This window comes from Oncorhynchus mykiss, chromosome 6 (assembly GCF_013265735.2).
Source record: "Oncorhynchus mykiss isolate Arlee chromosome 6, USDA_OmykA_1.1, whole genome shotgun sequence".
NCBI lineage: Eukaryota > Metazoa > Chordata > Actinopteri > Salmoniformes > Salmonidae > Oncorhynchus > Oncorhynchus mykiss.
The window spans coordinates 20,612,983-20,734,708 of NC_048570.1; the positions used below are offsets into that span (position 1 = coordinate 20,612,983).

General features: G+C 40.8%; 8 protein-coding genes across 14 annotated transcripts; 4 read left to right on the forward strand and 4 right to left on the reverse strand.

Annotated features, from left to right (window-relative positions):
* The first annotated feature begins 11,617 nt into the window (after nucleotides 1–11,617).
* On the forward strand, nucleotides 11,618–32,126 carry scarb2a (scavenger receptor class B, member 2a). 3 transcript variants are annotated; one of them, XM_021605538.2, is made up of 14 exons: nucleotides 11,621–12,007; nucleotides 12,117–12,178; nucleotides 18,217–18,374; nucleotides 18,757–18,904; nucleotides 19,440–19,634; nucleotides 20,931–21,022; nucleotides 21,387–21,506; nucleotides 21,994–22,172; nucleotides 24,211–24,329; nucleotides 26,166–26,239; nucleotides 26,346–26,397; nucleotides 26,612–26,764; nucleotides 27,849–27,896; nucleotides 28,204–32,126. In XM_021605538.2, exons 2-14 carry the CDS (start codon nucleotides 12,155–12,157, stop codon nucleotides 28,339–28,341), a joined length of 1,500 nt encoding a protein of 499 aa, XP_021461213.1. In that variant the 5' UTR covers nucleotides 11,621–12,007; nucleotides 12,117–12,154; the 3' UTR covers nucleotides 28,342–32,126. The 3 variants fall into 3 exon arrangements, with proteins under 3 accessions (XP_021461212.1, XP_021461213.1, XP_021461211.1); XM_021605536.2 differs by having other exon boundaries at nucleotides 11,621–12,178; XM_021605537.2 differs by lacking the exon at nucleotides 27,849–27,896 and having other exon boundaries at nucleotides 11,618–12,178.
* Nucleotides 32,127–43,512: 11,386 nt separating this feature from the next.
* Nucleotides 43,513–57,695, reverse strand: LOC110525114 (serine/threonine-protein phosphatase with EF-hands 2). The gene is made up of 15 exons (XM_021605061.2): nucleotides 57,570–57,695; nucleotides 56,951–57,005; nucleotides 56,669–56,844; nucleotides 56,446–56,560; nucleotides 56,232–56,278; nucleotides 55,920–56,086; nucleotides 55,784–55,820; nucleotides 49,184–49,333; nucleotides 48,601–48,957; nucleotides 47,571–47,756; nucleotides 46,844–46,986; nucleotides 46,630–46,741; nucleotides 45,162–45,323; nucleotides 44,830–44,917; nucleotides 43,513–44,384 (listed from the first exon to the last, which is right to left on the reverse strand). The coding sequence occupies exons 1-15, from the start codon at nucleotides 57,693–57,695 to the stop codon at nucleotides 44,131–44,133; spliced, it is 2,175 nt and encodes a 724-aa protein (XP_021460736.2). The 3' UTR covers nucleotides 43,513–44,130.
* Nucleotides 57,696–66,162: 8,467 nt separating this feature from the next.
* Nucleotides 66,163–69,367, forward strand: gsdf (gonadal somatic cell derived factor). Of its 2 annotated transcripts, none has more exons than XM_021605546.2 (5): nucleotides 66,163–66,434; nucleotides 67,196–67,362; nucleotides 68,161–68,241; nucleotides 68,327–68,460; nucleotides 69,089–69,367. In XM_021605546.2, the coding sequence occupies exons 1-5, from the start codon at nucleotides 66,280–66,282 to the stop codon at nucleotides 69,227–69,229; spliced, it is 678 nt and encodes a 225-aa protein (XP_021461221.2). In that variant the 5' UTR covers nucleotides 66,163–66,279; the 3' UTR covers nucleotides 69,230–69,367. The 2 variants fall into 2 exon arrangements, with proteins under 2 accessions (XP_021461221.2, XP_021461222.2); XM_021605547.2 differs by having other exon boundaries at nucleotides 68,164–68,241.
* A 5,794-nt stretch (nucleotides 69,368–75,161) lies between these two features.
* LOC110525438 (N-acylethanolamine-hydrolyzing acid amidase) lies at nucleotides 75,162–86,530 on the reverse strand. Its single transcript, XM_021605542.2, has 11 exons — nucleotides 85,735–86,530; nucleotides 85,157–85,321; nucleotides 84,833–84,956; nucleotides 84,557–84,647; nucleotides 84,389–84,474; nucleotides 84,095–84,267; nucleotides 79,063–79,125; nucleotides 78,909–78,975; nucleotides 77,695–77,723; nucleotides 77,254–77,323; nucleotides 75,162–75,525 (listed from the first exon to the last, which is right to left on the reverse strand). Exons 1-11 carry the CDS (start codon nucleotides 85,899–85,901, stop codon nucleotides 75,505–75,507), a joined length of 1,056 nt encoding a protein of 351 aa, XP_021461217.1. The 5' UTR covers nucleotides 85,902–86,530; the 3' UTR covers nucleotides 75,162–75,504.
* A 385-nt stretch (nucleotides 86,531–86,915) lies between these two features.
* Nucleotides 86,916–97,669, forward strand: LOC110525440 (flavin reductase (NADPH)). 2 transcript variants are annotated; one of them, XM_036979573.1, is made up of 5 exons: nucleotides 86,916–87,049; nucleotides 88,889–89,044; nucleotides 89,212–89,413; nucleotides 89,675–89,839; nucleotides 96,119–97,374. In XM_036979573.1, exons 2-5 carry the CDS (start codon nucleotides 88,910–88,912, stop codon nucleotides 96,163–96,165), a joined length of 549 nt encoding a protein of 182 aa, XP_036835468.1. In that variant the 5' UTR covers nucleotides 86,916–87,049; nucleotides 88,889–88,909; the 3' UTR covers nucleotides 96,166–97,374. The 2 variants fall into 2 exon arrangements, with proteins under 2 accessions (XP_036835468.1, XP_036835467.1); XM_036979572.1 differs by lacking the exon at nucleotides 96,119–97,374 and adding an exon at nucleotides 97,389–97,669 and having other exon boundaries at nucleotides 86,933–87,049; nucleotides 88,891–89,044.
* A 3,052-nt stretch (nucleotides 97,670–100,721) lies between these two features.
* Nucleotides 100,722–113,988, reverse strand: LOC110525435 (long-chain-fatty-acid--CoA ligase ACSBG2). 2 transcript variants are annotated; one of them, XM_021605540.2, is made up of 16 exons: nucleotides 113,844–113,987; nucleotides 113,049–113,129; nucleotides 111,755–111,829; nucleotides 111,305–111,582; nucleotides 110,409–110,680; nucleotides 109,786–109,874; nucleotides 109,464–109,584; nucleotides 109,136–109,216; nucleotides 108,615–108,764; nucleotides 106,543–106,710; nucleotides 106,180–106,361; nucleotides 105,700–105,933; nucleotides 105,277–105,494; nucleotides 102,191–102,330; nucleotides 101,734–101,977; nucleotides 100,722–101,261 (listed from the first exon to the last, which is right to left on the reverse strand). In XM_021605540.2, exons 3-16 carry the CDS (start codon nucleotides 111,817–111,819, stop codon nucleotides 101,176–101,178), a joined length of 2,328 nt encoding a protein of 775 aa, XP_021461215.2. In that variant the 5' UTR covers nucleotides 111,820–111,829; nucleotides 113,049–113,129; nucleotides 113,844–113,987; the 3' UTR covers nucleotides 100,722–101,175. The 2 variants fall into 2 exon arrangements, with proteins under 2 accessions (XP_021461215.2, XP_021461214.2); XM_021605539.2 differs by lacking the exon at nucleotides 113,049–113,129 and having other exon boundaries at nucleotides 113,844–113,988.
* A 1,028-nt stretch (nucleotides 113,989–115,016) lies between these two features.
* Nucleotides 115,017–117,300, reverse strand: hint2 (histidine triad nucleotide binding protein 2). 2 transcript variants are annotated; one of them, XM_021604959.2, is made up of 5 exons: nucleotides 117,132–117,300; nucleotides 116,696–116,842; nucleotides 116,429–116,533; nucleotides 116,173–116,245; nucleotides 115,017–116,057 (listed from the first exon to the last, which is right to left on the reverse strand). In XM_021604959.2, the coding sequence occupies exons 1-5, from the start codon at nucleotides 117,237–117,239 to the stop codon at nucleotides 115,966–115,968; spliced, it is 525 nt and encodes a 174-aa protein (XP_021460634.1). In that variant the 5' UTR covers nucleotides 117,240–117,300; the 3' UTR covers nucleotides 115,017–115,965.
* Nucleotides 117,301–117,828: 528 nt separating this feature from the next.
* On the forward strand, nucleotides 117,829–120,988 carry mrps30 (mitochondrial ribosomal protein S30). The gene is made up of 5 exons (XM_021605541.2): nucleotides 117,829–118,442; nucleotides 118,620–118,765; nucleotides 119,374–119,479; nucleotides 120,104–120,280; nucleotides 120,474–120,988. Exons 1-5 carry the CDS (start codon nucleotides 117,845–117,847, stop codon nucleotides 120,734–120,736), a joined length of 1,290 nt encoding a protein of 429 aa, XP_021461216.1. The 5' UTR covers nucleotides 117,829–117,844; the 3' UTR covers nucleotides 120,737–120,988.
* Nucleotides 120,989–121,726: the final 738 nt, after the last annotated feature.

Sequence of the window (121,726 nt, forward strand, 5' to 3'; positions counted from 1 at the left end):
GCCTCTTAAATGACTAATCATTATCCTCGTCATCATCATCATCCAATTCCATCAACATTGCACCATTTGTTAGGCCAGGGAAATTCCACTTCACGGATTTGTGGACTGTAGAAGTCACAGCTTTTAGCTAGTGCCTCTGACAGCTTTCACCCACATGCCTCAGCTTGACTAGGCACCATATTGTGACCTGCTTGGCTGGGTGACCAGCTGACCGCTGCTTTGACCTCTTCGGCACACTGTGAAACAGCCTGGGCCTGTTGGAGCTGGACACAGAAAGGCCATGACTAGGGTTGAAAAGGTACCGATAATTTACCAAATTTACCGGAATCTTCAGTAATTTTGGTAATTAACAGAATATCTATGGCAATCTATCGTAAGTTTGGTAGTTTATACATTTTTTTATATCAGTATCCATATTGTCTATGAGTTTCTAGTAGATAGACCATATGGTTCAACAGAGAGTATCCTAATTAATGACAAAAGCATCTAATCAACAATGTTATTATTTATTAATTATCTCTGCAACTCCAACTATTGAAGTTTTTCACAACTGCCACTAGTTTGATGCCAAAACATTGACCACAAATACATATTGGTATAGTAAAATCAATGTGTAAAGAATATAAATAATAATTCATGCTTAAACCGCTCATATTAAACACCAATGGTATTCACTAAGTTTATGGTTTATGTTTAGGATAATGTTTTACAACAGTCATATTTATTTACATTTTTTAAATAATTGTTTTGAATTACATTGAGTGTACAAAACATGAGCACCTGCTCTTTCCATGACAGACTGACCAGGTGTAAGCTATGATCCCTTATTGATGTCACATGTTAAATCCACTTCAATCCGTGTGGATGAAGGGGAGAAGACATGTTAAAGAAGGATTTTAATCCTTGAGAAAATTGAGACATGGATTGGGAATATGTGCCATTAAGCTGGTGAGTGGGCAAAACAAAATATTGAAGTGCCTTTGACGGGGGTATGGTAGTATTTGCAAGGCAAGCAGGTTTGTGTCAAGAACTGCAGTGCTGCTCTGTTTTTCACACTCAACAGTTTCCTGTGTGTATCAAGAATGGTCCACCTCCCAAAGTATATCGACCCAACTTGACACAACTGTGGGAAGCATTGGAGTCAACATGGGCCTGCATCCATGTGGAGTCCATGCCCGACAAATTGAGGCTGTTCTGAGGGCAAAGGGGGGTGGGGTGCACCTCAATATTAGGAAGGTATTTTTAATGTTTTGTACACTCTGTGTATATTTTACATGATAAGGCCAGAGATAATTACAGACACCTGTGATAATCTGAACTACCCAAAAATGGCCACTAGATGTCTTGTGATAGATTACATACAATTCTTGAAAGATACCAACATTCTGGTAGTTTACTGGTAAACTTAGAAAGTTTTGCAACCCTAGACATGACATTGTTTTAGCCAGACCACCAGAACATATTGGAACTTCTTTGGCAAATGTATCCTCTTGGCTCCAGGACCATCTCACAGGGAATTGTTGTCCCTTTGACAGGTTAAGCCTACTTTCCTTGTCTAGTTTTGACATGTTTAGGTTACTGTACCATTTTCCATCATACTTGTTACTGTATTCTGGTTTATGGTTCAGAACACTTGATAAGAAACAGATCATACCAAGACATTACTATTTAAAGTATCTGAAAGAATTTGGAAACATTTACTAAAAGGTTTGTAAACCGCCACTGTAAGGTTTGAATGATTTGAAGAGGTGCAAAAGAAGTTCTGCCTCTGTTCTAATATCAAGCATTTCAGGTTGGGAAACAATTCCATCACTTGTGCCATGGATTTTAATTGACTGAAATATGACACCCTTGACAGTTGTGATCACTTGGCCAATGCTCTCAAATGGTTGTGTTGGCCCTGGTCCAACTCTCCCTGGAGCCGTACCCTTTGGCATATTCATAGGGGAGTAAATATTAGGATTCGAAAAGGATCTCAGGATTATTTGTCCGGCATACTCCCAGAACACAAACACTATTGATATGTACAAACTTTAAGACATTGTGACGCATCACATACTTGGACTTCAAATTCTGATTGTCAAGGCGGATGTTGTCAGTGTAATTTACCATTAGTATTCCTTGCGTGATGGAAACGTTCTAACTAATTTAGGTGGATGTGTGTGGAACTATTATTATTCTATTGCTAATCATATTTTGTCATCATAAATATATTCCATTGTATATTTTGTTTCACATGATGTTGTGTTGACAATAATGTGCACATTTCCAAAAATGTACAAACGGCTATAGAACCAAAGCAACAGGACACCATATTTTTCTCAGGGGGGTGTTTACCTGTCATTGACAGCACACATACAATTGGGGGAAACCAGCTTAATATACAGGAAATGTTTTTGTTTACAATAATCAGAGGCTGGTTTTGCTGCCCTGTAGTTTTCAGTAGCCAGGGTGTTTCTGCCCAGTTTTAGCAACCTTTTACATCCAAACATATGTTGAGGTATTATCTGTAGAAAACAATCAACCATAGACGATGTTCTCACGGGGTGAGGAATCTGCATAGAAAGTAAAATGGTGGGGAACTGTCAAGCTTTTCCTCAGATTGTGTTCCATAAAATAAATGGGTAAAGGTGTGAAATAGGTATCTTTCATGTATTGTTTTTCAAACCTCTGCAATTTGTGAATTTCTGTTTCTGTTCACTTTTAGAATTATGCACAGAAGTTTTTAAAAAAGGTGGGAAACTGTCAAGCTTTTCCTAAAATTGTGTGCCATAAGATAAATGTGTAAAATGTTGACAGTACCAGTCAAAAGTTTGGACACACCTACTCATTCCATGGTTTTTCTTTATTTTACTAATTTCTACATTGAGGTGACTATCTCATGAAGCTGGTTGATAGAATGCCAAGAGTGTGTGTAACAGTATAATTTTAAACCGTCCCCTCACCCATACCCGGGCGCGAACCAGGGACCTTCTGCACACATCAACAGTCACCCTCGAAGCATCGTTACCCATCGCGCCACAAAAGCCGCGGCCCTTGCAGAGCAAGGGGAACTACTACTTCAAGGTCTCAGAGCAAGTGACGTCACTGATTGAAACGCTATTTAGCGCCCACGCTAACTAAGCTAGCCGTTTCACATCCGTTACACTCACCCCCCTTTTGACCTTCCTCCTTTTTCCGCAGCAACCAGTAATCCGGGTCAACAGCATCAATGTAACAGTACAAATTTAAACCGTCCCCTCGCCCATACCCGGGCGCGAACTAGGGACCTTCTGCACACATCAACAGTCACCCTCGAAGCATCGTTACCCATCGCGCCACAAAAGCCGCGGCCCTTGCAGAGCAAGGGGAACTACTACTTCAAGGTCTCAGAGCAAGTGACGTCACTGATTGAAACGCTATTTAGCGCCCACGCTAACTAAGCTAGCCGTTTCACATCCGTTACATGTGCAAAGCTGTCAAGGCAAAGGGTGGCTACTTTGAATAATCTAAAATCTCAAATATATTTTGATTTGTTTAACACTTTTTTTGGTTACTACATAATTCCATATTTTATAGTTTTGATGTCTTCACTATTATTCTACAATGTAGAAAATAGTCAAACATAAAGAAAAACCTTGAATGAGTAGGTGTGTCCAAACTTTTGACTGGTAATGCTTGTTCTAGGTCCCAAGAAACAAAGATATCTTCTGTTGAATCTGACAATTAATCTTAATGGTTGTACAGTCATCTCAAATAAAATGGGAAGGACCTCGGCGTTACTCTGGACCCTGATCTCTCTTTTGAAGAACATATCAAGACCATTTCAAGGACAGCTTTTTTCCATCTACGTAACATTGCAAAAATCAGAAACTTTCTGTCCAAAAATGATGCAGAAAAATTAATAAATGCTTTTGTCACTTCTAGGTTAGACTACTGCAATGCTCTACTTTCCGGCTACCTGGATAAAGCACTAAATAAACTTCAGTTAGTGCTAAATACGGCTGCTAGAATCCTGACTAGAACCCCAAAAAATTATCATATTACTCCAGTGCTAGCTTCCTGTCAAAGCAAGGGCTGATTTCAAGGTTTTACTGCTAACCTACAAAGCATTACATGGGCTTGCTCCTACCTATCTCTCTGATTTGGTCCTGCCGTACATACCTACACGTACGCTACGGTCACAAGACGCAGGTAGCTAATTGTCCCTAGAATTTCTAAGCAAACAGCTGGAGGCAAGGGCTTTCTCCTATAGAGCTCCATTTTTATGGAACGGTCTGCCTACCGATGTCAGAGACGCAAAATCGGTCTCAACCTTTAAGTCCCCCCCCCCTTGGGTTGTGCCGTGGCGGAGGTCTTTGTGGGCTATACTCAGCCTTGTCTCAGGATGGTAAGTTGGTGGTTGAAGATATCCCTCTAGTGGTGTGGGGGCTGTGCTTTGGCAAAGTGGGTGGGGTTATATCCTTCCTGTTTGGCCCTGTCCGGGGGTGTCCTCGGATGGGGCCACAGTGTCTCCTGACCCCTCCTGTCTCAGCCTCCAGTATTTATGCTGCAGTAATTTATGTGTCGGGGGCTAGGGTCAGTTTGTTATATCTGGAGTACTTCTCCTGTCCTATTCGGTGTCCTGTGTGAATCTAAGTGTGCGTTCTCTAATTCTCTCCTTCTCTCTTTCTTTCTCTCTCTCGGAGGACCTGAGCCGTAGGACCATGCCCCAGGACTACCTGACATGATGACTCCTTGCTGTCCCCAGTCCACCTGGTCGTGCTGCTGCTCCAGTTTCAACTGTTCTGCCTTATTATTATTCGACCATGCTGGTCATTTATGAACATTTGAACATCTTGGCCATGTTCTGTTATAATCTCCACCCGGCACAGCCAGAAGAGGACTGGCCACCCCACATAGCCTGGTTCCTCTCTAGGTTTCTTCCTAGGTTTTGGCCTTTCTAGGGAGTTTTTCCTAGCCACCGTGCTTCTACACCTGCATTGCTTGCTGTTTGGGGTTTTAGGCTGGGTTTCTGTACAGCACTTTGAGATATCAGCTGATGTACGAAGGGCTATATAAATACATTTGATTTGATTTAATGTATGTCTTGTTTAAATTTAAATCCTCTGCAATTATTGGATTTCTGCTTCCACTTCAAAAATTAGCATTGCATCCTCTTAGTCTTGAAGCAAAGTTTTCCTCTCAATATTGAGAACAGGAGGACCACATCTAGGTTACCACTGGAATTTGAATGACCAGTGCAAAACGAAGCTTATAATGTTTGTATTATAAGAAATATTTTAGGATCTGCTATAACAGAGACATTGCTCTGTTTTCTGTCATGAGATGGCTTTGCCCTTCTTCCTTACACTAATCACTGCTCCATCCTGAAACAACTAGGTACAAAACTTCCCACTCAATGGTGGGAACTGGACCACACCCAGGTGGCCATTGGCATTTGAATGGCCAGTGCAAAGCTTTATAGTTAAGTATATAACTTCAATAGCATGAAAAATGTGTGATAGGCTCTTTTACCTTGACCAATGAATGAATTAAACAATGCATCAAAGACATTGTCTTTAATTGTTTTAACATAATAGATTTAGTTACAACTTTCTTGCAATAGATTTCTACTTATGGCACTCAACAATTTCTACTACTTAACATTTATTGTCCTTTCTTTTCACCCTGGCACCGCACGTTCTCTCTTAACACCACGATATCTCCAAGGAGAGCTTGGAATGGAATAACACAAATATAAATTCAGTATAGTGTACCCTCCCATGGTACTTAATGGCTCTGGCTGCATCAATCACGTCTCCTGAAAAGGTCTAGCACTCCTCACAAGTCTCCACTCCCACAGCCATGCCTGTATATCAGTCTCTGGTCTACAAAGACTGTCTGGTGCCTGAAAGTGGCGTGACAAACAGGCAGTACCAGGGTGCACTGCGATTAGCCTCCATGAACTTTTCCCTTAAGTTAAGCTCTGTTTGCTGAAAGTATTAATATTATTCCAATTGTGTTGATTTAAGGAGGGCATTTTGGAGGGCATTCATAAATTGTTTGGTGAATTGGATGTCCAACAAGGAATTCTCTCCTCTTGTCTAAGAGTTAGATGATGAGAAATATCTAAGAGTTAGATGAGGAGACATGTTAAATGTTTTGTAAGTTGGGCTTGACTGGGCCTGAAGTGCACATAGATTTTTGCATGATTCAGAATGTGCTGCAAGCCAGGGAGTGATGCAAAGTGACCATAGTAATGTTAATGTTGTTGTTTTCTTCTGCTTTACATTGACAGTTCATTTACTATTCAAATACATGGGGCTTTATTAAGTAGTTGCTCTTTAAAGGCTTTAGGTCAGTGAATGATCTAGTAAAGGATGTTATCGCCGACCTATTGGATCAGTTTACATCTACTGTAAAGAACTGTAATAGATGAGCGATTCTAGGAACATAATCTAGGAAGTTACAGTGCCTTGCGAAAGTATTCGGCCCCCTTGAACTTTGCGACCTTTTGCCATATTTCAGGCTTCAAACATAAAGATATAAAACTGTATTTTTTTGTGAAGAATCAACAACAACTGGGACACAATCATGAAGTGGAACGACATTTATTGGATATTTCAAACTTTTTTAACAAATCAAAAACTGAAAAATTGGGCGTGCAAAATTATTCAGCCCCCTTAAGTGAATACTTTGTAGCGCCACCTTTTGCTGCGATTACATCTGTAAGTCGCTTGGGGTATGTCTCTATCAGTTTTGCACATCGAGAGACTGACATTTTTTCCCATTCCTCCTTGAAAAACAGCTCAAGCTCAGTGAGGTTGGATGGAGAGCATTTGTGAACAGCAGTTTTCAGTTCTTTCCACATATTCTCGATTGGATTCAGGTCTGGACTTTGACTTGGCCATTCTAACACCTGGATATGTTTATTTTTGAACCATTCCATTGTAGATTTTGCTTTATGTTTTGATCATTGTCTTGTTGTAAGACAAATCTCCGTCCCAGTGTCAGGTCTTTTGCAGACTCCATCAGGTTTTCTTCCAGAATGGTCCTGTATTTGGCTCCATCCATCTTCCCATCAATTTTAACCATCTTCCCTGTCCCTGCTGAAGAAAAGCAGGCCCAAACCATGATGCTGCCACCACCATGTTTGACAGTGGGGATGGTGTGTTCAGAGTGATGAGCTGTGTTGCTTTTACGCCAAACATAACGTTTTGCAGTGTTGCCAAAAAGTTCAATTTTGGTTTCATCTGAGCACCTTCTTCCTCATGTTTGGTGTGTCTCCCAGGTGGCTTGTGGCAAACTTTAAACAACACTTTTTATGGATATCTTTAAGAAATGGCTTTCTTCTTGCCACTCTTCCATAAAGGCCAGATTTGTGCAATATACAACTGATTGTTGTCTTATGGACAGAGTCTCCCACCTCAGCTGTAGATCTCTGCAGTTCATCCAGAGTGATCATGGGCCTCTTGGCTGCATCTCTGATCAGTCTTCTCCTTGTATGAGCTGAAAGTTTAGAGGGACGGCCAGGTCTTGGTAGATTTGCAGTGGTCTGATACTCCTTCCATTTCAATATTATCGCTTGCACAGTGCTCCTTGGGATGTTTAAAGCTTGGGAAATCTTTTTGTATCCAAATCCAGCTTTAAACTTCTTCACAACAGTATCTCGGACCTGCCTGGTGTGTTCCTTGTTCTTCATGATGCTCTCTGCGCTTTTAACGGACCTCTGAGACTATCACAGTGCAGGTGCATTTATACGGAGACTTGATTACACACAGGTGGATTGTATTTATCATCATTAGTCATTTAGGTCAACATTGGATCATTCAGAGATCCTCACTGAACTTCTGGAGAGAGTTTGCTGCACTGAAAGTAAAGGGGCTGAATAATTTTGCACGCCCAATTTTTCACTTTTTGATTTGTTAAAAAAGTTTGAAATATCCAATAAATGTCGTTCCACTTCATGATTGTGTCCCACTTGTTGTTGATTCTTCACAAAAAAATACAGTTTTATATCTTTGTTTGAAGCCTGAAATGTGGCAAAAGGTTGCAAAGTTCAAGGGGGCCGAATACTTTCGCAAGGCACTATATTTAGAGATGGGTTGAATCCTCTCTGTAAACTCACTCAAAATGAAAGTTCTACTATCTTAGGTCAGACAAGCAGCAACTAGACTTACATGTCCACCACTCACCACTGTGAGGGCATGGGCAGCCAAGCATTGAATTCAGAGTGCTTGTTGACTGAACAATACACAAATCGGCTTGTCCTTTAAGTGTGCTTACATGTGAAAGGCAAATACACATTGGCTCTTTGACTGAATCCATTTAGCACTATTTCAGGGAATGCAAAACTGCTGCATTTACAGAAATGATGGGACATTGTCATTTAATTGCATTTGACAATTCATGTTTTGTCCAACAAATGCCTCACTGTTGTGCTACAGGTCCTGCCTACAAAGTGCAAACCAAGCGCTATGGTTACAGTTTCTTGCTTATAGGACAGGAACGTGTGAGAAAACAATGAATGATCTGTTGGGACATCAGATACTCAGATGGGTTAGAAGAAAAAGTATTTACCCTCTAAATAAAAGTCTCCCTGTTCTGGGATGCATGAATGGTTGCCTTATTCGCATATTGGACCCTTTTAGAGTGCACCAAGGATATGTCCCTTGCACCCAAAAGTTTTTGTTCACAATATGATCAAATATCAATGTGTAGGTCTTCAAAGTAAACCATCTTAGGTGCAACTACCAAACAAACCAGTCTTCGCTTCACTGACCAAACTAAAAAAGAGTATTACAAAGGTTGACCTGTTTTTTTTCTCTCTTTTTGTCTTTTTCTTTTTGGCCAGAAACAATGTTGCTGCATTACTTGACTGTTAACCTTCCCCCCTGATGATTTGCTTCAGCATTTTTCACTTCTCTTGTTTGAACAGATGCCGCCCCCCTCCAGCATGAACCGCCCCCCCGGGATTGTTATAGTACTTAGTACAATGAAGTAACGCGCAATTATATTAAGGTTAGAGCACACCCAAGTAAGTTCCCTTTCCAGATAGCGACATCAAACGATTTGATGTATAACATTTCCTATGGTTTATAAACCATGGGCCTCTTTTGTTTGATTCCAGTGAATGGCATGCAAAAGGTTGTCTGAGGTAAACGTGTTGTTGCATGAACGCACCCAACAGCTCACTTTGTAGCCTCCATTACTGTCCAAACAGCATTTTTTGCAGGATATTAAATCAAATGTTATGTTACTAATAGTGAAATGCTTATTGACAGGCCCTTCCCAACAATGCAGAGAGAAAGAAATACAGAAATAATAGAAAATTATTATTAGCAGAAGGTGTTGTCTGTAAATAAGGATGGTTGCTCTCAATTTGCTCTAAATGCAGCTTTGAAGTATCCCATTACACCCAACTGTTCATCTCAAGTTGTGAATGCCACAGCATCCAAAAGGCAAAAATGTCCTTTGAAAATAGGTCCTGAAAAGGTCCTGAAACCCCCTTAATGGTAGCAATGAGCTTGAGCATGAAACAGGAAGACGTCTCATCCGGACATCTAGTTGAAACATGGCGTGATCTGTCTCTGAAGGTTAACTTGTGTGACTGTGAAACAAATTAAACTAAAAACTTTATAACTGTCCCCTGGCAATTGTCAGTTTACAAAAGACTGGTTCTCAGCTATGTCAAGGCCCCATGCAGCAAGCGTTGCTTCTGTAGTCTAATCCTATATTTACCTGCCACTGATATCACAATTAGGCTATAAAATCTATTCATGAATTTTCCTATTCTAACAAACATCTTCTGTTTTGTGTGCAGAACTCTATAGCTTACTGTAAATAGCCTCTGGTCTAGAATGGCCTATACTGAAACGGTCCAGTGTGCACATTGATGGAACTCTGTATCTTCCTGGTGGCATAAGAATGCTGCACTCCCTTTATATACCCACACATATTTTACATCAGGGTTGGGCAACTTTGAGGGGGGTGGGGCCGCAATGGATCTGTGTACCCACATCCATACCCACACATGAAGTATTTTGGGGGTTCTAAGCCCCCCCCCCCCAAAAAAAATGTTTTTGTCCTTGGAAATTGACCTGTTGCCCATCCCTGTTTTAGATCCTCTGTGTTCTTATAAAAAAATGTTTTGACTTGCCTTATTTAATTTACTGCATTTATTTAAATAATAGACACTATACAATATAGACATACTGTATATGTATCTTGGGCAATTCATAAAGCTGCATGAGGACCTTATTACTGATGAATGTGTTTGTTTTTTATGACCATGTTTTTCTTTCTGCTTGCATTTTGCATTTATATTGATGTGTGATTTTCTGTAATTTATGTAATTCAGAGCTCATCTGTAAAATAGACCCTTGGTCTCAGTATGACTCCCTGATAAAAATATAAGGTTAAATAAAACATTTATAAAGTTTTGGCATTTTGTCATTGGTGTTTTTACTAAGCATTGCAATAGTAGCCTATTATTGTGCAAATGGAGGAAATGTAACAACATTTAAAAAGAAGGGAAAAACAGAGAACTATTTGTTGAAATGATAATGTATTTCAAGTAGTATGTCTGTACTTATTTGTTATTTTCTCTATTTCCCTCGACCTTGGCTGGACTGGGTAGTAGATTTCCAGTTAGCTCTGTGAGTACATCTGATGCAGTGCAAGCGAATCACCCTGACAGTCCCCCTTTAAACGAGCCCCGCCCCAAAATCAGTCGATCAAATTCTGCATCACGCTCAACCTCGTCCGTCCAATCATAACCCACCAGGGGTGGTCTTAGGATGGTGGTCCGGGAAGCTGTTAGCCAATCAAGTTTACTGCTCAGTGAACAAAAGCTTCACGTCAACTATCGTTGGTTCTCTGAATAACACATTATTCATGTTCATGCAGGTTATTTAAGGGAGACCTGATGGTGATGATGAGGCGGCGAGATAGCGGTATTTCATGTTGAGAAGTAACGGTCGATGACTCCCAAACATGTATGAAGGCAGAATAATGTGTACATTAATTTAGTTAACTCGCCACATCAGATGCACTGTGCTTTTTAATGTTTTATAGTTATCCAATAGTATACGGCATCCTGCTAAGAATAAGTGGCAGTAGTATAGCAGGGCTAGGCTACACGCCCCACTCTCTCAGTCTAGAAAGTTACTAACTAACTAGTAGCAATCCTAGTGTGACATCACATGTGAACGAGCATGCATTGCTAATTCATTCACAAGCTCTTTGCCAGACGTTGTTAGCTTCACTTTACTACACTGCTATCTCTTCACAAACAACAACTCCAAAATTCTATACCAAAATTACACATATATTTTTTTTACTGTTAATACCTGCGTTCTGTGTTGTGTGATGTAACAATGTAAATTGTTGATCTATATATAAATAAAAACAAATAAATACACTGCTATCTCTTGAAAGAATATTACTTGCATAGTTACACATGAAAGTGAATTGGTCTCAAATTACGTCAGAACCTCAAGTTTACTTTCAAATCTTTGCTTGGTTGAATGTATCCTAATATAAAACAGCGCTATGAAGGTAGACCAAATCAAGGGCAAATCGTAGTTTGTGCCGTCTTATGTTTATGGTGCTATAAAGTAAAACAGTGACCTCAGCCACAGAAAGCACGCTACATTTTAACACACCCACCGCCCAGCAGACACCAAAACGAACCTCTTCGCATGACCGACTTCATTTGAATCTGGTGAGGGAGGGAGTGGAGGTCTGGCGCCCGTCCTTAGCACTGTTATTTCTCCCGCTGCCTTCGAACAACACAGTCGATTCTCCTTAGGAAAACGGCTGAATGGAGAGAAGAACATTGTTCTATGACAGCACTAAGGAAACTACCAGAATTTCTTATTTTCGAAGACAGTTTGCAAGTAGCTGCATATCAACGAGCAATTTTCAAATTCGTATAGTGAGGTTCGCTGTAGTGTAAGAGGCAAAGTGAGAAGTAGCGGCCACCTTTTGAGTAAAATAACCCCTAAAAGATCAGAACCTACAGTATTATCGTTAGTGTCATTTGGTAAGTAATTTCACATTTGCCAGATTAGTTTGACAGTTGGCTGGAATCATGACTCGGAGATCCTGTGTAATTTACGCTACTGGAATTGTCTGCGCCCACCTACTGATAGTGGGGATCGCCTTGGTGGTGGCTCAAGTCTTTCAAACAATGATTCACAACCGGCTAAAAAAGGTGAGTTGCAACTTTTTCCCACTTCAAACATACATTTGATCGTTTTATATGCTGGTTGCTTTAATGTGTTAGTTGTATTTGCACTAAACAGCAGACGGTGAGTCACATTCCCATTCCTTGTTATTAGGTGATGTTCGATAGAAAACGTTACAGCATTTGTTTGCTCTATCCGCATCTCCGGTTATTCTACCCAACATGGGTCAGTGCAGCATGCGTTCCAAGGTCGACAATTTACAAGTGCTGCATGCTTTACCACCAACCAATTGTTTTTTTTTTGTGGTAGGAAAGCAACATTGTATCATTCATAAATCAGCAATATTGATTCAACCCTCTTGAACAGCTCTGCAAGGCGTTCAGCATTTAAACTCAATGTATAACCTGATTGAATCTCACCGGCTGATTTACAATGCCAGGTATGTTCCTGTCACAGCGCGTTGCGGTAACATCATCATCACCAAGGATTGGTGCACTGTAGGCAAGCAGCCTGTTTTATTCCAACAATAAAATAAAGCCCACTCACTTCATTTGCTTTATTATACATCATGGTTGACAGATTAGTTGAAATACAAGTGTACTGCTGCATCTTTATTTGTGGTGTATTCATCTCATTTACCTGTCTGTCACAATCTAATTTATTTGGGAATGGGATTTAAAATTTTAAGAGCTTTCCTCGTGGTTTATCAGTAAGAGGTTGGGGAGGTGCGTGCGCATGGATGGGGGAAGGGAGAGAGACCATGAAGGCTAAGTCCCGCTCCCTCATTTCACTTTTCATCCTTCTTGCTTACCTGGTTGAACGTCTCTCGCATCTGAACAGCTCTCTTTCTTCAAGTGCCATGCCCACCTCAGCAAAAATGTCAGACTCAGTCATAGGATAGACACATAAACATTTGTTTCGTGGCCGCTGTTAAATTACTTGGGTCTGGGTTTATTTGGGATATGGTGTCACCCTAGACCTAGAATACATAACATGAAATGAAACATATTGCTGATGTTGTCAATCGGCCTACCTGTATTTTAAGTTCAATAAAGTGCAGGAGTCTTATGTGGACATATTGCCGGTGACTGAAAAGATGATAGATAAATTAAGAACGAATGTCCATCCACAACTGTACCACTTCTATATCTAAAACGGCTCTTAGAACGACTTTCCTGGATCATAAAACAACAGTGAGCATTCATCTGTTTCATTGTTTCAGCCCTGGCCTGTTCTAGGTCTAGAGGACTGCTCAGCCTGGAAAACAATCGCTGTCCCCTGCCAAAAAAGTTAACATATGTCATAAGTTAAAATTTTTGTCAACTTTCATTCAAACAGTTTGTCATCCCATAGACTGGAAAACCGCCCCAAAACATGACACTGAATAACATGTATTATTGTCTTGAGAAAGGTTATCAAACCACAACTCCCACAGATGTTACAGGTCAGGTTTTCATTTATTTTTGACTGAACCTGATGGTTATGTTTTAATATCCTTACCACTCTTCATGTGACCCAACCACCAGCTACAAAAATAGTGAGTTTAAAAATATATATTTTAGATAAGATTGATAAGCCCTCAACCCTTTGTCCCTGCTTGCCTGTGCTTGTGAGATCAAGGTTTGAAGCATTTCTACGAGCAAATTTATGTAAACATGAAAGCTATGGAAGCCTTTGAGAGACTTTTTTCAAGGGTGTTAAACACAGGAATTCTTCTAATCTAGGCCTTGACTTTACCAAAAGTTAGTGTTGCACAGAAACGGTCTCTCTTGGGAATTGTATCCGTTTTGAGAGGGACTCTATTTGATTTATAAAAACAAAAGACATCACTGATTGTGGAACTTGGTACCATACTGCTGAAGATGAGTCTGAATCACATGTTGGTGGTGGTTCTCTCACACTCACCTTTTGTGTATGTAGTCAGTGTTTGGCTTTAAAACTAGAATCCATAGTTGCTACATCCATTTGTACTAATTATAGCCTACCAATTGATTCCTGAAGAATATACAGTGCATTTGGAAAGTATTCAGACTATCACGTTTTCCACATTTTGTTACGTTACAGCCTTATTCTAAAATGGATAAAATAAACTTTCTTCATCAATCTACACACGTGTCGAGGCACAGATCTGGTGAAGGCTACCAAAAAAATTCAGCAGCATTGAAGGTCCCCAAAAACAGTGGCCTCCAACAGTTTGGAATCACCAAGACTCTTCCTAGAGCTGGCCGGGGGAGAAGGTCACAAAAGGCACCTTAAAGAAACAAAATTCTCTGGTCTGATGAAACAAAGATTTAACTATTTGGCCTGAATGCCAAGTGTCACATCTGGAGGAAACCTGGCCCCATCCCTACGGTGAAGCATGGTGGTGGCAGCATTATGCTGTGGGGAGGTTTTTCAGCGGCAGGGACTGGGAGATTAGTCAGGATTGAGGGAATGTGAACTGAGCAAAGTGCAGTGAGATCCTTGATGAAAACCTGCTCCAGAGCGCTCAGCACCTCAGACTGGGGTGAAGTTTCACATTCCAACAGGACAATGACCCTAGGCTCACAGCCAAGACAACACAGGAGTGGCTTCGGGACAAGTCTCTGAATGTCCTTGAGGCCCAGCCAGAACCCGGACTTGAACCTGATCGAACATCTCTGGAGAGACCTGAAAATAGCTGTGCAGCGACGCTCCCAATCTAACTCGACAGAGCTTGAGAGGATCGGCAGAGAGGAATGAGAGGAAATACAGGTGTGCCAAGCCTGCAGCGAGTATTCTTGGGTAATTGCTGCCAAAGGTTCTTCAACAAAGTACTGGGTAAAGGGTCTGAATGCTTATGTAAATGTGACTTTCAGTTTCTTAATTCTAATATGTTTGCATAAAATTCTCAACCTGTTTTTGCGTTGACATTATGGGGTATTGTGTGCAGATTGAGTGGGGGGGCAATTTAATCAATTTTAGAATAAGGCTGCGAGGTAACAAAATGTGGATAAAGTCAAGGGATCTGAATACTTTCCGAAAGTACTGTAACTTATAAATGCCTCATGATTTTAGTTCAACTGTCATACCCCATCAACCTAAAAATATAAGCTTATTTTAATCCGTTGTCTGTAAACACTGTACACCATCAAATCAAAGTTTATTTGTCACGTGTGCCGAATACAACAGGTGTAGACCTTACAGTGAAATGTTTACTTACAGGCTCTAACCAATGGTGCGGAGAAAAAAAAGTGTGTGTGTAAGTAAAGAAATAAAACAGTAAAAAATACCTCTTGAAAATATGAGTAGCAAGGCTATATACAGACACCGGTTAGTCAGGCTTATTGAGGTAGTATATACATGTGGGTATGGTTAAAGTGACTATGCATATATGATGAACATATTTTTACTTGATCAAGTAGAGTAAAAAGAGGGGTTGGCGGGTGGTGGGACACAATGCAGATAGCCAATGTTGGCTAACCGAGCACTGGTTGGTCGGTCCAATTGAGGTAATATGTACATGAATGTATAGTTAAAGTAACTATGCATATAAGATAAACAGAGAGTAGCAGCAGCGTAAAAGAGGGGTTGGGGGGGGCACACAATGCAAATAGTCCGGGTAACCATTTGGTTAGTCTTGGTTACATTGAGACTAAGGAGATGATTGTGGACTACAGGAAAAGGAGCACCGAGCACATCCCCGTTCTCATCGACGGGGCTGTAGTGGAGCAGGTTGAGAGCTTCAAATTCCTTGGTGTCCACATCAACAACAAACTGGAATGGTCCAAACACACCAAGACAGTCGTGAAGAGGGAACGACAAAGCCTATTCCCCCTCAGGAAACTAAAAACACATAGGTAAAAATATAATTGTAAGGCCATGGATGGTCAGTCCTTGCATCCATAGCTCTGTCCATGATTTTGAGAATGGTTACATTTCTACAGGCCCACCCCTCAGCTTTTTACAAAAACAGGCGGAGTGACTGCTTTAATTGTTTCAACTGCGGATTCTAACTTTAAATGCAGCCAATATACGCATGATTGGAATAGCTGGCTTAGTATGGCTTGATTTGTCACAACTTTCAGGTGACTCAAATGATCTAATAAAATTTAAAGGGAAATGGCTTCTCGGCATCAAATATGCTATTTTGTTATATATTTCAGAAGTTCTCAGGGATATCTTTATTCCATGCGAAGCGATATTTGACTCCACAGCCTTCATACTTTGCTGTACATCATGAAATGGGCTATTGAATGAGTTGATTCATGTCTTGTGCTGGAAACAGCCTATTTCAAATATGTTTAAAACTGACTAGAGTCTAAGTGAAGCAACAGGCTTCTGTTTTCCCCGAGGAGCATGCCCCCAGTTCAATGCTCTAGCTAGTGAGTGGTGACCTTCTGCACAGTTGTGTTGTGTAGTGTGTTTGTCAGAATGTGTGTATGAGGCAAAATGATCAGATCATTTAGGACTCTGTAGGAAGTATGTACCCAGTTTCCCCTATATTCATTTAGTAGAGGTGGCCCACCGCTGCTTAATTCTTGCCACCAAATATGATATAAAATATATAGTTCTTCCAGGACACACTTTTAAATGGATAGTCCATTGGCCCAATGACTGGAAAACACTGAAAGATCAAGTCTGAACGGGAAACGAGTTTGTGCAGCCGTGTTGAGCCACACCTTAAAAGCGACAACTGAGCTTCTCTGAGACCTCAAGATGAGAGTGAGCTGTTTGAATGGTAAAGGCCTTTCATGTACACCTCACTTTACTCAAGGGACAGAGAAAGCCATGTAAAGGACGGGGGGGTGCGGCATTTCGCACTTGAAGTTAGAAATACCCCCCTTGAATGGTAAAGTTTGTTGTTACAGATTTCTCTATACAGTAGGCATACATTACTTACCAGTATTTTATGGATCAACCAACATTCTCTTTTTAGATTTGACAACCATGTTCCAGCACGCTTCATTTTATCAAAGTGTTGAATGTCACTGCATCTGTTTTAATTACAGTTGAATTACTCCGGTCTCAGAGCATTTCGTGTTATTTTGTACCTAAATCCGAGACGCTCCATTTAGTATGAAATGTTACGTTTCATATGGTATGTATTAACTTGTGGATGTCCATCATCCATTTCTTATGTTAAATGACAATTTGTATGTTATCTTCCGAATTTAGCTAGTTAGCGGTGGTGCGCGCTAATAGCGTTTCAATCGGTGACGTCACTCGCTCGGAGACCTTGAAGTAGTTGTTCCCCTTGCAGAGGGGCTGCGGTTTTTGTGGAGTGATAGGTAACGATGATTCGAGGGTGACTGTTATCTGTGTGCAGAGGGTCCCCGGTTCGAGCCCGGATAGGGGCGAGGTGACGGACTAAAGTTAAACTGTTACATTTGCAATATTAGGGTTGTTTACCTAAGGAAGTTAAACCCATTTTGTTTCCTTGCCACGATACTAATGAGTATTGCGATACTGGTATCCTCGCAGCTCTAGAATTTACCTGTACACTTTTTTTTTTATCTAATCATTGCCGCATTTCAAAAACAGGACAAATTTAGTCCCACATGGATTACTGTCATCTGAGGGACTTATCTGAACACATTTAACCACTTCCCTCTATTCATATGATGACCAATAGGACAGTGCTACTACTCCGTATTGTTTATTCAAACTGTCATGCTGCCAATTTGGTGAGTGGTCATTTAAGGAAAAATGCAAACATCCCTTGATCAGCCTGCTGGGGTTCACCCAAACCTCCTTTGCTGTTTTCACTCAGGTTTTCTTCTGACAGTTATTCACCTATGTTTTCCCCTGGGGTTTTGGTGTGCTGGCATTGTGTCTTCGCTACATTATTTGCAATGTGTGTGCTCTCTTCTGGTATAACCTGAAAGGGTTGTTGATGGGTGGTGCAGCTAAAATAAAAAATTAAATAGCTTTTGAAAGCCAAAATATCTTTAATTTAGGTTACTATTTCAAATAGCTTTTTAGGCCAGCGCTCCTTCTATCCCTCAAACGTACTACCCTAAACAGATTACACTTGGAGAGATCATTGTTGTTTTGGACCGTCCTTAAATAACTGTATTTCTCTATAACAATATTTTTTTTTAAGGAATTGACTTTGACAGAGGCAAGCCGAGTATTTGAGTCATGGAAGAACCCGCCGCCTCCAGTCTACATGGAGTATTACTTCTTCAACGTGACCAATCCAGAAGTGTTCTTAGCAGGGGGAAAGGCAGTGGTCACCCAGATTGGACCTTACACTTACAGGTGGGTTGACAACACACTCACTGTTGTCCTTTGAAATTAGGAGGGCTAAGTTCACACAGGGCTCAGTTCACACAGGAATGAATCGTATCTTGAGATCCAGAGTCATAACTTTGACTTAATTGGAAATCATGTATCGATGCCAATGGAAGGTTTTTGCATGTGCTCATCTCAAGTTAAGATTCGGCTTACAATGTATTTGTTTTATTATCTGTTCGTTTGATCATGGGAAGCTGGTGATTCAGGTCCTGGGAAAGTCCTATTGAATGAAAGCGGTTCCATGCTGCTGAACCTGCTGGTGGACTTGTTTGAACTTGTCTTTCACCCCCATGTGAACATCTGTATGGACCGACTTAATCCTCATATCCACATCTTTCCATAACAGGGAATACAGACCTAGGGAAAATGTGACTTTCCTTGAAAATGGAACCAAGGTTTATGCCCTGAATCCCAAAAGCTTTGTCTTCGTCCCAGAGAAGTCCAGAGGTAATCCAGAGGTCGACATTCTGAGGACAGTCAACATCCCAGCTGTGGTGAGTTAGTATGTGTCCCTCTCGGCCTCTGCTTGCTTGTTACCTCTACATTTGGTATGCTTGTGCAGTCTTCGCTTATGCAGTGTATCTTAGCTGCCATGGACACGTTGTATCTGCAATATAGTGTGTTATAAACTGTGGTGCAACACAGTTTGAGTACTTAGAAACATGAGGGTGTGAATTATTCCACAAGTGTGTCCTCTTCTATTTTGGTTAAGTTTAACCTTTCAAGATTCCCAGTATAACCGCTGTAACCCTATATTGACATTCCTTTACTGCATCATTCCAGTAGACTTTCCCAGCATTATTCTAAATGCTGTATTATGACATCTTGGGGTCTTGTTCCTTCCAACCGTTTACTTTATAGCAGACACTTTCATGGACGTAATCCAATTTCCATTAATGAGAACCAAACCAGAGTCTAGACAGCAACCAAAGCTATAGACTTAGAAACATTGTTTATCATTTTGTTACTAGTGGTATGATAGAATGTGAGCTCTATCCCCTTCTCTCTCTCTTTCCTCTCCCTCTACAGGCGGTGATGAGTGAGCTGAACTCCTACTCCTTCCTGCTGCGTACCTTCGTCTCCATATATATGAAGTCCCTCGGCGTGGAGATCTTCATGACCCGCACCGTCCACGAGGTGCTGTGGGGCTTCAAGGACCCTTTGCTCACCAAAATCCACAGCATTAGGCCAGAGGTGGATGAGATGTTTGGGCTGATGTGGAAGGTAGGCAGTGTTTGTGTTTAGTAAAACCTTGAAATATATTTAATCAGATTACACTTCTGAATACAGTCATTCACTAAAGTTATAACCTTAGCTAATGGCCAGTCTTGAAATTTGTGATTTAACCGAAAGTTGTGAAATTGCACTAGAAATCCTTTAGTCATTGAACCAGTAGGTGGTTGGTAGGGCCTGGGAGGATGTTTCTGTTGGTAGGGCCCGGGAGGATGTTTCTGTTGGTAGGGCCCGGGAGGATGTTTCTGTTGGTAGGGCCCGGGAGGATGTTTCTGTTGGTAGGGCCCGGGAGGATGTTTCTGTTGGTAGGGCCCGGGAGGATGCTTCTGTTGGTAGGGCCCGGGAGTATGCTTCTGTTGGTAGGGCCCCGGGAGGATGTCTCTGTTGGTAGGGCCCCGGGAGGATGTCTCTGTTGGTAGGGCCCCGGGAGGATGTCTCTGTTGGTAGGGCCCCGGGAGGATGTCTCTGTTGGTAGGGCCCCGGGAGGATGTCTCTGTTGGTAGGGCCCGGGAGGATGTCTCTGTTGGTAGGGCCCGGGAGGATGTCTCTGTTGGTAGGGCCCGGGAGGATGTCTCTGTTGGTAGGGCCCGGGAGGATGTCTCTGTTGGTAGGGCCCGGGAGGATGTCTCTGTTGGTAGGGCCCGGGAGGATGTCTCTGTTGGTAGGGCTCGGGAGGAGGTCTCGTGGAGTCATCACGTGATGAGTGAAAATGACAAAATGCTGATGAAGCTGCTTTACTTACCCTTTTTCTGGGAGACTCGTGTCTACTTTGGAGACTCACATCTGCTATTCCACCTACCGCAATAACAATGTGAATAGTTTTCTCAGGTTCCACAAACCAGATAATGCTGCATTAATTGGAAATCCTCTGAAAGAACTAGACGTTGGGTAGAATTTGACCTAAATTGTAAAATCTCAACTGTCAAAGCATTTGTGTCAACCGTTTTGGTCAACTACAGTCTCTTACCGCTGCCTATAAAATTGTAATATGAGAAGGCAAAACAGACTGGGATAGGCAGGCTACAGTAGTGCAGTGGCATTTCTTTTCACCCTATAGCACAATATCCCCCGTCAGTACAGTTCCAACAATGACAACCAGACACTTTAAACACTGAAATTCCTTCCCAAATGACCGCATTGGAGGAAGGTGTTCTTATTTTTCCTCTGCTTATCAAGAGTCTGTGGCTGTTTCTAATTCTGTACCTGTCCACTGTTCTCCTGGATGTTGGATGTATTCCTTTTGATATGACAGTCTGACTGAACTATTGTCTTTCTCTCTCCTCCTAGAAAAATGGAACTCATGAAGGAGAGTTTGTGTTCCTGACTGGCGAACGTGACTACATGGAATATGGCAGAATAGACACATGGAACGGGTTGACGTAAGGTCCTTTATTTCCCTCTGTTTTCCACCTTCATGTTGTTGTAGTTAATGGTTGTCAAAAAACATTTGTCAGCAGTTTTCTTTTTGGTCCTTGCCCTGCGACGTTGGGTTTACTCATTGAACGGGAATGAATTGGGATCTGTCCAAATCAAGTATTCAAAGTCCAAGGATAAACTCATTTGCTCCCTGTCATGACAGAGCAGATTGCAAATTCGTATATTTAAATATCAGAAATAGAAAACCGCTTCCAGGCATTTTAAATGAAATCCGTATTTGGCCCCGCCATGTTGTTTTATAACAACCTTGTGTAAATGAAAGCTTCTTGATGTCTAACATATCCCGTACCTTTCCCCTATCAACAGTGAAATGTCATGGTGGTCCTCTAACCAGAGCAACATGATCAACGGGACGGACGGCAGTGTGTTCCACCCTCTGTTGTCTAGGAAAGAGCTGCTGTACATCTTTGCGGCTGACCTCTGCAGGTACGTCAGTCATATCTCCAAATCTGTATTGTCTGTAGTTGTATTATTTGTTTACAGTCAAAGCAGCCAGTACAGAGAGGGACGGTGGTTTAGGTGACAGCCAATAATTATTGAGAAACGACTGACTCGTATTCATATCGGACTGGTAAACCCCTGTAGAAGACGCCACACCCTGGCCATGGTAAACAGGTGTGAGTTGGGCATGATCCAACCAACACCATAATGCGTGAGGAGAATCTGGAGAAGAGGCACATAGTATAAAATGGAGCTTTGACTCAATCGAGACCGTTGTACTTTGTCTTGTCATATTCATCCAATGTTCCACACAGTAGGTGACACATTTGTTAACACAGACCTCACAATCTCCTCTGCAAAATGACATGTGTAGAACTGAATTCCAAATTCCTGCTGTAAGTTTTGTGAACTGAGAAACTCCTACACAGCTTATGTGTCCTTCTCCTTGTTCTTACCTGCCTCTGGGGTTTAGGTCTATCCATCTGGGTTATGTTGAGGACGTGGACGTGAAGGGCATCCCAGCCTACCGTTTTGCCCCGCCCCACGACGTCCTGCAGAGTCCTGAGGAGAACCCCACTAACGCCGGCTTCTGTGTGCCAGCTGGCGACTGCCTCGGCACCGGGGTGCTAAAAGTCAGTGTTTGCAGAGAAGGTAAGAGATGGTTAATTACTGTCACAACCCTGGTTGGCATAAAATATGTGCCCCACATACACACTGTTTGTTTTGACTAACCCCATAACCTAGTTTTTTGACCGATTTAAAAAAAAAAAAAAAAAAAAAAAAAAAAAAAAAATATATATATATATATATATATATATATATATATATATATATATATATATATATATATATATATATATATTAATAATAACCTAATCAATCTAGTTCTAGCTGCAATCCAAGCTCCAATAGATATCAGAAATGTCCATGTTTGAGTATCCAGATTTCATAGTAGTGTAGATGGTGAACGATTAACTCTGGATGAGGGCTATAAAACACTTGAATTTGAGGATAAAGATAATCTCAAGGCTTTCCCCTCATAAAACAATCACATGGCATATAAATGCACTACGTTAACCCTTAAGTCTCGTGAGGGAAGTAGATATATTGTTAAGAGACATCCGCTTTCGTAGTGTGGTGCAGAGCTAGTTCAACAATCGGGGCAAAGTTATTCCTCAGTGTTCGTAATGCTGAAATCATGGTTCTATTGATTTGAGGCTGTTCTAACCGCGTCCTCTTGGGGCTGCAGTATAGGTGAATAGGACCCTTTTAATAATATAGATGATTAGGACCCTTTATTAATATAGGTGAATAGGACCCTTTAATAATATAGGTGAATAGGAACCTTTATTAATATAGGTGAATAGGAACCTTTATTAATATAGGTGAATAGGAACCTTTATTAATATAGGTGAATAGGAACCTTTATTAATATAGGTGAATAGGAACCTTTATTAATATAGGTGAATAGGAACCTTTATTAATATAGGTGAATAGGACCCTTTATTAATATAGGTGAATAGGACCCTTTATTAATATAGGTGAATAGGACCCTTTATTAATATAGGTGAATAGGAACCTTTATTAATATAGGTGAATAGGAACCTTTAATAATATAGGTGAATAGGACCCTTTATTAATATAGGTGAATAGGAACCTTTATTAATATAGGTGAATAGGAACCTTTATTAATATAGGTGAATAGGAACCTTTATTAATATAGGTGAATAGGAACCTTTATTAATATAGGTGAATAGGACCCTTTAATAATATAGGTGGATAGGACCCTTTATTAATATAGGTGAATAGGACCCTTTATTAATATAGGTGAATAGGACCCTTTATTAATATAGGTGAATAGGACCCTTTATTAATATAGGTGAATAGGACCCTTTATTAATATAGGTGAATAGGACCCTTTATTAATATAGGTGAATAGGACCCTTTATTAATATAGGTGAATAGGACCCTTTATTAATATAGGTGAATAGGACCCTTTATTAATATAGGTGAATAGGAACCTTTATTAATATAGGTGAATAGGACCCTTTATTAATATAGGTGAATAGGACCCTTTATTAATATAGGTGAATAGGACCCTTTATTAATATAGGTGAATAGGACCCTTTATTAATATAGGTGAATAGGACCCTTTATTAATATAGGTGAATAGGACCCTTTATTAATATAGGTGAATAGGAACCTTTATTAATTCCTTGTGGTGGTTTGAATTCCATTTGTCAGATATAGCAGTTTGAATAGTTTTCATATTCCTTAGTGAGGGTTATTGGCTCCCACACTGGAACACATTACATGGTGTCTCTGAGTAGTACCTTGTGGAACTTCATAATGGTCATTCTGACCTCAAAGGAAACGCTTTGTCATGGGTTGAAAAAAACAAATAATTTCACTATCAGAACATGTCCGGTACAGGCCGCCTTTCCAATGGCAAGGAAAGAACTTGACACATATTTTTACTATTTGTTCCGTTATCTCCATGCCTGGGTAATAATACCAGATAGCACACGTTATCAATCTGATGTTTCCCTTTTAGAGCCCCAATATTAAAACTTTGGAATTTGTTTAGCCTAATCCTCTCTTATGGCAGTCCAAGATAAGGACATGGGCTATTTGATGTAATATAGGTTGCTTGTGGTGTTTTCTCTTAAATTGTGTTTCTTGTCCATAGGTGCACCTATCGTGGTGTCGTTCCCCCACTTTTATCAGGCAGATGACAAGTACATTAATGCTGTTGATGGACTGCACCCCAACAAGGAGGAGCATGAAACTTACCTTGACCTTAACCCGGTATGAACAAACATTTTATCTACCATATACAGTGGGGCAAAAAAGTATTTAGTCGGCAACCAATTGTGCAAGTTCTCCCACTTAAAAAGATGAGAGGCCTGTAATTTTCATCATAGGTACACTTCAACTATGACAGACTAAATGAGAAGAAAAAAAATCCAGAAAATCACATTGTAGGATTTTTAATGTATTTATTTGCAAATTATGGTGGAAAATAAGTATTTGGTCACCTACAAACAAGCAAGATTTCTGGCTCTCACAGACCTGTAACTTCTTCTTTAAGAGACTCCTCTGTCCTCCACTCGTTACCTGTATTAATGGCACCTGTTTGAACTTGTTATCAGTATAAAAGACACCTGTCCACAACCTCAAACAGTCACACTCCAAACTCCACTACGGCCAAGACCAAAGAGCTGTCAAAGGACACCAGAAACAAAATTGTAGAACTGCACCAGGCTGGGAAGACTGAATCTGCAATAGGTAAGCAGCTTGGTTTGAAGAAATCAACTGTGGGAGCAATTATTAGGAAATTGAAGACATACAAGACCACTGATAATCTCCCTCGATCTGGGGCTCCCCGCAAGATCTCACCCCGTGAGAACGGTGAGCAAAAATCCCAGAACCACACGGGGGGGGGTGGGGGGGGGCTAGTGAATGACCTGCAGAGAGCTGGGACCAAAGTAACAACGCCTAGCATCAGTAACACACTACGCCGCCAGGGACTCAAATCCTGCAGTGCCAGACGTGTCCCCCTGTTTAAGCCAGTACATGTCTAGGCCTGTCTGAAGTTTGCTAGAGAGCATTTGGATGATCCAGAAGAAGATTGGGAGAATTGTCATATGGTCTGATGAAACCAAAACACAACTTTTTGGTAAAAACTCAACTCGTTGTGTTTGGAGGACAAAGAATGCTGAGTTGCATCCAAAGAACACCATACCTACTGTGAAGCATGGGGGTGGAAACATCATGCTTTGGGGCTGTTTTTCTACAAAGGGACCAGGACGACTGATCCGTGTAAAGGAAAGAATGAATGGGGCCATGTATCGTGAGATTTTGAGTGAAAACCTCCTTCCATCAGCAAGGGCATTGAAGATGAAACGTGGCTGGGTCATTCAGCATGACAATGATCCCAAACACACCGCCCGGGCAACGAAGGAGTGACTTCGAAAGAAGCATTTCAAGGTCCTGGAGTGGCCTAGCCAGTCTCCAGATCTCAACCCCATAGAAAATCTTTGGAGGGAGTTGAAAGTCCGTGTTGCCCAGCAACAGCCCCAAAACATCACTTCTCTAGAGGAGATCTGCATGAAGGAATGGGCCAAAATACCAGCAACAGTGTGTGAAAACCTTGTGAAGAGTTACAGAAAACGTTTGACCTCTGTCATTGCCAACAAAGGGTATATAACAAAGTATTGAGAAACTTTTGTTATTGACCAAATACTTATTTTCCACCATAATTTGCAAATAAATTCATTAAAAACCGTACAATGTGATTTTCTTTTCTCATTTTGTCTGTCATAGTTGAAGTGTACCTATGATGAAAATTACAGGCCTCATCTTTTTAAGTGGGAGAACTTGCACAATTGGTGGCTGACTAAATACTTTTTTGCCCCACTGTGTAGTGATGAGGCCAATATGCAGGATCAGTTATGGGGCCTATACACTTACATACTCTCATTGTGTGTATACTGTATTTAATAGCTCTATTACATGTTGTATGTGTCAATTAATGCAGTACCAGTGGAATATAAACATTTTGCTTCCTCCATGTTGGAAAGGGCATGTTCTAACTGAATAAGTTTCTATTGCTTAATTTTAAAGCCTTATTTTGTTTTTTAGACCACTGGGGTTCCCATCCGTGCTTGCAAGAGAGCCCAGCTCAATATAATTTTGAACAGAGTTCAAGGCTTCCCGTAAGTATAGCAATCTGAACAGTTTGCCACACTCATCCCTCATACAAATTGAGTGAAAAGGCCTTTTGTTGAATCTCAAGTCCTCACTTCATTTTCTCTTCCACAGCAAAACCAAACATCTAAACGAGATAATTTTTCCCATCATGTTTGTCAATGAGGTAAGACTTATCTCCTCCCTTTCTCTCTCCAATTTATATTGTGAAATTCAGTCATCCTCACGTGTAACCAATACATATCAAATTAGGTTGTATTAGACAGAAATCCAGATATTTAGCTAGAGAGAACCCTCTAGTCTATTATTAAGATCAGTTAATAACAACATATTAAAGACAGGTTAATAACCTTAGTGACCCCCCCCCCACCTTCCCCCAGACGGCCACTATTGACGATGACTCTGCTGCCCAGATGAGAACCCTGTTGCTCATCGTGACCTTGGTGTCCAACTTCCCTCTGCTCATCGTGGGCATGGGAGCCATCCTGCTCATTGTCCTAGTCGTCCTGGTCTGCAGGTCTCGCCAGAAGAAGGTAAGACCTGTCCTCTACCCCTGCACTTATTACCAGGAGACCCTAAACTGTTTTTTTTTGTAGCAATAATATTCATAAGCTTCTCTAAAATATAGTGTAAATTGTGCACGTCACTCACAATATGTCAGTTGTTGTCCAGGAATGTTCTAAGTGATTAGAATTGAATGGTGCATTGATACAACAGGTTTTATGTTAGCTTTGACTGTGCTCTTTGCATGTTTGATCTGTTTTATATACAATTTATTCTTCTATATTAACATCAGTGGTCTGGTGTCTGAGTTCTCCATCTCCTTGCATGTTAACACCGTGCATGAGGAACCTCACATAGTCAACATTTGCTGCCTTCTGTAATCTCTGTATGAAATTATAGTGCTGCTGGCTTTTCTAACAATTTTAAATAACTGAGGTCAAAACAGGAAGTATAGATCTTAATTTAGCAGTCCCTGTTGGCAGATAGACAGTCACAATGATGACCGTGTATAGGCTACACTACCGTACAGGCCAAAGAGTGCTCTGAACTCTAGTAACAATAGTTCTGTAGGATAGCCAGGGTACTTTCAACACTTATCTGTGTTTGTCTAGGTTAGTCCATCTGACCCCATTTGCACGACCCCATTCCCCACCCATCAGTTGTGACTCGGATAGATGGGGGTTATCTTAGTAGAAGTTCACATGTCATAGCTTGGAATATCAGATAAAGCTATAATCCTTAATTCAAACAATACCAAAACACAGCTTTGTTAAAAAGCTGAGGAATGAGTCTGGAGAAACGTAACCACTGACAGAACCACCAGACATGGATGCATGGACTGACCATTGACAATATAAAATAGAGTTTTTAACGCTTCAGTGTTTGTTTACATTTACACCGCTTACAAACATTGGAGTAAAGCAAGCTTGTATTTTGGGTTCTGATGGGGGTACGACAGTTGAAATAAGCTGATGAGTCATAACTTATATTTTCCAAAATCAAATTTATAAGATGAATGTATCAACTAAGGATTCCAGCTTTGAAGAACTGTATAGTTACCGTGCTATGATTAACATGTTCTGTAACCCCCCCCCTGTTTCCTTTCTGTTTTAGAATGAAGTAAAACGTATTGATTTTACTGAAGCTTTTCATTCTTTTACTGTAAGTCTTAATTTGCCTCATTTGTCATTTTCGTTCAGTTATTAGCAATTCTTGCTTATTTTAATATCTTTAGGTATAATATATACATTTATTTTACATTCCTGCTTCATAGTGGTATTTCTTCATTAACTTGAAAGTATTTTGAGTTTGTTGGTTTTGTACAGTGACATTAATGAATGATTATCCACAATTAGTTTATTATATACCATTGCAATACATTTCCGATTTAGTTGTAAACAAATAACATTTGTTTGTTGTTTTCATGGTTGAATTCTGCTTTGTTTACAAAATGTCCTCCCCTCTTCAGACGGCAAAAGATGAAACGGCCTACACTCAAGTCAGCGACAAACCAGAGGTTGAACCATCAGAAAACAACTATACCAACCAGCCAATGAGGAACGGCTCCTACATCGCCATGTCTCCCGTGGAGGCTCAGAAGTGTTGATGCAGGCTGCATTGTGTGGCGGGGCAGGCGGAGCATTATAACCAAGGCAGGGTTTTTCAGTGCGGACAGGGGTTTTCACTTTTGGGCAACCACCCCAATAAATGTCCATGTCAATCAAGATGCTGCTCATCTCAATGATGCTCTTGACTATCCTGCTGAGCATGGTCTTTCTGCCTGCCATAGTGCAAAACAACAACTCCTGTCTACTACTACTACTACTACTCCTACTGTCACTTCTGTCTCTGTTCTGTTGGGCTCAGTGCTGGGTTCATGAAGGAACACTTGGACAGCCAGGACAAAGCTTTTTTGAGTATTTTCTGCGAGGGAATAAGTATCAAATTAGGCAGTATTCTCACTAATTAATAACAACCACTGAGCAGTCACTATCAGCGTTCTACTGACTGATGGGTAGTCTTCACCTGATTTAATGAAGACTAGAGGGTCCTGAAACATTTCTTTGTATCAGTGTTTGTGAGGTCACCTCAAACAGCCACCAGATTAAAACATCTGGTATTCTTCTCTCCCTGTAACTGAGTATTCACTGACTCAGAATATAAGTGGTTTTGCTAGTAAAACTGTACTTAGCATATCCTTTTTGAAGAAAAAAGAAATTGACTACTTATTTTATTTTCCAGGGATGAATCCGTCAGTGCACACACCCAAGTTGTTATCAAATAGAATTTGTGACAGTTTGTGTGTGCATGTCTTACCATGCAGTATGACAACTGAGAAACTAGACATTTAGCTCTTTTTCCCTTTCCCTTCACCTTTCCCAACACTAGTTTGAGACAGATTTTTTTTCTAAACCTTAGACATTTCCTCAGATAAGGCATTAGTAAATAGCTGCTTTCCCATTCAGGAAAGGCCTTAACTTTCATCTCATATTGAAATTGTAAGAAAAGAAACATACCCACAAAACTTATAAGGGAGACTTGAACCTACTTTCTGCCTTACAATTTTCTGTGTTTCTTTGTTGATATGGTAAAAAGCTGGATATCTTAATAGTTGTACATATGCAAGGGGGAAATGTCTGGCTACCTCTGACCTAATCCAGCAAGTAGTCACAGGTGTGCCAAAGACACCATTTTTTTAACATCAGTGTGGACCCACTTTGTGTGTCTGCATCAATACTTGGAGAAAGCACAATTTGGATTGATAGTACAGTCCTCATAACAAGGTGACCAGGTTTTCACATAAAGACGAAACACTGTTAGAAACATCGACTGGTGCGCCGTAAAAAAAAAACGCAGGTGAATTGTAGAATAAACAATCGGGCCATGCACACCGCTTCTGCTGTGCATGTTATGTCAGAGTCAACTGGCTTGCCAAGGAGCTGTAGATATTCAGACGAACATGGCACTTGAATCACTCTTTGTCTGATGTTTTGATTTTTTTTTTTGCCATTTTGGTCACTAGTCTCTGTGTTGTGTCAAGCCTTTTGGCAGTTGCTTCTGGAAAAAATGAACTAAGGCCATAATACTGTCAACTTGAAAATTCCTGCACTTTCCCCAAAAAAAGAACGTGCCCTGTATTTTTTGGGTTGTTATATAAAATGCAAGGGTCCTTCTGTGTATTTCAGTAGTTTGCCCCAGGGTTGTTTTTCAATGTGGTTCCTGAGGTGTTATTCTAGATGGACACTTTGCCTTTGTTACTTGCTTTTCAGTACATTGAATATGATTTTTTTATTTGTATCTATTATTGCTGCTATTAATTGCCATAACCTATGGACTTGTATTTTTTATATGGATGAGCCATCCATGCTCATATTCTGTTTTTAAGGTTGTTCCAACAGAAACCAGTATCAACTTCTGAATTGCTATGTCTGGTCTCTGTGAAGCAACTCTTTAAATATTGAAGAATATTTGAGCAGGATACAATGCCCAAAGCTTGCTGTCATTTACTGTGATTAGCACACAACTATAGATAGCAACACATTGTAACATGAGGAATTGTCCATATTGAGATCATTTTGATATTTGTAATACTTGTTTCTGTGGGTGATTTGTAGGGTTTGTTCAACTGGAAACTCTGGAGTTCTAGATGGGATGCCCTAGTAAACAAATTTTATATATATATATTTTTTTTCAAGCATGAGTTTGGTTGTGCAATTAAGGACGTTTGTCAGACATGGCTTTGGGCATCTACTCAAACTTTGGTCCTGGTTATATTATATGTCAAGGACCAATAAACAGTAGGCCTTTTCAGCTCAATCTATATACAAGCAATCATGGCCTTGTGCATGTATTGCTTACTTGTTTAATCATCACAGTATATCTTACCATCCTTATTGACTTGAATCTATAAGACCTTAAACCTGAACTGTGTTGTGTGCGCGTGCACACACGCATACACCTGAGCCAATACTTACCACTGTCTGACTGACTAGTCCCATTCACCTTTTGTACCCAATCATTCAAGTCCATTCGCTCCCCTGTGCTTGACCAAAGATAACCTACATAGATCGGTTCCAGCTCGTGTTTACTCAATTTAGAGATAACGGTTGTGCCGCCACCACCGTCTGCCTACCTTCTATACTATGGCTGCGTCTGGAATTGCACCCTATATCGTTTACAGTGCATTACTTTTGACCAGGGCCCACAGGCTCTGGTCAAAGGTAGTGCCCCCTGGTCAAAGATAGTGCCCCCTGGTCATAGATAGTGCCCCCTGGTCAAAGATAGTGCCCCCTGGTCAAAGGTAGTGCCCCCTGGTCAAAGGTATTGCCCCCTGGTCAAAGGTATTGCACTGTATAGGGAATAAGTTGCTGTTTTGGATGCATTCCAAATGCAGTGTATTTACAACAGTGTTTGAGTCATGTGCTTCTCCCATCAAGGCCAAAACATGTAGTTTTTACAATTTGATAAGGATTATTAATATTAAGCGAACTTCAAAGGGTTAAAATGCATCTCTAATGTGAAGGGGAAAAACTGAGTTATGTATTGACGCAGCAATACAAGGTTATGTAAAATGTTATATAAAAGTTTTTTAATCTGACACAATATTTATGTATCCATATGTTCATTGTTATATTTGTCCCGAGTGTACGTTTTTTGTGGTCGTGTTTCATTTCTAAGTACAGTTTATTTTTTAATATTCAACGGGGGTTATCGCACACATGTTCAGTTTGTATCATGAAATGTTTGTCTCACAGAGAAATACATCTTGTAAAGCTGGTTCATAATGTGAGATATTGATCCATCAGTGAGGGTAGCAAAGTCCCCAAATGTTCTGAGAGAATTCCTTCATGGTTGTGAATGTGTGTGTGTGTAGGATAATAAGCTAATGTAGACCTATTTTTGTGCAGCTAATGCACAGTTTTGTCAAACTGGAGTGATTAATTGGAAGGCTGACTATCTGTGTACATGTGTAGGGAGATTGCCTTGGTGCCAGAACAGGAACAAGGGAAGTGTACTCTCAATCTAACCCATAGATGAATGAAGCCCTCCTTCAGGGAAGAAGAACGCTGGTGCCATACATCCTTTTATTTCAGAAATGTACTTAAACGTTACGGATTTTTGTTTTAAGCAGTGTAGCAACTGTATACTGTTCACATGTCATTGCGTGTAAGTTTCTCAGTCACCGACTAACAGACATTTCATGTTACTTCTGAGATATATATTTTTTTGCTGCTGAAAGTGACAATCGTCATGTTTGGTGCAAAACTATTTCAAAAGTAATCCATAACTTTTAGTTAATTTACACTGCACAAATGTTTATACAATGCTTTTGTAAACATTTTTAGTGTATTTGCGAAAATAAATATATTTGCAATGAATGCAAAGAATACAGTTGATGACTTAATTTTTTCAGTCTTGCTTGCTTTTAATACACTACTGATAAATACTAAAGTTTTACTTTTGAATACATTGAGACCGTATTAGTTTTAAAATTTTCTCTGCTTGTGGTATTTGTTGGTGCCTTCACACACATGTCCAAAAGTATGTGGACCCTGCATGTCGAACCTCTCATTCCAAAATCATGGGCATTAATATGGAGTTGGTCCCCACTTTGCTACTACAACAGCCTCCACTCTTCTGGGAAGGAGTTCGACTAGATGTTGGCTCAGTGCTGAGGTGACTTGCTTCCTTCCATTCAGCCACGACCTCCCCTAATTGGAGTAAACTAATGAACAACACTTAGGCTTCTACTTCCAGTGAGGTCGAGCACTGATGTTGGACAATTAGGCCTGGTTCGCATTCTGCATTCCAATTAATCCAAAAGGTGTTCAATGGGGTTGAGGTCAGGGCTCTGTGCAGGCCAGTCAAGTTCTTCCACGCCGATCTCGAGAAGCCATTTCTGTATGGACCTTGTTTTGTGCACAGGGTATTTGTCATGCTGAAACAGGAAAGGGCCTTCCCCAAACTGTTGCCACAAAGTAGGAAACACAGAATAGTCTAGAATGTCATTGTATGCTGTAGCGTTAAAATGTCCCTTAACTGGAACTAAGGTGCCTAAGCCGAACCATGAAAAACAGCCCTAGACCATTATTCCTCCTCCACCAAACTTTACAGATTATTATTGTAAAATAGATTGTGTCTGTAAAATGTACAAGTATGTAAAAGCTGGATGTAAAAGCTGGAAGTAGAAGCCTAAGTGTTGTTCATTAGTTTACTCAATTAGGGGAGGGGTGGTAGGGTTAGTGAAAAATGTGTGTGTGTGTGTATGTATGTGTGTGTGTGTATGTATGTGTGTGTGTGTGTGTGTGTATGTGTATATATATATATACATACACACACTGCTCAAAAAAGTAAAGGGAACACTAAAAAAACACATCCTAGATCTTAATGAATGAAATATTCTTATTAAATACTTTTTTCTTTACATAGTTGAATGTGCTGATTTACACAAATTATCAATGGAAATCAAATTTATCAACCCATGGAGGTCTGGATTTGGAGTCACACTCAAAATTAAAGTGGAAATCCACACTACAGGCTGATCCAACTTTGATGTAATTTCCTCAAACAAGTCAAAATGAGGCTCAGTAGTGTGTGTGGCCTCCACCTGCCTGTATGACCTCCCTACAGCGCCTGGGCATGCTCCTGATGAGGTGGCGGATGGTCTCCTGAGGGATCTCCTCCCAGACCTTGACTAAAGCATCCGCCAACTCCTGGACAGTCTGTGGTGCAACGTGGCGTTGGAGGATGGAGCGAGACATGATGTCCCAGATGTGCTCAATTGGATTCAGGTCTGGGGAACGGGCGGGCCAGTCCATAGCAGCAATGCCTTCCTCTTGCAGGAACTGCTGACACACTCCAGCCACATGAGGTCTTGCATTAGGAGGAACCCAGGGCCAACCGCACCAGCATATGGTCTCACAAGGGGTCTGAGGATCTCATCTCGGTAGCTAATGGCAGTCAGGCTACCTCTGGCGAGCACATGGAGGGCTGTGCGGCCCCCCAAAGAAATGCCACCCCACACCATAACTGACCCTCCGCCAAACCGGTCATGCTGGAGGATGTTGCAGGCAGCAGAACGTTCTCCACGGCGTCTCCAGACTGTCACGTCTGTCACGTGCTCAGTGTGAACCTGCTTTCATCTGTGAAGAGCACAGGGCGCCAGTGGCGAATTTGCCAATCTTGGTGTTCTCTGGCAAATGAAAAACGTCCTGCACGGTGTTGGGCTGTAAGCACAACCCCCACCTGTGGACGTCGGGCCCTCATACCACCCTCATGGAGTCTGTTTCTGACCGTTTGAGCAGACACATGCACATTTGTGGCCTGCTGGAGGTAATTTTGCAGTGCTCTGGCAGTGCTCCTCCTGCTACTCCTTGCACAAAGGCGGAGGTAGCGGTCCTGCTGCTGGGTTGTTGCCCTCCTACGGCCTCCTCCACGTCTCCTGATGTACTGGCCTGTCTCCTGGTAGCGCCTCCATGCTCTGGACACTACGCTGACAGACACAGCAAACGTTCTTGCCACAGCTCGTATTGATGTGCCATCCTGGATGAGCTGCACTACCTGAGCCACTTGTGTGGGTTGTAGACTCCGTCTCATGCTACCACTAGAGTGAAAGCACCGCCAGCATTCAAAAGTGACCAAAACATCAGCCAGGAAGCATAGGAACTGAGAAGTGGTCTGTGGTCCCCATCTGCAGAACCACTCCTTTATTGGGGGTGTCTTGCTAATTGCCTATAATTTCCACCTGTTGTCTATTCCATTTGCACAACAGCATGTGACATTTATTGTCAATCAGTGTTGCTTCCTAAGTGGACAGTTTGATTTCACAGAAGTGTGATTGACTTGGAGTTACATTGTGTTGTTTAAGTGTTCCCTTTATTTTTTTGAGCAGTGTATATATATATACGTTTGCAAAAATGGGGGATTGGAAATGATGCAGACAATTACATTGATGGAAGCTATAATCTATTTGCAATATTAAAGCTGATCTACCCCATAAAGATAAAGAAAACCTTTACTGTTGACACTATGCATTGGGGAAGGTAGCGTTCTCCTGGTATCCGCCAAACCTAGATTCGTCTGTCTGACTGCCAGATGGTGAAGTGTGATTCATCACTCCAGGGAACGCGTTTCCACTGCTCCAGAGTCCATTGGCTTTACACCACTCCAGCTGATGCTTGGCATTGCACATGGTGACCTTAGGCTTGTGTGCGGCTGCTCGGCCATGGAAACTCATTTCATGAAGCTCCAAACAAACTTATTATGCTGACGTTGCTTCCAGAGGCAGCTTGGAACTCGGTAGTAAGTGATGCAACTGAGGACAGATGATTTTTATGCTCTTCAGCACTCTGTGGTCCTGTTCTGTGAGCTTGTGTGGTCTACCACTTTGCAACTGAGCCGTTGTTGCTCCTAGACTTTTCCACTTCACAATAATAGCACTTACAGATGACAGGAGCAGCTCTATCAGGGCAGAAATTTGACAAACTGATTTGTTGGAAAGGTGGTTGTCACGATCGTCAGATTGAGGAGACCAAAGCGCAGCGTGATGTGAATACATCCTTTTAATGATAGATGAAAACAAACACGAAGTAGACTAAACAAACAAAATATCAAAACGACTGTGACCTCTATAAATACTTAGTGCAAACATGCAACATCACATAGACAATAACCCACGAAATACCCAAAGAAGATGGCTGCCTAAATATGGTTCCCAATCAGAGACAACGATAAACAGCTGCCTCTAATTGAGAACCAATCTAGGCAACCATAGACATACATAAACACCTAGATGGTAACCAACCCCATAAACTGACAAAACCCCTAGACAGTAAAAAAACACATACATCACCCATGTCACACCCTGACCTAACCAAAATATATAAAGAAAACAAAGAATACTCAGGTCAGGGCGGGACAGTGGCGTCCTACAGTATGACGGTGTCAGGTTGACAGTCACAGCTCTTCAGTAAGGCCATTCTACTGACACTTTGTTTCTGGAGATTGCACGGCTGTGTGCTTGATTTTATATACTTTTCAGCAACGGGTGTGGCTGAAATAACTGAATCCACTGTTGTAGGGGTGTCCACATATTTTTGTATATATACAGCGCCTCCGGAAAGTATTCAGACCCCTTGACTTTTTCAATTTTTTTTACAGCCTTATTCTAAAATGTATTGTTCCCCCCCCCCTCATTCTACACACAATACCCCATAATGACAAAGCAAAAACAGTTAAAAAATGTTTTTTTGCTAATTTATTAAACATGAAAAACAGATATGAAATGTACATACATATTCAGACCCTTTACTCAATACTATGTTGAAGCACCTTTTGCAGCTATTACAGCATCGAGTCTTCTTGGGTAGGACGCTACAAGCTTGGCACACCTGTATTTGGGGGGTTTTTCATATTCTTCTCTGCAGATCCTCCCAAGCTCTGTCAGGTTGGGTGGGGAACGTTGCTGCACAGTTATTTTCGGGTCTCTCCAGAGATATTCAATCGGGTTCAAGTTTGGGCTCTGGCTGGGCCACTCAAAGACATTCAGAGACTTGTCCCGAAGCCACTTCTGCGTTGTCTTGGCTGTGTGCTTAGGGTCATTGTCCTGTTGGAAGGTGAACCTTCGCCACAGACTGAAGTCCTGAGCGCTCTGGAGCAGGTTTTCATCAAGGATCTCTCTGCACTTTGCTCTGTTCATCTTTGCCTCAATCCTAACTAGTCTCCCAGTCCCCGCTGAAAAACATCCCCACAGCATGATGCTGCCACCACCATGCTTCACCGTAGGGATGGTGCCAGGTTTCCACCAGAGGTGACGCTTGGCATTCAGGTGCGAAGAGTTCAATCTTGGTTTCATCAGACCAGAGAATCTTGTTTCTCACAGTCTGAGAGTCTTTAGGTGCCTTTTGGCAAACTCCAAGCAGGCTGTCATGTGCCTTTTTACTGAGAAGGGGTTTCCTTCTGGCCACTCTACCATAAAGGCCTGATTGGTAGAGTGCTGCAGAGATGGTTGTCCTTCTGGAAGGTTCTCCCATCTCCACAGAGGAACTCTGGAACTCTGTCAGAGTGACCATCGGGTTCTTGGTCACCTCCCTGACCAAGACCCTTCTCCACCGATTGCTCAGTTTGGCCGGGTGGCCAGCTCTAGGAAGAGTCTTCGTGGTTCCAAACTTCTTCTTCCAATGATGGAAGCCACTCTGTTCTTGGGGACCTTCAATGCCGCAGAAATGTTTTGGTACCCTTCACCAGATTTGTGCCTCAACACAATCTTCTCTCGGAGCTCTATAGACAATTCCTTCGAATTGGCTGGGTTTTTGCTCTGACATGCACTGTCAACTGTGGGACCTTTATATAGACAGGTGTATGCCTTTCCAAATCATGTCCAATCAATTGAATTCACCACAGGTGGACTCTAATCAAGTTGTAGAAATATCTCAAGGATGATCAATGGAAACAGGATGCACCTGAGCTCAATTTCGAGTCTCATAGCAAAGGGTCTGAATACTTAGGTAAATAGGGTATCTGTTGTTGTTTTTTTACACATTTGAAAACATTTCTTAAAAACCTGTTTTCGCTTTGAAAGGGATCTGAATACTTTCCAAGTGCACTGTAAAGTGTAGTATGTTAGAATATATGCATTTAGTTTTGAGAACTGAGAAAAATCACTTTGGGAGTTTGGTTTTGAGTTTTATGAGTTTTGTGAAAAAAACATGACTCGCATTTTAACAAGCTCTGTCAGAAAAGGCAACAGAACCATGACACAGCAGATCTGAATAGTCATGACTGCCCTAAGATCATTTAGACTACTATACAGATCATTTAGACTACTATACAAAGGAGGTTTGTGTTGGCCAGATTCACTGATCAGGTTTCATAGTCTGTGGTTCCTCTTGTCATCGAATAGATGGCATGTTCCTCCAGATCGCATGTGAAATGCTGTAACGTACCATTCAGGATGAGAGCTTTGTGCTGCTTAACTATACAATAAATGGTCAGAAACTACAACTTTAACTGAACAAAATACTCATATTTTCCTTCTTAGCAATACCCCTAGTGATGATCTCATCTTGACCATCAAGCTTAGGCCTACTTATAACTTTTGGGCTAGCCTCGGAGTTCCAGCCCTAGGTTCTGTTCCAACGGCAGGTTTTTAACTTGGTTTAAAAGAGGCCAAAGTAAATAGTATCCCAGATCTCCTAGGGTGACCAGTAACAATGCATGTCCCCTGATGCGCTCTCAGCCTGTCTATGCAGTCATTAGTCACCAATATGTGATGTGGGGGTTGTGCCTGAGAGGAGGGCCGGGTCATTCACCTTATTGGCCAGCTAGCAACCACCCCACAGGCCCTATATGGCTCCTGGGAAACTAAGGAACACAGTACTTTCAAAACATTGAAAACCTTACCTTGCAGATAATAGCGGTGTTTGTCCTTCTTCTAACATGACCTCAGGCTCAGAATTCCTATAAGCCATTCTATTTGTCCTATATACATTTGAAATGGACAATTGTGGCATGGTTCTCCATATCTTCTACCATAGTTATTTTGAAATAAAAACCAAATCAAATGTATTGGTCACATACACATCTTTAGCAGATGTTATTGCAAGTGTAGCGAAATGCTTGTGTTCCTAGCTCCAACAGTGCATGTTTGAGGCATGTTTGGGCACTGTCTGCAGTGTGGGTGTAACCAGATCGTGTTCTCTCTCTGGTCCTTTTATTCTTTCTGTTGAGACATGACTTAATGGTCATTCATTTCAAAATCCTTTAGAAAATGGGTTCGCTGATGCTTATGATAATTCTTTATGGAGTCTAGGTCACAGAAGGGTAAGCCAAGAAAGTACTGCTTCAAGCCACTGCTTTGTTCAACTAATATTTATTTCCATGTCATAAAAGGTGTGGTTCTTCCTTGTGGTTCACACTTTTATATTGATTGGGCTTCGTTTTTTTCGTGGATCGGCAACAGAGCAATTACGTTCTCAATCAATTCTGAAAATCCCCCAAAATGTTTTTTAACCTTCAGAAATAACATCCCGAATGGATGGTCTTCCTCTCCATAAAACAATATTAATTCATCAACAAAAGCTCATGCAGGAAGAGTTTAGGGTAAATGGAACACTTCTACCAATGGCTGTATCATAGTCTTGACATGTGAAAGAGATGTGGCTGAAAGGAATCATTTTTCAACTATCGGTAAAAACGATCAAGGAAAGAGCAATAGAATACTGAGACAGCCTTATATCAGATTGGATATATGCAAGTGAACAACAAGTGGTGTTTGTGCGCCATCTGGTGGTTCGTAGTCATCTGCTGTTAAATCGGCTATTAGCCTCTGGGTGACCCCTGTCTGAGGTTATGGGTCAGCATTCGGGCTGCAAAACTACTGGTCATTTATGAACGTCACTGGAATCTTCAGTGATTTAGGTAATTAACAGAAAATCAATGTCAATCTATCGTAAATGTGGTCATTTATATTTGAAGAACATTTTTTTTATTGATATATAGTATTCATTTTGTATTCTGTGTCCATATTGTACTTAAATTGTTAGTAGATAGACCATATGGTTTCAGAAAAAATGCCCTAATTAATACATTTAAAAAGCATTTTAAAAAGGCATCTAATTAACAATGGCATTATTTTCAACTATTGACTTTTTTCACTAGTTTGACACCAAAACATTGACAACAAATACACATTGATACATAAAAGTATCTAAAAAATGATCTGAAAAATAATATAAAGGATATTTCAAGCTGAAACCCCTCATATTAAACACCAATGATATTCAATTTTATGGTTTATATTTAGAATAATGATTTACAGCTTTGTCATTCCATTTATTTTTTAGCATCTTATTTTATTATTTTGCATATTTACATGTGATAAGGCCACACAGAGGGCCAGAGTTATCTGAAGTACCCACAAGGGCCACTAGATGTCTTGTGATAGATTACATAAAATCCTTGAAAGATACCAACATTCTGGTAGTTTACTGGTAAACTTAGAAAGTTTCCAGTAATATACCCTCCCCTTTGCAACACTAGTCACCACTCTAGGTGACCCTCCTGAGGCGAAAGGTCGATAGCTGTAACCCAGCTATAGGCACGCTTAAGTATGTTTAATATACAGTATACTCTGACCCAGTGTAGATAACCTTGACTAATGTTTTGACCAGGAGCGGGTTAACACTTGGAGAACAAACAGATAAGAAACAGTATTTATGCCTGTCTGCCTTTGAGGAGGCTCACAGATTGCTACGAATCTCTCAGAGGAACGTGTCTGACTCCCCATATGCATATGCCTGTCTATTGTTTGTCTATTAAACCTTAAATATAGAAGTCGTTTGCCTTATCTTTGGGTTCAGCATTTTTCACACCTTGAGCAAACCAATTATTCCTGACTTCTTTAAATATGTTCAATAACGTTACAGCATCAACTGCAACTTAATTAAAAGTAATACTCAAAAGTGAACAAAACATCTGGCAAGTCATAGCTTGCCCAAAAATGGCATGTTTTTTAACATTTTTAAATAGAAGGAATTATGGAAAGAATTGGTCCAAGACAGGCAAAAAAGAGCTGGAGAGGTAATTGGTGCCATCTCCTCTTCCATATTGGTGTTTATACAGTAAACCAGAATGTGCCACTGAGTTTGAGGTCTGCTCTTTTGAGAAAGGACCAGTGGCGATATTAACATGTAAATCTTGGTGAGCAAAAATTGGGATGCATGCCAGCAAAGCCACAACACAACACTAAACAATACATTGATTGCACTATAACAGTTACAAATGGTGCCCACAAACTGTTAGGACCTACATAAAGCTGTCCCAACAGCAGAGCTTTCTTTTCAGCACCATGGAGTGAATCCTTATCCCTGCTACACCTAGCCGTGTCTGGCAGCTCAAACAGTTCATTCAGACTCATTTACTGCCTTTAAAAAAACATAGATGACAAGGCTGACTTGCTTAAACAAATGTGGTTGCAACTGACAATTGAGATGTATAAAGTATTGCATAAGGGGGATGACAAGTGGATAAGAGGCCATTCGTAATTTAGATTAAGACGTTAATGAGCGAACGAGGATTGACGTAGTCAATATAAATATTTGTTCAGCACTTTTTAAATGTACAGCGACATAATTCAGAACTTGGGCCGTTCTTACAGTATACTTCCTGTACACCAAGTCAGAACCAAAGGATAAATAAAGGGTACATTTAAGCAGACAATGAAAGCTCTTACAATATTCGATGATTGCATTTCTCTAAAACAGGCTATAGGGTACATGTGCACCACCAAGTCAGAACAGTGGGCTAAGTTATGAAGGGAAAAGGGACCAAATTATTAGGGTGAGGCACATGGGCTACTAACAGTTTACTACACAACATTCACTTAGGATTACTTTCTTAGCTAAAGTATACATATCTCCCTGGCATATTACATAATTTATGCTGCAGCATACAATACATTTTTCAACTCACCTTGTTGTGCTGTGCTCACTTGAACAGGAAGGTGGCGCGGCTGTCCATTTTTTGCCATCAAAGTCTGGCATTCTCTGGATGTATGGTGCTTTAAAGACAACTGGGAACAAGGTTGAATTATGATGTCAGCAATCTTCAGGTCAGAGCTCTAGAAAGAGGCCCGAGTTCCCGACTTGGAATTCCGAGTTGGATGACCGTTCAAAACGTATTTTCCCAGAGCTCCCAGTTATCTTGAACTCACGGACATCTGACGTTTTGAGTTTCCAGTTGTTTTGAATGCGGCAGAAGTCATGCTGGATGGACAGAATGGCCAATGTATTCAAACTTTTCTGGACCATGGAATGTGAATGTCTTTCCTTTTAAACTTGGAAAATAGACCCTTAAACCCAGACTTGAACCACACACCCACTCCACAGAATAGCAGGCTAGAGATTGCTCTGCGACTCTTGCAGTTAGCCACTGATTCCTTCCACATCACTCATTGTTGAATTAGCGATTTACAACTCGTTGTGTAATGTTTATGTCCAATGTTTATGTCCAATACTCAATAAAGCAAAAAAGAGACCATGTTTGTATGCGGCTTTATTAACTCAAGTATATATTTTTGTTACATTGTTTGCAAACTGTGACACATATTCATTCCAAAATAACATGCAAAACAACAAAATATAGACAGTACAGGTCAATGGTTTGGACACACCTACTCATTCAAGGGTTTTTCTTTATTTTTACTATTTTCTACGTTGTAGAATAATAGTGAAGACATCAAAACTATGAAATAACACATATGGAATCATGTAGTAATTTTATATTTGAGATTCTTCAAAGTAGCCACCCTTTGCCTTGACGACAGCTTTACAAACTCTTGGCATTCTCTCAACCAGCTTCATGAGATAGTCACCTGGAATGCATTTCAATTAACAGGTGTGCCTTGTTAAAAGTACATTTGTGGGGAACTTCTTTCCTTCTTAATGCGTTTCAGCCAATCAGTTGTGTTGTGACAAGGTAGGGGTGGTATACAGAAGATAGCCCTATTTGGTAAAAGGCCAAGTCCATATTATGGCAGGAACAGCTCAAATAAGAAAAGAGAAATGACAGTCCATCATTACTTGAAGACATGAAAGTCAGTCAATGAGGAACATTTCAAGAACTTTGAACGTTTCTTCAATTGCAGTAGCAAAAACCATCAAGTGCTATGTTGAGCTGGCTCTCATGAGGACCAGCACTGGAAAGGAAGACCCAAAGTTACCTCTGCTACAGAGGATAAGTTCATTAGAGTTAACTGCACCTCAAATTGCAGTTGAAATAAATGCTTCAAAGAGTTCAAGTAACAGGCACATTTCAACATCAACTGTTCACTGCATGAATCAGGCCTTCATGGTCGAATTGCTGCAAAGCAACCACTACTAAAGGACACCAAGAAGAAGAAGAGACTTGCTTGGGCCAAGAATCACGAGCAATGGACATTAGACCGGTGAAAATGTGTCCTTTGGTCTGATGAGTAGGTAAATGGACGATCTCCGCATGTGTGGTTCCCACCGTGAAGCATGGAGGAGGAGGTGTGATGGTGTGGGGGTGCTTTGCTGATGACACTGTCAGTGATTTATTTAGAATTTAAGGCACACCTAACCAGCATGGCTACGACAGAATTCTGCAGCAATACGCCATCCCATTTGGTTTGCGCTTAGTGGGACTATCATTTGTTTTCAACAGGACAATGACCCAACACACCTCCAGGCTGTGTAAGGGATATCTGACCAAGAAGGAGAGCGATGGAGTACTGCATCAGATGACCTGGCCTCCACAATCACCCGATCTCAACCCAACTGAGATGGTTTGGGGTGAGTTGGACCACAGAGTGAAGGAAAATCAGCCAACAAGTGCTCAGCTTATGTGGGAACTCCTGCAAGACTGCATTCCAGGTGAATCTGGATGAGAGAATACCAAGCATGTGCAAAGCTGTCATCAAGGCAAAGGGTTGCTACTTTTTGAAGAATCTAAAATATATAATGTATTTTGATTTGTTTAACTCTTTATTGGTTACTACATGATTCCGTATGTGTTATTTCATAGTTTTGATGTTTTCTCTATTATTCTACAATGTAGAAAATAGTCAAAAAATAAAGAAAAACCTTGGAATGAGTAGGTGTGTTCCAAACTTTTGACTGGTACTGTATATATATATATTTAACAGTTGGGGCTCAAAACAGGTGGGTCTCTGCCCCACCTGCCCTGAATGACGGAAAAGGACCAAGGGGACCTTGGAGATATATAACCTTACTGCCACATCCAGTGGACAGGTTGGCAATGACACGATTCAATCAGTACATTAATAAGAGTTTCACTAAAATGATGGAATGCTTTCCCTATTCTATCACTAAGGCACCAATAACAGTCCGGATCTATTTACATGAATCTGGCAAAAATATAATGTTTTTCATATTTGAACGTTTCAAATTATGTGCAAGTCACTCCGCTTGGAAGGACATCAACTATGACAACGTTGTGTATATTTGTTGTTGGCCTCTGCATCTGCATACATACTGAATTCATCCAAAACTACATCACTCTGTGGTGTCTTATTGAACTTCAACCTATGACGAAAATAAAATCCAGCCATACGCTCTAATCACCAAGGAGATGGTCTGCCAACCACCTTCTAGCCTAATCGACACTGCTGTAACACTCCATAGTCTCAGTGTCTCAATGTGCGTCAATGATCAAAGCAGCTTGTTGGCTTGTTTGTTTGTGCGCTACCTCCATAGCCCCTGAGGTAATAAACAAGCAGTCATTCTCTCTCTCCATACGGAACTTCTCCCACTAGTAGTAGTTTGTTGGTCTTGAGTGGATAGTGTCTGTTTTTTTTGTTTTTTTTACTCAAACTACTACATACTTGTTGGGCTTCCCCTCCAGTCCCACTAATCCCTCATATATTGGGGTCCCCCTCTAGTTTGGTCAGGTCAGTGGTGGTCCCCATAAACATGCTCTTTCCCCTCTCCAGCCGGCTTTTCTTGTCTGTCAGCCGGAAGGCCTCCATGAACTCATCGATGTCAATGTTGCCGTCCTGGTTGGTGTCTATGGTGACGGCCAGGTCCGAGATAGCCTCGTCAGTGATCTCCATCTTTAAGAAGGCACTCAGCAGCTTCCACGTCTGACGGAAGTCCTCCATTGTGATGAACCCTGGAAGGAGGCGGGAGGAGGGGGAGAGAGAGTGAAGGGAGAGACAGGAAAGAATGGTTGAGAGGAGAGGGAGGAGAGAGGGGAAGGAAAGATGGAGGAGAGGGGAAGGGAGGAGAGATGGAGAGCCAGTGGGATGAGGGGAGAGATAAGTAGCAGGGCTGGCGTCAGTTGGCTGGGTGTGATACTAGAAGACCAGTGGGTTAATCCTAAATCAATCTACTGCTGACGTTAGCGTTAACACCCCACAGACAGACTACAGGGAGGTTGGCCTCAATAAGTACGACATGTGTCTGAGTGTACTTACATATGTACCTTTGTAAACTATGCGCCCTAAACAAATAACACAGGTAACCAACCGGTAGTTGACGTCACGTCTTGTGCGATCAAAACGTTCACCTGAAGAAACAACACATGGAATGAAGGCGGAGTAAAGGAGTATTGTTACCTGAGTTGTCTAAATCCACTATTCTGAAGATGGTCTCCAAGGTGGCGCGATGGCGGTACAGGGTCTCCAGCAAACCCTGATCGATGTGCTGCATAGGCAATCAAGGGGAGAGTTGTCTGTGAACACCAATTGTTTTCTATGGCATCAGGTTTTGAAATAAGAGGTGTGTCATGACATACAGCTGTGTTCCCACAGAATGCTATATAACCATGTATGCTTGGACAAGACAAACAAACACAATTAACCTGTTGGGACAGAAGTATGTACATCCACAAGGATTTGATCAGTATCGTCAATATGGAAGTTAAATGACAGACGTAACATGCCATTACCTCCATTTGTGGCTCTTTTATGGAGAGTTCCTGGAACCACTCCTGGTAGTCCAACATGCCCCCCGGGGTCTTGCAGGTGGCCAGCTGAAAGCGCAGCATCCTCCAGGGTAGGCCTAGACGCAGCACACTCTCTACCGCCGTAGCCCAGTCATTCAGAGACACCTGCCCTGTGTTGGAGACAGGGAGGAGGGGACTGCTTAACATATACATATACACACATATATATATATATATATATATATATATATATATATATATATATACACACACACACACACACACACACACACACACACACACACACACACACACACACACACACACACACACACACACACGTATATATATATACAGTTGAAGTCGGAAGTTTACTTACACCTTAGCCAAATAGATGTAAACTCAGTTTTTCACAGTTCCTGACATTTAATCCTAATAAAAATTGTCTTAGGTCAGTTAGGATCACCACTTTATTTTAAGAACGTGAAATGTCAGAATAATAGTAGAGAGAATGATTTATTTCAGCTTTTATTTCTTTCATCACATTCCCAGTGAGTCAGAAGTTTACATACACTCAATTAGTATGGGTCAAACATTTTGGGTAGCCTTCCACAAGCTTCCCACAATAAGTTGGGTGAATTATGGCCCATTCCTCCTGACAGAGCTGGTGTAACAGAATCAGGTTTGTAGGCCTCCTTGCTCGCAGACGCTTTTTCAGTTCTGCCCTCAAATGTTCTATGGGATTGAGGTCAGGGCTTTGTGATGGCCACTCCAATACCTTGACTTTGTTGTCCTTAAGCCATTTTGACACAACTTTGGAAGTATGCTTGGGGTCATTGTCCATTTGGAAGACCCATTTGCGACCAAGCTTTAACTTCCTGACTGATGTCTTGAGATGTTGCTTCAATATATCCACTTAACTGTCCTTCTCATAATGCCATCAATTTTGTGAAGTGCACCAGTCCCTCCTGCAGCATAGCACCCCCACAACATGATGCTGCCACCCCGGTGCTTCACGGTTGGGATGTTGTTCTTCGGCTTGCAAGCCTCCCCCTTTTTCCTCCAAACAGAACGGTAATTATGGCCAAACAGTTATATTTTTGTTTCATCAGACCCCAGGACATTTCTCTAAAAAGTACGATCTTTGTCCTCATGTGCAGTTGCAAACCGTAGTCTGTTTTTTTTATGTGGTTTTGAGAGAACGAGAACAAGTTCTCCAACCAGGGCAGGGGGTGGTAGAAAAAAAAGAATCCAAAAGGATTCAAGTAATGTAATTTGATAGACTTAAATTGTATCTGCTAATTTCATAGCTGATCTAACCCCCCCCCCCCCCCCCAAAATAACCACAAAATAAGAGATATTATATCTCATGAAATATGAGTATAAACAATTAAAGGGTGTAAATTGTATTAAATCACATAAATCTTTATCCTTTGGGGGAATATTTGATCATGGCTATGTCAATTGATACGACACCTGTTTTGTCTTTGTCAAACTCTTGGAAGGCACTGACGAGGTCAGACTTGTGTGCAAACAGCTGTTCCCGCAGGACCTTGAGGGCTGAATGTTCCACCTTCCCCACACTGTAGTCCAGACAGGGAGAACAGATCAAACTCTGTGCACATCAATTTAATAATCTTAATTTTATTAATCTAAATAATTTTCCACTGTCTGTTGTAGCTTACTTTTTCCTGAGGGTGAGTTCTCGAGTCATACTGCTAGCCTGGTACTGAATCAAATAAGGCACTAGGTCTGGTCCCAATTTCACGTAGGCCCCTCTGTTGCTGCCCACTTCATAGTAGTTGGAGGCAGAGAACAGGGTGAGGACCTGTTGTACAAATTGTAAACAATACAGAATTACCAAATAGTGAAAAGCAGTGTTTTAGTTTCCAGAAACCTCTGGTACTGCACTTTCAAAGCAGACAAATGTAGGCTGACTAAAGCAAGTGAGCAGCAAATGTAGGCTCACCGGAACTGATTACTGGCACCTGTTACTCTTATAGAATATTAGCTAAAAAGTATGGTGGAGCAACTGCTCTGCTCTGCCAAGTGAGATAAGACTTTAGTGTAGGCCTATGTCACGACAGGGCAGTGGGCATAAATGGGACTTAGCATTCAAAATATGCCATTACCAAGGCCAGGAGTTGTTCCTGGCCACATGACCTGACTAGGACAAACTTGTGGCCCTAGTTATAGCGCATAAGGAGGGTCTAGAGTGTTTTATGATCAGGTCACGTCTCAGAGTATTGCTGATCTGACATCAGATTTGCCGTTTAGATCATAATGAATATGGTTATATGGACAGGTGGAAGTGTAATATATACTCCTACTCTGAGACACTGTTTGGATAGAGGCCCTAGTCTTACCCATCTTATCTAATCCCTTAGACACCTTTAGCCTGACTGTTCTCACCCTGCGGTTGTGGCAAAACTCGTAGCCATCCTGCTTGCACTCGTGGGAGCGGATGATGAGCTGCATGTTGTGTCTGTCCAGGAAGTCCTGAGTGACGTCTGGCCCCCAGTAGCAGCCTCCTCCCCGCACTTCGTTGGGTATGCAGCCGTTCTGAGACATGGGGTCACTCCACAGTAGGTCCAGAATCTAGTCATATAAATAATACATTGTAAAATTATTAGCATTTTTGTCAGACCCAAGGACGCTTATATTATATCAGAGTATATACTACATACTGCTGACAATCATTCACCATTTGGAGACAGATTTTCCTTAAAATACTGTGATGGATTCAGTTGAATAACTATTGTACTGTAAGACACATTAACCTTCACCATTGAGTTAAAGTGAAGAAAACAAAATGTAGTTGGCTCCTCTTGTAAAATTAGGGTTTGTCCTGAAAAGTGTCTGCTTGTAAAACAGATGGCAAATTGGAAAACAAGATTGTTATTCAGGTTGACGGATTAACGGTCCTCTGTTTTAGTCTGTCTGTGACTAAGTAAGTGACTGTAGGCAGGTTGGCATTTACTGTCATGAGTCTTGCTCTGGAGGCAGCTCTGCAGAGTGGTGACTAACTGGCACAGCCAAAAAGTCATAAAACCTGATTTTAAACCCAACCCTAACCTTAACTCTAACCTTAACCACACTGTAAACCCTAATGCCTTAAACTAAGATTTTTGTTTTCATTAATTTGTATTATATAGACTTGCCTACCTTTGATCTAGTGGAAACCTCTCTGTTCCGGCTCAAGGGAAAGAATCATGACAATAAATGTCAATCTGCGACATACACAAACAGAGCATCGAGCACTCCTAGTGCTGAGGTGGTGTTTAACAACCAATCATGAGTAACTGACTGAGTATCGAACCTGTATAGAGCTAAAGGCTAAAGTCGTCAGGTCTCAGACAAGGTTTACTGTTACTCATCACACAGCACAGCTCACCAAACCACCTCTCTAGTCTACAACACATCCCCAGCCGGAATTCCTCACCTGTTTCCACTCCTCTACGGTAGTGTCTGCTGTGTCGGTGGATTCCTGCGATGCTGAGGAGACGGCCAGGTTATTGAGTTCCCCCTGACTGTGGCTGAAGCCGCCCTTGATGAAGCCGGACTGCCTCCGCCGCACCTCTATCTCCTCGTCAACGGTCCGGGGGACCCTGCCGGAAAAGTCCTGGAGTGAGCGGCGCTGGAAGCCATCCCGGGGTCCGAAGGAGTTGGCCTTGATCAGGGAGACCCGGCGCTGGTTGTTCTTGGTGCCTGACAGGTCGTCTTCCATGTCCAAGTCCACAGAGGACTGACTCACTGGGTATTGTGTCCTCTTCTTAGGAGGCCTCAGGGCTGACACGTACTGGGAGACGACAGAGAAATAGAGATAGAGAAACGGGGAGGGAGAGAGAACACAAAAGCATTATTTCAATTATATGAAATAATGTATTAACATTTACATCTGTCCTCTTTGTCAGTCCGTGGAAATGGACCGTTTTCCCTTTTCTTCATGTGTTTGTAGTGTATGTTCCACCATATTTTTGATTGATTGATAGAAACTACATTTGTCTAGAGAAAGTCTCACTTACTTTGTGTCTGTCCACTCTGGCTATGAGGCAGAGGTCCGTGGTGTTGGAGATGCCCCCATGCAGGATCAACACTTTCTGATCGATGACTGTTGCCAGGGGCAACCAGCTGAAGATCTTCTGAAGCAGCTTTAGGATCCTCTTGCCGTGCATCTGAGGACAAGGGAAAAGAACTACAATTATAATTCATCACTGCATTGTTGAATAGATGAGACGAGTGTGACATTTTGTCCCTATATGTGCCAGCAAAGTTGGGAATTGTGTTTAAAAAATGTATGTCAAACTGATCTGGCTTTTAAACCAGTGTAAACAACTAATCACTTTAGCTGTACTGTTTTGATGCATGTTTAGAATCTGGGTAAAGATCCAAGAGTGCATTGCTGCGTGGGCGTAAGTACAGTAAAGCCACTGATCATCCTGACTCGCTGTAACCTGTAACCGGCACATTGAGAGAACACTGATGACCTTAAGTCATCTTGTTTAGCAACCTCTTAATCCTTTTACTGGACGTTACGAGTCAGTGAGTGACCCACATTGAATGTGGAAATACACCCCTTTTAAACTCTGAGCAATGAGCGAGTCAATTGCAGTTTATAGTTGTGATTCCAAGTTATCGAAGTATTAAATAAAGATACTATTTAGATAGCAAAGAGATTTTCCTGATGTTTTATAAGTAGGATAAAGAGGATTTAATGCCATATGGTCAACAAACTATTCTGAACATCCTGCACGTATTTACAGTCCTACATGAGACTGACATCAGACTTCAGTGAGCTTGTGGGCATGGCCCTAATTTGTGAGTTCTCTGTCACCTGGAGCTGCATGGCAAATGGTTCAGGAACACAAGGATAGGACAATGCCCAAAGACTGGTCAGCCCTTCCTCCTCTGGGGGGCCAAAATGAACAGTTGAAGTTGGAAGTTTACATACACTTAGGTTGGAGTCATTAACTCGTTTTTCAACCACTCCACAAATTTCTTGTTAACAAACTATACTTTTGGCAAGTCGGTTAGGACATCTACTTTGTGCATGACACAAGTACTTTTTCCAACAATTGTTTACAGACAGATAATTTCACTTATAATTCAATATATCACAATTCCAGTGGGTCAGAAGTTTACATACAGTAAGTTGACTGTGCCTTTAAACAGCTTGGAAAATTCCAGAAAATTATGTCATGGATATTGAAGCTTCTGATAGGCTAATTAACATAATTTGAGTGAATTGTAGGTGTACCTGTGGATGTATTTCAAGGCCTACCTTCGAACTCAGTGCCTCTTTACTTGACATTGTGGGAAAATCAAAAGAAATCAGCCAAGACCTCAGAAAAGAAATTGTAGACCTCCACAAGTCTGGTTCATCCTTGGGAGAAATTTCCAAATGCCTGAAGGTACCACGTTCATCTGTACAATTAATAGTACGCAAGTATAAACACCATGGGACCACGCAGCCGTCATACCGCTCAGGAAGGAGACACGTTCTGTCTCCTTGAGATTAACGTACTTTGGTGCGAAAAGTGCAAGTCAATCCCAGAAACAACAGCAAAGGACCTTGTGAAGATGCTGGGGAAACAGGTACAAAAGTCTCTATATCCACAGTAAAACGAGTCCTATATCGACATAACCTGAAAGGCTGCTCAGCAAGGAAGAAGACACTGCTCCGAAACTGCCATAAAAAAGCCAGACTATGTGTGGGCAGAACTGAAAAAGCGTCTGCGAGCAAGGAGGCCTACAAACCTTACTCAGTTACACCAGCTCTGTCAGGAGGAATGGGCCAAAATCCACCCAACTTATTGTGGGAAGCTTGTGGAAGGCTACCCGAAACGTTTGACCTAAGTTAAACAATTTAAAGGCAATGCTACCAAATACTAATTGAGTGTATGTAAACTTCTGACCCACTGGGAATGTGATGAAAGAAATAAAAGCTGAAATAAATCATTCTATCTACTATTATTCTGACATTTCATATTTTTTAAATAAAGTAGTGATCCTAACTGACCTAAGACAGGGAATAATTTTTACTAGGATTAAATGTCAGGAATTGTGAAAAACTGAGTTTAAATGTATTTGGCTAAGGTGTAAGTAAACTTCTGACTTCAACTGTGTCTCTCTGGTACAGTATCCAGAACATTGAATATTGAATGTGATAGAATAATACTATAGTATCCATGTATAGTTTCTATCTGAAACTTGTTCACTGAGGATACCTCTATATACAGTACCAGTCAAAAGTTGGACACAACTACTCATTCAAGGTTTTTTTTTTTTTTTTTTACTATTTTTTACATTGTAGAATAATAGTGAAAATATAGTCAAAATAGTGAAAATAATAGTCAAAACTATGAAATTACACATATGGAATCATGTAGTAACCAAAAAAGTGTTAACTTCATATGGCTGCAGGGGCAGTATTGAGTAGCTTGGATGAAAAGGTGCCCATTGTAAACGGCCAGCTCCTCAGTCTCAGTTGCTAATATATGCATATTATTATTAGTATTGGATAGAAAACACTCTAAAGTTTCCAAAACTGTCAAAATATTGTTCGTGAGTTTAACAGAACTGATATTGCAGGCGAAATCCTGAGGAAAATCAAAACAGGAAGTTGCTTCTATTTTGATAACTCCATGTTCCATAGCCTCACTTTGCTGGATTTAAAGGGATATGAACCAGATTCATTTTCCTATCACTTCCTCAAGGTGTCAACAGTCTTCAGACATAGTTTCAGGCTTTTATTTTGAAAAATGAGCCAGAACGATAACATCGCGTCAAGTGGTCACATGAGTTTTGCTTGCGCAACAGAATTTGGACAGCCATTGTTTTTCCCTCTCCTACTGTGAAAGACATTTGCGGTTCATATATTATCGATTATATATTTTAAAAACAACCTGAGGATTGATTATAAAAAATATTTGACATGTTTCTGTGGACATTATGGAAACTATTTGGAATTTTTGTCTGCGTTGTTGTTACCGCTCTTTCCTGTGGATATCTGAACATAACGCGACAAACAAACAGAGGTATTTTGGATATAAAAATCATCTTTATGGAACAAACTGAACATTTGTTGTGTAACTGGGAGTCTCGTGAGTGAAAACATCTGAAGATCATCAAAGGTAAACGATTAATTTGATTGCCTTTCTGATTTTCGTGACCGAGCTACCTGATGCTAAGTGTACTTAATGTTTTATTGTGCGATCGATAAACTTACACAAACGCTTGGATTGCTTTCGCTGTAAAGCATCATTTCAAAATCTGACACGACAGGTGGATTAACAAAAGGCTAAACTGTGTTTTCCTATATTGCACTTGTGATTTCATGAATATAAATATTTATAGTAATATTTATTGTATGTAGCGCTATGCTATTCAGCGGTTGTTGATGACACTTATCCCGATAGGGGGATTGCAGCCATAACAAGTTAAACAAATCAAAATAGATTTTAGATTTTTCAATGTAGCCACCTTTTGCCTTGATGACAGCTTTGCAAACTCTTGGCATTCTCTCAACCAGCTTCGCGAGGAGTGCTTTTCCAACAGTCTTGAAAGAGATCCCACATATGCTGAGCACTTGGCTGATTTTCCTTCTTGGTCAAATAGACCTTACACAGCCTGGAAGTGTGTTTTGGGTCATTGTCCTGTTGAAAACAAATGATAGTCCCACTAAGCGCAAACCAGATGGGATTGCATATCGCTGCAGAATGCTGTGGTAGCCATGCTGGTTAAGTGTGCCTTGAATTCTAAATAAATCACTCACAGTGTCACAAGTAAAGCACCCCCACACCATCACAACTCCTCCTCCACTTTTCTCGGTGGGAACCACACATGCGGAGATCATCTGTTCACTTACTCTGCGTCTATAAAGACATGGCGGTTGGAACCAAAAATCTCACATTTGGACTCATCAGACCAAAGGACAGATGTCCACTGGTCTAATGTCCATTGCTAGTGTTTCTTGGCTCAAGTCTCTTCTTCTTATTGGTGTCCTCTAGTAGTGTTTTTTTTGTTGTTGCAGAAATTCGACCATGAAGGCCTGATTCACGCAGTCTCCTCTGAACAGTTGAGGTTGAGATGTGTCTGTTACTTGAACTCTGTGAAGCATTTATTTGGCCTGCAATCTGAGGTGCAGTTAACTCTAATGAACTTATCCCCTGCAGCAGAGGTAACTCTGGGTCTTCCTCTCCTGTGGCGGACCTCATGAGAGCCAGTTTCATCATAGCTCTTGATGGTTTTGCGACTGCACTTGAAGAAAGGTTCAACAGATTATTACTTACAATAACGGCCTACCCCAGCCAAACCCTCCCCGGGATCGAACCTTCTAGCATGGCCAGTTGTGATACAGCCCGGGATCGAACCCTCTAGCACTGCCTCTAACACTGCGATGCAGTGCCTTAGACTACCCAATCAGGATCCCTAATTCCACAAATTAACAAGGCACACCTGTTAATGCATTCCAGGTGACTATCTCATGAAACAGGTTGAGAGAATGCCAAGTGTGTGCAAAGCTGTCATCAAGGGAAAGGGTGGCTACTTTGAAGAATCTCAAATATAATACATATTTTGATTTGATGAACACTGTTTTGGTTACTACATGATTCCGTATGTGTTATTTCATAGTTTTGATGTCTTCACTATTATTCTACAATGTATAACCTTCAGATGTTATATATTGAATTAAATGCCTTTGCTCTCTCTCTTATCCTGTATCCAGTCCATGGAGGAAGGTTGTATGATCAATTCTCATTTCCTAGGCTTCTAGGCCTCTGGCCTAGTAAGCATCTCTTTGTCCATGCTTTGCCTTATAAATTAACCTTAGAATATATATGCTAGAATAATGATTTGTTGATCTCAGTATTGCCTTGTAAATGAAGCTTTATGCCTTGTATGAGAACCCATTCATTTTATTAAGTTATTAAATAGTACTTTCTTTGATATTCACTTCTCATGACCATTCATTGATCTTAGTCAGCTAAACCCATAATAGTTTTATATTTTCTTCCGGGGGTGGATCAGCTTTAATAGTGCAGATAGATTGTAGCTTTCGTCAATGTAATTGTCTGCATCATTTCCAATCCCCCATATATTTTTTTGTAAATATATGTAATCTCAAATATAATATAGATTTTGATTTGATTAACACTTTTCTGGTTACTATGTGATTCCATAGGTGTTATTTCATAGTTTTGATGTATTCACTATTATTCTACAATGTAGAAAAGATTCAAACTAAAGAAAAACCCTTGAATGAGTAGGTGTGTCCAAACGTTTGACTGGTACAGTATGTATGATCTCTGTGGTTACACATATCTGTACACATGTATACATACATGTCTATTTTAAATATTTGTTCCTTTATTATTTTCTCCTAACCCTACCACCCCTCCCATAATTACTTCCAGCTTATACATACTATATAGATTTTATAGACATAGTGTATTTTACAATAGTTATCTTTTGTTTGTTTTTAATCCCATCCTTCAAACATCATCAACCCCTCCCATCTATTTCTGAAGCCCATCCAGTTAAATTTTGCCATATATTTTTAACTGTGCTGAGTCATAAAATTCTGAACCTATATACAATTTACAGACACAGTATATTTCACATTAGTTATGTTGTTTTTAATCCCACCCTTCAGCTCCACTCGACCTCTCCCATCTATCTCTTAACACCATTCATTTATTTTACTTTTTTATTAGGCATTCAACTGTGTTATGTTTCACAAAAGTTCTGAACCTTTCTATTCTCATAGTTGCTACTGATTGCAAATTAAAGATAACATTTTTTTCTAAAAGTATTATTATATTATTGAATCCATAATACTTTATTGTGCATGGTTCAACTGTAGTCTCTTGCATATTGCTAATTGAATTTATGGAGTCAGATAAACATTTTAATAGGCTAATTGCTAGGTCTTATTACGAGTCGCATGTGAGGCATTTATAATATCATATGCACTGTATTATATAATATATTATTATAAAATATATTATATGTATTATATGCACATGTCAAATATTTCGGCCCACGACAAGTTCATCTTGTGTTAGTGATCTAGAAGAAAAAGAAATGCACACCTATTAAGACGAGGTGCTGGCTAGCGGAGTGGAAACTTGAAAATAAAAGAGAGCCGCACACTCTAGGAGCTCAGATGCAAAAATGTAATACCAACGTTTCGACAGCCAAGCTGTCTTCATCAGGGTCTAATCACAAACACTGCGGGATGACTCGTTTATATAGTGTCAAAAGACACAGGTGTCTGTAATCATGGCCAGGAGTGGCCTAATATCATTGGTTAATAATCAAATATTAAAATGTCATACAAAGAACAGCATACAAACAAATGGATAGCATACGATCATAGATTAATTTGACTATACAAGTTTACACACAATTACAATGGCAAAGTCACAATAATCACAAGAATGGCTTCAGATCAAAGTCTACGTTGAGACCGAAAGGCGCAAGGGTCTTTAAATTAAAGATCCAGGCAGCCTCTCGTTTTAACAATAAATTATCAAGGTCACCCCCTCTCCTCATCTTGTGTTAGTCAACACTTCACCAGGATGTGTTCTTTATTTATTTAACTTTTCTAAAATGAAACCTACCTTGTATTTCCCCAACACCTCCTTGGTGAAGCCATACCTAAACAAACAACAAAGATATACCAGAGTTGAAAATATGTGATTGTTTAAATGATTAAATAGATTGAATTGGTACATGATCAGTGTTTTGACTGTACACCTCAAGTTGACAATATGGTCTTCATGGTTTCCCCTGTTGAGGTGAACATCGTTTGGATACACGAGCAGGAAGGCAAAAAGGATGAGGAGAATCTCAATGGAATCTTTGCCTCGATCAACAAAGTCTCCATTGAAAACATATGGCCGATCCAATGATGGCATGCCATTCTACAGGGGAAACAATAAACACAACAGACTATGAATACCTTAAATGTATATCTTCATATCTGTTATGGGGGAAAGTTTCAACCAAAATAATGATTTAATTTCATATGTATTTAGCTGATAAATTGTAGCAGGTGACGCACAGTACCTTGTAAAATATCAACAGCAGGTCTTCAAGCTGCCCATGTAAATCACCTTGGATGAAACAATGCTGTATCAATACACTGATATAACCATTACAGTTTATCATTTACCAATATTTGTATAATTTAAAGTATATAAAAAAAAAATTGAAAAGGGTTGCTCTCCTCAATGAGGTGAATCGAGACAACAACAAAAAACGGTGGTGATTTATTACTCACCACAAACAGTGATTTCTTTGCTGTGACAGGTGGAGATTCGACTGATATTTGGCAGCTTTCGGAGTAACTTCCATGTTTCCAGGAGAAGTTGGAGAACGTACCGAGAGTGGAGCTGCTACTGGGAGAAACAGTTGTGTAGTGAAGGGGATTTGTGATAAAGCTAAAGCGCTATAGTTAGGAACAGAGAATCAATTTCATTCTAACTGTACATAAATGCACCTACTCTTTTATTCCTGAAGGCCTCTACCATGGAAGCCACTTGTTCCACAGTAAGAGGGAAGATGAGACGGGGACCTGAGTAGATCTCTGGCACCTCAATATTCTTATAGCAGAAGTGCCTCTCCCACTCTGTATCGCGGCACACTTCATTCTCTCTGAATATGTGGGAGATTAAGTTGCCTGTAGTGGAGAAACCACAGGTATAATATGACAACTTTCGTGAAAACAGAAATAAGGGTCCCAATTGTATACAAAAGCCACAACAGAAGGGCAGGGAAAGTCTTACGTTCAGTGCTAGTTGGGTTGAAGTTGTCCATGAGGTAGCCAAGGAAATTGTAAAGCTGCATAGAAAAGAGAGAGATAGACATTTTTTAGCAAAGTTTCACAAAGTATTCTATAAGTAGCTATTCGCCAGGGGAACTGTATGATTGTGTTGAATTACTATGTATTAAACCTTTCCTCACACAAAGTAAATACTAGTATTGCACTTTTGGATGATTTATTTGCTATGTAAAAAAACATCTAAAGTTAATCAATCTTTTACTTTCTTATTTTTTCTACTTTCATATGCCATGTCCTTCAAAGCACAGGAGGATACTAATTGGAGGTTACACCATTATAGGGGAGAACGGGCTCGTTGTAATGGCTGGAGCAGAATGGTATCATATACATCAAACACATGGTTTGATGCCAATCCATTTGTTCAGTTCCAGCCATTATTATGAGCCATCCTCCCCTCAGCAGCCTCCACTGCTTCGAAGGTAGTGTACCAATTCATGGGGAACATCTGGGGGGAGGGGCATGAACCAGCTACCATGTAAGTTGTAAGGCAAGTGCACTACCAACTGTGCCATAAAGTCTCTGGCAGTTGTACACTAATATACAGGGTGACTACAGTGTCTCACTTTGATCTGGGCCTGCTCCCCAGAGTATTCTATAGACTGGAAGATGTTCCAGGTGTATCTGCGTCTCATCTCCATACGAGCCACATATTGACGGTACCAGCGCTGGATCAACACAGCTGCCTTCATCGCTGTTGGACAGAATAGAGAGAGACCATTCAGTGCTAGACCAAGACCCACGAACATGCCTGTGTATGTTCATGCATTATGTGGTTGTATGTCTCTAGGGGGGTCACAACAGTAGAGTATTAGATATATAATCACAACAGTATTATAACAAGGACAGATCATTGATTGCCCTGATTTATCAATGCCATGTCTGGACATTGTGTAACAAATACTGTTCTGGTCCCAGTCCACCCTTGCTAACGGGACACAACAACATACTGTCCAACAAAAGCCAGACCACTACAGCCTTGACCTTTGACCCAGACTGACCCTGCAGTAAACATTCCATCTGTTTCCTGTTACCTGCTACCTTACAAGTAAACAACATCAACATAGAAGGGAAGCATTTGGGCTTACATGTGATGGCTTCATGTAGCATTGCAGGTACAGAAAAATAAGAGAAAATACATGACATTATTTCACACACACACAAATAGGTTAGGATTTGAGGTAAAGGCGATAAAGTCACCATTATTCTGTGTATACTGCAAATTGGTCTACATTTTCTAGAGGGCAATGCTTTATCTTTGTAGAAATTGCTTGAACATCGCTAAAATAAAAAAAGAGCACACACATCCTATAAAGGCTCCTACACATCTATCCAACTACAGCCAACCCAACCGGCTATAGATCATCATCAATATTTAGTTGGCTGTAATTGGATAATTGTGTTGAAGTCTTTATAAAGCATGGAGAAATGGATACATTATCAATGTTTCTCAATCTCCAGTAGGTGGATCGGCATTGTTCCCTGAAATGGTTACCAGACAGAAATTTAGTCAGCTCTCATTAAAGTGATGCTCCAAAGCATTTGTATAATATCAGCCAGTAGCTTTGAAAGTAATGCTCACGAGCCAAAATGGGTCCCCGAAAATGTTGCTAAATTGTTTAGTACATCATCCATTTCGTATGATATGTTATGAAATGTTTTTGCAATTCGTATGATATGTTAAGAATTCCAATTCATACAACATGTTACTAATTTGTAAGGGGCTGATTCAGACTTAGAAAATGTAGGCCTTTCCTATGCACGCCTTTCTTATGCACTTCTCAGTATTTGGTTTTCAGACTTTCCTTATTCAGTCACTTAGAGCACTCTGCGGGCGTGGTTACCTAGCACGATTGAAATAAATGTAATTCAACTGCTGAAAACCCTCCTACTTGCTGGCCAACATATTTTCTCGTAGAGTTTTCATTCAATAAGGTTTCCAGTACATTTATCTTGAGCCATCCCTTTAAATACGGTGTCCCTTTTATTTTGAAGTTTGTCAACAGACTCTAGAATATATGGAGAGAGCGGGTTCAGAATATCAGGAATCAATGAAAGAAAGTCATCTAAATATATTCGTTTCCGTTTGACCACAAATTGGTAGATTAATAAATACTCTGATCTTGTAGATTATTTAATGTTAGGAAATTATTTTTGTATCAGAGAGAGAGAGCCTTTATGCACAAAATATATGGATTCATCAAAAAATACAGTGGTTTGACTTATCCTGAAAGTTGCCTTATTCAGTTCTTCAACCCATGGTAATGTTGGAAGATAAGTCTATATAGAATTATAGTAGGGAGAATAGTGTACAATAGTAGGCTATATATACCCTTGTCTATTGCCTGCTCTTGTCTGCACTAACCATTGGCTTCAAACGGTTACAGTTTGGTCTGCGTTCTGCTCCATAACCATTTCATTAGCCTACATGTTTTTTTTGTCCACCTCACTGATCCTCAGCAACAACCACACGGCCGTGACGACATTTACAGAGGAAGCAAATGAAAGTAAACAAAACAAAGTATGAAATAAAAATGTAGGCTATACCAACTAAAGGGGCCTTACAGTAAATTGACAGTTGAATATGTGTGGTTATTAGGCCTACTGACAGTCGACACTGATAGTGGCTAATATTTATCATGATAGAAATATGAAATAGAGAAAGTCGAGATAGCCTATAAGTAAGACATTCGAGAGTACCCATCCCTGCAAGTTAAAAGACTGTACAATTTTAATTCTGCATAATGGTACAGCATATTCACTTTAATGTGGGAAAGTTGATATGTTGCTTCAGTTTGCTGCTACAGTATATGAGTGGTTTCACATTTGTCTCCAGCGTCTATAAGATAAAAATATGTCTAAAACAAATGTCATTTGTATTTACAATCCCCTTATCCAAACGGATTACTCATTTACCTAGCTCACATCAATAGCTCTTATCAATTTGTAACCGGTTCGTTAGACCTTATTCATGGAATCCTCACATGTAAAGGTAGTGGAATTATTAGGGAATGAAGTCAAGGTCAGAATACGGGGTATCTGCCTCACCTTCATTTATTCAATCTCCACCCAAAACGAATAGCAGGTGAATAGCATAATATTCTCAGGCTTAAATTCAATGTCAGAATACGCATAGAGAGAAAAGTGTATAAAGGGGAATTGCGTTCCATTTACACTGCTTAATGCGGCAATCAGCAGTTGAAACAATAAAGTGAAGTCCCTATTTTGGTAAAAGCTGAGGGATGGGACTGGAGAAATGTAACCACTCTCAAAGACATAGGCAGGGCTATGGATGCAAGGACTAACAATCCATGATATCAAAATGATAGTTTTAACCATGTTTTGCGGTTACATAGTGTTTGTTTACATTTACTTTATTAGAAACATTGGAGTAAAAGAAGCTTATATTTTCTGATGGGGTACTACAGTTGAACTAAGCTCACGAGGCATTAATATGTTATACTCTTCAAGAATCAATGGCTACATACTGTATAACTAATTTATAAGTACAAAAATAACAAATTATGTAGCAACTGCCCCTTTAACTCGGGCGATCACAGACTGCATCTTAATAGATTTGATGTAAACCGTCCTCAGATTAGGAGGAACCATATGGTTCCTGGGACAAAAATAGTTTGACAAAGACTGATAGATATGGCACTGGACTCTGAGTTTACCTGCGACGATTGCAACTTCCATTATTTTATGGAAGAGAAATAGAGGGGTGTATGGTTAGAATATCTATCTTACTGAAGTTGATAAACAGAATACAACATTTTAAAATAATTGACAGGAAATCATCAGTGGATGCTTTTTTCTATCCTTCCTGATGTATTGTGGTTATGATACATTTCATATGTCAACACCAATGACATTTTAGCAGCTGATCTTATTCAGTCGGACTTACAGGAACAGTTAGGGTTAAGTCTTGCCCAAGGGCATATCAACAGATTTTTCACCTAGTCAGCTCAGGGATTTGAACTAGCAACCTTTCAGTTAGTGGCCAAACACTCAACCGCTAAGCTACCTGCTAGCCTATGACACAAGTAAGATGTAAACATGATTCATGCTTGTAGAACAGTGGTATTCAAACCTTTTCAGTGGAGACCCCACTGAAAAGAATTTCTAGGGACCCCATTTTTTTCCCAAGAATTTCTCATGACACCATCCCACTCAATTCTAATTAAACAAAACATGAATTTCTCATGACCCCATCCCACTCAATTCTAATTAAACAAAACAAATAATTACATTAACTCAATCTCATTTATTTTTTCAAATGATCGTTCTCAAAAACGTTTATATATTGTCCCATCTGTACTCCTTATTTCTTGTATTTTATTTTTTTAAATATTTTTGCGACCCCACTGCAGTATCCCCGCGACCCCAACTTTGAATACCACTGTTGTAGAACATAAAGGCCAGTGAACAAGACTCCCAACTGTCAGGTTAGGCCTACCTTTTCCCCCCTTTTTTGTATGGAACTTGTTCGACTTTGCGACGCCACATCCCATGGTTATTCCTGTCAGGAATGGTTATTCCTGTCAGGCAAACATATAAAGAATCACAATTTATAGAAACTGGGCCATGTCACACTGCCAAACACTGAAAGACCTAAATAGATCCGACCCAGACAAACATGTCCACTACACAGAAACCAATGAGAGCATGGTGATAATGTTCCCTGAGACAACATTTTAATCTTGTTATCTTCTGGCTCACCTCGGGCCTCATTGATTGACCTCAATCCTACAGTAGAGACTATGTATGTAATTCTATAAAGGCATACTTATTCCATGACTTCTAGGAAATTAGATGTTGAAACAGTTTTACATGACCCTTTGGCAAGTTTGGTAAGGCCTATAATATGTATTGTGACTTTTAGTTTCTGAAATGTAATTATATACCTGTGGCTATCATGTAACAAACCATTATGGGAAATACTGTTGTTTCTATGACATTGTGAGTATTGATTTCTGTGTTTCATAAGCTGATTGTGTTTCTGAAATGGAAAGTCAGTGTTGTTTTTAAAGGACTAGGGGGTTTAATATACATGAGATCAAGGAAAAACAGACAAATGAAAAGTATATCACATAACATCTGACAATCACAGTCTCTCTGATTGAGCTGACAAGAGGAACATTATGGAATTAATGTTGAATGAATCACATCTGTTATCAAACATCTTACTTCCCATAATAATTTGAGCTATTCATTTTATTCTGCTTCTGCTTCTTCTTTTTCTTCTCTTCCACTTTTTTAATTCAGGAAACACTCAAATGGTAAGAGACCATCTTAAAGGGCCAATCTGCGGTTTGAACAATAAGAAGCGGTCACGCCGCCACTGTTTCGATAAAACAAGCATATATCTTGGGTTCTGATGGGGTATGGCAGTTGAACTAAGCTCAATGAGTATGCAATATCGCAAATTGCCCCTTTAACATAGCCATATGAAAATGTAAATGCTTTTTTCAAAGAAAAACAACTTACCTGGTCACCGGCGCTACTCTGTCAACAAGTTCCCAAGTATTTTGGCCATGAATGGTTGGTCTCAGTATGTATTCTTGGAGCATTTGCACCTTTGCATTTCTCTTCAATCCACACACATCAAGTCAAGGTTTGAGATCATACATACTAGTGAGGTGGACAATAATATTTTCCACTTAATTCTTATACTTCACTACTGACATCATGTGCTGCTATTCCATATGGCAGCTCTCGTTGCTCTCTTGTTCTCTGGTGTGGCTTGTTTGGCATTATGGCTTAATCAAGGCAACGAGCCTAGAGTGGATTAGGCTGGCTAATGACTTGATGCGGCTAGAGTAGACTGTTCTTTATATAGAAGGATGGCATACTGTACCTGTTAAAGGGCAACGTGTGTTGTTTGGGGTCGTACCATGACTTCCTCGTTGATTACAGCTGTCTGTATCGAAGTGATTGCTAGGTATGAGGTTTGTTTGAGGGATCTCACTTGGTTTCTAAATACAGAGTGACAAAGACTTAATGGAAACTTAATATGGATTTATTAGCCAGCCCTACTGTTTATGATTTTGTTGTCATGGAGGATTGATTAGGCTCATTGATTCGAGTTGAAAAATAAATGCTGCGCTCATGGAATGGCATGCTTTGAGCACTACTGAAAAGTTATATTTACATGTGAAAAGTGAATGCCATATGCTGCATTTGCTATAGGCCTATTGTTTACATTTTTGTTGGTGACACTTTGATATCTTGATAATATGCAGCTGTTTAAAGGACAAATCCACAAATGAAAAAATAACAAAATTGTTTTGGTAAAAAGCTGAGGGATGGGCCTGGAGAAATGTAACCACTCTCAGATTATTAGACAGAGCTATGGATGCAAGGACTGACCATCCATGATATCAAAATGATTGTTTTAACAATGTTATGAGGCTATACAGTGTTTGCCTACATTTACAATGTTTACAAACACTGGAGAAAAACAAGCTTATATTTTGGGTTCTCATTGAGTGTGACAGTTGAACTACGCTCATAAGGAATTTATTTATAAGTTATATTATTCAAGAATCAATGGATACATATATATATATATATATATATATACATATACATATACACATATATAATTTATAAGTCCAAAAATTGATTTAGCAACTACAGATTGCCCCTTTAAGTCTATCAAAAGTGTGCGAGTTTGAACATTAGGCCTATGGATAAAAGAAAACTATGAGCAATAAAATACCCACTATTATTCCATAGGCTGGGATCCAGAACTGTGCAGCTGTTGCAAGAGCGCACTTTTCACTGGCTGTCCACTGGTTTCAAAAACAATTATTGATAGGCAGCTTAAACTTCTTGAATTCAAACATTATTGGGTTCAAATACACATTTAGATTTGTGAACAGCCGTCCACAACAACCACAATCCACAAGGTGCAAATAGCTAATTGAGAGAGCAGCAGTGTGATTCACATCAATGCACTATGTAGATATCAATAATAAGTGATGTCCATATCACCGTAGACCACACCACTGCTGTCATCCTTACCTCCAAGAGTTTATTCAAGTTGGATAAACTTTGGATGCCGACAGCAGTCGCACCATCAGAACACATAGCTTGGACTGTAGCCCACAAAAGCCTATTCCTGCTCTTTTTCCGCGATCCATCAAACCCATTTGGTGATTTATTTAGAATTCAAGGCACACTTAACCAGCATGGCTACCCCAGCATTCTGCAGTGATACGCCATTCCATCTGGTTTACGACCACCACTGATTCACAGACAGTGCTGACGTCATCTCGCGTGGACTTAGAGTTTGTTGTCATCTTACTGCAAATCTTTTTCAGGACATCCACCTCTCCCTGGTAGAACTGAAAACTGTTGTTCAGGTATTGGACCTCTCTAGTCAGATCATCCATTATTTTGTTAGTTGAGACCACCAGTATTTGGAGAAAGCTGTTGAAGCAATTTTTCTGTTGCTGTTACGATTGTTTGTAGACATATTTTTGTTGATTTAAAAGATCACACACATGTGATAGTGAAACACTGTTCTCTCCATTACTCCAACCTTATTTAACTTTGGGCAGCATGATGGTTTGAGCCAGGTTGAGCCAAAGTGTGGACATGGAGCTAGGGTTAGGGTTATGGCTATTGTTATGGTTGAGACAGGATGTGGACATGGAGCTAGGGTTAGTTTTAGGGTTATGGTTATTGTTAGGGTTGAGCCAAAGTGTGGACATGGAGCTAGGGTTAGGGTTATGGCTATTGTTAGGGTTGAGACAGGATGTGGACATGGAGCTAGGGGTAGGGTTATGGTTATTGTTAGGGTTGAGCCAGGATGTGGACATGGAGCTAGGGTTAGTGTTAGGGGTATTGTTAGGGTTGAGCCAGGATGTGGACATGGAGCTAGGGTTAGTGTTATGGTTATTGTTAGGGTTGAGCCAGGATGTGGACATGGAGCTAGGGTTAGTGTTATGGTTATTGTTAGGGTTGAGCCAGGATGTGGACATGGAGCTAAGGTTAGTGTTAGGGTTAGGGGTATTGTTAGGGTTGAGCCAGGATGTGGACATGGAGCTAGGGTTAGTGTTAGGGGTATTGTTAGGGTTGAGCCAGGATGTGGACATGGAGCTAGGGTTAGTGTTAGGGTTATGGTTATTGTTAGGGTTGAGCCAGGATGTGGACATGGAGCTAGGGTTAGTTTTAGGGTTATGGTTATTGTTAGGGTTGAGCCAGGATGTGGACATGGAGCTAGGGTTATGGTTATTGTTAGGGTTGAGCCAGGGTGTGGACATGGAGCTAGGGTTATTGTTAGGGTTGAGCCAGGATGTGGACATGGAGCTAGGGTTAGTGTTAGGGTTATTGTTAGGGTTGAGCCAGGATGTGGACATGGAGCTAGGGTTAGTGTTAGGGTTAGTGTTAGGGTTGAGCCAGGATGTGGACATAATGTTAGGGTTAGTGTTATGGCTATTGTTATTGTTGAGCCAGGATGTGGACATGGAGCTAGGGTTAGGGTTATTGTTAGGGTTGAGCCAGGATGTGGACATGATGTTAGGGTTAGTGTTATGGCTATTGTTATTGTTGAGCCAGGATGTGGACATGGAGCTAGGGTTAGGGTTATTGTTAGGGTTGAGCCAGGATGTGGACGTGATGTTAGGGTTATTGTTAGGGTTGAGCCAGGGTGTAGAAATGAAGTTGTGTGGAGAGACATGGCAGATGACAATGAGCATGGCTCAAGTGTACAGTATTGTGTTAGAATTTATTCCATTCCATATCATACTTTTTTCCTGTGGTTTTGTTATCTTGAATGCACCTCATTTCCTACATCAAAAGTGTTATGAACAGTTCAATGTTTACTCCCAAAAAACACCTGCTGGCTTATCATCTTGGAGGAAACTGCCACATAGACTCGGCAGTACACCCCATGGCCAATAAAGACAAGTCAAAGAAAAACAAAGTGTCCTTTCTCTCACTCTGTCTGTGAGTGTGAGTGTGAGTGTGTGTGTGTGTGTGCATGTATCTCTCTCTCTCTCTCTCTCCCTTTCTCCCCTCATGGCATCTCACACTAGAAGGACAGTGAAATCTCCCAAGGTCAATCTGGTGTGTGAATAGATAATACTCATGTTCCCATGTTTCTAACGACGAGCAAAAGGTCACTCCTCATCTACACAATTAATGATCATCAGACCATTGAGCATCACTTCACTCAAACACATCTCAAAGCAGTCAGCAGACCTCTTTCCTCTCTGAATAGGACTACAAGAACCACACCAATGATTTGATTGGAATCTGACTTGGATGTCAATCTGTCTGCAGAGAAAGATGATTATCTTGCGATATCTGATGGTTATGCTCTCTAGCTGGCCCCTGGGAGAAACTTTTATTCTGAAATCCTCAGGGCAGAAACCCAAAGCAACTCCAACAGACATTGCTCCAGTCATCACCCTGAACAGGTGAGACACACCTGGAGTAGATACTCTCAAGGAAGTCATAATCAAAGATATGATTGAAGAAAATTATGATAGACGTTCTTTCTTAGCAGGCTGATGGGCAAATGTTGCATTCCATTTTTGGGGGGGGTCATTTGTTATTGAGAGTATGATAATTACAATTATGCAGGCAATACATTATGGAACATCACTGTGCGTTATCAGTCAATGTGACCTTTAAATTCACAGTGAATGCATGTTATGCTTTTCATTGATGAAATGATCTACATCGTTGATGACATCAGTCAGTTTTGGGAGTTAATAGGTTAAAGTATAACCTACTTCATAACCTATTCCGATTATGTTATAGTTAGACATAAGTTAATTTAAATAAATGTGTGTTTCCATTGCAAAGTACTTTAAAACTGACATGCTAATGTAATCAGTAAAAGGGGGTGTTTTGATCAGAGAAAATAAGTGTTATTTCAACTTCAGACACCATACATTTACCCATTCTAAAGACATATCAATGTCATCCTGTTCTCTGAACACACTGTGATGTCAAAAAGCCTGGTGTATAATCACGTCTTTATTATGGTTTCAATGTCAAACTATGTCTTAGATAAATATATGCATATTGCATCAAAATTGTGGAAGGCATGAGGGAAGATTGTTGCCTTTTTTCTTGGCTGAAGGAAATGCATTTTATTGAGATGTTGAACGTCAAGTAGGCTACTGTATGAAGAAATCTGGGGAGTAATGGTCCCCTTATTGACTTGTTGCAGTTGCCAAGGGGAACCCCTTTCAGACATCAAACATTTCCTTCTGAGGGGTCTGAACCTGCAGAGAGAGCCTCAGACGGAGGGGACTGGACTGGCCTCACTCAGGGAGCAGTGGATGGCTGCGTTCACAACCCAACGCAGTGACTCTCAGACAGCACTGGACAGCAACGGTAAAGCTGTGTAATGTAACTCAGAAGAGCATCACTGATAGTGAACACTTTTATTACATTAGATAATAGTCTGAGATTCCCACCATTTGTTTGAGTCACTTATTACACAGATTTGTTGAAGTCTGACATTATTCTTGTTTGTTCAATTAGTAATGTAATTACATTTTGCAGTAGCTTGGTGGTAGTTGAACTAAATTAAAATATTGGTAGTGTTTTCACTAGTTCATTACTTGTTTGCCATGTAGTGGTGTAGCTCAGTTTATTTTTTTAAGGAACTCAGTCCGGCTTTCAACTTACTCTTGAACTTTGTAATATGTAAAGAATTGCAGGAAATAAGCTTTAAACCTGCAAAATGTTCTCTCAGCCAACAAGAGGGGTGTGAACAGAATAGAAATAGACTACTGGAACTACACACTACTTTTTTTGCAAAAATAACAACAAATATGGGTAAAGTAGGCAAGATTTCCTTTCTTTTTCGGCATCAGACCTTCCCAATTTTCACTTGAAACATTGTTTTTGTGTTTAATAATAGGCTAAATTACACATTATGTTAACGTCTGACTCCTGAGTAAACTGTTCTTGCAATTTGTAGACTATGAAATTTTAGACAAATTTTTCACAAAGTAGTTTGGATGTAGTGAACTACTTTTTCAAAGTAACTTTAGCTAAGTAAACTATATGTTTCTTAGCAGTAGTTTTAGTTTAGCTTAACTTCTTCCAGTGTGAAGTAATTGGTAGCTTGGTAAACTATATTTTCGGAGTAACTTTCCCAACACTGACTGTTATTCTCTATTTCAGCAGGAAACTCCCAGCAAGAGTTCCCTGGAAATACAACAGGGCCACACTGCTGTCAACTGGTCTCTAAGATCTACATACAAGGTTTGACAAACACTGAAAAACCTTGCCAGTATGGTTTCCAATAAGTGAAGTGACATGTGGTGTGTTGTCTGTCTGTCTCTGCTAGACCTGGGCTGGCAGAACTGGATCATCTACCCAGAGAGGTTTACCTTCACCCAGTGTGCAGCCTGCACCACACAGCTGAACCCTGCTGGCCAACAGTGTGGAGCACACCTTCCCTCACAGGACTCCACTCCAGAGGTAATGCATGTGCACCTTGCACCACAACTTAAAACAACATTAAAGCTACACTATAAAACATTGAAACTACACAAAGATAGATTACAGGTGCCACACTGCAAATGCATCACTAAAAAGTAATGATAAAAATTGGCATGTGATTTTCAAGTTTTTAGTCAAACACACATTTTGAAAACACAATGCACATGTGCTGTTATTCCCTCTGACTTCCATTGAAGCGTCTATTGGTGCTTTGTCTGTACAAGGGATCAAATAGAATGCCTTGTGGATCTCAGTGCAAGGTCATAGGTTTAAAGGTTAGTTCCTGGATGATCTGATTGGTTCTCAAACTAGTTCAACCAGGAAATGGTAGACTCAAACTGACAGAGCAGATATCTTAACAGCCAAAAATGATTTAAGGGTAAAATTCAGACACTATGTGCCCTTACCTCTTTCTAACCCCTGAACAAATCTGCCACTGGACAGATCATACCTGATTACTTAATTGTATTTCTGAAGTCTTTCAGTTCAGATGATCAATCTCTCTAGGAAGCAACCTTGCTAAGAAACATAACTATATTAAAATAATGTAGCTTTTTAAACTGTTATCTGATGGCTACTTCCAGTACAGTGACCTTTCCTTTTTTAGGTTTCCTACTGCAAACCTGCATCCCAACACCTGGTGCCAGTGCTCTACCTGGATGAATTCAACACACTGATCATCTCCTCTGTGTATCTGACCCGGGACTGCAGCTGCACACCAGCCATCAACCCAGATCGCCATACTTAATAGACCTGTCCATTCTCCAACTGTTTTATATTATAGTGTAGAGAGTGTAGAGCTCTCTAAATAAGATCCATACTCTACATTTTATATACTGTACATGGTCATGTTCCCATACTCACATAAACCCCCTCTAAACATACAGTTGAAGTCGGAAGTTTAAATCAAATTTCTTGTTAATAATCTATAGTTTTGGCAAGTCGGTTAGGACATCTACTTTGTGCATGGCACAAGCAATTTTTCCAACAATTGTTTACAGATAGATTATTTCACTTGTAATTCACTGTATCACAATTCCAATGGGTCAGAAGTTTACATACACTAAGTTGACTGTGCCTTTAAACAGCTTGGAAAATTCCAGAAAATGATGTCATGGATTTAGAAGCTTCTGATAGGCTAATTGTCATCATTTGAGTCAAATGGAGGTGTACCTGTCGATGTATTTCAAGGCCTCCCTTCAAACTCAGTGCCTTTGCTTTATATCATGGGGAAATCAAAAGGAAACAGCCAAGACCTCAGAGAAATTATTGTAGACCTCTGGTTCATCCTTGGGAACAATCTCCAAATGCCTGAAGATACTTCCAAAAGCCTGATTTAAAATTAAAATTAAATTATTTCACCTTTATTTAACCAGGTAGGCCAGTTGAGAACAAGTTCTCATTTACAACTGCGACCTGGTCAAGATAAAGCAAAGCAGTGCGACACAAACAACAACACAGTGTTACACATAGAATAAACAAACGTACAATCAATAACACAAAAGAGAAATCTATATACAGTGTGTGCAAATGAGGTAAGATTAGGGAGGTAAGGCAATAAATAGGCCGTAGTGGCAAAGTAATTACAATATAGTAATAAACACCGGAGAGATAGATGTGCAGAAGGTGAATGTGCAAGTAGAGATACTGGGGTGCAAAGGAGAAGAAAAAAAACTATATGGGGATGAGGTAGTTGGATAGGCTATTTACAGATGGGCATTGTACAGGTGCAATGATCTGTAAGCTGCTCTGACAGCTGATGCTTAAAGTTAGTGAGGGAGATATGTGTCTCCAGCTTCAGTGATTTTTGCAATTCGTTCCAGTCATTGGCAGCAGAAAACTGGAAGGTGGCCAAAGAGGAATTGGCTTTGGGGGTGACCAGTGAAATATACCTGCTGGAGTGCGTGCTACGGGTGGGTGCTGCTATGTGAGCTGAGATAAGGCGGGGCTTTACCTAGCAAAGACTTATAGATGACCTGGAGCCAGTGGGTTTGGCGCCGAATATGAAGCGAGGGCCAGCCAACAAGAGCAAACAGGTCGCATTGGTGGGTAGTATATGGGGCTTTGGTATGGCACTGTGATAGACTGCATCCCATTTGCTTAGTAGAGTGTTGGAGGCTATTGTGTAAATGACATCGCTGAAGTCAAGGATTGGTATGATAATCAGTTTTACCAGGGTATGTTTGGCAGCATGAGTGAAGGATGCTTTGTTGCGAAATAGGTACCACGTTCATCTGTACATACAATAGTACGTAGGTATAAACACCATAGGACCATGCAGCCGTCATACCGCTCAGGAAGGAGACGCATTCTGTCTCCTAGAGATGAATGTACTTCGGTGTGAAAAGTGAAAATCAATCCCATAAACAACAGTAAAGGACCTTGTGAAGATGCTGGAGGAAACAGGTACAATAGTTTCTATATCCACAGTAAAACGAATTCTATATTGACATAACCTGAAAGACCGCTCGGCAAGGAAGAAGACACTGCTCCAAAACCGCCATAAAAAAAAGCCAGACTACGCTTTGCAACTGCACATGGGGACAAAGATCGTACTTTTTGGAGAAATGTCCTCTGGTCTGATGAAACAAAAATAGAACTGTTTGGCCATAATGACTATTGTGGGGTGCTATGCTGCAGGAGGGACTGGTGCCCTTCACAAAATAGATGGCATCATGAGGCAGGGAAATGATGTGGACATATTGAAGCAAAATGTCAAGACATCAGTCAGGAAGTTAAAGCTTGGTCACAAATGGGCCTTCCAAATGGACAATGACGCCAAGCATACTTCCAAAGTTGTGGCAAAATGACTTAAGGTCAACAAAGTCAAGCTATTGGAGTGGCCATCACAAAGCCCTGACCTCAATCCCATAGAAAATTTGAGGGCAGAACTGAAAAAGCATCTGCGAGCAAGGAGGCCTACAAACCTGACTCTGTTAAACCAGCTCTGTCAGGAAGAATGGGCCAAAATTCACCAAACTTATTGTGGGAAGCTTGTGGAAGGCTACCCGAAACATTTGACCCAAGTTAAAGAATTTAAAGGCAATGCTACCACATACTAATTGAGTGTATGTAAACTTCTGACCCAATGGGAATGTGATGAAAGGAATAAAAAAATGAAATAAATAATTCTCTCTATTATTATTCTGACATTTCACGTTCTTAAAATAAAGTGGTGATCCTAACTGACCTAAGACAGGGAATTTTTACTAGGATTAAATGTCAGGAATTGTGAAAAACTGAGTTTAAATGTTTTTGGCTAAGGTGTATGTAGACTTCCATCTTCAACTGTATATCTATTCTAATTGTTCTATACTATGGTATACTATGGTGTAGAGTTCTGTAAATAAGACCTATTTGTATGGTCACGCTCACATCCCTGATGTTGCAGATCAAAACATTGGGTTTTGGGACACAACTGAGACACACCTGAGAGTCAGTGATTAGACATGTTAGTAGTTCCATTACCTCTGGTCTGACCTCTGTGTTGTATTTCTCAGGGCTGGCTGCACTCATTGTTGTTGTGTAAACAGTACTTCTGGGAAACAATGGACAATGTTTTAATATAAGACACACCCATCTACCCACAGAAAGTTATATGAAACATACAAACCACAGTTAGTGCATGTATGGGTAAGATGGAAACCTACTTAAATACCAGTGTGACATGAAAACAACATGAAAAGCTTCAAAACAGGGACAATTCTAATCAGATCTTCAGTGACAATATACTACAGCCATTTTTTCAGACAGTTTCATAACAGAGGCCTATTAACTTTATTGCTGTGGTAAGGCAAAGGGAAGTGAAAGCAATGTTCGTTGCACAAAAACCCTCCCTTCTGCTGCTCACACAGTGATTCACACTGGGGAATGCCACAGAGAGAAATGAGGACATAAACAAACTTTTTCTTCCTTACCTGTTACATACCGTCAAGATTCAATGTCACATACACAAGTACAGTGAAATGCCTTGCAAACTCAAAACCCAACAATGCAATAATCAATAACAATGTAATACTAGAAAAAAAATAAAAATAAGAAGAAATATGAAGAACACAATAAGTAAGTAAGTATACTATTACAGGGTCAGTTCCAATACCATATTTACAATTTCGATACTGGATTGATGGAGGTAGATATGTGTAGAGGTAAGGTGACTAGGCAACAGGATATAAGATAGTCAGAGTAGCAGCAGCTTGTATGTGAGTGGGTGTGCGTGTGTGTGTGGAGTCAGTATAAATGTATGTGCATATTATGTGTGTGTGAGCAGATGATGGAGTATGTGTGTGAGTGAGTTTGTAAGGCCCAGCGAGTGGGTAGGGCACAGTGAGTGTGTAGGGCCCAGTGAGTGTGTAGGGTACAGTGAGCGTGTAGGTTCCAGTGAGTGTGTAGGGCCCAGTGAGTGTGTAGGGCCCATTGAGTATGTAGGGTACAGTGAGTGTACATAGAGACAGGACCTGGGAGACAAAATTACTGATATATAAAAATAGTTATATTTCTGGATTTTCTATGAGAATAACTCTTAGTCAAATATAGTCAATGATACAATATAACATTGTCAACTGTAATACTATCTAAACAAATATTCACCAAACACATACAGGTATCTACTTGCTTTATACATTGTATCCATATAGATATTATCTTGACCAGTAGCATTTAATGCTTTGTTGGCTGCATCTCTGGATGTCATCAAGCCATCCATTCACATGAAATCAATGAAAATATAATCATGGAGTCATGTAAAGTGAGCAGTATGCTTACCTGCGATGATCCTTTGCAGGAGGCGGCAGCCAGTGATCGAAAGTTGGTCTCTACTCTGAACCACCTATAGTAGGAAAGGTCACTGTACTGGAAGTAGCCATCAGATAACAGTTTAAAAAGCTACAGTATTTTAATATAGTTATGTTTCTTAGCAAGGTTGCTTCCTAGAGAGATTGATCATCTGAACTGAAAGACTATAGGAAAACAATTAAGTAATCAGGTATGATCTGTCCAGTAGCAGATTTGTTCAGGGGGTTGAAAGAGGTAGGAAAACAAATAAATAAGGAAAGTGCAACAGCTGTGTTGTGGTAAAAAAAAAGAAGACATATGGTAGTCACATAGTGTCTGAATTTTACCATTAAATCATATTTGGCTGTTAAGATATCTGCTCTGTCAGTTTCAGTCTACCATTTCCTGGGTGAACTAGTTTGAAAACCAATCAGATCATCAAGGAACTAACCTTTAACCTGTTACCTTTCACTGAGATCAACAAGACATTCTATTTGATCCCTTGTACAGACAAAGCACCAATATATGTTTCCATGGAAGTCAGATGGAATAACAGCACATGTGCATTGTGTTTGCAAAATGTGTGTTTGACTAAAAACTTGAAAATCACATGCCAACTCTTCTCATTACTGCTTAGTAATGCGTTTGCAGTGTGGCACCTGCAATCTCTTTGTGTAGTTTCAATGTTTTATAGTGTAGCTTAAACGTTATTTTAAGTTGTGGTCGTGGTGCAAGGAGCGCATGCATTAACTCTAGAGGGGAGTCCTGTGAGGGAAGGTGCGCTCCACACCGTTGGCCTGTGGGTTCCACCAGTCTGTCCACTTAACCCCCATCCTTGCTGACCGCCATTGGCTACCTGTCCCTCAAATAATTGACTTTAAAATTCTCTTCCTTGTCTACAAAGCCCTAAATGACATTGGGCCTGCCTACCTGTCAGGTCTACTCCCCACTTACAAACCTCCACGCACCCTACAGTCAAGTCACGCCAAACTGCTTCATGCACCCAGGACCCGGCTCCAAACAAACGGGGACAGTGCCTTTTCCTGCCATGCACCACACCTTTGGAACTCCAAGACATCTAAGGGCTGTTTAGACTTTTTTTTTTTTAAGAATCCTCTTTATCGGCTGGCCTACCCTTTATCCTAGACTTTGATTGTTGCTTTTATGGTATGGTTATATACATTTGCATTGTTTTTTAAAACCAATTTTTCTATTTTAACTTTTATTTTATGCACTTTTTGGTTATTCTTGTATATTGAAAATGGCTTTACAAATGTAATGTATTATTATTAGAATATGATCATCAGATATTGGGCTTTTAAAATAAGATACCAAAACATATCAGGGTGTTCACTCTTGGATGTGTAAATTAAGTGCAGTGTCCTTCCCTTTTTTAGGTTTCCTGCTGCAAACCTGCATCCCAACACCTGGTGCCAGTGCTCTACCTGGATGAATTCAACACACTGATCATCTCCTCTGTGTATCTGACCCGTGACTGCAGCTGCACACCAGCCATCAACCCCCATCGCTGGCTTTTATCTGGCTTTTATCCAGCTGCAGAAGCAGTGGGTAATTGCAGACAGCTGCGTCTCCTGACGAGAGGGCGGGACCAGAGCTCCAATCCGCAATGGGGCCGACCAATCAGCTGCTTGGGGGAATCCAGGAAGCCATTTTCCTGAAATACACACATACATATACACGAGCCCACAACACAGACACTGGGGAACGTATCACTTGTGAAATATTCATTATTTAGAGAAGAATGTTAAAACATGCAGGCACCAGAGACATTGTTTCTGTATTATTTCTAAAATTCAAAAGGTTTGTATTACTGATGTATTAATTTTGTGGCAGTAACAGTAGCTCTCTGCTAGGTCAACAATGTAGAAACATTGGATTTGTATTACTAGTTTTATTACTCATTTTGACAGTGGATGATCTGTATAAATTCACATAAGGCATTTTCTGTTGCATGAATTAAAAATTAAATCAAAATTAAATGAGCTTTATTTAAATATAATCATGTTCACCCCTCTAAAACACTAGACTCAATGTGTGTGGACATAATCATAATTCATATTTCCAAATAACATTTTGGGTAAAAAATATATACATTTTATCACCTAAAAAAATACATGACAAACAACTCATGGAATAAAACATTTAAAAAAGGCACTTTTAATGCAGAAAATCTCTGCTCTGCCCTTTCTGGACAACAACATAATCATGGTTTTGGTCCACGACTCAGCATTATTCATTGCTATGGCAGCCCTGGAAACAGAAGGTTAAATCAACAACCACAATGATGCTTTGCCTGTCAAACAAATGTTTTGATCTGCAACATCAGTGATGTGCGCATGACCATACATAATGCAGTAGGTCTAATTTACAGAACTTTACACCATAGTATAGAACATTGAGAATGGACATATGCTTAGTTAGTAGGGCAATGGGGTTAATATAATTACATTATATAAAGCATACTGTAAGTAATCAACTAATTACTAACTGTAACCAACTATATTGTAAGTAAACATTGTGTATTGTATTGGGCTGTCAAACAATTTAAAACAATTGAGGTAAATTGCAGAATTTGCTGTGATAAATCACAATTAATCGCAAATTAAGAATTTTTATTTTTACCCCTTTTTCGTGGTATCCAATTGTTTTTAGTAGCTACTATCTTGTCTTATCGCTACAACTCCCGTACGGGCTCGGGAGAGACGAAGATTGAAAGTCCTCCGATACACAACCCAACCAAGCCGCACTGCTTCTTAACACAGAGCGCATCCAACCCGGAAGCCAGCCGCACCAATGTGTCGGAGGAAACGCCGTGCACCTGGCAACCTTGGTTAGCGCGCACTGCGCCCGACCCGCCACAGGAGTCGCTGGTGTGCGATGAGACAAGGATATCCCTACCGGCCAAGCCCTCCCTAACCCGGATGACGCTAGGCCAATTGTGCGTTGCCCCACGGACCTCCCGGTCGCGGCCGGTTACGACAGAGCCTGGGCGCGAACCCAGGGTCTCTGGTGGCACAGCTGGCGCTGCAGTACAGCGCCCTTAACCACTGCGCCACCCGGGAGGCCGCAAATTAAGAATTTGCTTAAATTGGAGCTGTAAATTAAGATCTGTTTTTTATACAGATGTCAATATTCTTGTAATGCTGTCTTGATTTTGTCCAGCGTAACGGTTAGCAAAATCAGGTTAATTTATAAAGCACACTTTCTTTAACCTCGATGAGTATGTTTACATGGACATTAATACAACTGATTATGCAATAGTCATGTAAACACCTTACTCTGCTTATCTTAAATCGGTGTAAGGTCAGAATGGAAGTGGGCATAAGCTGATTATTATTATTATTTATTTATTTTTTTACTTTCTAATTATTAGGACATCTAAACACCTTCAGCTGCATTCCAGTGGTGTATCTGATCTGCACATGTGCTAGCACCAGCCAAGCGAGCCTCCCTTTTTAGCTCAGTGAAGTGAGTTGGGAACAACTGAATGTATGAGTCTTAAAAGTAGTTCACATACAAACTTTATATGTCCGTACTCAGAATCAAATATGCTTCTCAAAAATAACATGGTCGCTGTGGTAGAACGTTTATTTTGATTGACGATTTTCTGCTTTTAAGAGTGTGCCATCAGACAGCCTGATTTCAGATGTGTCCATGCAAACAGGATAATTAGGGAAATCTTTCTTCTTGCAAAGCATGTAAACGTTTAAATTGAATTATTATATTAATCTGACTATCCACATTAATCACATTATTGTGTGCATGTAACCATACTCAACGTCAACTTGTTTTAACATCGCATTGTTTTAGCTGTATAGATTATGTATTTTGGTTGTTTTCAGAGGATTTTCAATGCTTTCCGACAATGCCATTAATCACGATACACTGACATTACAAAAAGTTAACTGATGAACTATGACAGCCCTAAATGGGACACAACTGAGAGCCAATGATTAGACATGTCAGTAGTTTCATTACCTCTGGTCTGACCTCTGTGTTGTATTTCTCAGGGCTGGCTGCACTCATTGTTGTTGTGAAAACAGTAATCCTGAGAAACAAGGAACATGTTTTTAATATAAGACTGTCCCATCTACCCACAGAAAGTTATATGAAACATACAAATCTCAGTTAGTGCATGTATGGGTAAAATGGAAACCTACTTAAATACAAGTGTGACATGAAAATCTTCAAAACAGGGACAATTCTACTCAGATCTTCAGTGACAACATACTACAGCCATTTTTTCAGACAGTTTCATAACAGAGGCCTATTAACTTTATTGCTGTGGTAAGGCAAAGGGAAGTGAAAGCAATGTTCGTTGCACAAGAACCCTCCCTCCTGCTTCTCACACAGTGATTCAAACTGGGGAATGCCACAGAGAGAAATGAGGACATAATAAACAAACTTTTTCTTCCTTACCTGTTACATACTGGGTTCATTGACAGGACCTGGGAGACAAAATTACTGATTTAAGATGCTTAAACCATTTATTTAAAAATAAATACATTTATACAGTGCATTCAGGCACCTTTTCTTAAAAAAAAAAAATAAAAAAAAAAAAACGTATTTACATAATTATTCAGACCCTTTGCTATGAGACTCAAAAGAGTCCACCTGTGGTAAATTCAATTGAATGGACATGATTTGGAAAGGCACACACCTGTCTATATAAAAAGGTCCCACAGTTGACAGTACGTCAGAGGAAAAACAACAAGCTATGAAGTCGAAGGAATTGTCAGTAGAGCTCTGAGACAGAATTGTGTCGAGGCAGAGATCTAGGGAAGGGTACCAAAAAATGTCTGCAGCATTAAAGGTCCCCAAGAACACAGTGGCCTCCATCATTCTTAAATGGAAGAAGTTTGGAACCACCAAGACTTCCTAAAGCTGGCCGCCCAGCCAAACTGAGCAATCAGGGAAGAAGGGCCTTGGTCAGGGAAGTAACCAAGAACCTGAATGTCACTCTGACAGAGCTCCAGAGTTCCTCTGCGGAGATGGGAGAACCTTCCAGAAGGACAACCATCTCTGCAGCACTCCACCAATCAGAGATCCTTGATGAAAACCTGCTCCAGAGCGCTCAGGACCTGACTGGGGCCAAGGTTCACCTTCCAACAGGACAATTACCCTAAGCACACAGCCAACCAGTCTCTGAATGTCTGTGAGTGGCCCAGCCAGAGCCCGGACTTGAATCCGATCTAACATCTCTGGAGAGACCTGAAAATAGCTGTGCAGTGACGCTCCCCATACAACCTGACAAGGCTTGAGAGGATCTGCAGAGAATGGGAGAAACTCCCCAAATACAGGTGTGCCAAGCTTGTAGTGTCATACCCAAGAAGACTCGAGGCTGTAATCACTGCCAATGGTGCTTCAACAAAGTACTGAGTAAAGGGTCTGAATACTTATGTAAACGTGATTTCATTTTTTTTTATATATAATACAAAGTTTTGGCTTTGTCATTATTATTCCACAAAATGTGGAAGTCAGGGGGTCTGAATACTTTCCGAATGCACTGTATTTCTGAATTTGCTATTAGGATAACTTTAGTCAAAAAAAATTGTCAATGATACAGTATAACATTGTCAAATGTAATACTATCTAAACAAATATTCAGCAATAACATACAGCCATCCACTTGCCTTATACATTGTATCCATATTGATATTATCTTGACCAGTTGCATTTAATGCTTTGTTGGCTGCATCTCTGGAAGAAAGATACACAAGCCATCCATTCACATGAAATCAATGAAAATATAATTATGGAGTCATGTAAAGTGAGCAGTATGCTTACCTGCGATGATCCTTTGCAGGAGGCGGCAGCCAGTGATCGAAGTTGGTCTCTACTCTGAACCACCTATAGTAGGAAAGGACACTACACTTCATTTACACATTCAAGAGTAAACACCCCGATACATTTTGGCATCTTATTTTAAAAGCCCAATATCTGCTGATAGTATTATAAAACATTTGTTTATTATTGTATAATGAAAAGCAAATTAGTGCATAAAATAAAAGTTAATAGAAAAAATATATACACAGTGGGGCAAAAAAGTATTTAGTCAGCCATCAATTGTGCAAGTTCTCCCACTTAAAAAGATGAGAGGCCTGTAACTTTCATCATAGGTACACTTCAACTATGACAGACAAAATGAGAAGAAAAAAAAAATCCAGAAAATCACATTGTAGGATTTTTAATGAATTCATTTGCAAATTATGGTGGAAAATAAGTATTTGGTCACCTACAAACAAGCAAGATTTCTGGCTCTCACAGACCTGTAACTTCTTCTTTAAGAGGCTCCTCTGTCCTCCACTCGGAGGACAGTTACCTTTATTAATGGAACCTGTTTGAACTTGTTATCAGTATAAAAGACACCGGTCCACAACCTCAAACAGTCACACTCCAAACTCCACTATGGCCAAGACCAAAGAGCTGTCAAAGGACACCAGAAACAAAATTGTAGAACTGCACCAGGCTGGGAAGACTGAATCTGCAATAGGTAAGCAGCTTGGTTTTAAGAAATCAACTGTGGGAGCAATTATTAGGAAATGGAAGACATACAAGACCACTGATAATCTCCCTCGATCTGGGGCTCCACGCAAGATCTCACTCCGTGGGGTCAAAAGGATCACAAGAACGGTGAGCAAAAATCCCAGAACCACACGGGGGGACCTAGTGAATGACCTGCAAAGAGCTGGGACCAAAGTAACAAAGCCTACCATCAGTAACACACTACGCCGCCAGGGACTCAAATCCTGCCATGCCAGACGTGTCCCCCTGCTTAAGCCAGTACATGTCCAGGCCCGTCTGAAGTTTGCTAGAGAGCATTTGGATGATCCAGAAGAAGATTGGGAGAATGTCATATGGTCAGATGAAACCAAAATATAACTTTTTGGGAAAAACTCAACTCGTCGTGTTTGGAGGACAAAGAATGCTGAGTTGCATCCAAAAAACACCATACCTACTGTGAAGCATGGGGGTGGAAACATCATGCTTTGGGGCTGTTTTTCTGCAAAGGGACCAGGACGACTGATCCGTGTAAAGGAAAGAATAAATGGGGCCATGTATCGTGAGATTTTTAGTGAAAACCTTCCATCAGCAAGGGCATTGAAGATGAAACATGGCTGGGTCATTCAGCATGACAATGATCCCAAACACACCGCCCGGGCAACGAAGGAGTGGCTTTGTAAGAAGCATGTCAAGGTCCTGGAGTGGCCTAGCCAGTCTCCAGATCTCAACCCCATAGAAAATCTTTGGAGGGAGTTGAAAGTCCATGTTGCCCATCAACAGCCCCAAAACATCACTGCTCTAGAGGAGATCTGCATGAAGGACTGGGCCAAAATACCAGCAACAGTGTGTGAAAACCTTGTGAAGACTTACAGAAAACGTTTGACCTCTGTCATTGCCAACAAAGGGTATATAACAAAGTATTGAGATAAACTTTTGTTATTGACCAAATACTTATTTTCCACCATAATTTGCAAATTAATTCATAAAAAAATCCTACAATGTGATTTTCTGGATTTTTCTTCTAATTTTGTCTGTCATAGTTGAAGTGTACCTATGATGAAAATTACAGGCCTCTCATCTTTTTAAGTGGGAGAACTTGCACAATTGGTGACTGACTAAATACTTTTCCCCCCACTGTATACATAACCATATCATAAAAGCAACAAAGTCTAGGAGGAAGGGTAGACCAGCCGATAAAGAGGAATCTTAAGGCCTGCTTGAAAAGCCCCAACAGTCTGAACAGCCCTGAGATTGTCAGGATGGAGTTCCAAAGACATGGTGGGTGGGAGGAAAAGGCACGGTCCCCCATGGTTCTGCTCTGGGTTCTGGGCCGATGCCATTAAGGGCTTTGTAGACCAAGAGGAGAATGTTAAAGTCAATTCTTTGAAGAAGACAGGTAGTCAATGGAGGTCAGCAAGGATGGGGGTGATGTGAGCAGACTTTTTTGTTTGTGTCAGAAACCTTGCAGCACTGAATGAGCTGTAATTTATGAATTGAGTTCGCAGGCAGGCCCTCCAAGTACTGCATTCCCATAATCAATTCTGGAGAAAACTAATGCATGGATAAGCTTTTCTGTGTCAGAAGTGGTGAGAGAGGGTCTTAGGGAGATGTTCTTCAGGTGAAAGAATTGCGTTTTACAGTCTAATGTGGGCATTAAAGAAGAGAGCAGGGTCAAATATCAAATCCAGGTTGGTTATGAATGAGGAGAGGGGGGGAATGATGTGGCCTTCTATGGCAGAGTGGATGCTGCAGGATTTGGTGATCTGCTGGGGGTTGCTTATCAGCATTGCATCGGTCTTGGTACTGTTGAGTTGGAGGAAGTTGTTCTTCATCCAAGGTTGACAAAGCAGATGTGTCAGGCTTGGTTTTAATGTACACCTGTGTGTCATCTGTGTAGCAGTGGAATTGGACACTGTGCTGTCTGAAGATCTGGCCAAGTGGGCGCATGTAGAGCTGGAAGAAAATGGGTCCTAGCATCGACCCTTGTGGGACACCGCAGGTTATGGTGGACATTGAGGATTACGCACTGCTTGTGGTTAGAGGTGAACCAGTTTAGGGCAGTCCCACAGATGGCAGTGTTCCCTGTGAGGCACTGCAGTGGAATGATTTGATCTACTGTTTCAAAAGCAGCACTGAGGTCCAGAAGAATTAAGATGGTGGGGGAATACTGTATCTGCTGCCACGAGCAGGTCATTAACAGCATTCAGTACTGTGCATGGGTCTGAAGCTGGTCTGGAGCGCCTCATAAAGCTTGTTAGTGCTGAGGTGTGAGTGAAGTTGAGTTGCCAACATCTTCTCCAGGACTTTTTTTAAAACTCAGACAAAACAGTTGCTAGTTCTAAGTCCCAAGAAACAAATATATCTTCTGTTGGATCTGACAATTAATATTGATGATTGTATAGTCGTCTCAAATTAAACTGTGAAGGACCTAGGCGTTACTCTGGACCCTAATCTCTCTTTTGACTAACAAATCAAGACTATTTCAAGGGCAGCTTTTTTCCATCTACATAACATTACAAAAATCTGAACATTTCTGTCCAAAAATGATGCAGAAAAATGTATCCACGCTTTTGTCACTTCTAGATTAGATTACTGCAAAGCTCTACTTTCCGGCTACCTGGATAAAGCACTAAATCAAGTTCAGTTAGTGCTAAACACGGCTACTAGAATCTTGACTAGAACCCCAAAATTGTATCATATTACCCCAGTGCTAGCCTCTCTACACTGGCTTTTTGTTAAGGCTTGGGCTGATTTCAAGGTTTTACTCTGAACTTTCAGAGCATTACATGGGCTTGCTCCTACCCATCTTTCCGATTTGGTCCTGCCGTACATACCTATATGTACACTACAGTCACAAGATGCAGGCCTCCTTGTCCCTAGAATTTCTAAGCAAACAGCTGGAGGCAGGGCTTTCGCCTATAGAACTCAATTTTTATGGAATGGTCTGCCTATCCATGTGAGAGATGCAGACTCGGTCTCGACCTTTAAGTCTTTATTGAAGACTCATCTCTTCAGTAGGTCCTATGATTGAGTGTAGTCTGGCCTAGGGGTGTGAAGGTGAACGGAAAGACACTGGAGCGACGAATCGCCCTTGCTGTCTGCCTGGCCCGTTCCCCTCTCTCCACTGGGATTCTCTGCCTCTAACCCTATTACAGGGGCTGAGCCACTGGCTTACTGGTGCGCTTCCATGCCGTCCCTAGGAGGGGTGCGTCACTTGAGTGGGTTGAGTCACTGACGTGATCTTCCTGTCCAGGTTGGCGCCCCCCTCGGGTTAGTGCCGTGGGGGAGATCTTCGTGGGCTATACTCGGCCTTGTCTCAGGGTAGTAAGTTGGTGGTTTGAAGATATCCCTCTAGTGGTGTGGGGGCTGTGCTTTGGCAAAGTGGGTGGGGTTATATCCTGCCTGGTTGGCCCTGTCCGGGGATATTGTCGGGTGGGGCCACAGTGTCTCCCGACCCCTCCTGTCTCAGTCTCCAGTATTTATGCTGCAATAGTTTGTGTGTCAGGGGGCTAGGGTCAGTCTGTATATCTGGAGTATTTCTCCTGTCTTATCCGGTGTCCTGTGTGAATTTAAGTATGCTTCGTCTAATTATTTTGCTCTCGGAGGACCTGAGCCCTAGGACCATGCCTCAGGACTATCTGGCCTGATGACTCTTTGCTGTCCCCAGTCCACCCGGTCGTGTTGCTGCTCCAGTTTCAACTGTTCTGGCTATGGAACCCTGACCTGTTCACCGGATGTGCTACCTTGTCCTGGACCTGCTGTCTCTAACTCTGAATGATCGGTTATGAAAAGCCAACTGACATTTACTCCTGAGGTGCTGACCTGTTGCACCCTCTACAACCACTGTGATTATTATTATTATTATTATTATTATTATTATTATTATTATTATTATTATTATTATTATTAGACCCTGCTGGTCATTTATGAACGTTTCAACATCTTGGCCATGTACTGTTATAATCTCCACCCGGCACAGCCAGAAGAGGACTGGCCACCCCTCAGAGCCTGGTTCCTCTCTAGGTTCCTGCCTTTCTAGGTAGTTTTTCCTAGCTACCGTGCTTCTACATCTGCATTGCTTGCTGTTTGGGGTTTTATGCTGGATTTCTGTATAGCACTTTGTGACATCGGCTGATGTAAAAAGGGCTTTATAAATACATTTGATTGATTGATTGACTTAATATAAAAATGGGAGGTTGGAAATATGGGTCAGACTCAATGATAACAGTTAGCATAACTCAGCTTTATAAATCTCAGCAGCTCTTAAAACAAACTAATACAATTTGTGTTATGGAAGAGACCCCTCATTTCCTACCCTCCATTTAAGGGTTCCAGAGGCCAGATATCAGCTGGGCCCTTCCTGTCCCTGGTAACCACCACTCCTTCCCCAGGCTTTACTCCGGCAATGATGTAGTACACACTTGTGATGATTGGGATTTTGGACAGCCGCATCACAGCATCCTGAAAGTCTGCTGCTTCCTCCAACGTCTGAAGAAAAACAAGAAAGGACAAGCCACAATAGTAGGTTAATAGACAAGCCATAATAGTAATTTGTGGTTAGCAAAGTGTTGATTTTTGTGGATGTTGATGGTTAAACTTCCTGACGTACCTCTCTCACCAGCCAGCTGACTGGAGATCTTTTCAGCAGGAAAGCAGAGACCCAGTTCTTCCACCAATTCCACCAGTGGTCTTCACCTGATGATAACACACTGCCTTAAATGACTGACTCACACCTTTATGGATGTGTCCTGGACAATTAGATAAAGTGAATCCTTACCACGCTGGTCACCAGAGACTGTGAATTTATTTGGACTCTGTCCGGTCCACAGCCCGACATAGCCAGCAAAAGACGTACCACGATAAGCCACCTGGAAAAGTTGAGTAATTAGGAGGGGATTTTACTTGACCCTTTTTCAGCCTAACATCACACTCCAGATTTACTTCACAGTGCCCAAACTAAGTTATCTGGCATTATCGGCTGATTGACACCGTGGCCTTGCAGAAGTGAAACTGCAGATGTAAAGGTTGAGCTGTGTAACCATGTGTAACATACCGTTCCATTTTTGAGAAAGAGAACATTGATGGTGAGATTCCGGAGTATATCATGTGGGTAGTCAAGGTTCCTGCCATGATACAAACGTCCACTTGTGTCCTGAGCTACAATACTAGTGCAAAACCTACAGATGCAATAGGAGCGTGTTAAGTCATGAGGGGGGGGGGGGGGGGGGGGGGGGGGGGGGGTTCTTACAACACATACTTTCATTCTTCTTCTTTGTGCTTCTGACAACAAGAAGCTGTGACTACATTCTTGTTTCAACTGGTTGAATGGCATTTGTATCAGTAGGCCTACATGTAAAGCAGATCAGTTCATACATACGCTGATATTTCATAGGCAAAGTTGAGAAGGATGACATCGGAAAGGCTCCCTCGAAAATATGAGGCCATTCCTCTGATCTCCCCTGCGTATGGAGGAGGTACATACTTCTCCAAGGCCTCCACAATCGGAGTTACCGCATGATGCACCCATTTTGGAACAGTGGCACTGCAACAACAAAAAATATTACGTTTTGGGTGTTAATATTAATCAACACCATGGGCAAGCTTAGGCTACTCACATTGTGTCGGTCAACATACTGTATGCCTGCAGATATTCATACATATTTAAACTGCAAGCACAGATATTATGCAAACAACATATCATGGCACATTTTGTCATATTTGACATATTGAATGGTAAGTGAAAATAAATGGTTAAGTCTGATCAATGTCCATATACTGAAGTTGACGTAAAACTTCTGCAATGCAGGTTTAGGCTACATAATCAAAAGTCCTGTCCATCATGTGACATTAAAGCAAACATCTATATTTTACCGTTTGAGACAAACATTATTAAACCAACTTTTGGAGGCAACTAGAACTTCTGTAAATAGGCATTCCGCATTATTAAGCACTTACTCAATCACTTCAGCACCTGCTTTCACCAGGTAGTCGACATCAAAAACTTTAAATAGAGGCGCCCATCGCACTTCTGGGGGATCATCCAAGCTGACGTTGACCACAGCTGGAGCGAAGTCTGACTCACATGAAACGACCAGACCAAGCAGGAGCAATGTTGACAACATTGTGCCCTTTTCGCTGATATGGCACTAGCCTAGGAACTTGTGCGTTCCAATTCAAATGGGCGCAACTTTACAGGCAACATCGTTGCAACTTCTCCATAACTTCCTGTTTCTCTTTTGGGGTAGCGCCTGTGAGCATGGTTAACTCTTTGGGGTAGCGCCTGTGAGCATGGTTAAGGGGCAATCTGCGATTGTAACATTTTCGGACATTTAAATGAATGATATATAGCAATTGATTATTGTAGAGTATATCTTACACATTGTTCATGGACTTAGTTAAACTGTAACCCCATCAGAATCCAAAATATACACTTGTTTTACTCCTTTGTAAACAAACTCTGTATAGTTTCAAAACATGGTTAAAACGTTTAATGATCTCATGGATGGTCAGTTCTTTAATCAATAGCTCTGTCTTTGAATTCCGTGGTTACAATTCTCCAGCCTCAGCCGTTTGCCAAATCTGTGGCGGGTTAACCTTTGTTGTTGTTTAAACTGCAGATTGCCGCTTCAAGGTGAGAGTATATCATCTGACAACTGCAGCAGATATGCGGTTTCCAAGTCTGGTCTGCATATAGTACGTTTTTACGTTAAATTCAACGGGAACGGTGCTATACTGCACAACCAGTTGGGGAACGCTGTTAGAATAGCCATTCCCCTTTAAATACGTCACTCATTGCTTAAAGCCACAGAGAAACCGTAGTTCGAAGTATGTTCAAGAACATACAATAACGTTTGCGGGTAACGTGTCGTTCAGTACAAACCGTTCTTCAACGTAGCAAACGTTCAAGCGAACTGAACGCACATCCGGTCTCAGAGCAAAACAGTTTCATTATAATTTTCTCATAAAAATGCCTTTTTCGTTAAGCCTACAGCAAAACAATGCTTCATAAGAAATAAATAATTGTGACTGTGATTAGAAAAAGTTACATTGACTATTTATATCGTGATGTGCTCAATCAAAAAACTAAACAATGTGAAACATTGCAGATCTTGAATGCATCCAAGTCACAAGCAAGCGTCTTTCTTTTTCCCAACGCAGTTGCGCCAAAACCACGCCCCGTTATTCAGAGGGGCGTTATACTACGCTCCCATTGGCTAGCTAGCGTTGTCTCACTCACAGGCGATCAGCGCAGAGACAGTGGCCTTCCAAGGTAAAGATGGAAAGTATAATTTAACAATTAGTTGCCAACTGTAATGCAGGCCTATTATTATCATGTTTGGTAACATTTCCACATATATTTATTTTAAGAGTTTCAATGAGTTGTAAAAATGTCTCAGAACTCTGCTGAATTCCTTCAATTGAAGGTCAGATAAGTTTAGCTAGGCTACTTAACGTTACTAGCGCGGTGTTTTAATTTGGTATATTATCATTAGTAGTCTATCAGGTAAAAGCATATGCTTATTATTCAACATTTCTCAAATATTTATTAGCTAATAATTCAGTCGAATACGCTATGCTACAGCCATTTAATCTGTCTTTGAGTGTCAAGGCACGTTAATGGCTAGCTCTGTCCACGACATTATGTTATTTTATTTTTCAATCTTGAAATACAGGGGCAAACGTTATTAATGAGTGACTGAAATTTCGCCCTACGTGATATTCACTTCCGGACTTGGAGCGCTCAGCGTTGTAAAACGCTCCTCTTAATAACGGGGCGTGGTTTTGGCTTAACTGAGTTGGGGAAAATAATTACACAACTTGGTTGTATGATGCCCTTTAATGCATAAGCTTTTACATTACTGTTGGAGCAAACGGATTGCTTGATCGCATGAACCATTCAGAGTATTGTAGATTGTGCAGGTATAGCCTAACAGTTTACAAACCTTGTGTAATTTGGTCATCACCAAGGGATAGGACATGGGAAATTCAATCAAGTTTGCTGCAAAACATGAGTTATGAAATGAAACATGACATCTGTATATAGGATTATTCCTATGCAGTGTAGCCAGAGTCTGTAGGTTCTTTTCAGTGCATGTGGTGCCTATCAGATAAAATAAAATAAATCTTCTGACATTTTTTAATTCTTGGTTTGATTTTCATAATACTGCCTTTTATATTCCTTGCGTTAGTTTACTGTCCGTTATCATTTCACAGTTGCAGAAATAATCATTTTCAGATGGATACAACACAGACAGTGTGATCAGACCTCGTGCCACACAGTCAAATTTCCCCCTAGATTAATCCTGGTTTAATTCTGTCTACTGAAGGGCCTTACAGGCAAACGCAGGAGGCAGTCTATAAAAGTAATGAACAATCAATTCATGTTTTCTCACTATTGCCTTTTGAATTTCAACAGTTCATAATCAAAATCCAAGTTCACTTTTCAGATAACAAATCTGGGGTTTTCCTCACTGAAAATGTATCATATTTCATTATGATCAGCTTTGTTATGGCTCTCTATAAAGCTGTTTGTTATGCCCATTATGAAAAGAGGTGGTGACATTGGGGTGGGTTGGTTTGTTAGTGGGATAATGAAGGGGTACACACTGCCATCTACTGTGTAAATAGACCTCTTGTAAATGTCCATTCAATGCACACAGGTCATGTCCTTTTTTGGCCTTTCTAGTATGTGTCTGAAACATTTATAAGTGAACCATCCAATTAACACTTTATGAATCAAAATCCTAAAGGCTACTACGGGTTAAACGTACCAAACTATGAAAATGTCTGCACTCACTACTGTTAAGTCGCTCTGGATAAGAGCGTCTGCTAAATGACTTAAATGCAAATGGACATTTGTTGTAATAGAATAAGAACTAATGCATTTTAAGTTGGTTATGTTTCAAGCAGTTATGAAAAATGTGGGTGTTGCTACACAGTCTATTCACGTGATAAGTCGTGCTACGCCCACTGCACACCCTTGCCTGTTAAACCTGCACTGTTGTAAATGTGAATTCATGCTTTTGTAACTTATCACCGTCGGGCTATGGTTTGATTGACTCTCTGACTGTGAATGATTATATTTCATAAATTATATTTATTTTATTTGAGAGTATTTCCGAGTGTCAAGATGAAGATAGCCGTGCTTGGAGCCACTGGACAGACGGGACAGTATCTGGTGAACCAAGCTCTTCAGCAGGGACACTCTGTCACTGCCATTGTCAGGAACCCAGGGAAATTGACAGTGCAACATGAGAAATTAAAGGTAAATAATGTAATGTCTTGTCTGAGCTCCAACTGTATGTCTTTTTACATTTCCTCTGTAATGAACGCAGCAGCAATGTTTTTTATAGAGGCTTTATGAAGTGTGAACCTTACCCCAGGCCTGAGAGAGCCTATACCATAAAACTGCTATTTTCTCTGTTCTGTCAGGTGGTTGAGGGCAATATCTTCTCAGAAGACAGCCTAAAACCTCACTTCCAAGGACAAGATGCAGTTATATCTTGCCTGGGGTTCCCTGCATCCTTTCTCTCCGGAGTCACTGGATACACCTTGTCTATGAGGGCCGCAGTAAACGCCATGAGAGAGGCCAAAGTGAACCGCATTATCACCATGACTTCATGGTACACTGACCGTAAGTAAAGTAAAATATGACTGAGAACAAATTGAGAATGTGTTCTCAGTCAACTTACCTGGTAACTTACTTACTTAGGCCTCAATCCACCAAGGGATGAATAGAGCCTCTCTAACCTGGTAAAATAAGGGTTAAATTAACAATGCCATGACTCTATTTCGTTAGTGATCATGTTGCCTTTTTAATGTACAAAGTCAGTTGCGTGTTTTTATCATTGTGAAACAGCATTCCCTTATCTTCTTCTCATTTTCATCCCCATAGCTAACTCTGGCACACAGTCATCTTACCTCATCCGCTTCCTACTGCTGCCAATGATCCGAAGTGTCCTTAGCAATATGTTTGAGATGGAGCACTTTCTGAAGAAGACACAGGATGTTAACTGGACAATTGTCAGGCCGCCGGGTCTCAAGAATTTACCTGCCACAGGTAAGACAGACGAATAGGGTCTAGTTTAGATATATATATATATATATATATATATATATACAGTGCCTTGAGAAAGTATTCGGCCCCCTTGAACTTTGCGACCTTTTGCCACATTTCAGGCTTCAAACATAAAGATATAAAACTGTATTTTTTTGTGAAGAATAAACAACAAGTGGGACACAATCATGAAGTGGAACGACATTTATTGGATATTTCAAACTTTTTTAACAAATCAAAAACTGAAAAATTGGGCGTGCAAAATTATTCAGCCCCTTTACTTTCAGTGCAGCAAACTCTCTCCAGAAGTTCAGTGAGGATCTCTGAATGATCCAATGTTGACCTAAATGACTAATGATGATAAATACAATCCACCTGTGTGTAATCAAGTCTCCGTATAAATGCACCTGCACTGTGATAGTCTCAGAGGTCCGTTAAAAGCGCAAAGAGCATCATGAAGAACAAGGAGCACACCAGGCAGGTCCGAGATACTGTTGTGAAGAAGTTTAAAGCCGGATTTGGATACAAAAAGATTTCCCAAGCTTTAAACATCCCAAGGAGCACTGTGCAAGCGATAATATTGAAATGGAAGGAGTATCAGACCACTGCAAATCTACCAATACCTGGCCGTCCCTCTAAACTTTCAGCTCATACAAGGAGAAGACTGATCAGAGATGCAGCCAAGAGGCCCATGATCACTCTAGAAGAACTGCAGAGATCTACAGCTGAGGTGGGAGACTCTGTCCATAGGACAACAATCAGTCGTATATTGCACAAATCTGGCCTTTATGGAAGAGTGGCAAGAAGAAAGCCATTTCTTAAAGATATCCATAAAAAGTGTTGTTTAAAGTTTGCCACAAGCCACCTGGGAGACACACCAAACATGTGGAAGAAGGTGCTCTGGTCAGATGAAACCAAAATTGAACTTTTTGGCAACAATGCAAAACGTTATGTTTGGCGTAAAAGCAACACAGCTGAACACACCATCCCCACTGTCAAACATGGTGGTGGCAGCATCATGGTTTGGGCCTGCCTTTCTTCAGCAGGGACAGGGAAGATGGTTAAAATTGATGGGAAGATGGATGGAGCCAAATACAGGACCATTCTGGAAGAAAACCTGATGGAGTCTGCAAAAGACCTGAGACTGGGACGGAGATTTGTCTTCCAACAAGACAATGATCCAAAACATAAAGCAAAATCTACAATGGAATGGTTCAAAAATAAACATATCCAGGTGTTAGAATGGCCAAGTCAAAGTCCAGACCTGAATCCAATCGAGAATCTGTGGAAAGAACTGAAAACTGCTGTTCACAAATGCTCTCCATCCAACCTCACTGAGCTCGAGCTGTTTTGCAAGGAGGAATGGGAAAAAATGTCAGTCTCTCGATGTGCAAAACTGATAGAGACATACCCCAAGCGACTTACAGCTGTAATCGCAGCAAAAGGTGGCGCTACAAAGTATTAACTTAAGGGGGCTGAATAATTTTGCAATTTTTCAGTTTTTGATTTGTTAAAAAAGTTTGAAATATCCAATAAATGTCGTTCCACTTCATGATTGTGTCCCACTTGTTGTTGATTCTTCACAAAAAAATACAGTTTTATATCTTTATGTTTGAAGCCTGAAATGTGGCAAAAGGTCGCAAAGTTCAAGGGGGCCGAATACTTTCGCAAGGCACTGTATGTGTGTGTATATATATATATGTGTATATATTGTGTTGTTTAAGTGTTCCCCCAAAAAATAAAGGGAACACTTAAACAACACAATGTAACTCCAAGTCAATCACACTTCTGTGAAATCAAACTGTCCACTTAGGAAGCAACACTGATTGACAATACATTTCACATGCTGTTGTGCAAATGGAATAGACAACAGGTGGAAATTATAGGCAATTAGCAAGACACCCCCAATAAAGGAGTGGTTCTGCAGGTGGTGACCACAGACCACTTCTCAGTTCCTATGCTTCCTGGCTGATGTTTTGGTCACTTTTGAATGCTGGCGGTGCTTTCACTCTAGTGGTAGCATGAGACGGAGTCTACAACCCACACAAGTGGCTCAGGTAGTGCAACTCATCCAGGATGGCACATCAATGCGAGCTGTGGCAAGAACGTTTGCTGTGTCTGTCAGCGTAGTGTCCAGAGCATGGAGGCGCTACCAGGAGACAGGCCAGTACATCAGGAGACGTGGAGGAGGCCGTAGGAGGGCAACAACCCAGCAGCAGGACTGCTACCTCCGCCTTTGTGCAAGGAGAAGCAGGAGGAGAACTGCCAGAGCCCTGCAAAATGACCTCCAGCAGGCCACAAATGTGCATGTCTGCTCAAACGGTCAGAAACAGACTCCATGAGGGTGGTATGAGGGCCCAACGTCCACAGGGCCCAACGTTACAGCCCAACACCGTGCAGGACGTTTGGCATTTGCCAGAGAACACCAAGATTGGCAAATTCACCACTGGCGCCCTGTGCTCTTCACAGATGAAAGCAGGTTCACACTGAGCACATGTGACAGACGTGACAGAGTCTGGAGACGCCGTGGAGAACGTTCTGCTGCCTGCAACATCCTCCAGCATGACCGGTTTGGCGGTGGGTCAGTCATGGTGTGGAGTGGCATTTCTTTGGGGGGGCCGCACAACCCTCCATGTGCTCACCAGAGGTAGCCTGACTGCCATTAGGTAGCGAGATGAGATCCTCAGACCCCTTGTGCTGATGCGGTTGGCCCTGGGTTCCTCCTAATGCAAGACAATGCTAGACCTCATGTGGCTGGAGTGTGTCAGCAGTTCCTGCAAGAGGAAGGCATTGATGCTATGGACTGGCCCGCCCGTTCCCCAGACCTGAATCCAATTGAGCACATCTGGGACATCATGTCTCGCTCCATCCACCAACGCCACGTTGCACCACAGACTGTCCAGGAGTTGGTGGATGCTTTAGTCCAGGTCTGGGAGGAGATCCCTCAGGAGACCATCCGCCACCTCATCAGGAGCATGCCCAGGCGTTGTAGGGAGGTCATACAGGCACGTGGAGGCCACACACACTACTGAGCCTCATTTTGACTTGTTTTAAGGACATTACATCAAAGTTGGATCAGCCTGTAGTGTGGTTTTCCACTTTCATTTTGAGTGTGACTCCAAATACAGACCTCCATGGGTTGATAAATTTGATTTCCATTGATAATTTTTGTGTGATTTTGTTGTCAGCACTTTCAACTATGTAAAGAAAAAAGTATTTAATAAGAATATTTCATTCATTCAGATCTAGGATGTGTTATTTTAGTGTTCCCTTGATTTTTTTGAGCAGTGTGTGTGTGTGTATATATATATATATATATATATATATATATATATATATATATATATATATATATATATATATGTATGTATATACAAATGTATGTGGACAACCCTTCAAATTATTCGATTTGGCTATTTCAGCCACACCCGTAGCTGACCGGTGTATAAAATCGAGCACACAGCCATGCAATCTCCATAGACAAACATTGGCAGTAGAATGGCCTTACTGAAGAGCTCGGTGACTTTCAAAGTGGCACCGTTATAGCATGCAACCTTTCCAACAAGTCAGTTTGTCAAATATCTGCCTTGCTAAAGCTGCACCGGTCGACTGTAAGTACTGTTATTGTGAAGTGGAAAATTCTAGGAGCAACAACAGCTCAGCCGCGAACTGGTATACCACACAAGCTTACTGAACGGGACCGCCGAGTGCTGAAGCACATAGCATGTATAAATCATCTGCCCACGGTTGCAACACTCACTACTGAGTTCCAAATTGCCTTTGGAAGTGACGTCATGAAATGGGTATCCCTAGCCAAGCAGCCACACACAAGCCTAAGATCACCATATGCAATGCCAAGCATTGGCAGGAGTGGTGTAAAGCTTCTCTGGAGTGATGAATCATGCTTCACCGTGTGGCAGTCCAATGGCAAATCTGGGTTTGGCGGATGCCAGGAGAACGTTACCTGCCCCAATGCATAGTGCCAACTGTAAAGTTTGGTGGAGGAGGAATAATGGTCTTGGGCTGTTTTCCATGGTTCGGGCTAGGCCCCTTAGTTCCAGTGAAGGGAAATCTTAACGCTACAGCATACAATGGAATTCTAGAAGATTCTGTGCTTCCAACTTTGTGGCAACAGTTTGGGGAAGACCCTTTCCTGTTTCAGCATGACATTGCCCCCATGCACAAAGCGAGGTCAATACAGAAATAGTTTGTCGAGATCAGTGTGGAAGAACTGACTGGCCTGCACAGTGCCCTGACCTCAACTCCATCAAACACCTTTAGGATGAATTGGAACGCAGACTGTGAGACAGACCTAATTTCCCTACATCAGTGCCCGACCTCACTAATGTTCTTGTGGCTGAATGGAAGCAAGTCCCTGCAGCAATGTTCCAACATCTAGTGGAAAGCCTTCCCAGAAGAGTGGAGGCTCTTAAAGCAGCAAAAGGGTAACCATCTCCATATTAATGCCCATGATTTTGGAATAAGATGTTCGATGAGCAGGTGTCCACATACACCTGCTCACAATGTTGTGTATACTGTATTATTTAGCTGGGTTAAAGGCCAAGTGCAGTCAAAAACATGATTTTCTGTGTTTTATATTTCCACACAATGAGGTTGGAATAATACTGTGAAATTGTGAAAATGATCATAATGCCCTTTTAGTGTAAGAGCTACTTGAACAGACTGTTGTGGTGGAATGGAGTTTTGGCCTGCCTGGTGATATCAGTTGGTAGTACAATTAGTCAATTGAGTTTTGGCCTGCCTGGTGACTTCAGTAGGCAGTAAATTATAAAATAGACCGATAAGAAAGAGAGTTCCAAACCTATTTGCCAATATCAGCTAGTTTTCAGTTTTCCCCTCTCCACTCAGAACACTCTGACAGTCCTAGCAAAATTCTTGCTTGAGAAATTGCTCTTTTTGACCATTTTAATTGAAAAGAATCACTGTAAGCTGCTTAATTGTTACCAAGAAATTATTTGATATTGAGATGAAAACTGTTGCATTGCACCTTTAAAAGATTGTTCTAAAAGACTCCAACATTTTAATTGTTACAGGATTCATTTTGTCATACAGTATGCATGTTTCTAATATATTGACTTACAGTAATCACGTAAGTCATCACGTTAGACTGAACCACTTTCAGGTTCAGCAGTAACCCTCCCTGGCTAGCTCTTTACACTCGTACCCATATACAGGTTGAAAATGACATTTGTACACTGATAAGATGATAATCTTGTTTATCCTGTACTGCCCATCGGTCGCTTCATCAGCTGGCATGGAATCTCACTGCTATGCTGTTGACACCAAGCTGCATATAAAAACTGCTCCAAGTCCCTCTGATGCATGTGCCCATCTGAACACCTTCCTTGAGGAGATAAAGGCATGGGCAATGCAAAACATCCTTTAACTGAACAGCAGCTAAACCGAGGCCCTACTTGTTGGCACCCCCTACCAGGTCCAGCACTCACCAATAACAGACCTCACCATTGTAGGACAGAATATCACTCTCTCCCCCTTAGTTTCCAATATGGATGTAAAACTTGATTCCTCCCTGAACTTTGACAGCCACATCAAACAACTGTGTAAATCGTCATTCTATCACCTCAAGAACTTTGCCAAACTCCGTCCCACCCTCACTCAGTCTGATGCAGAGAAGCTCGTCCATGCCTTTATTTCCTCAAGGCTGGACTACTGCAACACACTCTTCATCGGGATCCCAGGCAGGAGTCTCCAGAAGCTCCAATACATCCTGAACAGCGCTGCCAGGATCCTGATGAGAGTGCAGAAACACCATCACATGACCCCCATCCTAGCGTCTCTACACTAGCTCCCTGCCTCATTCTGGATTGTATTCAAAACACTCCTGCTGACTTTCCAGTGTATTCACGAAAACTGCTCTCCCTCCATAACCCCTATCAAGCGATAGCTGAGCTGTGCTCCTTAGGGGATCGGGCATTCAGCTCGACTGCCCCCATCCTCTGGAATGCCCTCCCTGCCCACCTGAAGGCACCAGACTCTGGGTTCCTTTAAAACAGGACTTAGACCTTTCTCTTTAGGAAGGCTTTCTGTTGATAGCTGTGCTCCTTGGACAGTTGCCCTGTCTAGTTATGTCCATTAATATAACATTTTTGAACTATTGTTTTTTATCATTTATTTTTTGCACTTTGAGACTATTCCATATAATGAAAAGCACTTTACAAAATACATGATTATTATTATTATTATAAGCACCTAAATTGGAATGCAGTTGCTATGAGACAATCACCCTCCTTTATGTTTCAGATGTCAGAGCTGAGGGTCTCTGCTTCACAGCGCAGTATTGGTTTTGACTGACAGCAGTTCTGAACTTGAGCACCATGCGCGGCAGAAGTTGCCCTCATCCCTTTTGCAAATGTTTTGTTTTCTGAGTGAAGGAAAATAAATAAAGAGGACTCAATGTATTTTTGAAAAATGAGACTGAAGATTATAATAAATACCGCTTTGATCTCATAAAAGCAAGCCAATGTGTCAACGTTTATGAGCACTATGCTTGATGTACAGTTACAAGATGACATGGCGTCTTACCCTGAATTGTTCTGAACAGAATGAGCCTATTTTTGTTGTATTGTGAAGAAATTTGGCAGGGAACACGCATCTGAATGCAGTTGTGATTCTATCCTATTCGGACCAAAATTACCGTCTGCTTCTCTGAATTGCCTCGTGAAAGCTCGTATTTTGTAACTTAGCTAGCCGCGTCGGCAATAGAACACACTTTCAAATGATGCCCACCTGACTCAGATTGCGATTTATAATGGACCGTTTCTGGAATGCGTAAACAACAAGAGTAATTGTGTGATGGCGGGGATGCAGAGCTCTGTTCCAAACAAAACAATTACAAGTGTGCTTGCTCTAGTTCCTCAACAGCACAGCTATGGGTGTTCAAAATAGCACCTTATTGTTGAAGACTCTTTGAGTCATAAAAGTATATTGAAATTACATAGGAACTCTGCACACTATAGAGAGGTGTGTGGCCACTTGGAAACACCAGTTAGACCTCTCACTCAAACCCTTGTCATTGTTTAGTCTTATGTTGCACCTACCCCAAATTACCATGAATATTCTTATGTTACTGAATGTATCCAGAGTATTTTCAGATTTGGTTGATCAACAAATGCGGCACCAAGTACAGTAAATGTAAAGTGCACATAAAATCAGAAGCGTAATGTTTGGACTCGATGTTAGACAGCTCGATGTCAGACAGCTAATCTGTTTTGTGTCAGATTAGCTGTTTTGTCCTCATTTTAGGCTAATGATTTTCCCATAATCTCCAAACTTTTCCCTTTGATTGCTACCATGGTTATGTATAAGCTTTCCATATTTCTTCTGTAAGAAACATTTCAATTTTGATCTATCCATATAGGCCAATTCCTACGAGTGTAAGGGTTTAATTTAGGGTCATAGTTCTGCTACTACCACAAGTCCCTGCACTTTTCTCAGAAGACTTAGTGAAATGGACCAATCAAAATGATGATGGGAACAAATGGATCTCTATTTACTTTGTTCTTTTCACCAGGTAAAGAGTTCCTTACCCACGAGGGCTACTTTGTTCCTGACTCCAATGGCCTGCCTGTAGGAAGTGCTGTAGGAAGGGGTGATGTGGCTCGTTTCATGCTCTTCCTCCTCAACACCGATGTCTGGTTCAACAAAGCGGTTGCCATCACAACCAAAAATGAATGAAATGCTATCAATGTTCTGTTTGCGTCAGCCTTTAATTGTAATATTGTTTACCATCGTGTGCTATTTTCATTATTGTGAACATTTTATTAAATGTAATTTCTGCTGGTTTGAGCAAAATGTGTCAATGTTTTTATTCCATTTATGATGTGGAGTTTGTTACCCTATATTTTTGTGACTTAGCATGAAGCAAACATTTAAAATGGTAGAAAAAGTCATTGAAGGTCTAGGACTTATTTAAAAAATAAATTACATAATTTAAGTATTTTGCACAATTACAGTGCATTCAGAAAGTATTCAGACCCCTTGACTGTTTCCACATTTTGTTACTTTACAGCCTTATTCTAAAGTGGATTATATAGTTTATTCCCTCTGCAATCTACACACAATATCCCATAATGACAAATCAATAACAGGTTTTTATACATTTTTGCAAATGTATAAAAAAAATGTACTTAAATATCACATTTACATAGGTATCCAGACCCTTTACTAAGTACTTTGTTAAGGCACCTTTGGCAGCAATTACAGCCTCGAGTCTTCCGGGGTATGACTCTACAAGCTTGACACACCTGTTTCTCCCATTCTTCTGTGCAGATCCTCTCAAGCTCTGTCAGGTTGGATGGGGAGTGTCACTGCACAGCTATTTTCAGGTCTCTCCAGAGATATTCGATCGGGTTCAAGTCCGGGCTCTGGCTGGGCCACTCAAGGACATTCCGAGACTTGTCCTGAAGCCAATCTACCATAAAGTGCTGATTGGTAGAGTGCTGCAGAGATGGTTGTCCTTCTGGAAAGTTCTCCCATCTCCATAGGGGATCTCTGGAGCTCTGTCAGAGTGACCTTCGGGTTCTTGCTCACTTCCCTGACCAAGGCCCTTCTCCCCCGATTGCTCAGTTTGGCCAGGCAGCCAGCTCTAGGAAGAGTCTTGGTGGTTGCAGACTTCTTCCATTTAAGAATGATTGAGGCCACTGTTCTTGGGGACCTTTAATGCTGCAGACATTTTTTGGTACCCTTGCCCAGATCTGTGCCTCGACACAATCATGTCTCGGAGTTCTACAGGCAATTCCTTCAACCTCATGGCTTGGTTTTTGCTCTGACATACACTTTCAACTGTGGGACCTTATATAGACAGGTGTATGCCTTTACAAATCACGGCCAATCAATTGAATTTACCACAAGTGGACTCCAATCAACTGTAGAAACATCTCAAGGATGATCAATGGAAACAGGATGCACCTGAGCTCAAGTTCGAGTCTCATAGCAAAGGGTCTAAATACTTATATAAATAAGGTATGTTTTTTATATTTAATCATTTAGCTAAAATTTCTAAAAAACAGTTTTTGCTTTGTCAAGGGCATTCTGTGTAGATTGATGAGGGGAAAAATGTATTTTATCAATTTTAGAATAAAGCTGTCTGGGGTCGGAATACTTTCCCGAATGAGCTGTATGTTCATGGTAAATCTGCACTATGAAGGTATTGTCATAAATCATTGTTACCACATGGGGGCATTACCGTATCATAAACTGTCATCATTACTGTGAGTATACAACTTTTTGGACTCACTTGATATGGTGTAAAATAGCATATTTTCCATTTTGTAGTTGTTCATCATTAATGCTAGTCAGATATTATTGATTAATTGAATACTGTAATACGTTAACACATTTTGAAAATAATTAACAAATGTTTGCCCAGGTAGGTCAGCATTCTGCATGTAGGTGTGTAATTGACCAAAGGCTCCTGGTGCAGGTGTGAATGTCGGTCAGTAAGGAGCTCACTGTTCTGTCAAAGGATCATTTGATTGACCCATTACATAAAATCATACATTTTTGGGGAGACTTTGCTTATATTCAACCTCAGAGAAAAGTCAGTTGCCTATCTTGCTCTAAGCCCCTATGGGATTTAACTTTGTGCAATCAGTATGCAGCCATCAGCAACCTTTCCCCACTAATAAATTGTGAAATTACTTTGACCTGTTGTTGATTGACCAATTTGTCTGTTGAAATTCTGTTTGACAATTGGCCAAATTATCTTTGTCCTGCAGTAGCCTTGAAGCCTTGTAAACTAGAAGGACACTGCGCTGAAACCAAACGTGAGAGCAGCAGTCAGTCTGGTTGACCAAGCTAATGGCCTGGAAGACTTTGAGATGACATTCTTCCCAATCACAACTGACCACTACTGTCTGTCATCCACACTACTGACAGTCCTTGATACTTCTGTGAAGATCTGAAAGGACTGTATATGTGTAAACAGTATGCCAGAAACCAGATGGAGCTAGTACTGTACCTACTGTATTCGACTCACCTAGTCAATCCTGTTAAATCTTCGAGGGGAAATTCAAAAGGGGCATGAGGTAAGTTGAAATTGTATTTTATTGAACCTTTATTTAACTAGGCAAGTCAGTTAATAACAAATTCTTATTTACAATGACGGCCTACCAAAAGGCGAAAGGCCTCCTGCTTGGAAAGAGGGCTGGGATGAAAAAATAAAATGTAGGACGAAACACACATCACAACAAGAGAGACACCACAACACTACATAAAGAGAGTCCTAAGACAACAACACAGCATGGTAGCAAAACTAGGGATAATTCAATGGTAATTCTAGTATTATAAGAATTTAAAGCACACCTATTTGTGTGGAACCTCCACGCTTATGGCTTCAGTTACCATATTACAAACTTTACAGTGGGTTCCTGTAGTTTGGTGACATCAGTAGGCTTTGATACAGTACTTCAGGAGGACCAACCACACTGGTACTCAGTGTCACCGTAATATATCACTTTTCCACAACACCTCTCATTGGTGGGGTATGTATCCCAGTTTGTAATACATAGCATTATAAGACCACTGTCCAGGGAGTTCCCCATCAACCTAATAGGCTCTTGCCTAATTTCCTCAGGATGGAGGTTTCAATAATTAAGGGGTCACCTGTAAAAGACAAGTAGCAGACATCCGTGGGAAATCTATAAGAACATACAGTACGTATCTAGTTCAGCATGAGCTATCTCAGCAGAACCTGTCAAATTATTTCTATGATGTCGTACAATAGCTGTCACATCACAGGCACCGTCCTCTGATGAGGAAATTCATAATTGCTGTTCAAATGAAACAACAAAGACACTACCTTGGACAACAAGTAAGGTGCATGTGAGATACTACCAAAGTGATGTTTTTTGGGGGGGGTCCAGAACAGTTTGTTTGCTTTTATTGATCATGTTCATTTAACCCATGAAAATAAACATTTTAATATGTATTATAATGTACACGGAATATAATTGGCTAAAATAAAATGAAAATACTACAGTATACCATCCAAATAATGATAGAATCACTTAACAAACATTACATTAATGATTTTGTTTTGAGGCATTTTCCTTTACTTGAAATGGGTACAGTATAGCATTGATGATGAATATAAGGTTTATTTACAAAAAAAGTGCAAATATCAATGCTGTGAAATCTTATGTACATTAAAACAGCTTAAATATTGATATGGAGCAGATACCAATGGGATAATTCTCTAGGTACTGGAAAACAAGACACACTCAAATGTCTACAGATGCATTTAATAGTCCAATAACTACAGTCCTCAAGTGTTCTCTAGTCCATGTTCAGTTCCTCTATTATTCTTGTGCCATTCCATACATCTTGTTGATTTTCTCTTGGAACTTTTTGACAACAACCCCCCTCTTTAGCTTCATGGTAGGTCCTGGAGAGAAGATGGACAAAACAATCAGACTTACTGTGCTCTCAAAAAGACTTTACTCTCTTTCCCATGCTTCTTCAATCACAACATGTGACCTACTTAACAGCTTGGAAGACAGATTATGCAATGATATCTACAGGAATGTTGTTTGGCATAAACTAGTCACAAGACTGCCTCGTCAGATAAACATTAATGGCAAAAACACTTCCTTCTCTCTAAGAGTTCTTTATATCAAATTATGAAAAAGCTCATTATTTACAACCTTACAGACTAGCTTTGGTTTAGTTATCTATCTTTAGTTTGAACTATATTTATTTTAATCCCACAATGAACAAGAAGCACAAAAAATCAACTCTCTAAGATGAGGAAGAAAATGCAATCCAAGACTATTCACTGCTCTCTTCTGTCACATGCTCAAACAGACAGAACCAACCAATAAAAACCAGCAACTGATTTCTCACACTGACTGACTCACCCAGTTCTCCCCCAGATATAGAGAAATCTCTGTCCAAAATGACCCACTTCTGGACCCTCTGGGCATTGGAGGTGGCCTTAGCATTGACATGCTCTATGCCCTCCTGGATGGCCTTATAAATAGCTGGTTCCTTACTGGCTATGATCTCAGAGGCCTTGGTTGCCGTTATGCCACGCTGATGGCAGAACGCCACAGCCTCTGGGGTCAGCTCGTCCGTCGGCTCGCCATTGTCGTCAACTATACACTACGGAGGGAGAGTGGGTTCAAAGGATAGCAATGATCCAGGAGTTAGTTGTAGTATTTGCTGAACAGAGCAAACATCAAATAGCCTGGTTCCAGATCTGTTCGTGCTGTATAATTATATTCTAATTGCTTAATTCAAAAGCGAGAATTCTAAAGCAAGCCAATGACCATAAGAGTTGGCAATACAGGACACATCTAACGTTGGAGGCCTTACTTTGAGCGTGAGCATCATGGAGAGGAATTTCATCTTGTCTCCGAGCAACATGGCGTTGCTGATGATGGCAATCTCTGCTTTCACTGCATCCTCAATGGGTACAGGTGGGATGTTCTCTCCTCCTGCTGTTATGATCAGCTCTGCAGGACAAGAGATTTCTTTCTGAGGATATTTAGATCATAGGTCTACACGGTGTTCTACTATCAAGAATGGTCCACCACCCAAAGGACTTCCAGCCAACTTGGCATAACTGTGAGAAGCATTGGAGTCAACATGTGCCAGCCTTCCTATGGAACGACACCTTGTAGAGTCCACGCCCCAGACTAATTCAGGCTGTTTTGAGGGCAAAGGGGGGTGCTCAATATTGGGAAGGTGTTCCTAATGTTTTGTACACTCAGTGTTTATTTTTATTTCACCTTTATTTAACCAGGTAGGCTAGTTGAGAACAAGTTCTCATTTGCAACTGCGACCTGGCCAAGATAAAGCGTAGCAATTCGACACATACAACAGCACAGAGTTACACATGGAATAAACAAAACATACAATCAATAATATAATAGAACAAAAGAAAACAAAAAGTCTATATACAGTGAGTGCAAATGAGGTAAGTTAAGGAAATAAATAGGCCATGGTGGCGAAATAATTACAATATAGCAATTAAACACTGGAATGGGAGATCGGCAGAAGATGAATGTGCAGGTAGAGATACTGGGGTGCAAAAGAACAAAATAAATAAATACCAGTATGGGGATGAGGTAGGTAGATAGATGGGCTGTTTACAGATGGGCTATGTACAGGTGCAGTGATCTGTAAGCTGTTCTGACAGCTGGTGCTTAAAGCTAGTGAGGGAGATGTGAGTCTCCAGCTTCAGAGATTTTTGCAATTCGTTCCAGTCATGGGCAGCAGAGAACTGGAAGGAAAGATGACCAAAGGAGGAATTGGCTTTGGGGGTGACCAGTGAGATATACCTGCTGGAGCGTGTGCTACGAGTGGGTGCTGCTATGGTGACCAGTGAGCTGAGATAAGGCAGGGCTTTACCTAACAGAGACTTGTAGATAACCTGTAGCCAGTGGGTTTGGCGACGAGTATGAAGCGAGGGCCAAGGTCACAATGGTGGGTAGTGTATGGGGCTTTGGTGACAAAACGGATGGCACTGTGATAGACTGCATCCAGTTTGTTGAGTAGAGTGTTGGAGGCTATTTTATAGATGACATCACCGAAGTCGAGGATTGGTAGGATGGTCAGTTTTACGAGGGTATGTTTGGCAGCATGAGTGAAGGATGCTTTGTTGCGATATAGGAAGCCGATTCTAGATTTAATTTTGGATTGGAGATGCTTAATGTGAGTCTGGAAGGAGAGTTTACAGTCTAACCAGACACCCAGGTATTTGTAGTTGTCCACGTATTCTAAGCCAGAGCCGTCCAGAGTAGTGATGCTGGACGGGCGAGCAGGTGCGGGCAGTGATCGATTGAATAGCATACATTTAGTTTTACTTGCGTTTAAGAGCAGTTGGAGGCCACGGAAGGAGAGTTGTAATGGCATTGAAGCTCGTCTGGAGGTTAGTTAACACAGTGTCCAAGGAGGGGCCAGAAGTATACAGAATGGTGTTGTCTGCGTAGAGGTGGATCAGAGAATCACCAGCAGCAAGAGCAACATCATTGATGTATACAGAAAAGAGAGTCGGCCCGAGAATTGAACCCTGTGGCACACCCATAGAGACTGACAGAGGTCCGGACAACAGGCCCTCTGATTTGGCACACTGAACTCTATCAGAGAAGTAGTTGGTAAACCAGGCAAGGCAATCATTTGAGAAACCAAGGCTGTCGAGTCTGCCAATAAGAATGTTGTGAAAGCCTTGGCCAGGTCGATGAATACGGCTGCACAGTAATGTCTCTTATCGATGTCAGTTATGATGTCGTTTAGAACCTTGAGCGTGGCTGAGGTGCACCCATGACCAGCTCTGAAACCAGATTGCATAGCGGAGAAGGTATGGTGGGATTCGAAATGGTCAGTAATCTGTTTGTTAACTTGGCTTTCGAATACCTTAGAAAGACAGGGTAGGATAAATATAGGATAGATATATTAAATACTATGGTATTCTCCACAAAAAAACACTGAAGATGTTTTAACTATAGTAATACTACAGTATTTAATTTGCATATACTCAACCCATTCCCATTCCCATCCCCCATATCCCTATTTGTGCCACCCATGAATGAAACACCTACATGCAAAGAATAGACCATATATTGCGTTCCCTAAAGGTTATAGAAAAGAGCAGAGGCTCTGAATTATCCGTTCAGACTCCAGTACTATTTACCTACCTACCAACAGGTTATGGAAAATTTGCTCAAGGAGAAAGCCCCCACTTCTTTGTCAAAGATAATTAAACAAAAAACATTAAAGACTAGTAAATACTACAGTAATATCTGCAAAAACACTACAGTAATTGCTATAATATATACAATAGTTTTTACTATAGTATTCTATAGTAAATTCTATAGTAAACTTTACTACAGTACACTATAGTGTACTTGCGCAAAAACACTACAGTGAATACTATAGTATACTACAGTCATGTCCGCACTTCTATGTCAAAGATAATGAAACAACGAAAACACTATAGTAAATACTACAGTATTATCTGCAAAAAACACTACTGTAATTACTATAGGTATCATATACAATACAGTATTCATACTATAGTAAACTTTACTACATTATACAACAGTATACAAAAACATTACAGTTAATACTATAGTATAGTATAGTGAATATAGGTGTTCTACTATCAAGAATGGTCCACCACCCAAAGGGCTTCCACAAAAACACTCAAGTGAATGCTATAGTAAAGAATATAGTAATACTACAGTATGTAGAGCATAGTATACTATAGTATTTTTTCTTATGGGGAAGTTAACCTAAGGCACAGACTTAGTATCAAGAGAAGGTACACAAAACTTTACTTTGATCAGTGTCTAGGAGCAACTGCATCCTACTCCCATTGACACCCAGCACTGATAGCCATGTTGTATAATGGCTACTGTATATACATCTACAAAATAAACTATAAATAAGTACTATACCCTTTATCCTCCCTGTGATGAATAGGAAGTTGTCCTTGTCATGCTTGCCCAGGTCTCCAGAGTGCAGCCAGCCCTCCTGGTCCAGGGCCTCCTCAGTCTTCTCTGGCTCATTCAGGTAGCCCATGAACACATGACGCCCCCAGAAACAGATCTCACCATTCCCATCCTCGTCTGGCTTGTCCAACTTGGTCTGGCAGCCAACCACCACCTTTCCACAGCTGAGGACAACATCATGATATCAATTCTTCATATGGTGAGACCGAAAAGCAAGAAGGATGATTAGATGTCACTTCATATCTGATGGCTTATCAGTATCAATGAATGATTTGCTATTATGCAATGATAGCTTTGTCAACTACAAATTAATTAATGTAACTGTCAATACAAATGGCAGTTCATATCCCTAGTTTTCCATTTGCTGACCTCATGATCTTGAAGTTATTCTCCCAGGAGATGGTGTGAGGGCCGGTGCTTTCACTCATCCCATACAGCTCATACAGCGGGAGGCTAAGGCTCATGAAGTACTCCAGAGTCTCCTTAGTGATGGGTGCGGCCCCCGTTAAGCAGTTCTTGCAGCGGTCCAGACCCAAGGCCCAGCGAACTTTCTTAAACACCAGGTTGTTTGCCAGCATGAAGCCCCAGGGCACCAGGTTCTCACTGTAATCCACAGAAAACCCAGAGGAATACCATACATTGTGAAAAATATTATGGCTGGAATTGAATCTAGTTTAAGATGTAAAAATACTATTTGGGTGTGAGTGAGGATGCATGTTTTTTCTAATGCTATTGATAAGATCATATCGATGGGTGAAACAAATCAAAAATAATTTGATGCACTGAAAATACACATTCTTTCTGAAGTGTGGGTTTAATGAACAACAAAAACCTAACATAAATCCTTACCCATTCATGGCACTGTAGCTGGCTTGCAATCCGATGGATTTGGCCCAGTTAGCCACTCTTTTCTTCATACCAGAGGATTTGGCTCCGATGGCTTTCATCTTCTCCTGCATCTTCTCCCACACACGGGGAACTCCCAGGAAACTTGTGGGGCGCACCTCTTTCAGAGTAGTCCCCAAAGAGCCCTAGGAAATCAGAAAGTTAGCAGTTATCAAGTCATATAAAGTTACCCCAGGCCTACCCTCCACAACCCAGTCAAAACCAAACCACCAAACCTCAATCAATTATTGCCTTCGTAAACAGCATTTCGAAAGGAAAGCAATGCACAGCATCATTATCTGTAGTACAACACTCAGGGATTCTGACCTTCAGGGCGTCTGGGTCTGCGAAATACGTTGCCCCTGCAAATCTCATGCAGATCCACATGTCGTTGATCTGGGCAGCTACATGGCTCAGGGGCAGGTAGCTCACCACGCACTCCACACCATGTTGCAGACTTGTCATGGCTCCGACCGCATTTGAAGTCCAGGTGATCTGAGGAGAGAGTCAGATGAGACTTTCAACTAATATTATTCCAACCTCCTTTACCACAGAGGAAAACTATATGCCAGAAGTTTTGTTTGTCCTTTACTTGCCGTGAACAATACATGGACAAAATTGTGACACTTTCACATACTGAATTGAGTGCCCAGTGGACCCAGAGCTCCACTATATAGTACATGTAATGTTTCTGAGGGCATCACCACATTCTGTGAGGATGAAGGAGGAGTAACCTGGATACTGCCGGTACAGTAAATGTACATGTAAATATAGAGCTTTTCCCTCACTAGTCTATTTACAGTGCATTCGGAAAGTATTCAGAACCCTTTACTTTTTCAGATTTTGTTACAGCCTTCTTCGAAAAATGATTGAATAGTTTTTTTCCCCCTCATCATTCTACACACAATACCAGTTTTTTTTTGAAATGTTTGCAAATGTATTAAAAATAAAAAAAGTATTCAGACCCTTTGGCAGCGATTACAGCCTCAAGTCTTCCTGGGTATGATGCTACAAGCTTGGCAAACCTGTATTTGGGGAGTTTCTCCCCTTCTTCTCTGTAGATCCTTTCAAGTTCTGTTAGGCTGGGGAGCGTTGCTGCACAGCTATTTTCAGGTCTCTCCAGAGATGTTCGATTGGAATCAAGTCCAGGCTCTGGCTGGGCCACCCAAGGACATTCAGATACTTTTTTATTTAACATTTATTTAACTCGGCAAGTCACTTAAGAACATATTCTTATTTACAATGACGGCCTACCCCGGCCAAACCTTAACCCAGACGACGCCGCCCTATGAATCCCAATCACGTTCGGCTGTGATACAGCCTGGAATCGAACCAGGGTCTGTAGTGACACCTCTAGCACTGAGATGCAGTGCCTTAGACCGCTGCGCCACTCGGGAGCCATACTTGTCCCAAAGCCACTCCTGCGTTGTCTTGGCTGTGTGCTTAGGGTTTTTGTCCTGTCCTTCATCCCAGTCTGAGGTCCTGAGCGCTCTGGAGCAGGTTTTCATCAAGGATCTCTCTGTACTTTGCTTCGTTCATCTTTCCCTCGATCCTGACTAGTCTACATGTCCCTGCCGCTGAAAAACATCCCCACAGCACGATGCTGCCACCACCATGCTTCCATCTGGCCACTCTGCCATAAAGGCCTGATTGGTGGAGTGCTGCACAGATGGTTGTCCTTATGGAAGGTTCTCCCATCTCCACAGTGGAACTTTGGAGCTCTGTCAGCGCAATCATCGGGTTCTTGCTCACCTCCCTGACCAAGGCCCTTCTCCCCCGATGGCTCAGTTTGGCTGGGCGGCCAGCTCTAGGAAGAGTCTTGGTGGTTCCAAACTTCTTCCATTTAGGAATGATGGAGGCCACTGTGTTCTTGGGGACCTTTAATGCTGCAGAAATGTTTTAGTACCCTTCCAAGATCTGTGCCTCGACACAATCCTGTCTTGGAGCTCTATAGACAATTCCTTCGACCTCATGGCTTGGTTTTTGCTCTGACATGCACTGTCAACTGTGGGGACCATATATAGACAGCTGTGTGCCTTTCCAAATCATGTCCAATCAATTGAATTTTCCACAGGTGGACTCCAATGAAGTTGTAGAAACATCTCAAGGATGATCAATGGAAGCAGGATGCACCGGAGCTCAAATTTGAGTCTCATAGTAAAGTGCTGAATACTTATGTAAATGTGATATCAGTTTTGTATTTTTAATACATTTGCAAAAATGTCTAAAAACCTGTTTTCGTTTTGTCATTAAGAGGTATTATGTGTAGATTGATGAGGAAAAAAATTATTTAATACATTTTAGAATAAGGCTGTAACGTAACAAAATGTGGAAAAAGTCAAGGGGTCTGAATATTTACAGAATGCACTGTACATCATCATGTCATTGTCAATACTCACATTGTCATGGCTTAGCATGACCCCTTTGGGGTTGCCTGTGGTTCCAGAGGTGTAGATGAGCGTACAACACTGGTTAGCCCTCTGACTGTCCACCACAGCATCTAGCCGTTCATCAGACACCTCCTCACCCAGCTTCATAAACTCAGCCCACTGTAGGAGGACAGAGGTTGAGTCGGTAACACCTGATTCACAATATAGGGCCAATCCCAACCGTATTGTGTTGGCTTGGATATTTTATTTTCACATTGTCCTTTCCAGAAATGTTTCATCAACTATGGTGGATGCGTAGCCAAGCCAGCCCGGTACAGCTCGATTTGGCTCAGTTTGCTTAGTAATGTGAAGGGATTAAGAGTCTCACAGTTACAGTGTGTGACAGGAAATATTGTGTTCTACAATATTTAAGGAAATACTATGTGCTACTAACATTGCTATATCTGTAATGAAAATCAGGAATGTTTTTCACCCCAGCTGGCTAAACAAGATGCTGCTTATAGATCTTCTTCATTTCAATAGAAACTTACAGTGTACAGGTTTGGCAGCTTCTGTTGAAGTTCATCCTTGTACTGAACAATAGCTTTCAAGTGTGGAAGCTGTTCCTTAATCTGAAAGGTATGAACAAAGTAGGGAATTTATCATTTTGGCACAAAAACAATAAATATATAAATAGGTAATGATCACTCGATCTACTTACAAATACAATTTAGAGCGCAGTATTGGATAATTGTAATTTGAAAAAAAAAAAACATCTTCAGAATTATGGATGTATGTTTGCATAATTCTGTGCATAGGTTATATGGCTTTTGGCAGACACAACCAGGACCACATTATAGTTCAGTTATGGGGTCTCACCTGGAGGATTTTGAGGAGCTGTTTGTGGTTCTCCACCACCAGGACGTTGGCCTCACAGTTGTCTGCCACATACTGACACGCCTCGGGGGAGTTAGTGGTGTATATGCCTGCAGCAAAACCCCTGGCAGACCACACACGTCAGATCAGACAACCTTCTTATTGAGGTGGTTTAGACTGTGATTGCTGTCCTTGGAGTGTGTGGGGTGGATTAGCCTTCTATGAGTAAGTTGTCTAAGTCTCACAGAATGCAGTATGAACAATAGTGCAGGGTAGTGCATGGTAAGACAGTGCATGCTATATGAAAAATAGTTTTTATTATTACCCAGCCAGGATACAGCCGATGTCTGAGATGAACCACTCAGGAGAGTTAAAGCCCAGAATACCGACGCCATGGTAACGCTCCAGACCCAACTACAGTAGAGAGGGGAAGAGACAGAGTCCGAAAAAAAGAGAAAAAAAATCAATGAGAATGTGGCACACTGCCTCATTTACTGTTGACCTATATGATGCTTTGTAAACTGCTCCACTTTATCGCTCTCCGTGACAAGTAACTTTAGCTTTGGATCTAACACACCCAAGTGTTGGTTTTCACCAGCACCATTCTTACAAGGAGACAGAAATGACAATGGGAGAACATTCTTTCTGCTGTGTAAATATTCCTAATCCTGTCTCTGGAGTTCAAATTCTAAATAGCCGGCAGCCTATTTGAAGATTCAGTGATGTTAACCGATCTGTCTTATAGTTCGTATTCTATTAGAATTCACTGGCGCAGTTCAAAAACACCCCTAGGCCTTGAGCCACTGAAAATGCAGAGAACAATCCAGGTACAAGTACATCATAACATTAAGCATAGAAAACCTTTTCTATTAAATCTCACACAAGCATAGACCATAGAGCAACTAAAGAGCACAGACACTCACACAACAACTACATCAATATACAGACCTTAAGGAAGCTCTTGGCCGCCGCTCTGCACTGCTGGTAGTACTCCCTCCAGGTCAGGGTTACCCACTGCCCCTCTTTCTTAGACGCCACCGCAGGCAGGTCTCCATAGATATTCACCGTCTTTAAGAACATCTGGTGGATAGTCATGGGGGCCTCGGATCCCGGCCCCGTCTCAGCCATCCTCAGCTTAACCGCCTGGTCCCTGGAGGTGCACCAGAGCTGCTCTGCTGTGGCCAGGGACACATCCGACAGCTTCAGGGGCACCGAGGCACCTGTAGTATGGGGACAGCAGGGGCAGCAGTTTCCAACCATCGTTGGTTGTTTATGGAGTAATCTCAGAGATTAGTATTCCCCTTCCCTGTTCCCACAAGAATGTAGTGGAACGCAGGTAGGACCAGAAATCAGGGAGGTATGGCTACGTCTGAGAATCAGACTGGTCCAGCTCTACTCCACCCTCCTTCGCTGTCACAGTGTGAAACATAAATATTTGAATTTGAAGCTGCCTGTATCAGATTACTAAAGAAGAATAGAGAAACTTGTGGAATGTCCCTGCCTACCCACCAATCATATGTTAGTGTTGAACATGGCTCTGATTAAATAAAAAGGTTAGAGTTGATTTATCGAAAACAAAAAGAATTACAGGCAAAAAAATCAGTCATAGATCAAATAATAATTGACTATTTATGAGTGTCTGTAACCCTTAAATGATTATGCTTTCGGGCACAGTTCTGTCAACCTCTTAAACAAATGTCTTTATAGCTGCTGTATTATGAATTACAAAACACATATCATGTGCCTCTGACAGGTGATAAAACATCTGATCTGCTTCAGTTAGGTTGAGTCAATATCCTATATAAAAAAAAACGTGTAGCCCTACCACGATACGCTGCTATTACCTGAGAGAGGATCCCCTTGAGGTCCCGCTTGTCCAGGGGATCTGGGTAATTTGGCTGGTGCTTCAGGTATTCTTGATGGGGTTATCACTGCAGGTTCTACAGCAACTGACTCCTGACTGTCTTTGTCTTCTCCATCAGACTCTGACTCTGAGTTTGGTTGTGGATGGTCTACTACTCCTCCGTTGACGAGGGGACTGCAGTAGATTTCCTTCTGCTGAAGTTTGGCAACTGGTACTAACGGTTTGGTTTCTCCAAGAGGAATGCCAATCACACTAGAACTGGAATAAAACACATTTAATAAACACTCAGTCATTACAACACAATTAATAAACACTCAGTCATTAAATACGGTACCATTATTTGGTAAATATTCAGTAATAATAAAATGGAATTTCAACAGTCCCGACAGAATTAGTCTCCAGCATAGAAGGTTACGATAGGTCCACATACTTCTCAGAACTCTTTTCTATGTCAGGAACCCCATTGGTGAGAACAGAATCCTGTTGGTCAGACATCTTGTAATTGCTTAAATAAAAGAGGTCAAATATCAACGTTAGATATGCAAAAACCGCTAGATCAACAAATGAATAAAATCTCTATCTAGGTCGTGCAAAGGCTCCTGATATTCTACTAATTTCAAGAAAATAAGTGTTTCCTCCTGGATCCTTATATGAGTGGCTATTGCAACATGACAGTGTCAGAGGCAGTGTGCCAATGACTGCTTGGTTAGATTGATAAAGAATGGCGAAATTAAGGGGTTTGTGCCAAAAACGCGTAACATTTTGCAGAGCTTTTTCCAACCTTTAACTTAAATACAGTAGGTTACAGCAAGACAGTTGACCAAGAAAGGGACATTGAAAAAGGGTCTGAGACAGCTAAGGGGTGAACATGTATTTATGGTGAAAAAAACGTTTTTGTCTCATCTTGGATAGATCTGTCAGGATTCTGTACAGTAGTTACCTTCATACACACACATAGTGCATGTTTTGGTTATTACATGTCTGCAAATACAGCATAGGCCCAGAGCATGTATTGAAGTGTATATGAAGTAACATGCTGGGTTGCTTGCAACGTTGGGTTAATTGACCATGATACCGATACCTCATCATTATCTCTGGCATGAAGTCATTCATGCTATGATGGACAATTTCAGTGAAATTGTGCCATCTAGTGTTTTTATCTTGAAATTGTGAAGACAATTTTCAAGCGGAGCCACTATAGTTTAGCTATGACATTCAGATCATGAGACCATGTCTTGAGTACACAATATTGCCAAGAAGTTTTTAAACATGTATGGAGAGAAAGGTGCAGTTCAAATTCCAAACAAGCAGTTAAAATGTTGAGACATAGAGCTTATAACAGTGATAGGAAATTTGAATCTGGTTCATGAGGACATTCCTATAACTATCACTATCAACACTTAAAATAGAAAAGGACAGAAGATCTGACCAGATAGATCGGATAACTACGGGCCAAGATTTCTCTAGAGCAAAGTTCATCATAATTGCAAAACGATTGCCTGTGTTATGTGGCAATATAGTAGCCACTAAACTTTTGCAAACATTTCTGCTCACTGACAATTGACTGTACTACATCAATTGGATATAATCTCTTTGCTTACATCTTAAAAGATGATATATTCAAGGTAGCAACTTGACACAAAAATATACAGTGGTAGCTATGCTCCTACATGTACATTTAAAATATTGAAATATATTTTAGAAATATTTGTATAGATGCTCACAGTCTGTGTGTATCTCTCCAACAGCAACAGCCTCAAAGTGACCCAGTTTAGCATGGTTTTGTTTTGGATTTAACAAGAGACCTTGTAGCAGGAGACAATAAAGAAGAAGCTTGAGCCTGTTGGCCAAACAATAAAACACGAGGAACCAGCTTGGTTCAGTTTAGTTCGAACATGGTTTTACATTTATGTCCTGAGATGTAGGCTAGGTCATGTTTGTTTGTTTGCTTTGAACACATGTCTGTATATACTGTATATCTCAGGCAACCAACGCTTGAGGCTATTATAGGCTACTGGTCACATTTTCTCACTCTGAACATGCCTTCGCTACTGAGATTCAATTGGGAAGGCTACTGTATTGTTACCAGAGGGCAATCTAAAGGTCAAAATCACAGATAATCTTGGTTTTAATGGTTAGACAAATACATCCAATTATACGCAACTGAACACATCCCAGCATCAGTCAATGCTTTGGTGTAGATAATGACTACCACATTTGTCTTAATACTAAATATTCACAAAGGTTTATAATGCAAGAACTGTTTCAAATTGATTTCACAAACCAAGACAGACAGACAAATGACCCCTGTTCACCACTCTGACATGTGAGCAAGGACTGTAGGAACATGTTGCAAGAGCTGTCTGTGAGTTGTAGATTGAGGTGGTGCTCTGCCACATCAAAAAATAAGCATATTGTGAAAGAGTCCAAGGACACAATAAAAAAGAGATGAACTAATTCCAGAGTAGTAATATTCAGCAGAATACCATTCTATTGAAAAGACAGATATGATATCCTACCTTGTTCTGAGACCTTGTTCAGACAGGGATAGACAGAGTCAGGTGCTATATGATATCAACTTGGCAGGAGAGTGCAGGGAAAACTTGGATGGGCCTCGATGTGATGTGCACACCATGGGACCCAGGACAGCAGCTGATAAGCCTGTGGAGGTCTTGTACGGGTGACAGTACCGTCCCACTCAGGTCCGTCTGCACTCTTACGTAATTTCCCCCACACCTACTATGGGTCAAATGGCTAGTTAACATTCCACCAATAGACTTGAAATAAGGTCCCCTTCCGCAGGAATATGTGCTGGAAACTGACAAGGAGGCTGTTTGGGGGTAGCAGACTACATTACAGCATAGGGATCGGAGTTAAGCCACTGTTGACATTGCTTGCCTGTTTAAGTAAATGTAAAACACAGTTAAGAACAATTTCATTAACTTTTTTTGTGCATAGAGGACAAATATCTCTGATTCAAAGTATATTCTAAGAATATGAAGTAGAACAACCACTTTCGGTTAAGACACTGGTCATTTAGACTGGACCAAAGCAAGTTATCGATTCAGCCCTTATCGGATTTATATAATCGGGATATAACATGAATTGATAAAGCAAGATAACTTCTGAAAGTTTATGAGAAGAGGATACTTTGACCCACAATACACAGATCTTTCATCTGTGGAACAAACAATGCGCAACAATACCTTTTGTGCTGTGAAAAACATCTGCATTGAACATTTTTTAACAAATGAATGTGATCTAAGTTGTGTTCTAAGATTAATAGATATTGCTATTGACCTGTTATTACATGTATCTCTGGGGGTTCAATTCTGTATCTTAGGTCAAAGTATCGTTCTTATTTCATGTATTGAGGGGTGTTTGTGCGATTTGAGAATTACAAGTCTGAACATGGACATGGGGTTTTAGTAAATGCAGGTGAAAGTTCAACCATGCACTCCAGATGATACAGAGTAACCTACAGTATATCCTGGGCACCAAGGTCATTTAGTCATACCAACAGTCACACCACACCTGCTCTCAGTTATATTGCTACAAAATGTTTCTGGAGATCTGCCAGAAATATTAAGGGGGCTACAATATCAAAATAGCACATAGTAACAACATCTAACGTATGTGAAACCTGTGACATCTCCAAAACAGTTACTTTCATTTTGACAAATGTAGAAATATTGTTTAAATCATTCACACAACTTTGTTTTATTCCATATTTGTATATACAGGAAAACTGTACAAGTACATCAATCAACATATCACATTACACAATAGTTAATTACATAATAGTTAAATAGGATGAAAATATTTAACTTTGGAAAAAATCAAATAGTCAGACTCAAGAGCTTCATTATATTTGTATGAAAATAAAGTTAAAGGGCCACTGCACTTCCTGATTTGGCCTCAATTTAAATTTGGTTCATTAAGAAATGCTAGTTGCCATGACTGAATTCAAACATGAGTTGGTTTCAGGTGTGGTTTTATTGTGGGTGTCTCTTGTTTGTGTTTGCAGGTGGGAAGAGGTAGCCAAATTATTTTGCCAATTATCTTAAAAAAACACCAATAAGCCAGCTGGTGTGCAACTGTGGCAAAGTTAGCTCGACTTTGGATAACATATCTCCGGGGATAGTTAGCGACCATCAATAAATTACACAATGTAAATTACAATATTTTCATGTTGCACACCTTTAAGTTCTCATTAAATGCTTTCAATATTTATATGAATTTCTACAATTTATAGTTGGTTTGAGGTTAAGTCATTGACATTTGGAGCTATTGGAATTGTAACATATTGTCCCATGTACATTGTGTAATTTACTGATGGTCCGTAACTAGCCCCATGATTACTTAATGGGTGCTGCCAGATGTGGGAATTTGGGCAGGGTTGAAACAAACCCTACCTTAATATACATTGTGATGCAGTCCTGACCACAAGTGTCACAAAACTATTTTTGGACAAAACAGACTTTATGAACACAATGATCAAATTTACACATTGTAGTCAATTTTGACAGTAGAATAATGTTGCCGACTAATAGCGAGTTTTCTAAATGAGAAGTTGTTTTTTCGGGGCAGTTGCTCTTTAAGGTTAACATGAAACTAACCCCTCTAAGACAGGAAGTCCTGTTAACCTGGAGGCCAGTTCAGCTGTCTGCCTCCCAGGACGTGGATGTGAAGGTGGTATACAGACTGGGCACCATGCTTCCCATCGTTGATCACTGTGGAAAATAGAAATGCAGTTACATATTTATAACAACTAAATTATGTCTCTGTGAAATGCCTTAAGCTCATATGTAGTTTGACACTACTTATTATGGTCATCTTAATACTTACCCATTCTGTAACCTTCGTGCAATGCCTCTTTCTTCGCCACATTTTTTGCAACCACTAGGAGGTGACCTAACAGCTACATAAAATAGCAAAGTGTTTTTAAAGTAGAAGGACAATCTGGATTGAGACAAATTTTGAGCAGGAACCAGGGGGGGGGGGGGGGGGGGGGAGCAACACATTTCAACGTAATAGGATTCTTTTGTGTGATCAAAATCAGAAAATGACATAAAGAGAAAGTAGAGACAAATCAGTAGGCTACCTCAGCATCATCATCTTTAACTTCACTGATTTTGGGGATAGGGTCCCTTGGAATAACCAGGAAGTGCACAGGGGCTTGTGGACTGATATCTCTGAAAGCTAAACACTGAAGAAAATGAAAACAACAAAAACATGATAACATTCCAAAATATTGAACATCAATATAATGTTCAATATACCCTGTGGCTGAATATTGATCATATATTGTCTACGTGGAGTACAGTAAAATAAACATACGCATGTGAATACGTCTGTGTGCAGTGTATACCTTATCATCTTCATAAATGATATCTGCAGGAATAGTTTTGTCAATCACTCTGGAAAAGATAGTTGGTGCTGGAGATCCATATTTCTTGCTTGCTTCTTCAGCAAGACGCACCTCGTCATTTTTTGTGTTTGATATGCATACGTGTCTCTGTGACATGACAAACAATAACAGAGGTTGACAAATTAGCAGGTTGCATTTTTTTTAACATTAGCTTCTGTATTGATCTTTAGAAGAATGTATGTTATTGTAAACACTGCAGTGCATATACTGCGACACCGTCATTTGCTAAACGCCCATGAACCATTCTAACAGCCCGAATCTCCTGGTGAGTGTGCACTGCTCCTGTGCCAGCTGGAGGACACACATGCCCATGACCATGACGCTCCCCTAAAGTCAACAACACGAAATTGTTAACTACTAAGATTAAAACAATTACGTTTATTTTCAGAATAGCTACCTCTGCTCGGCATGCAGGGCGCAAAATGCGTGAATGGTAAACACTTTTCCTGAAGCATTGTGTCGGCAAAAGTTGGCGAAAATTCATAGCTATGAGTGCACTGTGCAAATTCCGTTTGGAGAGTTGCAATCTTACCGGATATGATGTCTGCGCTGCCCCCGGGTCATAATTAGTTAACACATCCACAAAGTCATAAGCCTCGCCTATTTCTACAATTTCTCTTTTTAAAATTAGATGTTAAATATAAGCCTAACTTTAACTATAACATGAACCATACTGCTAACCGTATGCCTAATCTTAAATTAAAAAGCAAATTTTTGTTTTCATACATTTTTACGATATAACCAATTTTGACTTTATGGCTATGTTATCTAGTGTGAACCCTCTCCCGATGAAAAAGTTGTATTCATGAATCGAAACGTTCTCTTGTGTTTCAAAACGATTACAATTTCAAACGTTTGGCTCCCGTGATTGGTGTAAGATGCTGTAAACATAATATTTTCGATTCAAATAACCATTCCATTAATAGCATACACATTCCGAAAACAACACTAGAGAATGAGTGGCCCAGAAATATTTTTCGCTCGAGCAGTATTTATTTTTATCCTCCACGTGGTGGCGATATTCTGCATTTAACCAGTTTGCACGAGACGCACGAGAAGAAGAACTCGCCCTCGTCATCAGCGACAAACATGGCGGTGCGCACTCGCTTGCCCTTGCAGTCATTACTTCATAAAAAAGGACATGTGTTTAGAAACGACCGGATCGTTCATACAAAGACAGCAATTCAGGAGCCTGTATACCCTCCCATTGTACCTTCGCTGACCGCTAAAAGTAAGTCTGCAAAAAGACGTCAGATTGCAGAACATCTTGACAAAGTACGTGCCGCCGATGTGCAGGAAAAATTGACATTCCTCACACGAGTTCAGCGAAAGAAATATGTGTTGTGTCCGCAAACCTTTGCTCTTAATGCTGATAAATGGTATCAGCACTTCACAAAGACTGCATATCTACCTGGCTTACCTGAGAAGTTCATTGTTGAAGAGACCAAGGAGGAATCGGTACCTGACTTTCAGAATGCGTCATCCACCATTGACGAAACTGCATTTGCTGACATCCGTTCCCATGTCTGCCATTCAATTTTACAAGAGAACTGGTACATGAAGAAACGTCAACCGTTCTTGCAAAGGGAACAAGAACATTATGTGGCACCTTTTCTGAGAAACTTGGTATCTGGACTCACACACACTATGGCCAAACACAACCCTGTACTCCAGCTGTCAAGTTTAGGTAAACCATTAATTTGTTCATTTATTCATAATCACTCCTGATTCCACCCTCAGTCCAAGGCATGATGTGTAAGCATTAAAAAGTCATCAGTGGCACTAAATCATATGTAAGGGGAAGTTGTGATTATGTCGGTCTCTGCTATGCAAAAGACTCTCTCTTACATCACTTTCTGTTTAGATCTTGACCCTCAGGTTAACTTCTACTGGATGAGAGGGCAGAGGACCATTCCAAGGGGACATCGGGGTGGCCGCGTCGAGCCAATCAGATTCCAGATTGACGATAAGCCACACAGTCAGATAAGGATACCTCAACAACTTCCACAGGTACTACATACAGTCACTAGCAGATTGGAAAGGGCTAATATGATGCTCCATTAGCTGTTAAGATAGTTACTGTTTGGAGAAGTACAACAGTAACAACTTTAATTTGAAAATACTATCTTTGTTATCGATTTGGCCAAACATGTATCTTCTAAAATGTCTTTGTCCAGTTGCAGGTGGTTCGTTTAAATTTAGTACATATTGTTGGATTACTTCATGGCGCAAAACATTTATTTATTTTAATAACGGAGTATTTTTTTTAAAAATTTCAATCGAACCACCTGCAACTGGACATGGACGTTTCAGAAGATACATGTTTGGCTGAATCAAGAACTAAGGTAGTATCTGCAAGTCAAGGTTGGTGGGAAATTTTGTGCTACGCCAAACAATACCTTTCCTGTAACGGCTAATGGAGCATCATCACATTAGCCTGTTAAAAGCTGCAAGAGACATACACAGCAACACTGATCCAAAACTCCGTGGTCATCTGGCTATTATCATACATGAAACATTGATGTGAAGCTGGGATTTGGCCAAATGTTGTTTGTTTTTTTTGACCTACATTTGAGTGCAAGTAGTTTCCAAATAAATCTCCACTGACCCTCTTCCAGTTTGTCCCCCTTGAGGTGGTGATGTCTGCTGAAGTCCCAGAGATAAAGTTTGCCCCAGACCTGCTTCCCATGTTCAGGAGACAGTATGAGAACAATATCTTCACAGGTAATAATGGAGTAGACCAGGGTTCCCCAACTGGTGGCCCGGGGGATAAATTTGTCCCGCAAGTTATTTTTATTTGGCCAACTAAATTTTCAGTGCAATTTGTTCTTGTGCTTCTTACTTTTTTTATTGTTGGACATAAGACAGTAAAAACACCAGCAAATCAAGTGATTTTAATTTTGGAAATCTATTCCAAAGTATTCCCACGCATAATGGAGCGATATGTGATCATATACAAATGTAAGCAAGGTTTGAAATGGTTTTAGTCCAATATTATATCTGTTTGGGCTTCTTGCGGTCAATTTGCAGTCTACAAATTTATTTAGAATTATGTTCTGGCACCCTGACCATCAAGAAAAAAATCATCCCCCAGATGAATGTAGTTGGTGATCCCTGGAGTAGGCTTTGGATGTAAAATTGTCACAAGGTGTTGGTTGTTAATTTAATAATATTGATCAAAGTATTTGCGCCTGTCTGGCTGCCGGTCTGTTTTAGCCTCAGCCATTTACTTTGTCATAGTCATAGGTGGTGCATCAACCAACTGCAACCACTAGTGGTGGTAGTGTCAAAGTATTCTGTGTGCGTGTATATTTCAACGTAAGTCTTTTCTCGTCTTTACTTTCCAAGGAGCCAAGCTTCATGATCCAGGCTGTTACGGCCACACCCAGTTCCACCTGGTCCCTGACAGGTACCGCAGGGACAAAATGGCCAAACGGAATCTGACTGACCAGATCGAGGTCTACCTGAGAGCCAATGGCATTGCCAGTCTATTTGCATGGACAGGAGCACAGGCCATGTATCAAGGTGTCTAGTCATAACTTGAATATCAGATGTTATTCTCCTTACCTACCTGAGAATAATCAGTAGTTAAAAAAAAAAATCATTTTACCATTCAACTGTTTTCTCTCTGACTGCTCTTGAATTAATATATTCTTAATAGTTGTGAATAACACCATTTGTTAAAGCACATTTGTAATCTTGAACAAAACATCACCAGGTTTCTGGAGCCATGAGGACGTGACCAGGCCTTTTGTGTCCCAGGCTGTGATCACAGACGGCCAGTACTTCTCCTTCTTCTGCTACCAGCTCAACACCCTGGGCCTGTCCATGGAGACGGACGCTGGGAACCCCAGGAAGAACGTGTGCTGGGGGACAGACAGCATGCGTCTATATGAGGGGGTGAAGGATGGGGCTGTGGTGGGGCTGGACGACAGGGTGCTCAAGCTCCTTGTCCAGTTCCTACTGAACAGGTCAGGTTGACATGGAGAGTTTAGTGTTTGTGGGAGGAAGGAAGGAAGTGTTTTTGTTGAAGTGTTTCCATCTGTATTCAACATTGGCCAATATCAACTAAAGGACACAACTGAGCATGCATGCAGTACATCGCTGGTATAATCTGGCAGAATGTATTCATGTAGAATGGAATAAAAACATTGTTTTTAAATGGACACTGTTGCATACAGGTCAGTGGGTTGTTTTTCAGCTGTGTGTATGAAATTAAATGAATGCACAGTCCACAATGTTTTCAAACTGATTGTTCGTCACTACATGGTGCTTAGTCAGTGGGAAAACAGCACAAGTCTTTAGGTACACTGACAAGGCTGATCTATCATTAGATTTGTATTTACCATCCACATACAACAGGAAAGTTACATCTGAGTTGGAACAAAAACATGAGGTATAGGGACACTGCTTTAACATTTACAGATAATGTAAAATAATCAGGCATCATATGGGGACTTCAAGGGATTCATTGTCAGCAAAGCAGAGAAGTGACCTGTTTATAAAAGTATAAGGAGCTGCACACAAACTCATTTGTGTAAGTGATAAATTAGGTTGAAGATGGATAGGCTAGAAAAGTGCAAGAGTAAGAAGTCTTGTCAAACAGGAAGACGTTTGTATTTCTGTTAAACCACAGACACACATATCCTGTTAGGCAACAGAAGGCCTCAAGCTGTCACCATCCGAACAAAAACACTGCTCCGATATCACTGCTATTTTTACTACCTCAGATACCAGTAGTATGATGGTGAATGAAACAAACATAGGGATCATTTGTCAAAATGCAGAAAAAGTATTGTCCGTGAACATAATTGTTGATCCAAAAAGGAACATATTTTACTAAGATGGCTCAGTATATCCAACTTATGACATACAACACACTACCTGCCAAATTTAAATCTATTTTCGCCTCTGTCCGCACCACTAAAGACGCATGAGTAATTCCCAAGGGTATCTCCATTAATGCTGAAC

What these genes read in the sequence shown, in the direction of transcription:
- scarb2a (XM_021605536.2), top strand. Translation starts at nt 12,056, where the DNA reads ATGACTCGGAGATCCTGTGTAATTTACGCTACTGGAATTGTCTGCGCC. An exon ending in GCAGGTCTCGCCAGAAGAAG is followed by an intron (nt 26,765 to 27,848) that starts GTAAGACCTGTC and finishes TTTCTGTTTTAG; the next exon opens with AATGAAGTAAAACGTATTGA. An exon ending in AAGCTTTTCATTCTTTTACT is followed by an intron (nt 27,897 to 28,203) that starts GTAAGTCTTAAT and finishes TCCCCTCTTCAG; the next exon opens with ACGGCAAAAGATGAAACGGC.
- LOC110525114 (XM_021605061.2), bottom strand. Translation starts at nt 57,695, where the DNA reads ATGAAGGCAGCTGTGTTGATCCAGCGCTGGTACCGTCAATATGTGGCT. An exon ending in GACCATATTGTCAACTTGAG is followed by an intron (nt 55,821 to 55,919) that starts GTGTACAGTCAA and finishes TTGTTTGTTTAG; the next exon opens with GTATGGCTTCACCAAGGAGG. An exon ending in AGTTTTGCCACAACCGCAGG is followed by an intron (nt 46,987 to 47,570) that starts GTGAGAACAGTC and finishes TTTGTACAACAG; the next exon opens with GTCCTCACCCTGTTCTCTGC.
- gsdf (XM_021605546.2), top strand. Translation starts at nt 66,280, where the DNA reads ATGTCAATCTGTCTGCAGAGAAAGATGATTATCTTGCGATATCTGATG. An exon ending in CCAGTCATCACCCTGAACAG is followed by an intron (nt 66,435 to 67,195) that starts GTGAGACACACC and finishes GACTTGTTGCAG; the next exon opens with TTGCCAAGGGGAACCCCTTT. An exon ending in CTCTAAGATCTACATACAAG is followed by an intron (nt 68,242 to 68,326) that starts GTTTGACAAACA and finishes TGTCTCTGCTAG; the next exon opens with ACCTGGGCTGGCAGAACTGG.
- LOC110525438 (XM_021605542.2), bottom strand. Translation starts at nt 85,901, where the DNA reads ATGTTGTCAACATTGCTCCTGCTTGGTCTGGTCGTTTCATGTGAGTCA. An exon ending in GCAGGTGCTGAAGTGATTGA is followed by an intron (nt 85,322 to 85,734) that starts GTAAGTGCTTAA and finishes TTGTTGTTGCAG; the next exon opens with TGCCACTGTTCCAAAATGGG. An exon ending in CTGGAACCCTTAAATGGAGG is followed by an intron (nt 79,126 to 84,094) that starts GTAGGAAATGAG and finishes TTCCTACTATAG; the next exon opens with GTGGTTCAGAGTAGAGACCA.
- LOC110525440 (XM_036979572.1), top strand. Translation starts at nt 88,910, where the DNA reads ATGAAGATAGCCGTGCTTGGAGCCACTGGACAGACGGGACAGTATCTG. An exon ending in GACTTCATGGTACACTGACC is followed by an intron (nt 89,414 to 89,674) that starts GTAAGTAAAGTA and finishes TCATCCCCATAG; the next exon opens with CTAACTCTGGCACACAGTCA. An exon ending in CAAGAATTTACCTGCCACAG is followed by an intron (nt 89,840 to 97,388) that starts GTAAGACAGACG and finishes TCTTTTCACCAG; the next exon opens with GTAAAGAGTTCCTTACCCAC.
- LOC110525435 (XM_021605539.2), bottom strand. Translation starts at nt 111,819, where the DNA reads ATGTCTGACCAACAGGATTCTGTTCTCACCAATGGGGTTCCTGACATA. An exon ending in AGCTGCCAAACCTGTACACT is followed by an intron (nt 108,765 to 109,135) that starts GTAAGTTTCTAT and finishes GTCCTCCTACAG; the next exon opens with TGGGCTGAGTTTATGAAGCT. An exon ending in CCATGATGCTCACGCTCAAA is followed by an intron (nt 101,978 to 102,190) that starts GTAAGGCCTCCA and finishes CTCCCTCCGTAG; the next exon opens with TGTATAGTTGACGACAATGG.
- hint2 (XM_021604959.2), bottom strand. Translation starts at nt 117,239, where the DNA reads ATGAATTTTCGCCAACTTTTGCCGACACAATGCTTCAGGAAAAGTGTT. An exon ending in TCATTTATGAAGATGATAAG is followed by an intron (nt 116,534 to 116,695) that starts GTATACACTGCA and finishes CATTTTCTTCAG; the next exon opens with TGTTTAGCTTTCAGAGATAT. An exon ending in GCACGAAGGTTACAGAATGG is followed by an intron (nt 116,058 to 116,172) that starts GTAAGTATTAAG and finishes TATTTTCCACAG; the next exon opens with TGATCAACGATGGGAAGCAT.
- mrps30 (XM_021605541.2), top strand. Translation starts at nt 117,845, where the DNA reads ATGGCGGTGCGCACTCGCTTGCCCTTGCAGTCATTACTTCATAAAAAA. An exon ending in TACCTCAACAACTTCCACAG is followed by an intron (nt 118,766 to 119,373) that starts GTACTACATACA and finishes ACCCTCTTCCAG; the next exon opens with TTTGTCCCCCTTGAGGTGGT. An exon ending in AGCACAGGCCATGTATCAAG is followed by an intron (nt 120,281 to 120,473) that starts GTGTCTAGTCAT and finishes AAACATCACCAG; the next exon opens with GTTTCTGGAGCCATGAGGAC.